General features: G+C 40.1%; 3 protein-coding genes across 11 annotated transcripts; 2 read left to right on the forward strand and 1 right to left on the reverse strand.

Annotated features, from left to right (window-relative positions):
* The first annotated feature begins 2,481 nt into the window (after positions 1-2,481).
* TBC1D8B (TBC1 domain family member 8B) lies at positions 2,482-70,401 on the forward strand. Of its 2 annotated transcripts, none has more exons than XM_066356645.1 (21): positions 2,482-2,765; positions 19,914-20,024; positions 23,429-23,547; positions 24,022-24,247; positions 24,830-25,070; positions 27,880-28,087; positions 29,612-29,779; positions 37,399-37,548; positions 38,095-38,245; positions 39,135-39,349; positions 42,973-43,090; positions 44,601-44,886; positions 45,772-45,901; positions 46,448-46,546; positions 51,604-51,672; positions 51,837-52,077; positions 53,119-53,184; positions 55,037-55,120; positions 56,486-56,542; positions 65,894-65,991; positions 67,669-70,401. In XM_066356645.1, exons 1-21 carry the CDS (start codon positions 2,636-2,638, stop codon positions 68,062-68,064), a joined length of 3,363 nt encoding a protein of 1,120 aa, XP_066212742.1. In that variant the 5' UTR covers positions 2,482-2,635; the 3' UTR covers positions 68,065-70,401. The 2 variants fall into 2 exon arrangements, with proteins under 2 accessions (XP_066212742.1, XP_066212743.1); XM_066356646.1 differs by having other exon boundaries at positions 2,633-2,765; positions 19,897-20,024.
* A 21,158-nt stretch (positions 70,402-91,559) lies between these two features.
* RIPPLY1 (ripply transcriptional repressor 1) lies at positions 91,560-98,195 on the reverse strand. 8 transcript variants are annotated; one of them, XM_066356717.1, is made up of 5 exons: positions 97,931-98,195; positions 96,976-97,039; positions 96,309-96,373; positions 95,581-95,755; positions 91,560-92,028 (listed from the first exon to the last, which is right to left on the reverse strand). In XM_066356717.1, exons 1-4 carry the CDS (start codon positions 98,083-98,085, stop codon positions 95,593-95,595), a joined length of 447 nt encoding a protein of 148 aa, XP_066212814.1. In that variant the 5' UTR covers positions 98,086-98,195; the 3' UTR covers positions 91,560-92,028; positions 95,581-95,592. The 8 variants fall into 8 exon arrangements, with proteins under 8 accessions (XP_066212814.1, XP_066212812.1, XP_066212815.1 ...); XM_066356715.1 differs by having other exon boundaries at positions 91,560-92,031; XM_066356718.1 differs by having other exon boundaries at positions 91,560-92,031; positions 95,557-95,755.
* Positions 98,196-139,149: 40,954 nt separating this feature from the next.
* Positions 139,150-142,007, forward strand: CLDN2 (claudin 2). The gene has a single exon (XM_066357173.1). The coding sequence runs from the start codon at positions 139,325-139,327 to the stop codon at positions 140,015-140,017; it is 693 nt and encodes a 230-aa protein (XP_066213270.1). The 5' UTR covers positions 139,150-139,324; the 3' UTR covers positions 140,018-142,007.
* The last annotated feature ends 2,172 nt before the right edge of the window (positions 142,008-144,179 follow it).

Raw genomic sequence — 144,179 nt, forward strand, 5'->3', positions numbered from 1 at the left:
TAGTGAGGAAATAAATTTGGATTTGTACATGTTGTATGTGAAGTATTTATAAACCATATGCCTAGGTATAGTATAGTGTCATGGTTTGCATCTGACAAATCTAGGGTCAAATCCCAGCTCTGCTCTTTATTTAGCTATGTGATCTTACGCCAGATATTTAACTTTCTAAGTCTCCTGTTCTTCATCTGTAAAAAAAGGATGTAAAAATGGGTATTTACTAATCAAAATTAAATCAATCTTTCTCTCTCTCTAATATTTATATATTTTATATGTCCAGTATGGTACCAGCAATGATATCCAAAAGAATTTGTAATTCCAGTCCTTCTTCCCTAAAAACAAATTACATTAATGTACACTATTGAGTATTGAATAGAGTGACACGCTCTGTTGTTTTTAAGGTGCTTTACGAAAAAAGACTTTGATTTGCAAAGGCTTGAAATATAGTTCATGATCAAGCCAAAATTTTATCACAGGGTTATTTAATTTTAAAAAATGCCTCTTTACATAATCACTGAAACATTTACTAAATAAAGCAGGAGCTCTCCAAATGCCCCGCCGAGCTAAAGGCGGGGAGCATGTGGGCTCATGTGGATGGAGTTGCAGAATCAAAAGGCAGAGGAACCATTCAGCCCTGGACAGCACTTGACACAACTAGAATTTTTAAAGAGTTTTTGAAAAAGAATGTGGTTTGATGAGTAAGCACTCATCAAATAAAAAAGGGAAGGGAAGGGAAAAAGAAATGAAGCGCACCTCATATCTCTCTACATCTTGCCACATTTACTGATCTTTCACCAGGAAAAGAATTATCTTTCTTAGTACACATCCACATTGGGAAGGCTTTTTCCCAGAGATACATTGCGATTTAAACTCTGGGAAAATTACCTCCTCCCATACTCTCCAGAAAGCTGCCTTTTAGTAGAAAAGAATTGCAAATTGACCCTGTTCTCACCCGAAGAAAAAAAATCTTTGCTTGTAACACACTCTGCCTCCCTGGAGCTGGCCCACATCCTGAGAAGTGTAAGACGGAGACATGCTCTGAGGCAGAGTTCTTTGGCTCCACGACTTGGCTGTGGGTGTGCCCCACCCCATTTTCTAAGCCAAATGGCCTTGAGACTTCATTCTCAAAATAGCTTGCCAAGAGCCCCTTAATTTTGGTACATTGCCTCCTAACTCCTTCCTTCTTATAAACCTGTCCTCACTTTTAGTGTGCTCTTTAACTTTAATGGGCTCAGTTATCATAATATATAAAAAGGTCCTGCAAATCACTGAAATCATTTACCTTAAGTGTTTAAGCAGCTATGTATTATTACCAAGATACAAAGACGTGAAGTCTGTTCTGCAAGGGATTATTTTTTTAAAAAAGAGTTTAAGAAAGAAAAAAAAATATTGCTCACAAATTGTTTAGATTCTGAAAAGAAAGGTCTGACAAAACATTTCGTGGCTAATTACAGTAGTTAAGTAAACAGATTAGGACGACCGTGCGGAAAGGGAAGGGCGCGCGCCTGAAGAAAAACGGTGGCTTGTGGAAATTTGATATTCTTCCTGTAAGGGCAGAAAGAACTTAATATAAGGAAGGTTTTTTTGTTTTGTTTTCTTTGTGTGTATGACAGATACAGAGACAGGGACAGACAGACAGAAAAGGAGAGAGATGAGAAGCATCAATTCTTTCCTGTGGCACTTTGTCATTGATTGCTTTCTCATATGTTCCTTGACCAGGAGGCTACAGCAGAGTGAATGACTCCTTGCTCAAGACAGAAACTTTCGGCTCAAGCTGGTGAGCCTTGGTCAAGCCAGATGAGCCCGCGCTCAAGCTGGCGACCTCCAGGTTTCAAACCTGGGTGCTCTGCGTCCGAGTCTAGCGCTCTATCCACTGCGCCACCGCCTGGTCAGGCAAAAAGGTTCTGAATTAGACAATGAATTTTATGACTTCCCTTACTGTGTGACCTTGGATAAGCCGTTTCACCTTTCCGCACTTTTGTTTACTTACATACATAATAGGGAATAAAATATACTTGGCAAGACTTTTAGAAGGATTATGTGAGATGACGTACGCGAAATCTTCTTAGTACATAATAAGAGCTCATTAAATGTTAGTTGGTGCTACTGCCGCTTCCCAGAATGGACATTACTTATTCCAGAAACTTTGTTTTTTAAGTTTAACATCCTCGGTTGTAAAGAGATGAGAAGAAGAAAAACTTTTATACCTGGTGTTCACTTACTTGAACAACAACAACAAAAACCGTTCTAAACTTTAGATAGGCAAAATACACTTAATTGGTGGCGGGACACACTTTGAAAGCACCCACCCAATTCTCACGCCAGTGGATTGTGGGAAGAGTAGTCCTGCGCTCCGGTAGCGTCAGTACAGAAGAGCGGGAAGGAAACTACAATTCCCAGACACGAAGAAGCGGGACTATTTCCCAGTCTGGCGTTAGCGCTGTGGGAGGGAATTGGCAATCTTGCTGCCTACGTGGAGAGAAGGGAGGGTTGGGGGAAGTGTGGAAAACCTGAATCTGAGCTACTGCCGCTTGAGGAAGATTTGGTGGGAGGAAAAGTAAAGAGGAAAAGGCGGGTGGAGGGTGAAGTGAAGAGGGGTTCTAGGTCGCTGCTTGCGGGCAGCATAAAGTTCTTGGCGATGTGGCTGAAGCCTGAAGAGGTGCTCCTGAAAAATGCGCTGAAGCTGTGGCTGATGGAAAGGTCCAACGACTACTTCGTGCTGCAGCGGCGTCGGGGCTACGGGGAGGAAGGCGGAGTGGGGCTCACAGGTGAGTTGTGGCCACCCCACCCCCCTCGGGGCCGTGGTCGCTGATACTGAAAAGGTGATGAGGAGAACAGTTACTTGTCGCCACCCGCCACGGATCCAAAACCCCGGGCGGACGGCTGGGGTCCTTCTCCTGCCACCACCTTTGCGTTGCCCTCCACGGGTCCTGAGACTGCGTATCTGGATCAGCAGTTGCTCTTTGGGTGGGACAGGGAAAGGGAGGACGGGTTCTTTCTAAGGCAAAGTACCTGCCCTGTCGTTTCTTATAGGGCAGGGGGCTGATGACGAATTGTTGGATCTCGACAGGTCTCATTTAGGCTGGTGACTGGGACCAGTTCGCAGTTGTGGACTTAACTATTTTCACAAACCCCCCTATTGATAATTGCCACCCTGAGGAGTGTAAGTGTCTGTGTGTGTGTGTAGCGGGGGGGGGGGTGTGAAAAAGGAAAGAGCCTCATCACATTCAGAAGGACTGGCTTCAAATGAGAGATTAGGAAGTGGAGGGAGACAGAGCGAGAGTTCTTCCAAATTGCTGCCCCCTCCCAGTTTAGCACCTTTTACTCCGTCTCCACGGTTTCGATCCTTGGGCTCCCCTCTCAAAGTAACGTTGCAGTTCATTTCTGTCTTGAGTGTTTGGCGCTGTCCTTTCTTTCACAACCTTGATTGTAAGCAAACCAATTAAACAAACGGAAGTTGAACTCTTCCCGCCTAATCCATCTTGTCTTCAGCTCTTTGATTTAAAAATCAAGAACTGTTCCTTGGTCAAACGTTTAAAGCCACCAAAGACTTGATTTTTAGACTACTCGTCTCAGGTAGGAACGTTCAAAGTTTTGGACATTGGGAGGACCAGAGCTTTATTTCGTGACAATTTCTAGTTTGGTGTTGTGGCCTTGAAGTGGTGGACCAGGCTTAATTTAGGCAGTGTGATGTAGCAGAAAGAGGGAAGAATCTGAAACCCTGTATTTTAGTCCCATTCTCGTCTCTTTTTAAAAAAATTTTATATATTCATTTTAGAGGGAGAGAAGGGGGGAGGAGCAGAAAGCATCAACTCCAATATGTGCCTTGACCAGGCAAGCCCAGGATTTCGAACCCATGACCTGAGCATTCCATGTCCACGCTTTATCCACTGCGCCACCACAGGTCAGGCACATCTCTTCTTAAATGTCATTTGACAAAATCTTTCATTTATTCAACCTTAAGCGCCTACTATGTGCCACATGTAGTTCTAGGGTGTACAGACAATTAAGATTTCAGTTCCCAGCCTTGAACTGAAATAATTCTTGTAATTCTGCTATGTCAGAGAGGGTCAGGTTAGGGGAAAGTAGCCAGTAAACCAGATTATAATTATAACCAGTAACTAGTAAACCAGTTAAATTCTAATTTGAACCAAATAACTGAAGGATTGAATTAAAATTAATGGAGGAGATGACACTGCTTTTCTTCTTCTGCAAGATGGTGTTTACATCACGAGGTTGAGAGGATAAAGGGAAAGATAACAGGTGCCAAATCAATGTATGTTGTTAAGATGTGTGCTATTTTCTTTTTTCAAGCCACTCTGAGGGTGGAGAGAATTTTGAGGCTCTACAGGACATTTTTAAAAATCTTGCCAGAACTATCTTATCTAGTTTCTAAAAAAGGCTCTCTTGAAAATATGGCAATGAAAATTGCTTCATTAAAATTGACATTTTTTTCTGGTTTTTAAAGGTTGCAAGTGTTATTTCCAAAGGAATCTTTTCATTTAATAGCATTTATTTTCCAGACCAAAATTTAAGAGTCAGTGTTCATAATTACTTAGTGATGTAATTTATCCTCTTAGTCCATTGAGAATATGTCAGAATATATTTAAATAGATCATTATAGTACTCTGCTACAGCATAATATATTACTCACAAAAATTAGAGGATATTTCAAAATGAATATGAAGTGATAAAATATCCCCTAATTTTTTTGAGCAGTGTTTTTTGGTTCTCCATAATTTTATTTAACCATAAGTTTTCTGGTGTTCTTGCTCACATTTGCCCAGATTAAGAAGTCTATTTTGCTTTGTACAACCATGTTCCCGAAAAATAATAGGCAAGGTATTCTTGAGAAGCAAATCACTATAGTGTATTAAATGATGTACTTGTTGCACATTTTATTTAATCACTCCTTGTTTTCTGTGTTTGATTTTTTTTTTTAGAGCGAGAGAGAGAGAGGAAGGGAGAGAGATGAGAAGCATCAATTAGTAGTTGCATCACTTTTAGTTGTTCATTGATTGCTTCTCATCTGTACCTTGACAGGGATGGGTGGGGTGTTCCAGCCAAGCCAGTGACCATGGGATCATTTTTTTTTTATTTTTGTATTTTTCTGAAGCTGGAAACGGGAAGAGACAGTCAGACAGACTCCCGCATGCGCCCGACCGGGATCCACCCGGCACGCCCACCAGGGGGGCGATGCTCTGCCCACCAGGGGGCGATGCTCTGCCCCTCCGGGGCGTCGATCTGCCGCGACCAGAGCCACTCTAGCGCCTGGGGCAGAGGCCAAGGAGCCATCCCCAGCGCCCGGGCCATCTTTGCTCCAATGGAGCCTTGGCTGCGGGAGGGGAAGAGAGAGACAGAGAGGAAGGAGGGGGGGTGGAGAAGCAAATGGGCGCTTCTCCTATGTGCCCTGGCCGGGAATCGAACCCGGGTCATGGGATCATTTTGATGAACCCATGCTCAAGCCAGTGACCCCACACTCAAGCTGAAGAGCCTTCTTTCAAGCTGATGACCTCAGGGTTTCAAACTTGGGATCTCAGTGTCCCAGGTCAGCGCTCTATCCACTGTGCACCACCAGTCAGGCTGTGTTTGATTTTTTTTTTTTAATGGTAAGAAGTACTTTATTCATCATTGGTTAGCAACAGCATAACAACATTATTAAAAAGAATTCAGAGACTTATTGTACTTTAAAAGTGTTGGTCTTACATAAAATGCACACATTTACTTGTATTTAGTGTTAAACATATTATATGGCTCTCACGGAATTACGTTTTAAAATATGTGGCGTTCATGGCTCTCTCAGCCAAAAAGGTTCCCAACCCCTGCTGTAGAGATTGTAATAAACAATACATTTTCAAAATTCATATTAACTATTCTTGATTTGAAGTATGGGGGCTATTTGGAGAACCTGATAATATTTAGAGTTATTTTATGATTTAAAGGACTTTTTTTTTACAAGTGAAAATATGTAAAACAATTCCTAGCAATAGGTAATGCTCACAAGACACAATGATTGTTGCTTGGAAGTCCTCAGAAGGACCGCTACCACCCTGAATTGTGGTTGGTGTGGATGTCTTGCCTCAGACCCCAGCAGTGACAGGCATGTACTCCCTGGGTAATAAAAGCAAGAAGGGTTTGAGGACAATTTCTTAGAAGCTTTTTTACCAAGAAGTCACCACAGTTTGCAGGATGTGTTTGATTTTTCATTTGACATGATTTCTTAAAACATGGACCAGTTGCCCCAGTTTCTTATCTCTATCCCATCTATTTGCTCTCCCCCGTTATCTCTAGTGTAAGAGATTTGTCTGAAGAAATGAACCAAGATTTCTGCCTCACATGAATGTTGAGAATAGCCATAGCCCTATATTTGTGGTCAGTTTATATCTCTGCATGCTTGTTTACCTGTCAAGATGCTTGAAATCACCAGTGAGAGCTGCCACTATATTTCATGTAAATTAAACAATGGGTAACAAAGGAGCAAAGAAATGGGTTTTTTTGTTTGTTTGTTTTATTTTTCAGTCTAGAGCTAAAGTGTGTGCTAATTTTCATGGCTGCTCCATTTGAAGAATACATTAATGTATTCTTGAAATTGTGAAACCAAGAGCTTTGCTGTACTTTATAACGAATTTACATGTGGATTAGATCTCACAGGAGTTTCTTTGCCAGCATAAGCTTGCCCTTGTCCATTTTATTTGCTAAAATCCAATTCTGTGGGCTACTTCTTTAAAAGATTCGTTTGTACATTTTGTTTAATAAAATATAATGAACATATAAAATGTTAATAGTTGTACTTTAAGATTTCATTGCTTTGCCTTGTGGTAATTGGCAATAACCACCAGCAGTGTAATAACTTTGTTGTGGAGTTAGTGACTCTTCTTTTTGTAATAACGGAATTGGAGCATAGAAAACCCTAGTATGGTTATAATAGGAGACTAGATTGGCAGTTAGCATTCTCAGGCCCTTTTTAAAATTCTGAAACACTTTTTGTGGATATCTGGTAGATTACTTACCATTTTCCTAACTTTGTCTTACTTAATAGTCCTGGTTCACAATAGAGTGGACTATTTTGTGGAAATTTTTGTTATACATAGGCTTATTTTACAGATAAAGTTATCTTCTTTCATTTCGAAAAGTAATTCACCATCCTGGATTTTTGCAATTACCTTCCATTATTCCTTGTTCCTCCTGCCTGATTAAGGGTAATAGCTCTTCTATGGCATCTAAATTTAGCACCTGGTTTTATGTGATTAAAAATAATTCATGCATGTTTGGCTTATTAAGCACAAATCAATTTACTCTGCTTGGCAGATGGGAACTACTACATGAGTGGAATTAAGCACTTAGGTTCTGTTAAGTGCTGTAGAGCACGGGCTTTAGGGAGATCTGACAGACAGGAACACAGTGTGCTTGCCCTCCCCAGGGGTTACTCTATGAGATTTTCTTTTTAATAAGTTAACTACAAGCCAACAGCCACAAATACATGAGTACGCCACTGAGTTCAGCAGTTCGACTTAATGAAATAACCCTGCTTCCTTTATCTTTCCTAATTCTTTAATATTTGATGCCTCTTAGTTGTAATTGTTTTAAAAAGTCTTGTTTTAAAAAGATGTTTCTCGCCCTGGCCGGTTGGCTCAGCGGTAGAGCGTCGGCCTAGCGTACGGAGGACCCGGGTTCGATTCCCGGCCAGGGCACACAGGAGAAGCGCCCATTTGCTTCTCCACCCCTCCGCCGCGCCTTCCTCTCTGTCTCTCTCTTCCCCTCCCGCAGCCGAGGCTCCATTGGAGCAAAAATGGCCCGGGCGCTGGGGATGGCTCTGTGGCCTCTGCCTCAGGCGCTAGAGTGGCTCTGGTCGCAACATGGCGATGCCCAGGATAGACAGAGCATCGCCCCCTGATGGGCAGAGCGTCGCCCCTGGTGAGCATGCCGGGTGGATCCCAGTCGGGCGCATGCGGGAGTCTGTCTGACTGTCTCTCCCTGTTTCCAGCTTCAGAAAAATGCAAAAAAAAAAAAAAAAGTTGCTTCTCATCTGTACAATGGGAACAAAACTTATTTTCCCTACCTCATGATATTGTTATGTGAATGAAGTGAGTTTTGAAACCTGTGAGCAACTATATATAGACATTTGATATTCATTTATCTATGAAAGAAAGAGTAAGATGTTAAGTACCATTTTCCCTAGTAATTACTTTTCCCGTGTTGTATATAGAAATTGATTGGAATTAGTAGCATTTAGTATGTCTAGTATGCAATGATACCACTGTAAAAGCAAAACACTGCTAGTTAATTATTAAAGAATTTTGGTATGATGATGACTGTGCATTTATGTTTTATAATCAGAATAATGTACAGCAATTGCAATAAAATATCACAACAGCATTACTTTTTGATCTACAATTGCCAAAAACCTAGAGGATCTTAAACAGAGTTTCTATAGATATAAGTATCACTTGTCTTACTGAGTGGAATTAAAGAGTACATATAACTTTAGTTATCCTAGTTATATTTTTTTAAACGGAATACTTGAAGAAATAATGATTCCACTGGTGAAAACTCATGCTTCTGTTGGAAAGTTGTGGAAGAACTATGGATTTAAAGTAAATTAAAAATTAATAACAAAATAAAGGGTACTATAATGTTTATCATGTTGTTATACAGCTATGACATAGGTTTTATATTACCTTTATGTTAGAAAATTTGCCCACATTTCCACCTTTTGCTGCTCTTATATAAGCACAAAGGGAAATATGATGGTATGAGATAATATTCATTCAACAGATAATTACAGGTGCCTTCTAAAAACCAAACACTTTTAGATGCTGGCGATAATAGTGAGCAAAACAAAACTCCTGTTCTCATGGGTTAAAATTTTAGTTGAGGAAGGCAAATAAATAATTTGCCTGACCAGGTGGTGGCACAGTGGATAGAACATCGGACTGGGACACTGAGGACCCAGGTTCAAAACCCCAAGGTTGCCGGCTTGAGCATGGGTTCATCCAGCTTGAGTGTGGGGTTGCTGGCTTGAGTCTGGGATCATAGACATGACCCCATGGTGTCTGGCTTGAGTCCAAGGTCATTGGCTTGAGCAGGGGTCACTTGCTGTGCTGTAGCCCCCTGGTCAAGGCACATATGAGAAAGCAATCAATGAACAACTAAGGGGCCGCAATGAAGAATTGATGCTTCTCATCTCTCTCCATTCCTGTGTGGCCAGTAGTCACTGCTGTCGTGACCATGCAGGTGCAGGTTCCCATTAGATTCAGGCAGATAGTAAAAAAAACAGTGGAGCCAAAAAATATTTCTTTATTCAAGTCTCACACCGGCCGATGAGCAACACACAAGGAAAACACTTCTCTTTCGCTCAGAGCTCACAAAGCTACTGACACATTATCTGGTTCCACAACCAGGAGAATCTTATCTGGTTTCTCCTAGAATCAAAGTCCTCACCAGTCTCAAAACCCCTCACCCTTTGTTCCCCAGCTTCTCCTTCAGCACTCTGCATTCTCTTTGCTCTCCCTGCAAAAATGGCTTCTTTCTCCTTCAGCACACATTAGCAAGACAATGGCCCTTCCCAAGCAGGAAGATAATTTACAATTTCTCACATCACATACCCATACCTGGCGCTACCCAGCACCATTTTCAACAATAATCATGAGCAAACTCAAAAAATACAAATTGTACAAACTCATTTGCCCAATACGTCCTGTCTGTATGTTCCTGTCTGTCCCTCTCTCTGTCTCTAACAACAGAGAGACAGACAACATATTGCTCACCACCACCATATATTGCTGGTGGTGGTGAGCAATATGAAGAAATATAAAATAACATAAGGATAGAGTGGGGAGCGGCTTGATATTGTAGATAAATTTGGTCTGAAAAGGCCTCTTTAAGGTAACCTATGACCAGAGAGACGAGCGTATATGAGCCAAGCAAATATTTGGGGGCAGAGTGAAATAGGCTTAATTCTTTCCAGGAATTTTGCTGTGAAAGGAAGCTGACAAAAATGGATTGGTCGCTGACTACTGTGCTGGGTGTTAGGTATACAGTGGTGAATAAAACAGAAATAGTTCCTACCCTCACAGAGTTTATAATCTGGTGGGGCAGACAGATAATAAACAAATAAGCAAACATGTATAATTACTAGGGTAGTCAATAATATCAGCCTTGTTTTGGTGGCTTCTTAATAGTCACAAATAAAGGGTGTTTGAGACCCAAAAGGCAGTTTTCCAAGGCCCATAACTGGTAGAAAGTATGCTGATAAGATGTCTTGTTAGCGTTGGCCTGGCATGGAGTCCTGGGTTCGATTCTCGGCCAGGGCACACAGGAGAAGCGCCCATCTGCTTCTCCACCCCTCCCCCTCTCCTTCCTCTCTGTCTCTCTCTTCCCCTCCTGCAGCCAAGGCTCCATTGGAGCAAAGTTGGCCTGGGCGCTGAGGATGGCTCTGTGGCTTCTGCCTCAGGTGCTAGAATGGCTCTGGTTGCAACAGAACGAAGCCCCAGAAGGGCAGAGCATCGCCCCCTGGTGGGCGTGCCGGGTGGATCCCAGTAGGGTGCATATGGGAGTCTGTCTGACTGCCTCCTCGTTTCCAACTTCAGAAAAAATACAAAAAAAGAAAAAAAGAAGAAGAAAAAAAGATGTCTTGTTAAATGATACAATGATTTCCTGAAAGCAGTGGTTAATAACAATAGACACTATTCTGCTATTGTCAGACAGAATTTCAGTGTGACATCTGTGGCACCACTTGCCAAAAACCTGTTTGGATTGTTCTTAAATTAAGTTAGCTAGCTATCAGCACTAACAGTATCTGGGATGTGGTGAGGAGGACATTCAAAGTGGGAGGAATAATATGATAGTGAAGAAGCCAAAAATGGCAGTTGTTGGGGACTTAGCAAGTATTCCAGGTTCATTTATTTTTGATTGAAAATATGAGAATCAAGAGATAGTGTCCTGCCTGACCCAGTGGTTATGTAGTGAATGGAGCATTGACCTGGGACGCTGAGGACCTGGGTTCAAAACCCCGAGGTTGCCAGCTTGAGTGTGGGGTCTCAGACTTGAGCCTGGGATCATAGACATGACCCCATAGTTGCTGGCTTGAACAAGGGTCACTGGCTTGGCTGGAAGCCCCCTTCCCCATCAAGGCATATATGAGAAAGCAATCAGTGTGCAACTAAGGTGCTGCAACTATGAGTTGATGCTTCTCATCTCTCTCCCTTCCTGTCTGTCTGTCTCTCTCTCTCTCTCTCTCTCACTAAAAGAGAAAGACATTTGTATCTTGTATCATTTAACAAGACATCTTTTTTTTTCACTAAAAGAGAGAGAGAGAGAGAGAGAGAGAGTGTCCTGAGCAGTTAGAAAAGGTTGAAGAGCAATGACCTCATTTGTGGAAGATGAAAACCTGAGATAGAGAATTAAAGGGACCTAGAATTAAACCTTTGTTATTTTTGTCTCCATAGCTCTTTCAACTCCAGCCTAGATGGTTTTATTTTGTTTTCTTACTCCAGTAAAAAGGAGTTAATTTAAAAAAAAGTTTTTCTGTTGATTTTAGAGAGAGAGGTAAGGAGAGAAAGGAAAAATAAGACGAAACATCGACTTGTTGTTTCACTTATTTATCCATTCATTCACCAGTTGATTCTTGTATGTGGCCTGTCCAGGGATCGAACCTGTAACCTTGGCATATTGGAACGATGCTCCAACCAACTGAGCTACCTGAACAAAACTGGTGAATTTTTAAAACAAGGGATAATTGCATTTGTTGATTTTTTTACAACGTACTATACTGTATATGAATTTATGCATTTATTGCCACACTTGCTTGTTGCTTTGCACCTGTGTATTCAGATGTTGTATTGTATTTAGTTTTCTGTGGGGCTAGTATTTTTGTATGTTAATGCATAAGTCTTAAAATGTAAGAAGGTGCTGTAAATAAAGATGGCAATTCTTAGAGTTCCCTGTGTTTTCATCTTTAGAAATAGAGCTGGGTTTGATTAATAATTCATACATTCTTTTTCCCCAATGTCATTGTAATCTGCTATTTGTGGCATCAGTTACTTCCTATTTTTTTTGTAAATCCTTTAATGAGAAAATATTTCAATTAGGGAAAGAAATGAGTGTTTATGTATTTCCAGTTTTTAAGTAAGTGTCTTTAAGAGAATGCAGGGAGAGGGAAAACAGGACAAAAGAAGAATTATTATTAACTGTTTTCCAATGTTCCTTAAGTTAGCAGCTTTCCAAATTCCAACTCTGGCTATTAGATTATTCTAGAATAAGCATGCATAGTCCTTTTTAAGGATTTAGATGTGATAGCAAAAGCAGTAGAATCAGGAAAACCCACAACCTCTACTGAGAATACTTTCTCCTATTTGAATCTATTTCCTACTAAGTGTGTTGGCAGTTTACTAGTTTCTTCATTAACATTTAATGAAGCTGAGATTATAAAAAATTCAGTAAAGGTGTACTTGCTTGACTTTGTAAACATGGCAGTTTATGGCGAGATACAGAATCCACTATCAAGTTCCATTCATATGGCCAAAATTTATAATTCAACATGTGTTTTAGACTGGAAATAAATCTTGTTTGTAATTAGGAAGTTCATTTAAATGACTCTTCTGCAGCTAGGGCAGTGTTGCCTTACACAGTGCCCTCAATCTAGTTTACAGGTAGAAAGAGCCACTTGTCAAACTAAGGTGTATGAAACTAGCACATTGATAATGAGTAACATCTTTAAGCTGTGGCTGTTTTAATGGTCTCTTCTCCAACACGCAAGCCTTGGCCCTACCTGTTCACCATTATCACTGACCTAACAAAAAAAGAAATGTTTATTAAATTTGCCAGGGTCTGAAAATTGCAAGTGACAATTACTACCATAGATCAGTTTCCTCAACACTGGCTGCATGTTTGATTCAATTGAGAAACTTTAAAGTACACTAAATAACACTAGAGTATGGGCCAAGTTATATGATGTGTGGGATTTACTTTAAATGGGGTAAATGACAGAAGGTTGACAAAGTGATGAGAACTATTTTTTTAAATATTTATTTGATTGATTTTAGAGATAGGAAGGGAAAGAGAGAGGCAGGAACATTGATCTATTACTATATGTGCCCTGACTGGGGATCAAACCAGCAACTTCTGCACTTTGCGACAATGCTCTAACCAACTGTGCTATCCGGCCAGGGCAGTGATGATAATTATTGAAGTTCAGTGATAGACACATAGAAGTTTAAATATATTATTCTCTACTTTTTGTATGATTGAAGGGAAAAATAGAATACCCAATTCCTGCCCCAGTTGAATTAAATTAGAATCTTTGGGCTTTCATAGTTTGAAAACTTGAGCTTGAGTAGTTTTAAAACCTCCTCCAAATGATCACATTTGCAGTTTGGGTTGAGAATCACTATCACAGAAGATAAAATCAAGAGTCAGAGATCTGGGCAAGTTAGAATGCTCAGCTGAAATCAATGATATAAAATTTACTGTGGGTAATTGTATACTGCTTTTAAGTTGGGTTTATTGTCTTTTTGGGTTTGTTTTTTTTTTAGCTGTATAGGACAGAATACATAGGTCGGTGCTTATATTTGTGAAAAATATCAAAGTAGCTTAGTTGACCATAAGCTTAGTATGATAATATGATATAGTAGCCAAAAAAAAAACAACAGCTAGTATGCTCTTAAACTGCATTAATAGAACCACGAAGCCCAAAATATAAAAATAAAAACTACAATTGTTCAGACCATATTTGATATTCAGGTTTGAATGACACATTTTATAAGAGATCTTGACAGATAGATATGTTAAGAAAATGGCAGAAGAAATAAGAGGCTCAGGCAATCTCATACAGCAAACGATTGAAAGAACTAGGTATATTTGAAGCTAGGAAAAGAGAAAAATAAGCAGACAGAGAAAAGATAGCTATAATCATATTTGAAGACCCATCATGTTGAATAGAATTGCCTTCCAATTGCAAAGAAGTAACATTTTCTAAGAATGACCTTCCTTTTTAAGTGTGTAAGAAATAGCTTTCTTTTTCTAAAAAAAAAATTTATTTATTTTAAAAAGAATCAAGAAAGAAATGGGGGAAGGAGCAGGAAATATCAACTCCTAGTTGCTTCCTGTATGTGCCTTGACTGGGGCAAGCCCAGGGTTTCGAACCAGGGACCTTAATGTTCCAGGTCAACGCTTTATCCACTACACCAGCACAGATCAGGCAAGATAGCTTTATTTTTCTATCTTAAAGGTTAAAAATGTTTATTGTAAAAATTTCAGAAAACATGTATAAGTATATAAAAGAAAATAATGATAACCCATTTTCCCACCAATATCCCAGAGATAACCACTCTGAACAAAATCAATCACCTAATTTGTGGGGCTCAGTGCAAAATGAACAAGCAGGGCTCTTTGTTTAAAAATTAAGTTCAGGACCATGACCACAGAGCATTTAACCAAGCATGGGGTGCTATGGACAAGTCATGAAGTTTATGAAGCCAGACCTGATTATGACATTTGAATATAGCCTGACCAGGTGGTGGCGCAGTGGATAGAGCATCAGACTGGGATGCAGAGGACCCGAGTTTGAGACCCCAAGGTCACCAGCTTGAGCGCGAGCTCATCTGGTTTGAGCAAAGCTCACTAGATTGGACCCAAGGTCCCTGGCTTGAGCAAGGGGTCACTCGGTCTTCTGTAGTCCCCAGTCAAAGCACATATGAGAAATCAATCAATGGACAACTAAGGAACCACAATGAAGAATTGATGTTTCTCATCTCTCTCCCTTCCTGTCTGTCTGTCCCTATTTGTCCCTCTCTCTGACTCTCTCTGTCTCTGCCACAAAAAAACAACAACAAAAAAAACCGTTTGAATATATATAAACCCTTTCATATTTTAGAAAAGACTTTCCAATTAATGACATTCCCACCAATGCAATAGGCTGCCGTGGGATAGGTAAACTCTGGAGTTATAAAGGCAAAAACTAGCCTTTCTGTCAGGGATACTATAGGGTAGATGAATGTGCTGGAGGTTGGACTACAGGACTTGTTAGGATGTGTTTCATCTGTAAAGTCAAGAGTGCTATATCTCTACCTAGCCAAAAAGAGTTGGTTCATGAACGATAATCATTACCTGGAAATTGCCTTTTTTTTTTTTTTATCATGGAGGCTTGATTTTTTTATCTTGCTATCCCATTTAATAAAAAGTATTTTACATCAATTATGGTGCTGAATTTCCTTTAAAAGTTTGGTATTACTTGTAAGGTAGGATGCTACCAAAAAACCCATAGACCTTCAGCAGGGTCTAAAACAGGGGTCCCCAAACTACGGCCCCCTGAGGCCATTTATCCTGCCCCCGCCACACTTCCGGAAGGGGCACCTCTTTCATTGGTGGTCAGTGAGAGGAGCATAGTTCTCATTGAAATACTGGTCAGTTTGTTGATTTAAATTTACTTGTTCTTTATTTTAAATATTGGATTTGTTCCTGTTTTGTTTTTTTACTTTAAAATAAGATATGTGCAGTGTGCATAGGGATTTGTTCATAGTTTTTTTTTATAGTCTGGCCCTCCAACGGTCTGAGGGACAGTGAACTGGCCCCCTGTGTAAAAAGTTTGGGGACCCCTGGTCTAAAACATCGCTACCTTACTCAGTTACAGACATTCAAAGTATGATTTGAATTTCTTGATATTTCTTGTTATTGTTAAATCTGTTGTTTTATCATGCAGCTAAGAAACAGTATTTATTTTCTTCCAAATTTACTATGACTAGAGAACTTTCCATGTGTAGGCAGATTCATGACCTTGGATGTTCAGGCCGTCAGATGATAAACCTATGTGTACATGGAAAAGCCACCAAAGTTGTCAGCTTGTTTTCTTGTACTTTTAGAACCATTGGCACACATTAATTCCTGAATGACTTGCAGAGACTTGATGATTATAGCTTAATGAGCTGGAAGAGTTCCCAAGTGACTAGAAATGTATTTTAGAACTAGTTTCCTAATTATTTGTTGCATAATTTTATACTAACTGCCTAATTTAATGCACTCATAAAAACCAAACAATATCCTTTCTACATAGTGCAAGGCACTTATCTCACAAACATTTCTGCTGCAAATGAAATGACCTTTTTTTTTGCCAGTGATTTGACTGCTTTGTCCCCAATCTGAAAACATTCTGTCTGAGAACTAATTATTAGAATGGTACTCAAGAATGATTATCTGTTGCTTCTCCTTTCCTTGGCCTCTTTACACATCCCCCTGTTATCTTTCATCTAAGTCAAACTTTTTTCTACCACTTTTTTTATTTCTCCTGCTCTTCTAATACTGCTTTTTGCTGTGTATGTAAATAAGGGAATAAGATTTGAGCTAGTTTTATTGAAAGTGTGGTAAAGGTCAAAGGCATGGACAGGTGGAATGGACCGAAAGCTGTGAGAGGGGACAGTGGTGAGGGCACCAGATGAAGGAAGGTGAGGGGATTAGCCAAAAACACGGACCGTATTTCCCCATGTATAAGACGCACCTTTTTTTTTTTTTTTGAAAAATTTGGGGTCAAAAACTGGGTGCATCTTATACAGTGACTGTGGCATTTCAAATGCCTTAGATGGAACTGAGGATGAGGCAATATATGAAGACAGTGATTCGTCATCAGACACAGATGAGGACAAGTTAATGGATGGGAGTTTTGACAGTGACGAGGAGTTGTATGAATTTTATGATGAATGAAACTTGAGTTCAGTAACTTTATGTAACATATATATTTTAATTTCAGGCCCTGACAACAGTGTGGTGATAGCCAGAGGGAAAGGGGAGGCGGCAGCTAGGTGGACATGGGCAGATGGGCAGTGGGCGGGGGACGGGAAAGACTGCTTGGGGCGGACAGCACACAGTGCAGTGTGCAGACAGTCCTGTATTGAGTTGTACACTTGAAACCTGTTTGGTTTTGCAAACCAGTGTCATCCCAATAAATTCAATTAATAAAAGATAAAATAAATAAATTCCTTAACATGATCCAGTAGCCCTTAAGAAAAAAAGGGAAAACGTGGTAAGGGTGAAATAAATGATTTTTCTCATAAATTTGAAAATGCTTTTTTGAAAACATTTTTAGAATTTGAAGTCTTGGGAGGCAAATCTAACAGCTAAAGCAGGGCTCTGTTTAATAAATGGTTTTATTTGAAGTTATAATTCCTTTTCCTGTATTTTGACAATTTTTTCAAGTGATTATATGTATATTTATATGCACAGGCAGTCATACACTTGATTCTGTTTTCAACCTGAAGAAAGTACCACTTTTGGTTGTCTTACTACCACTCTTTAGCTTTCTTTTCAGTGTATTCACTTTCCTGTCTTCAAACTGATAATATTCTCCTTTTCTCCATTTCTTAAATAATTTCTATTACATTACTTTGAGGAGGTTACCTGCATATGTTTAGCTCCCACTTTACTTTTGACCAGCTGCCACTTTCTAAGTTCTTGATTTGGCCAAATCTCCAGTTTCTCACAGTGACTTCTTCATGTTGGATGTGATAAAATTATTTTTCCTTTTATCTCCAAACTTTCCAGTAACTTCCTTTCTCTCCTCCTCGTTCCCATTCTCTCTTCCCCCACACCGCCTCTTTCATAATATTTGCCTGGCTTTTCTTATTTTTATTTCTTAAACAAAGTCTTAACTTATACAGTAACTTTTTTTTTTTTAATATCAAATAACTTCTTTCATCTGCGCATGTTGCCATTGCCAATTTTTTTTTCTCTTGATACTTTATCCCCACTAGCAAAACCCTATGTCGGATGGCTAATTGATATTATGCCACTTTTGTGACCCCTATTTTTACTTTTTGCCAATTGCTACATCCACTCTCCCACCCTTTCCTTTCAGCTAAGCCAAATATCTCTTATCTCTTTATCTCCTACTCTTCTAATTTACCTCCCTCTAAGCTTATAATAACTTCCTACCATGTCTGCCAACCTACCCATGTTCTTATTCAACTCTTTTTATACATGTTAAGATAGGAAAATAGCCAAAAAGCCTGCTTTACAATGATGGAATATTTTTTCTCAAAAGTCTGCACTCTAATTTATAGAAATTCCTCATAAAACAAAACCAACACTCAAGCAATCAAAACTTCCAGAAAGGAAAGTTTGATCTTTATATTTCAGCTATCCCATTGATACAATTAAGTTGATAGTTTAGCTCCTATTGTGCCCAGAAATATGTTGAAAGTTAAGGATGTAAACCCAGAGGTAGATGTGGTAATTACCCTCAGAGAACTGAAAATCCAGATGAAGACACAAGATAATATACCTGAAGTACTTAGCAAGTAGTTGTAATAAGCCTAGCAGTCAAAATGATAGGTATTGTTGTATAGACTGTAAGTGCTGTTAACTAATCAGAGAAAAGAGAAGACATTATTCTTGGGGTCGCCACTGAAGATTTTATGGGGAAAGTGGGTCTTGAAGAAAATGTAGAATTTAGATTAGCTGGACTAGGCTATAAGACTTGTGTTTGCATTTCCAGGTAAAAAGATAATTGCTTAGCAAAGACCCTGAGGGAGAAATTAGTTGGTTGTTTAAGACAACAACCAACTTTGTTCTAAGGAAGAATAGGAAATATAATAAGGTCATTAAATTGCAACTTACTGATCAAAAGCCTTGTATTCTAAATCAGTGGTCCCCAACCTTTTTTGGGCCACGGACCAGTTTAATGTCAAAAAATATTCTCATGGACCAGCCTTTAGGGTGGGACTGATATATGTATCACGTGACCGAGACAAGCGTCAAGAGTGAGTCTTAGACAGATGTAACAGAGGGAATCTGGTCATTTTTTAAAAATAAAACATTGTTCAGACTTAAATATAAGTAAAACGGAAATAATGTAAGTTATTTATTTTTTCTCTGCGGACTGTTACCAAATGGCCCACAGACCAGTACAAGTCTGCAGCCCGGGGGTTGGAGACCACTGTTCTAAATGAAGAATTAAGAATTAATTGTTAAGCCTGACCAGGCAGTGGTGCAGTGGATAGAGCATCAGACTGGGATGCGGAGGACCCAGGTTCGAGACCCCGAGGTCACCAGCTTGAGTGCGGGCTGATCTGGCTTGAGCAAAAAGCTCACCAGCTGGGACCCAAGGTCACTGGCTCAAGCAAGGGGTGATTCGGTCTGCTGAAGGCCCACGGTCAAGGCACATATGAGAAAGCAATATATGAACAACTAAGGTGTCGCAACGAGAAACTGATGATTGATGCTTCTCAACTCTCTCTGTTCCTGTCTGTCTGTCCCTATCTATCCCTCTCTCTGACTCTCTCTCTCTCTGTCCCTGTAAAAAAAAAAGAATTAATTGTTGAAAATCCTTTTATCTAAGCATTTTAGTTAATCAAGGTTTTATCTTGTTTAAATAACTAAGATTTTTCCAATATTAGTATTAGCTAACTGAGTGTTTTACTGTATGGTAAGCATTTTTTTTAAGTATTTTATATGTAATAATAACTCATTTTATCTTTACAACAACACTTTGTGGTAGGCTCTATTTTAACCCCCTAATTTTGCAAACAAGCTAAAGAAAAAGTTATATACAACTAGCTCAAGTTAACATAAGCAGGTGACAGAGCCAGGCTTCAAACCCAGGTAGCCTCTAGTACCAGAATATGCATTCTTACCTGTTATATGAACTACCTTGTAAAGGGGTTATATACATAAGTGCTACATATGTATCTTGAGATTTGGACAATTGAACCTGACTTATTTTATTGAAAGATTATTTTCTCAAACACTACTCATATCGGAACACTAATTTCTTCATCAAGAATATCTTTTATCTTCAGGAAAAAAATCTCTAAAAGGAAACTTTGGGCTAGAAATTCATAAAAATAAGTCCATTGTTTTTTGTTATATGAAGTGGTATTGGTTTCATCTCTTGTAAAATCCTTATCTCAACAGTCTCTTTATTACAACAGGGCTTCTGGTTGGGACTCTTGATTCAGTCTTAGATTCTACAGCTAAAGTAGCTCCGTTCCGTATTCTACACCAGACACCAGATTCTCAAATTTACCTGTCAATTGCATGTGGTAAGTATGATTTTTAAGATGTGTAATTCAAACCAATAAGAACACAAATAAATTGAATAAATGTATTTATTATTCTTTATTTGAGGGAGAGAGACAGGAAGGGAGAGAAATGAGAAGCATCAACTCATCGTTGAGGCACTTTAGTTGTTCATTCATTGCTTCTCATACATACCTTGACTGGGTGGCTCCAGCCAAGCCATTGACCCCTTGCTCAAGCTAGAAACCTTGGGCTTCAAGCCAACGACCTTTGGGCTCAAACCAGTGACCTTGGGCTTCAAGCCAACAACCTTTGGGCTCAAGCCAGCGACCTTGGGCTTCAAGCCAGCCACCTTTGGGCTCAAGCCAGAGAGCATGGGATCACATTGATGATTCCACACTCAAGTCAGCAACCCTGTACTCTAGTTGGTGAGCCTTTATTCAAGCCAGATGAGCCCATGCAAAAATCAGCGACCTCAGGGTTTCGAACCTGGGACGTCTGCATCCCAGGTCAACATTATCCACTGTACCACCACCAGTCCAGCTGAATAAATATGTTGATACTACTCAGTTATTTTGATTTAGAAAAGAGTTAAATGTGAACTGTGAACACTACTTTGAGAAAATGGGAAGACATCGAATTGTTTACTTAAGAAGGATTACAGATTATTATGGTTTTTAAAACATTGATCAGTGTGAGGGACCTGAAACGTGTGCCAGCAGTGCTCATTCTGAGCATATTTTGATCATTGATGCTGCTTTATAACTCCTTTATCAGCTTATTCGTCGTGCTTCACCCAACTGTAGGGAAGATGGGAACATCTCATAAAATACTGTGCTTCATCTGTAATAACTCAGATGAGGAGAATCAAGCCCAAAACTTAAAAGTCATTTTCTAAGAAAGTATAAGCCTGAAAAATTGAATCGTTTTTACTTGCATACCTACTTTCTCACAAAAGGCATCATATCCTTGAAATGCTTAGGAAGGGGGATGTTTCAGGTAATTGCTACATATTCATTCCCCCTGGAGCAGTTCTGATGCTTCCACTTATTTATATTGTGAATAGAAAAGGAATTAGGATAATTCTTCCTAATAAAGCAACTCAAAAACTTTTTAAAAACCATGACAGTTTGTTACTATTTTTATGATGCCATTATAATGTTGGCCTAAATTAGAATCCCAGACCTTTGTCTTTTTAAGTGTTGAAAGACTATTTTTTTTTTGCCTGACCAGGCGGTGGCACAGTGGATAGAGTGTCAGACTGGGATGTGGAGGATGCAGGTTCGAGACCCTGAGGTTGCCAGCTTGAGCGAGGGCTCATCTGGTTTGAGCAAAGCTCACCAGCTTGAGCCCAAGGTCACTGGCTCCAGCAAGGGGTTACTCGGTCTGCTGAAGGCCCGCAGTCAAGGCACATATGAGAAAGCAATCAATGAACAACTAAGGTGTTGCAACGCGCAACGAAAAACTAATGATTGATGCTTCTCATCTCTCCGTTCTTATCTGTCTGTTCCTATCTCTCTCTCTCTCTCTCTCTCTGACTCTCTCTCTTTTCTTTCTCATTTTCTTTTCTCCTCCTCTCTTCAAAAGTACATATATTTTCAAAAATTTCATATGACTTTTGGATAGTTCATGTGTACGAACATATAGCTGCAGCATACAATTAATTTTTAAAGACGTGTTGCTTGCTTTTCACATCTGCCTCTAAATTTCCTTTAGTGTTGCAGGTGAGTATTTTCTTCTGATTCCCTGATATTGAATGTCATTTAAACTAAATTAAGAAAACCTGCTGCTATCATGAGACATCTGTAACCTCAACTGTCAATTTGGTTGGTAGAAATTATTTAGAAAAATAATGTCCTTTCTACTTCTATTTTTTTTTAAGAATGATTATATAACTAATCCTCCAAACTGACTTAATACAGAAATACAATAGTTACCTACTGAGGAAGCTTTTTTATACATAAAGAGCCAAAATAAAGGCCTTTAAAATTTCCCGTGGAGTTTATTAAAGTTATTATACTTGATATGGTGACTTTAATTAACATGAATATGCCCTGGCTGGATAGCTCGGTTAGAGCATCAACCGGAAGCACAGAGATTACTGATTCAATCCCCAGTCAGGGCACACACAGGAACAGATTGATTTTCCTGTTCCTCTCTCTCTCTCTCTCTCTCTCTCTCTCTCTCTCTCTACCTTCCTATATGGCTAAAACCAATAAAAAATTAACATGAATAAAATTCAAACTGAATTTTAAGAAATGAGCAATTTTTCAGTTTCTTTTTCTTTTTTTGTGACAGAGAGAGAGACAGAGGGACTGATAGGGACAGACAGGAAAAGAGAGAGATGAGAAGCATCAATTCTTTGTTGCAGCACCTTAGTTGTTCATTGATTGCTTTCTCATATGTGCCTTGACTGGGGGGCTACAGCAGACCAAGTGACCCCTTGCTCGAGCCAGTGACCTTGGGGTTTTGAACCTGGGTCCTCCACGTCCCAGTCTGATGCTCTATTCACTGCACCACCGCCTGGTCAGGCAGCAATTTTGCAGTTTCAATATTTTTTTTTAAGTGTTACTCTCCAAATATTATATAACATACTGAGAAGTCAAGGTATTTCTTTTGATTGATATTTGTATAATCTACATTACTGGAGAGATCATTAAAGTTACGTGGGTCATATGTGGAGATTGATAACTGTAATATTCTTCAAGCCAAAGTAACCCAGAGCTAATTTATTGAATATGAGCCCCAATAAAGCACCTTCCCCTGATTTAGCAGGTAACATGAATTTAACCTTGCTATAGGACAGCGGTTCTCAACCTGTGGGTTCTCGACCCACAGGTTGAGAACCACTGCTATAGGATTTCTGACATCTTTCATGATGTTTCTTTTAAGTGACTAGGATTTTTAATTTAAGGGTGACTTTGAGCCAAGGCTTCATACCTTCTGAAATAAGTTGAGTTGCACAGTTGAAATCTACATTTATACAGTGTGCGTTGGGTTGCCACACGTGTGCTCCTTTCAGTCACACAGATTATAGACATAGTTCTACATATTATTTTAAGACTAAGGTTTAAATTATGTTTATTTTTGTTTTGGTACTCTATATATTTTATTAAAAGATACTGGTTATTGTAGGCATCCATTACTGGCATCTTGTTTTCAGAATTTTATCTTTCTTCATAAGTTATATTTACTTTTCTCCCCTTTCATTAAATATTTTATTCTTTTTATTTATAATGAAAATAGTGGTCATGACCACATATAGGGATGAAGTAGAGAATAAATGGAATACCTTTGTTTTTATGAATATTATTTTTGAAAGTGAGCAAATATAATTTTATTTCTTTTGAATAAACCTGTAAACATCAAGAGCAGTTTTGTTGTGGAGTTTTTCTTGAGTCTTTTATTCTCTTTCATTATTAATCAGGAGCCAGCAGAGAAGAAATAATGAAGCATTGGGATTGGTTGGAACAAAATATCATGAAGACCTTATCTGTGTTTGATTCAAGTGAAGATATTACTAATTTTGTACAAGGAAAGATAAGAGTAAGTGGCATGGGTATAATTTGTAAACGGGATGCAAGAATCCCTGACCCTGTTACTTGAGGATCAAAGGCTGCATGGAAGGTCAGTGATTTATTGGCACCTTTTAGGATTGCAGAAGCGTACACCTGAATGTCAGAATCAGTGCTAAAGAAATTTGCAAAGTCAGTGGTTAGTCCTTGGCGCCCTTGAGAGAGGAATATTTTCATTTTAATATCTCTTGAGTTTGGAGTTTGAGTTAGCACTTCACTTAATCAAAAACAATATTTAGCACCTATATTTGTGATAGCTCTTTAGGAGGCATTAGAAAAAGAAAATCTGCTCCCCTCTGTCCTAAGTATGTAATATGCACACATATACATAAGACAAATTTACTGTGTAGATATACAGTTGTATTCGATGAGCTGTTTAAATATACAAAATATATTTTTGTGATAGGCAATGATTAATTTTCAGAAAATATTTTGTCTCCCTTAGGGATTAATTGCTGAAGAGGGAAAACATTCTTTTGCAAAAGAAGATGATCCTGAAAAATTTCGAGAAGCTCTTTTGAAATTTGAAAAATGTTTTGGTTTACCAGAACAGGAGAAGTTAGTGACCTATTACTCATGCAGTTATTGGAGAGGACGGGTTCCTTGTCAGGGCTGGCTTTATCTTAGCACCAACTTCCTGAGCTTCTATTCTTTTTTGTTGGGCTCAGAAAGTAAGTGGATTCTATTGTTTACTATGACTTGGAGCTTGCTGACTGACATATCGACTCTGTAGTGGTGTTAGGTTGTATATAAAGTAATAGGATTAATATTAAGGGTAATTAAACTGTACCTTAAAAGATCACTTCACCTAGAGAAAGAATCATTTTTAAACTGGTTTCTTAACATAAGAACCAAAAGAAGTGTTTATAGAATGCCTTACATATTGTGGGAAGTGAATGAATATGAAATGATGATGGTGATCTGGCAGGTAACTCCTTTTATTCTGTTGTTCTATACTACCTACTTTCTTAAGACCATGCTATAATTCTTGCTTTAAACATACAGTATAAGTACCAGTGATTAGGTAAAGTAACAGAATATTTTTTTTAATCTTTAAAGTGATAACTATTCCTAGAATCACCAATTATGTATGTTCACGGTTATGAATCAAAATTAAAGCTAATCTTGAACTCAAGTGTTTTAGTTGTTAATAGCATTTTTCAAGTAGTTTACTACTGTTTTTAAAGATCTGATTGATAAACATCAATCAATATTGAGAAATTTATTCATATCTCTTTATAACTTATTTGCAGTAAAACTCATTATCTCCTGGGATTCAGTCTCAAAACTTGAAAAGACCTCAAATGTCATACTGACAGAGAGTATTCATGTGTGTTCCCAAGGGGAGAGTCACTACTTTTCAATGTTTCTGCATATTAACGAAACATACCTTCTTATGGAACAGCTGGCAAGCTATGCTGTCAAGAGACTTTTTGATAAGGAAACATTTGATAATGACCCAATTCTTGATGATCCTCTACAAATCACCAAAAGGTATTCAAAGCTTAATTAATACTTACATTTTAAAAATATTGTTTGACCAAAGAACAGTAGCATTGATTATTGTTAAAAGTTAACTGTTTTACATTATGATAGCTTTCCTTTGAAATTAATTATTAATGTTTTTTTTTTAAGTTTGTTCATCTGTGTTTTGCAAGTAGTATTCTGTCCATGAAATTTAATCCTAAGAAGTAATAGAAACTTGAAAATGATTTCTTGAGATACCAGTAGGATTTGTCCTGGTGTGCTTTAAGAAATTTAGAGATTTATGTGTGGAGGGGTAGTCTAACTCTAAATTTTTGTATGAGTAGTCTAGATAGTTTCAAGTCCAAAATTGCTAAATGTATTATTTTAAAACATAACTTATAAAAAGCATAGCTTTTTTTTTTTTTTTGTATTTTTCTGAAGTTGGAAACGGGGAGGCAGTCAGACAGACTCCCGCATGCACCCGACCGGGATCCACCCGGCATGCCCACCAGGGGGTGATGCTCTGCCCATCTGGGGCGTTGCTCTGTTGCAACCAGAGCCATTCTAGCGCCTGAGGCAGAGGCCACAGAGCCATCCTCAGTGCCCGGGCAAACCTTGCTTCAATGGAGCCTCGGCTGCGGGAGGGGAAGAGAGAGAGAGAGGAAGGAGGGGGGGGTGGAGAAGCAGATGGGCGCTTCTCCTGTGTGCCCTGGCCGGGAATTGAACCCAGGACTCCCGCACGCCAGACCAACACTCTACCACTGAGCCAACCGGCCAGGGCCAAAAAAAGCATAGCTTTTTATGAAGAAGCAAGTTTGTGGAGTCAGTGGAGAATAGTCTTTAGAAGGAGAGTAGAGGAACTCCTGGATGTCATAATCTCTCAGGACCTCTGTTTCTTCATCTGTCATTTCTACCTCAGAGAGCGCCTTCAAGGAATTTTGCAATATAATGTGTGAAAGTACTTTGTAAAATACAAATCACGAGATAAATGCTAATCATTATTAGTGCCTGCATCAGACGTGTTTGTCTGATAGCTGTTTGCCACTGTACTTGCTTTGCTGAAACTGACCAGTGCACGTTCTTCCTGCTCAACACTCTGAACAGTTGACTGAAATGAGCATGCCAAAGGGGAGGGAGACAGGAGAGGATCCAGAAATAGCTAGTGAAAGCAGCTTCTGGAAAGGAGGATGAGGGTATAGACTGTCTGGGGAAGTGAGGAGGCATCTAAGCCACGATCCTATGGATAGACAGAACAAGTGACCTGGAAGGTTGTGTGATTGGTGTAATCTGAACTAGGTACAGTCATTCCTATTGCCTAGTCTTAAAGTATTCCTAAGCTCTGTATCCATAAGGATTCCTTTATGAGCATGCCTCCTTTTCTGTAAAGTAGATCAGTGAGGTGAATTTTTTACATATATTACCAAAATTAGGTCCCAGTGTGCATGATTTATAAATAGAACTCTGTAAGGATTAAGAATCCTATTTGTTATACTTGGGCATTTTTGTTTGTAGTTTTTATTTATTTTTTGATGGGGCACCATAAACATAAACTTTTTAGCCATTTTATTTCCCTTAACCTCTACAAGGCCACTTATCAATGAATTATTCATTACCAAGTCTGCATTTAGATACAGGATACAAGAAATCCACTTTTGTCTATGTGCATTTTTAAAAATACCTATTGAAAATTACTTATATATATATATAAATTATATATATATATATCTAAATCATTTTTTCTAGTAAAATAAAAAGACTAGTTATTGAGACTAGCAAGTCTAAAATGGATTATCTGATGTTTCTGCTTATTGTTTTTACAAATATGTATTATTTTTTAACTTAAACAATACAGAAATATAATAATTACAGTTAAGTTGTGCATATCCTTCCATGTTTTTAATTCATGAATTAAAAAATATTTGTAAAACCCATGAATTGGACAAAATATCACATATTATTCTATAATTTACCCTCCCTTGAAATAATTCATCATGGACATCTTTTCATTGATATAAATAGACCTCATCCTTATAAATAGTAGTGAAATAACCCACCAAATTGCAATTTAAATGAGTTATACTTTAATGTAGTTTCCTGTTTATATTAGAATTATTTTGAAAGACATGATGAAGTGTCTCATATTCAAGTAGTGTGTGCTAGAAGGATTAATTTAGTTTTAATTTTGTTGGCTTTGAATTAGAACTTGCATAGTTTATTAGATGGCATTGCTGCTTAGTTCAAGTGTTTAGTGCTTGTAGAGAAATTGTACTGTTTTAAATAATTGGTTTTTATTTATATATTTATGTATAACTGAATAAGTAATCTATGTTTATTGACATCTATCCTATGCCCAGTATGGAGCAAGTGTTGTTTTATCTTGCCCCTACTTTGGATTTTTTAAACATTAATATTAGCTTTTATGCACTATTATTCCTGTCAGAATTTTGATTTCATAAATTTTCATTCTTTTATTTTCTTTGAACTGGGTCACTCATGATTCTCTGATAACCAGATATAAAAATCACTGTTTGCCAAGATTGGTTTTAGCCATTCACATAATATGACTATATAATAATATAATATTCTTCCAAAAAATAACTTAACAGGTGTTTTGAAGACCTATGTCATCTCTAACTTTGGTGCATTGTAATCCACTACTGAAATGAAATCGGAACAAAATTAATTTGTTAGGAATCAATGTGCTTATTCCACGTCATAATTTGTTGAAGAGCATAGCTTTTGCTTTACAGCAAGTGCATTTGGATTAATAATCAATATAGACATGTGTACATTTTAGAAGTCATTATTTAAGTCCTGCCTTTTTGCTTTCCTACAGAGGTCTGGAAGATCGAGCCCACAGTGAACAGTTTAATGCTTTTTTTAGGCTGCCCAAAGAAGAGACTTTGAAAGAAGTACATGAATGTTTTTTATGGGTACCATTCAGCCACTACAGTGCTCACGGCAAAATGTGCATCTCAGGAAACTATATCTGCTTTGCTAGCCAGGATGGCAGTCTCTGTCATGTAATCATTCCATTTCGAGAGGTAATGTAAATTTGGTTACATGCCAGTTTTTAGTTTGAAGATATTATCATTCACACAGAAAAATGTCCTTTAATTTTGCAAATTATTAAAAACTCAATAAGCCACATTATTTTAGTAATTTTTAAATAATCATTTTTTAAGTCCAGCATTCTTCTTCAGGAAAAGAGTACTAGGATGAGAGCCTTATAGCTCTTGTTGAAAGTGAAAAAAGAAAATATATATTAAAATGTAGAAATAAGGTAAGGGTTTAGGATGTCTCAGATCAGAACATGACGACTCAGACATTTATGACATGAATGCCAAAATTTAGACATTTGATATACGTGCTCAAGAAGAAAGAATTGATAGCTTTTGTGGAAGTCAGAAATAATCAGTATTGCAGTGCTGAATTTTTACATTGGTATCATTTTTAAAGACTGCATGTTAAGACTTTTCCTTGACAAGTGAAATAACTTGCACTGAGGTTACTTGTATCAGTGGTACAACTAGTACCTAAAGTCTATTTTATTTTTAGGAAAGTAGGAAATTTTATTATTTTTTTAATTTTTTTCAATAACAATTGACATTCCATATTACATTAGCTTCAGGTGTCAAGTATAGTGCTTAAACATTTATATGACTTATGAAGGGATCACCCCAATAAGTCTAGAACACCCTGACACTATACATCGTTATTACACTATTATTGACAATATTCCTTATGCTGTACTTTACTTCCCTGTGACAGTTTTGTAGCTGCCAATTTGTACTTCTTAATTGCTTCACCGTTTTCGCCCAGTCCCCCCCCCCCAAACACTCGTCCATCTGGCAACTATTACTTTGTTCTCTGTATTTATGAGTTTCTTGTTGTTTTGTTTTTTTATTGGTTTTATTTTTTTAGATTCCACGTGTAAGTGAAATTATAAGGTATTTCTCTGTTTTATGTCTGCTTCATTTCACTTAGCACAATACCCGCTAGGTCCATCCATGTTGTCATAATTGGCAAGACTTCATTCTTTTTTATGGCTGAGTAATATTCCATTGTATATAAGTACCAAACTTCTTTATCCATTCATCTATTTAGGGGCACTTAGGTTGCTTCCATATCTTGGCTATTATAAATAATGCCACAATGAACAGAGGCATGTGTATACCTTTTTGAATTAGTGTTTTGGATTTCTTTGGATAAATACCAAGAAGTGGGAAGGCTAGGTCATATGGTAGTTCTGTTTTTAATTAGTTGAGGAACCTCCTTACTATTTTCCATAGCGGCTGCACCAGTTTTCAATCCCATCAATAGGGTGTAAGGGTTCCCTTATCTCCACATCCTTGGCAACACTTGTTTATTGATTTTTTTTTGATGATAGCCATTCTGACAAGTGTTAGGTGAGATCTCATTGTTGTTTCCCAAAGTCTGTTTACTTAATAAGTCATACAAGGGACCTAAACTTTTAGCTACAAAGGAATAAGCTAAACACGTTTTGCCTGAAGATATCAGCATCAACAGAGGATGTGATTCATTTATAATATGTTTCCCCCCCCCAGGTCTTAGCAGTAGATACGACAAATGATTCCAGCAGATCTGTCATCGTTAGTATCAAAGGGAAAACAGCATTTCGCTTCAGTGAAGTTACAGACTTTGAACATCTGGTGGCAAAACTCAGGCTCAACTGTGGGGCAGCTTCAAATCAATATCATGATATTATCACAGAGGTAATTATATAGCAATCAAATTTTTATTTTGAAAAAAAGGTTTTTGTTTTGTGTGTGGTACATTATTTCAAATGGCATTCATAGAGCCTTTCCCATTCATTCTTAGGTTTATTTTTTCAAAAAAACTAATACAAAAGAAATTATATTCTCTAAGTCCCATTATAAAAATCAGAATTGTAAATTAAGGAATTTATCCTTTTTCAGGAACTCATCCTTTATTTTCTCAAATTTTAGTTTTCATTTACAGTTTACATTTAATATTATTTTGTATTAGTTCCAGGTGTACAGCACAGTGGTTAGACAATCATAGACTTTACAGAGTGTTCCCTCTATATTTCCGGTACCCACCTGGCACCATCTATAGTTATTACCATGTTATTGACTATATTTCCAATGCCGTATTTTATATCCCAATGATTATTTTGTAGCTACCAATTTGTACTACATAATCTCTTCACCTTTTTCAATTTTATTTATTCTGTTTTTATTTCTTTTTGTGTGTATGACAGAGACAGAGAGAGGGACAGATAGGGACAGACAGACAGGAAGGGAGAGAGGTGAGAAGCATCATTCTTGTTGCAGCAACTTAGTTGTTCATTGATTATTTTCTCATATGTGCCTTGACTGGGGGACTGCAGCAGAATGAGTGACCCCTTGCTCAAGCCAGCAACCTTGAGCTCGAGCCAATGATCTCGAGGTTTCGAACCTGGATCCTCCACATCCCTCTCTGACGCTCTGTCCACTGCAACACCGCCTGGTCAGGCTCTGTTCTTTATTTCTTAAGATTTATTTATTGATTTTTAGAAAGTGAGGGAGGGTTAGAGGGAGAGAGAGAGAAAAAAGAGAGAGAGAAATATCAGTCTGTTTCTGTATGTGCCCTTACTGAGTATTGAACCAGCAACCTTTTGCTTATCAGGACAATGCTCCAGCCAACCTAGCAATCTTGTCTATTCTGTTTATTAGATTCCACATATGAGTGAAATTGTATGGTATTAGTGTTTTTTTGACCAACTTATTTCACTTATCATAATACCCTCTCAGTCCATCCATGCTGTTGCAAACATTTCATTCTTTTTAATGGCCAAGTAATATTTCATTGTATATCTGTACCATTACATTTTATCCACTTATCTACTGATGGACACTTGGGTTGCTTCCATTTCTTGGCTATTGTAAATAACACTGCAGTGAAGATAGAGGTGAATATATATTTCTGAATTAGTATTTTAGGTTTCCTTGAGTATATACCCAGAAGTGGAATTGCTGAGTCATAAGGCAGTTCCATTTTTAATTTTTTGAGAAATCTGCATACTGTTTTTTATAACGGCTATACCAATCTGCACTCCCACAAACAGTTCATGTAGGTTTCATTTTCTTCAAATCTTCACCAACATTTGTTGTTTGTTTATTTATTGATGATGGCCATTCTGACAAGTGTGAGGTCTCATTGTTGTTTTAATTTACATTTCTCTAATGACTTGTGACATTGAGCATCTTTTTATATATATATCTATTGGCCATCTGTACGTCATCTTTATCAAAGTCTCTATTCTTCTGCCCATTTTTTAATTGAATTGTTTGTGGTTTTCAGTGTTGAGTTGTATGCTTTTTTAAATTTTTGTATATTAACCCCTTGTCAGATGTATTATTGACAAATTCTTCCATTCAGTAGGTTGTCTTTTTGTTTTGTTGATTATTTCCTTTGCTATGAAAAATCTTTTTAGTTTGACGTATTTCTATTTGTTTATATTTTTCTTTCTCCCTCTTGCCTGAGGAGATATGTCAGAAAATATATTGCTAAGAGAAATGTCAGTAATTTTACTGCCTATGTTTTCATCTTGAATTTCTTTGGTTTCAAGTCTTACATTTAAGCCTTTTAATCTATTTTGAGTTTATTTTTGTATGTGGTATAAGAAGGTGATCGAGTTTCTTTTTTTCTTTTTTTTTTTTCTTTTCTTTTTTCTTTTCTTTTTTTTGCACGGAGCAGTTTAATTTTCCCAACACCATTTATTGAATCCACTGCCTTTACCCCATTGTATGTTCCTGCCTCCTTTGTCATATATTAATTGACCATATAGGCATGAGCATATTTTTGGGCTCTCTGTTCTATTCCGTGGATCTATGTGTCTGTTTTTATGCCAGTATCATGCTGTGTTGATTACTATGGCCTCATAGTATAGTTTGATATCAGATAGTGTGATACCTCCCACTTTGTTCTTTTTTTTAAGATTGCTGTGGTTATTCATGATCTCTTGTGGTACCATATACATTTTTGGATTATTCGTTCTAATTCTGTGAAAAAAAGCCATTCCTATTTTCATAGGAATTGCATTGAATCTGTAGATTACTTTGAGCAATATGGACATTTTAACAGTATTAATTATTCCTATCCATAAGCACAATATATGCTTCTACTTGTTTGTATCTTCTTCATTTTCTCTCTTCACTGTCTTATAATTTTCCAATTACAGGGGTCCTCAGGTTACAACAGTCTCGACATATGACGTTTTAAGTTTACGATGCTCACTCCCATAGAAACTTAAAAAAATGGAGACGTGAGGGTTTTCGATTTGGCCTTTAATGTCATACTACAGTATAGTGTACAGTACAGTATATTTATATACTTTTCCTTTTTCTGTGGCTTAGTTGTGTTTTTATGTTCTAGATTATGATTTTACAAATATGTTAGGATAGGTAAGTGACTTAGGCTAGGGTATGTTTTGACTTACACCAAAATTTGGATTATAGCACTGTTATAAGAATGGAATTGTATCGTAACCTGAGGACCCCATGAATAGGTCTTTGACCTCCTTGGTTAAATTTATTCCTAGTGTTTTTTGAGGTTTTTTTTGATGCAGTTGTAAATAGGATTACCTTCTTAGTTTTTCTTTCTGATAATTCATCATTGGTTGATAAAAATGTAACTTATATCTAAATATTTATTTTGTATTCTACTATTTTACTGAACTCATGTATCAGTTCTAGTAGTTTTCTCATATAATCTTTAGGGGTCTCTATATACAGTATTATTCATCTTCAAATAATGACAGTTTTACTTCTTAGGAACTCATACTTTAAAAAACTATTACCATTTGACCTTTCTTGACTGTGTTTGTTGTTTATCAAATATACACACCTTGTACTTTCACCTAATACATTTTTTAACAAACAATATATACTGCTTGCAAAATTTAGGGGATATTTTATTGCTTCTTAATTCATTTTAAAATAGCCCCTAATTTTTGTGAACAGTATATTTGATAATTCAACAAAGCCTAGGAAAAAGACTCTCCTCTTATTGCTTTAGGGCAGTGATTTTCAACTGGTGTGCTGCAAGAATTTTTAAAACATGTAATACCTGCCTGACCAGGCGGTGGCGCAGTGAATAGAGCATCGGACTGGGATGCAGAGGACCCGGGTTCGAGACCCGAGGTTGCCAACTTGAGCGCAGGCTCATCTGGTTAGAGCAAAAACTCACCACCTTGGACCCAAGGTCCCTGGCTCAAGCAAGGGGTTACTCAGTCTGCTGTAGCCCCACGGTCAAGGCACATATGAGAAAGCATTCAATGAACAACTAAAGTGTCACAATGTGCAACGAAAAACTAATAATTGATGCTTCTCATCTCTCTGTTCCTGTCTGTCTGTCCCTGTCTATCCCTCTCACTGACTCTCTCTCTGTCTCTGTAAATAAATATATAAATAAATAAATAATAATCTTTAAAAAACATGTAATACCTAACTAGTCAGGTGCACTGACATTTTTTTTCTTTAGATTGTCAAATTGAAGGACAACAGCCAACACAATAATAGCTGTCTGGTGTGAATGAATCCAAATCATACCCTTTTTTTTGGGTCATATTGGCAAAAAATATATGTTTCAGTGTGCCACAGAATTTTAGTAGTTTATGTGTGCCATGAGATGAGAAAGGTTGAATATTGGGGTGATTTTGATATTTAGTATGTCTTTTCATGGAAATGTAGATAATTCCAAATTAATTTTCTTTTTCAGTGGCTAGGTACCTCATATTTTAATAGATGGGCAAAACTTATGACTTCATAACTGTTTATATTTTAATTAAAATCCAAAGAAAAAATTGGCGTTGGCTTTACTAGCTATATTAATTTATTTGGATTGGATTATAGATACTTATCTCTCTCTCTCCAGACTAGAGACTGAAAATACTATGCTAAGTTCATTATAATGCACTATTCATAAGACTAACTTTCCTTTTGATTATAGAAAAGTACAATGAAAACATGTGACTAATTATTTCAGTTCCAGACACAGAACCTTCATGCTGGCCATCAAGAGTTATTGCCCCAATTTCTAATCTTTCATTCTCTTCATGTATGTACCCAGGATAGTCTTTAGTTTGATGTAAAGAAAGAAGTAAAATCTGGTCAGTCTTACTAATTTTTCTTTTAATGCTCCCATATTCTTTTAAAATTTTTAAATTTTTTCCATTGATTTGAGAGAGAAAGAGGAAGGGAAAGAGGGGTTATGAAGGGTAAGAGAGAGAAAAGCATCAACTTGTTGTTCCACTTAGTTGTTCCATCTAGTTGTGCACTGATTGGTTGCTCCTCTTATGTGCCCTGACTGGGGATCGAACCTGCGACCTTGGCATACCAGGGTGATGCTCTATCCACTGAACAACCTGGCCAGGGCTCCCCATAATCTTTCTTATTTCACTTTTTTCCTGTCCTGTTGCATTTCAGATTCAGTCGGTGTTAGATTTAATGCTCTGTTTATCTTTCCTTCTCCTTTAATTTACCTGTGTTTCTTAAATCTTAAGAATTTGTATTTTCTTTTGAAAACTCTTGGGTAACTCTGGTAGTTGAGTATGCTCAATTATCAGAAAAGGATTTTGTTTCAAAATGGGTCTTTATTTTCAGATATATGCACAGTTCTAAGGTGTTCTACTTTTTCTTACTAATTTTTAGAAAGTGTTTATCCACATACAAAAAAATGCAGTAGGATCATACACAAAAATTAACTCAAAATGTACCAAAGACCTAAATATAAGAGCTGAAACTGTAAAACACATAGAAAAAAACATAGAAGTAAATTTTCATGACCTTATATTAGGCAACTTTTTCATAGCTATGATACCAAAAATACACGACAAAAGAAAAAATACACAAATTGGAGTACATCAAAATTAAAACTTTAATCATATAAATGAGACCATAGTGGTCTCATATGATCTTTGTATTTCTGCCATAATGTTTCCTCTTTCATGTTTAATTTTGTTTGAGTCCTCTTTCTTTTTTCTTCGTAAATATAGCTAGAGTTCTGTCAATTTTGTTTATCTTTTCAAAAAAATTCTTAGTTTTTTTGATAGTTCAATTATTTTATTGTTTAAAAGTATTCCATCTTCCAATTATACCACAATGTTTATAAATTCACATATTAAAGGATGGTTTGGTTGCTTCCAATTTTGGTCAGTTATATATAAAGCCGTTATAAATGTTAATGTGTAGGTTTTTGTGTGGACATAACTTTTTAACTCATTTGGGTACATACATAGGAGCACAATAGCTAAATAATATAGTAAGATTGTATTTAGTTTTGTAAGGAACTGCCAAACAATCTTCCAAAGTGGCTGTATCGTTTTGTATTCTAGCCAGCAGTAAAGACGAGATCCTGTTGCTCCACATCCACAGTAGCACTTGGTGTCCTTGTCAGTGTTCGGGACTTTAGCCATTTTATTTTATCTTATTTTATATTTATTTTTTTACAGAGACAGAGAGAGGGATAGATAGGGACAGACAGACAGGAATGAAGAGAAATGAGAAGCATCGATCATAAAAGTTTTTCGTTGCGGCACCTTAGTTGTTCATTGATTGCTTTCTCATATGTGCCTTGACCGTGGGCCTTCAGCAGACCAAGTAACCCCTTGCTCAAGCCAGTGACCTTGGGCCCAAGCTGGTGAGCTTTGCTCAAACCAGATGATCCCGCGCTCAAGCTGGCAACCTCGGGGTCTTGAACCTGGGTTCTCCTCTCCCAATCTGGTACTCTATCCACTGCGCCACCGCCTGGTCAGGCAAGACCTTAGCCATTTTAATAGGTGTGCAAATGATATCTCATTGTTTTAATTTGCAATCCCCTAATGACGTATGATATTGAGCATCTTTTCATATATACTGCTCACAAAAATCAGGGGATATTTCAAAATGAATATGAAGCGATAAAATATCCCCTGATTTTTGTGAGCAGAGAATTGTCATCTTTATGTCTGTTTTGTTGAGGTCTCTATTTAGTTAGATCTTTTGTCCACTTTTTAACTGAATCTTTTCTTTTATTAAGTTTCCTTTATTTCTTTGAATATATTTATAATGGCTGCTTTACATTTTTATTTTGAGAGGACATTTACTTTTTTATTTTTTTATTTATTCATTTTAGAGAGGAGAGAGAGACAGAGAAAGAGGAGAGACAGAGAGGGAGAAGGGGGGAGGAGCTGGAATCATCAACTCCCATATGTGCCTTGACCAGGCAAGCCCAGGCTGCTTTACATTTTTAATACAAAGTCCAAGAACTGTTCCCTCCAAGGACATTTTTAGGTGGTTGTTTATGTTTGTTTGTATATACTTGTTTTTATTTTTAAGCCTGGCTTGCTTGGATCAGCCACTAGGTTAGTAAAAATTAGTGGTCAGCCAAAATGCATCAGAAGCTTTCCTTAAATGCTTTAAACCATTAAGTTTTCCACCTGTTACCAAAGGATTCTTTGTGTGAAGGTATACCTCAGACTTCTGGCAGTTTATAAATCAGCCTTAGCTTTCATTTCTTACTTGCAAAGTCAGCCAGAGTTGAGTGACTGGGTCTTTCTCTTGTCCTTTTTTTTCCCCCCTGAGTAAGTTTATAGCCCTGCACTTGCACGCGTGCATTTACATCCCCAAGAATGTGTTGAATCCTCTCAAAGTTCGCTATGGCCATCTAGCTCCCAGGTCTTTTACGTTTTTAGTAAGGCTCTTGTTTCCCCCCTACATAATTAGCCTTAGGCAGATGAGGTTATTCACAGATTGCTATGGCTTTCTCTGATGCCAGGGGAAAGGGACTTTTTTCCCCACAGCTGAGCTTTGAATCAAATCAAATGATAACAAGGGGGTACGGGTGGAGATTTTCTAGGGAGCTGCTAGATCAGTCAGAACACTGACTGTGTCCTAGGAGGGATGGGGATTTTAGTGACCTTCCAAAGGGTCCTTCCTTGGCTCTGGTAATGCTTGCTTTCATGGCTGCCATGCCACGCCTCTGAGCTTGGGAGGGCAGCGGACTGGAATAGCCTCAAGTTAAAACTTCACAGGCTGTGGTGTTCTTGTAGAGATTCATTAATTTTACTCGAATTGCTGCTTTTCAGTTTGTTCTATACCTTTGGTTAATTTGCTATATTCTGTATTTTTTTCAATGTTTTGCCAGTATTTTATTGCTTTTGTAGGGGAGTGGGTTCACTTAGATCCTGAATTTTCTGTTACACACATTAGTTTGTATCTTCTCTAATTTTGATAGAAAAGCAACGTCTTCCTATCTACCTGAGACATTGCTTTTAATAATACTTATTGTGCATATAAATTGTGGTTTATAAATGACAGTAAAACGTTTGTACTTTTTTTTTTCTTTTCAGGTTCCTGTTAGTTCTGATTCTGTAGACCCAGGTGATAACACTGAGGTGCAGTCCTCAGCATCTCAGAGAGAGCGCGGTGAAACCGTGCACACTGAAGCCTTAATGGCTGTGTATCACCCTCAGAACATGGAGAATCTTGATTCCAAAATGGTAAGAGGACACAATATTTACATCTGTGGACTGAAACAGTGGATCAAAAAGAAAAATCTTAGAGCATATTAGAAGGTACCACAACTGAATACTCTACTTTCGGGCTTGGAAAGGTTTTCCAGCACGAACTACTGTGTGACTTGTTTGGTTCCATTAAAACAAAAGGACTATTGTAGTGAATTAAGATAAAGGCTGAAACTTGAATATTAGGTTTTAATTGCATGGATTTCTACTAATCAGTTCTAATCAAGGTGATATGTGAAGAATGATGGTTCAAAGCTTTTACCTACTAAGTGTAATGCTTTTCACATTTTATGTGAGTTTAGCTAAGAATTAAAACAGTAAGTTAAGTCTATTATGCTCACATGGAACTTAAAAGGTTTTTGTGATGACAGTAGTCTGGTGTTTGGCCCCTCTGAATACTGATTTTGAATTCCTATGTTGTTGATTTCGAGATGTATTTTTTCATGGTGAAGAGTTATCAAGTTATTTGAAAGAAATTAATTTCTTGTTATTTTAGTTACTTTGATTTTTTTGTTGTTATAGTTGAAAGAAAAGATGAAGGAACAATTCTGGAACATCCTATTTACAGAATGTGGGCGTGGTGTGAGCATGTTTCGGACTAAAAAGTCTCGAGATCTGGTGTTAAGAGGGATTCCAGAGACCTTAAGAGGAGAACTCTGGATGATTTTTTCAGGTATTACATTTATTTACTTTATTTATTTAACAAACCTTAATTATGGCCCTCTTAGGAGTTATGCACCAACTTGAATAAAAATAATTGCAAAGATGGCTAGGTCAAAGTTTTACTGATCATGAGTCCAAACAAATCAAAGAGGGTACGCTAGTCATGCATACTTAGCTATATATCCACACATCCATTGTCTGTGCAGATTAGTTTATTAGGCAAGTTGTAGCTAATTGGTTGGGGAAGATCTCTATCTCTAGTGTCAAAGGAAAAGTTCACAGGAAAACAAGTTCATGAAAATGTTATTCTGTTGGATAAGATTAGTGTTTTCATGTTATAGATTCCAGTGTGAAGCTTTTTCTATTTTTTTGTTTGTACTCAGACATCACTTGAGCATAAAGCTACGTTTAAAAGCATTTCAATTCTACACACACACACACACACACACACACACACACACACGGGGTCCTTGGATTACGGCACAGTTCTATTCCTACGACAGTAACGTAACACAAATTTTCATGTAAGTAGAAACACACCCTACCCTAAGTCATTTAACTATTCTAACACAGTTATAAAATCACAATCTAGAATATAAAAACACAACTAAGCCACAGAAAAAGGAAAAGGACATAAATATACTGTACTGTGTATTCTTTCACCACACATAACCAAACTAGTTCACCCATTTAATCTGTAAGTACGACACTAGTGGCATAAGCCGAAACATGTCTCAGTTTTTTAAAGTTTTTATGGGATGAGCATCGTAAACTCGAAACATCATATGTTGAGACTGGCATAACCCAGGGACTCCCTGTAAACACACAGACACACATATGCAAGTAGTAGCTTTATTGTATCCCTCTTCTTCTGTATATTAATGCAGTTATCTCTACAGGTGCTGTTAATGACATGGCTGCGAATCCTGGCTATTATGCTAAAGTGGTTGATCAGTCCTTAGGGACCTGCAACTTGGCTACTGAAGAAATTGAACGGGATTTACGTCGCTCCCTGCCTGAACACCCAGCCTTTCAGAGCGACACTGGCATATCTGCTCTGAGGCGGGTGCTCACAGCTTATGCATATAGGAATCCCAAAATTGGATACTGCCAGGTATGACTTTATTATGAACCCAACCGTGTACATGTTCCAAGGAATAAAAATCACATCAAAATCAACTCAACCAGTTTGAAAATTGTGATAAAGACAGAGGTTGGTCTGCAATTAATAGTGGATATTATTAATCTAAGTAGAATGATGGAATATTTAGGAGAGCTGACTTTTATGAATTTGTTTTTCTTTTACATTTAACCAATGTTTATTGAATTCTTGCTCTGTAAAATATATTGTGCTAGGTGGTAAAGGCTATATAAAGATGAATCCTTTATAAACATTTTATTGGCCGCTGGTGCTTGGCTGTGGATCATTGATATTGTCATCTGAGGCAGCAGTTGGGGTTATCGGAGTTGGTTTTTTCATAAACATGTGCAATCACATTCACTTTCTTTCCTCCTTCATACTTATTCATTGATTGCTTTCTTATATGTGCCTTGACCAGGGGGTTACAGCAGAGCGAGTGGACCTTTGCTCAAGCCAGTGACCTTGGGCTCAAACCAGCGACCATGGGATCGTGTCTATGATCCCATGCTCAAGCCAGTGCCCCTGCACTCAAGCTGGTGAACTCATGCTCAAGTCGGATGAGCCCACGCTCATTTTCGTGTCGAGATCGATGGCCTTTCTTCCTTCTTGGCAAGCTGAGGCGTAGACAAAGACAATTTCCTCTTGGTAGACATCTTGGGAGGGGTTTGATAAAAAATATCCAAGACACAAAACACAAATTGCTGTACCGAGTCTGGGATAACAGTTGAAATGGTGCATGCGGAGATGGTAGTGCTGCCGGAAGCTGGTCCACACTGTCGTACACCCAGCTGGGCAACGCTTGCGCTGCCAGACACGGAGCAGTCGTGGCTAGCGATTGTAGTCATAAAGTGGAATGGTCATAAGTTGCATTGGTCATAAGTCGATCAATATCTGTACTTTGAATATTTCTTGCCAATCCCTTCTGGCCTGCAAAGTTCCTGTTGAGAAATCAGCTGACAGTCTTATGGGAACTCCCTTATAGCTAACTGATTTTTTTCTTGGTGCTTTTAAGGTTCTTTCTTTGCCTTTAACCTTTTGCATTTTAATTATGATGTGTCCTGATGTAGGCCTCTTTGGGTTCATCTTGTTTAGGACTCTCCGTACTTCCTGGGCTTATATGTCTATTCCTTCACTAAGCTAGTGAACTTTTCTGTCATATTTCAAACAGGTTTTCAATTTCTTGCTCTCCCTCTTCTCCTTCCGGCACCCTACTGATGTGAATGTTGGTATGCTTGAATTTGTCCCAGAGGCTCCTCACACTCTGCTTACTTTTCTGGATTCTTTTTTCTCTTAGCTGTTCTGATTAGGTGTTTTTTGCTTTCTTATATTCCAAATTGCTAATTTGATTCTCAACTTCATTTACTCTATTGTTGACTCCTTATAAATTATTCTTTGTTTTAGTTAGTGTATCCTTTGTTTCAGACTAGTTTTTTTATATGCTGTTGAGGTCCTCACTAACTTCATTGAGCATCCTTATGACCAACCAGTGTTTTGAACTCTGCATCTAGATTTTGTTTAGTTCTTTTTTTGAAGTTTGGTTCTCTTCTTTTATTTGGGACATGTTTCCTCATTTTAGCATCTACATGTATTCATTTCTGTGTATTAAGTAGAGCTGCTACATCTCCCAGGCTTGGTAGAGTAGCCTAATGTAGTAGGTGTCTTTCAGGGTCCAGTGGTATGTCCTCCTTGATCATCCAAGCTGGGCACTCCAGATCTCCCCACCCCCGTGTGGGCTGTGTACACCCTCCTCTTGTAGTAGAGCCTTGATTACCGTTGACACATCAATGGGAGGGATTTACCTCCAGGCCAATCAGCCACAGGAACTGGCTGCAATCACCGACCTCTAACCACTGACCACATGTAGGATCATCTGTGCAGGGGCCCACCCACAGTGGAATACTTGTTTCAATGGGGCTGTGGTGCCCGCTGAGTTTGATCCTTGAGTGTGTGTCTGTGGAGGTTGTTGGGTGATTGTCCTTTGACATGGTCTGAAGCTGTCCACTGGGTGTACTGGCTCTTGGGCCTCCCAGGAGGTCTAGGCCAAGGTCAGGAATCACCTGTGTTCTGCTAGGGCCTCCATGCATGAGTTATAAAGTGATATGTGGATAGCTACTCTATAGCTTCCAGGTTTTAGAGGTGCCCAGGTGAGTCTAAGCTGCAAACCAAGGCTGGCAGCTTCTTGTGCTGGGCCTGGGGCCACTCAGCAAGATGAACAGGGCATGCTGAGTCCAGATGATGCTTGTTTGAGAGATTTTTAGGAAAATCTGAAACATGAATGGCCATATGGCAAAGCCATTGGAAATAGCCTGAGTGGGCCTGAAAGTTGGGTGGGACAGGGCCTCAGGAAATAACTGGAGTTAGGGGTAAGGGGTATAAACAGTGTGAGCCAGGTGGATAGTGACTCAATTATGGCATTTACCTTCCAACTTTGTTGGGGGGTGGATAATCAAAGGAACAATTGCCTCTGTCTGCACTTCTGTCTGGGAGAAAGCTGCCCCCCTCCAGGTCTTGCTCTGATGCTGGACAATTCAGTTCCTCCTCATATGACTCGGATGCCTTTTGAGCTGCTGCCCCAGCTATGGAGTTAGTTCGTGTAAGTCCGTGTGTGGGATCTTTAAGAGGAGCTGCCTAGGACTCCAGCAGCTTCCATCTCCCTCAGCCTCAATCCAGTTGGTTTTTCCATCCAGAAGTTATGGGGATTTCTCTTCCTGGCTCTGGAACCCTGAGCTGGGTGACCTCACTCATTAGCAGGGAACCTCTGCAACCAAGATATCCCTCCCAATATTTAATCTTCCGTACGTTGGCATGAAACTAGCCCATTACCTGCCTCTGCCACCCCTACCAATCTTGATGTGGCTTGCTTTATTTATTTATTTATTTTGAGAGGGGGGGAGGTAAGGAGCATCAACTTTGTAGTTGCATCATTTTAGCTGTTCATTGATTGCTTTGCATGCATGCCTTGACTTGGGAGGGAGGCTCAAGCTGAACCAGTGACCCCTTGCACAAACTAGTGACCTTGGGGCTCAAGCCAGCAACCATGGGATCATTTCAGTGATCCCGTGCTCAAGCTGGTGATCCCATGCTCAAACTAGCAAGCCTGTGCTCACGTTAAATAAGCCCATGCTCAAGCCGGCGAACTCAGGGTCTTGACCCTGGGACCTCACTGTCCCAGGTCAACACTCTATCTACAGTGCCACAACTGTTCAGGCTCTATATGACTCCTTTAATTCCCTAGTTGTAGGACTTCTGTTCAACCAGATTTCAGGTGGTTCTGAATGATAGTTCTGTAGTTTAGTTGTTATTTTGATGTCTCACCTATATTCTGTTGGAGGATCTTGATCTCATGGCCATACCCATATACAAAGATGTCTGCAAAATATACAGCTTAGCACACATATGTACAGGTACTTTGAAGAAGTGGTATGGATTATGGTGAATAGCTACAGAATCATTTATAATGGGTTGAGCACCCATAATTGTTATATATAGATCCTATTTATTCTTTGTAACTTACCAATAGAGGATTTTTTTTGAAAAGTAGTTTAAATGAATGGATTATCTAAATGACTATTTTTTTATTTTCCTGTGAATTTTAGGCAATGAATATTTTGACTTCAGTGTTGCTTCTGTACGCAAAAGAGGAAGAAGCTTTTTGGCTTCTGGTTGCTGTATGTGAACGAATGTTGCCCGATTACTTTAATCGTCGAATTATTGGTAAAAGAAATGTATAAACACATATATGTTTTCTAACAATTTATATGCCTCTTGTCTATCTAATTACCTATCATGGAAGAACTGATCAGTTAGGTTTTAAAATATACAAAATGTAAGCAGTATCAAAAAATCACATTCACTGACATGGTTGAGAGAAGAGCTTTTTGTATTGAATAATGTTTGGAAAAATTATTTAATATGTTGCTTTTTAAAAAATAAAATACCTTGTCTGTTTTTTAATGAAATAGAAATTTTAAGTTTCCTCTCTTTATATTGCTAAAACAATGGTAATCTGAATGAAGCATTGAGAGCTGCTGGATAATTTTCATAGTTTATTGATGAGAGATAGATATTAATCAGCTATATTTATACGAACTGTATAGATATTTGAAAGGTTTGAAAGGACCAAGTTCTTGACTTCTTAATTGTGTAATATTTTCTTTAGTCATCAAATATTTATAACTCTGTTATCCCCTACATTAAAACTATAGATAATCTCTCCTTTGTAACCTCATAAGCCTTAAGCATCATGGCTAGGTCATTGATTGTATGATCTTTCATCTTAGTTATTTGTGTATTTATCTTAAGTTCTACTAGATCCCTGGTTGGCAAACTGAGGCTCGTGAGCCACATGCGGCTCTTTGGCACCTTGAGTGTGGTTCTTCTACAAAATACCACATGTGGGTGCTACCTTGATAAGGAATGTACCTACCTATATAGTTTAAGTTTAAAAAATTTGGCTCTCAAAAGAAATTTCAATCATTGTACTGTTGATATTTGGCTCTGTTGACTAATGAGTTTGCCGACCACTGTCCTAGATATTGAACTTATTGAAGATGAGACCACTTCATTAATTGGTATATTACAGGTTTTTACACATAGTGATTCAATAAATAATTGTTCAAATGAATTTGGAGAGAGAAACATCTATTTGTTGTTCCACTTATTTATGCTTTCATTGGTTGATTCTTGTATGTGCCCTGAGTGAGGATTGAACCTGCAACCTTGGCATATCAGGACAGTGCTCTGACCAGCTGAGCTATCAGACAGGTTCTCTTCAGATGAATTTGAATTGAGTTTCTCAAATGCTTTTTTTAAAAAAATATTTTTAAATATTTTTATTTATTGATTTTTAGAGAGAGGATAGGGAGAAAGAGAGGGGGGGAGGAAGGGAGAGAGAGAGTTGGGGGAAAGAGTGGGAAGCATCAACTCATAGTAGTTGCTTCTCATATATGCCTTGACCAGGCAAGCCTGGGGTTTTGAAGAAGCAACCTCAGCATTCCAGGTCAATGCTTTATCCATTGCGCCACCACAGGTCAGGCTGAAGTGCTTCTTGATGTAGGACACTGCTAGCAGATAAAGAGATTTGTATAGTATAGAAAAGGCACTGAAGAAGTACATAATTTAAGGAAGAAAATAAGATATATCAACATACTAACAGGAGTGGGAATTATCTGAAACAAATCCTTTTGAATGGTATTCATTTTTAAACTTCTTTTATGTTTTCTAGGTGCCTTGGTAGATCAGGCCGTCTTTGAAGAACTGATCAGGGATCACCTTCCCCAACTGACAGAACACATGACTGATATGACATTCTTTTCCTCAGTTTCTCTCTCATGGTTCCTCACACTTTTTATTAGTGTCCTACCAATTGAAAGTGCAGTGAATGTGGTGGACTGTTTCTTCTATGATGGGATAAAGGCCATTTTACAACTGGGATTGGCCATACTTGACTACAATTTGGACAAACTGCTGACATGTAGAGATGATGCTGAAGCTGTGACAGCTTTGAACAGGTACTAAAGGAACCATAACATTTAAATCTGGGGCGTTCCTTAGAGATTATGTTGTTCATTCCCTTATTTTACAGGTAAGAAAAGGAAGCCTAGAAACTTGAAGCAGTTTGCCCTGGGTCACAAAGCTACTTGAATGAGAAATCTAGGCCTGAAGTCCACTTCTCTGTTTCCAAACAGAATATAACAAAAGGAAATTATTTTAAAGGAAGCCACTAATATTGTTGATTCTCTGTTCTGAGACTTTCCTAGCCCCAGATTGAGTCATAAAGTGTCACTTTAAAAAAGTAATTTGAAGGAGAATGGATAGTGGTAATGTTACATATCCAGTGGGGGAAATTGCTCCGGTTTCCAAGTGGTAGACTGAGCTTTATTTTCCTAGTCTCTTTTTCATGAATGCTGTTTTGTGTTAAAGCACTGTGGTGTGTGTATATGTGTGTGTGTGTGTGTGTATTAAATGAATGCATATTTTATTGGGTAACTTGTAATGATGCATCAAATCCCATTATGTACACAATAAAAATATAAATACCCCACTCTAGCATATCGAACTATGATAAGGCCTTGATGTACCTATTCTTAACTTATTTCTCCTTACATGCCTCTACAAAGGCTATATTCCATCCTCACTGAGATATGTGGTATTTGCTGAGTACTCTGAGAGTACTGTTTGCTTCCATCACACTCTTCTCCCCAGCTCCGAAATCATTTCTTCATCCCATTCCCTACTCCCTTGTCTTCCTAATTCCAGACTGTCTTCAAATTTACTTCATAAGATCGTCCCTCGTCCTCTCAGTTGAAATGAACCCCTGACTATGGAGAAGTTAGCTGTCATTTACTCTGCATCTTACTTGCACTAATTATTGTTTTGCTATCACTGTTGGATAGGTTTTTTGACAGTATCACCAATAAGGATAGCCCATTGCCTTCAAATGTTCAGCAGGGTTCAAATGTGAGTGATGGAAAAAGCAGCCATATAAGAGTGGATATTACAGACTTGATTAGAGAGTCAAATGAGGTAATTTTAAATAAATATATAATTAAATAGCATATTTTAAATAATCAATATTACAGTTATGACTCTAGTGGTATATTAAGAGTAAAATAATAATACCAGTAAAGCATAATTTTAAATTATGGCTTCAATTTAACAATGAGTTCTGTGCAGTTTGTAGGTTATGTTGTCTCCTCTGCTTCCATTTGCTTTTCATTATATAAATGAAATTTATATAAATTTATATAAATGAAATTTGCCCTCACAAATGACCGCTTTTAAATATCTATCACTATATAAAAAGGAGAAAATTATTCTCTTCTTATAGACTAAGAATGTTACCAATGTTCTTGTACTTATTCTAGACACGTAGTAGATGGAATTCTCTCCAGTAAGTATGTAGAGCAAATGAAATGTGGGAGTTGAAAATTTGCATAATCACTGAACAAATTAAGAAAACAGCTAGAAATAGAACAAAGGCTTCTGAGAATCGAGATTGACGAAATTCAGTTGTAAGAGAAGTGGATGTTTATTATGAATGAGTATCCACTGAAATCATATTTCTTGCAGAAATATGGTTATATTCGTTGTGAAGATATACACAGCATGCGCTGTCGAAATAGGTTATATGTGATACAGACCCTAGAGGAGACGACGAAACAGAATGTGGTGAGTAACCACCCAGTGGGAGGAGACAACTGGAATGACCATTTTTCTTTCCCTTCCTTTTAACAATTACCATTCCATGTAAAAAAATTGAGAATAAATAAACTTTTGAGCTAGATTCTTGCCACAGCTTAGCTTACTATAAACTTTTGAGAGAAAATAAGTTATTTTCTTTTTGTGATAAAATTTTTTTTTTCCAATCACTATTTATATTCTATATTATTTTGTGTTAGTTTCAGGCATACATCACAGTGGTTAGACAATCATATGCTTTGCAAAGTATTCCTCCTGATATTTCCAGTACCCACCTGGCGCAATACATACGGTAGTTAGGTAGTTATTACAATATTAATGACTATATTTCTTATGCTGTACTTTGCATTCCCGTGACTGTTTTGTAACTACCAGTCTATATTTCTCAATCTCCTCACCTTTTACACCCCAGTCCATTATGTCAGTTTCTCCAATGTGTTTTGTTTTATCTGACCTTCAGTAGTGAATGCTATAATATAGGCATTTAAGCATAACATTTGTGATGTTCTTTGTCAATAAAAAAGTAATCAGTGCTTCTAATATATATATAATATATTATTAGTGCTTCTAATATATATATTATATATTATAAAAAGGAGATATATATATATTATATATATCTAATGTATATATTATATATAATATATATTATTATATATATCTAATATATATATTATATATATAATATATATATATTATTACCCAGGATACCTATAGTAAAGTGGAAAATGTCTAAAACAATGCTGTGTGTGTGTGTGACAGAGACAGAGAGGGACAGATAGGGACAGACAGGAAGGGAGAGAGATGAGAAGCATCAATTCTTTGTTGCAGCACCTTAGTTGTTCATTGATTGCTTTCTCATATGTGCCTTGACCGGGGAGCTACAGCAAACCAAGTGACCACTTGCTCAAGCCAGCGACTTGGACTCAAGCTGGTGAGCACAGGGTTTCAAACCTGGGTCCTCCGCGTCCCAGTCCGACACTATCTACTGCACCACCACCTGGTCAGACAACAGTGGTTTTTTTAATACTCTCATTTTTCATATTTGGATGGCAATATAAGAAGCTGTTAATATTGGTTGCCTCTGGTGAGTGGGATTAATAGACTGCTGATCAGAAGAGGAAGAGTTTTACTTCAATATATATTGAATATATCGTCCTGTACTGTTTGAGTTTTTATCGTGAACATGTATTGTTTTTGTGATCCTACTTGCTTAAAGGCCAAGTTCTCAGAGGTACAAATCTGGGGAATTTAACATTTCTTAAGATTCCAGTTTAGATTTTGATTCAACCGGTGTTGTTACTGTGACATAGTTAGCATAGAGCCACCTGGTTTTAGTTTTTATATATGAACTTTTAAAAATATAGACGTAGCCCTGGTCAGGTGGCTCAGTGGATAGAATGTCATGCTGGCATGCTGAGGTTGCAGGTTTGATCCCCGGTGTGGGCACATAGGAGAACAACCAATGAGTGCACAACTGAATAAAACAATTAAGTGGAACGAGTTGATACTTCTCTTTCTCCCTCCCTCCCTCTCATCCCCCCCTGTCTCTTCTTCTCTTTCTCTGAAATCAATGGGAAAAATAAATAAATAAAAATACTGAAGTAATGCATTCTTATTGTCAATTATTCAAATATCCCAGAAATGTAAAAATGTAACGGCTTCCTGCCCCAGGAGTACCCAGTATTAAAGTGATTTGACATATATTCTTCCAGATCATTTTTCTGTATATCTATAGATATAAATGTTTATGTGGGGGTTGGGGGCTGGTAACATAGTTTTTTTTTTTTTTTTTTTTTTTTTTTTTTTTTTTTTTTTTTTTTAATGAGAGCATACCAGTCACTTTGTTCTGTAACTTTTCACTCAAAAATACATCATGGCTACTGTATATTAGTATACACATATCTACCTCACTTCTTAATGTACTGAATAACATACTATAGTATGGATATGCTATACTTTATTCCTTATACGTATACATTTAGGTTTTTGTTGTTTTTATAAGTAATACCTTATCTAAACATCCTTGTATATCTATTTTTACATATTTGTAAGAGTATGTCTATAAGGTAGATTCCTGGAAGTAGAAGCTAGGTCAGGGTTTGCCCATTTGAAAATTGACAGGTCCTGCCAAATTATCCTCCAAATGACTTGTACCAAATTATACATTTTTCTCTTGACTGATTTTAGAGAGTAGAAGGGAAATAGAAACATCAGTTTGTTATTGTACTTATTTATGCATTCATTGATTGATGATTATATGTGCCCTGATTGGGCACAACGTTGTGGATTGAACCCACAGCCTTGATGTATCGGGATGACACGCTAACCAACTGAGCTATCCAACCAGGGCCTGTACCAAATTACAAGTCCCACCAACAGTGTATGAAAATTCCTTGTTCTCCACATTTCCACCAACATTAGATATTAAAAATATTTAATTTGGCCCTGGCCAGTTGGCTCAGTGGTAGAGCGTCGGCCTGGCGTGCAGAAGTCCCGGGTTCGATTCCCGGCCAGGGCACACAGGAGAAGCACCCATGTGCTTCTCCACCCCCCCCCTCCTTCCTCTCTGTCTCTCTCTTCCCCTCCCACATCGAGGCTCCATTGGAGCAAAGATGGCCCGGGCGCTGGGGATGGCTCCTTGGCCTCTGCCCCAGGTGCTGGAGTGGCTCTGGTCGCGGCAGAGCGATGCCCCAGAGGGGTAGAGCATCGCCCCCTGGTGGGCAGAGCGTCGCCCCCTGGTGGGCATGCCGGGTGGATCCCGGTCATGCGCATGCGGGAGTCTGTCTGACTGTCTCTCCCCGTTTCCAGCTTCGGAAAAATACAAAAAAAAAAAAAAAAATTAATTTGTGCCAACTTGAATGAAAAAAATACAGGTTGTCCTTTTTATTTCACTGATCACGTTTATTAGATTTTTAAATTTCTTCTCTTGTCTATTCATAGACTTTGCCCATTTTTCTATGAGGTTTTTTGTCTTTTTCTTATTGATTATAGGAGCTCTTTATATGTTATATATTCATATACATTAATTCATTGTCAGTTATATTTGTGGTTAATATTTTCCTTCAATCTTTTTTAAATTTTCTTTAGGGTATATTTTAGAGTGTAGAAGTTTCAAATTTTTTATGTAGTTATGTATTATATTCCTTACATGTTGTGTAGGTTTCATGTCAAACATAGCAAGCAGTCTTTTCTTTATAAAATTATATAATTTATAAACATACTTTTTCATATGAGATATTTACTACACCTAAAGTATATAGTTTGTTTCTAGTGTGAGATAGGTCTATAATGGTACTTTTTTTTTCCAACTGAAACAGACCATTGTTTGAATGCCTTTTTTTTTTAAGAAAGAGAGAGGGGCCCTGGCCGGTTGGCTCAGCGGTAGAGCGTCGGCCTAGCGTGCGGAGGACCCGGGTTCGATTCCTGGCCAGGGCACACAGGAGAAGCGCCCATTTGCTTCTCCACCCCTCCGCCGCACCTTCCTCTCTGTCTCTCTCTTCCCCTCCCGCAGCCAAGGCTCCATTGGAGCAAAGATGGCCCGGGCGCTGGGGATGGCTCTGTGGCCTCTGCCTCAGGCGCTAGAGTGGCTCTGGTCGCAACATGGCGACACCCAGGGTGAGCAGAGCATCGCCCCCTGGTGGACAGAGCGTCGCCCCATGGTGGGCGTGCCGGGTGGATCCTGGTCGGGCGCATGCGGGAGTCTGTCTGACTGTCTCTCCCTGTTTCCAGCTTCAGAAAAATGCAAAAAAAAAAAAAAAAGAAAGAGAGAGGGACAGACAAGAAGGGAGAGAGATGAGAAGCATCAGCTCATTGTTACAGCACCTTAGCTGTTCATTGTTTGCTTTTTCATGTGTGCCTTGACCAGGGGGCTCCACCCGAGCCAGTGACCCCTTGCTTAAGCCAGTGACCTTCGGGCTAAAGCCAGTGACCATGGGGTCATGTCTATGATACCACACTCAAGCTGGTGAGCCCGCACTCAACTGGATGAGCTCACACTCAAGCCAGTGCCCTTAGGGTTTCGAACCTTAGTCCTTAGCATCCCAAGCCGACACTCTATCCATTGCACCACCACCTGGTTAGGGTGAATATCATTTATTGACTAGTCCATCTTTACTGTATTCTGTTTTTCATATATTAAATAGTTATATACATATATTGGTTTATTACTTGAGTCTCTTTTTTGTAAGAACAGCACACTGATTTAGCTACTATGACTTTATATCCATTTTTAAATCTGGTAAGGCTTTTAAAAAGTTTTTAATATTCATTTTTGCCTGGCCAGGCAGTAGCGCAATGGATAGAGCATCGGACTGGGATGCAGAGGACCCAGGTTCGAGACCCCGAGGTTGCCAGCTTGAGCATAGGCTCATCTGGTTTGAGCCAAGCTCAGAAGCTTGGACCCAAGGTCGCTGGCTTGAGCAAGGGGTCACTTGCTCTGCTGTAGCCCCACAGTCAAGGCACATATGAGAAAGCAATCAATGAACTAAGGTGTCGCAACGAAAAACTGATGATTGATGCTTCTCATCTCTCTGCATTCCTGTCTGTCTGTTTCTATCTATCCCTCTCTCTGTAGTAAAAAAAAAAAAGAAAAAAAAATTTAACGATATGTTTTTAATGTCTTTTAGTAAGCATTTATAGTTTTCATCATATAGGTCTTATACATTCTTGTTGGGTTTATCTACTACTGTGTTTTGATGCTAATATAAATGAGATGTTTTTTCCTTTACATTTTTAATTTGTTTGTTGTTTGTATAAATGCTATGAATTTGTTTTTGTTGCTTTATTAAGTGGCCATGTTACTGATTATCATTAGTTCTAATACTTTTTGAACATATAAGAGTGGAGTTCAGCTGTATTCTATGTGCAGCCCTTTTAAAGAGCAAAATAGGTACATTTACCTTTGTTATCCCTTTTAAAAGTTTGAAATAAAATATTTTACTCTGGCAGAGGGAGATTTCTAAATGGAGTTAGAGAATTTCTATACTGAAGTGTTCAATTCTAAAGTGCTTTTAACTTTTTTCAAGCTGCGTGTTGTATCACAAGATGTGAAATTGAGCCTTCATGAACTGGATGAACTTTATGTCATCTTTAAGGTACTGTTCTTCTTTAAATAGTACTCTTTTAATAGAATTTTTACCACAACTTCCCTTAAATATTTTGTCTTTAATTATTTTAGTAGATATGTTTAAAAGAATAAAAAAAACTTATAAAATTATTTTTTTCTAATTTAATGCCTTTTCTTTTTTATTTTTAATAGAAAGAGCTGTTTTATTCCTATTATTGGTGTTTGAGTTGTCCAGTATTGAAGCACCATGACCCCAGCCTGCCATATTTGGAACAGTATCAGATTGACTGCCAGCAGTTCAGAGTGTTATATCACTTGTTGAGTCCCTGGGCTCCTTCTGCAAACAGAGACGCACTAGCTTTGTGGACATTCAGATTGTTGGACGAAAACTCTGACTGCCTTATAAACTTCAAAGAATTCTCCTCTGCAATTGGTAGGATGATGTCGAATAATTTTCTGTTTTAAGGCAAAAATAAAGGTACCTCTAAAAATACTTGTACTGGCCCTGGCCAGTTGGCTCAATGGTGGAGCATTGGCCCAGTGTGTGGATGTCTCGGGTGCAATTTCCTGTCAGGACATGCAGGAGAAGCAACCATCTGCTTCTCTACCCCACCCTGTCTCACGCCTCTCTCTCATTCCCCCTCTCTGGCAGCCATGGCTCAGTTGGAGCAAGTTGGCCCCGGTGCTGAGGATGGTTCTATGGCCTTGCCTCAGGCGCTAATGTAGCTTGGTTTTTGAGCAACGGAGCAACGCCCCAGATGTTCAGAGCATCACCTCATAGGGGGCTTGCCGGGTGGACCCCTGTCTGGGCTCATGTGGGAGTCTGTCTCTCTGCCTCCCCGCTTCTCACTTAAGAAAAATTTAAAAAAAAATGCTTGTACTGCCTATTATTGCCAACTTAGTCAGATTTTTATCTGCCTGACTTACATTGTCTCTAGCTTTAGCAATAACTGGACATTCTCCCATGTTTGTTGCTAAATCTAAGTATATTGGTCTCATTTTACCCCAGCCCTTCCAGGAAAGCCAGCTGTTGGATACAGATGTTTTAACGGTTCACATGAAGGAAGAACATGTCCTTATTTTTCATACTCAGGCAAATGAATACTTCAGGAGGACTTTGTCCCTCAGTAAAAATCCAACCACATAGCCAAGGAAAGTGGTAGAGAAATGTCCAGGAAACTTGTTGTACTTGGCAGGCTTTCTTATCAGGGTTGTCCCTTGAAGAGGAGTCCTTTCTTCAAATGAGACACTAGTCCACGTGCAAAATAAAAAAGAAATCTGAGGGTGGGGAAGGGACATAAGCAGAACATTTTATCCCCGAGATAATGGGTGGTTATTTAACTGTTAGCTTAAGTAAAAGAAGGTTTCTGAATTCTACTTCCTGGCTCGTATCTACTATCGTAATCTGTATTGCTGGAATTGGTTGAATGTCCTTTGGATCTGTAACTACTTGCTATTTAATTTTATTGAACAGACATAATGTACAACGGAAGTTTTACTGAGAAGCTTAAACTACTTTTTAAGCTGCATATTCCTCCAGGTAAGAGTTCAACATTCTTCAATGATGTTAGGAGTTAAATTCATTTTAACAATTGTAATTACAGATACAGTTCCACTTTAACAAATAGCATAACGTTCAGCCTGACCAGGTGGTGGTGCAGTGGATAGAGCGTCGAGCTGGGACACAGAGCACCTGGGTTCGAAACACTGAGGTCGCTGGCTTAACTACAGGCTCATCTGGTTTGAGCAAGGCTCACCAGCTTGAGCTCAAGGTCACTGGCTTGAGCAAGGGGTCACTCGGTCTACAATAGACCCCCGCTCAAGGCACATGTGAGAAAGCAATCAATGAACAACTAAGATGCTACAACAAATAATTGATGGTTCTCATCTCTCTCCCTTCCTGTCTGTCTGTCCCTGTCTGTCCTCTCTCTCTCTCTCTCTCTGTCTCTGTCACACACACACACACATACACACACACACACACACACACAAAACTAATAGCATTATGTTCAGTATGTAAGGTCATTTCTTTATTATGGCCCAGGGATCACCCTCCCAGTACTTTTGCTGATATTCAGCTCCAGTGGAATCTATGGAAGAGAGTCTGTGTAACAAACAGGTTCCCAAGTTTCCCTCCTGCTGGTGGTCTATAAATTTAATATAGTTTGTATATAAGAACTACCTATCATTTGAATATTAGTATAATGTTGATTTTGTATTGTCATTAGAAAATAGAATTAACTTTAGACAAACTGCCAAACTTGTGAAATACTACAGGTTATTCAGAAAAATGAGACCAGGCCAGGGCTAGTGAAGCAGGAAACATTGAAACAGTGGAAAAGGAAACAAAATAAAAGCCACCATTCACTGATTATTTGTTCTGTCAAGCCCTTTACTTTACATGCATTCTTATATTTTTAATTCTCACAATTCCCGAAAGGTGGTGCTATACTTCCAATTTTGACAATAAGGAAACTAAGGATCAGAAAGTTTAAATTATTTGCCGAAGATCACACAGCTAATACATTGCATAGATGGGATTCACACAGAGTTCTGGCTCCAGAGAACGGTGAACACCACCGTGCTATCTCCGTGTTAGCACACCATTCCAGTTTAAGTGTCTCCCTCTCACCTTGAGAGGCTGCTTTTTCCCAGGCCTGACTCACATTTTGGGAAAACAGACTTAGGCTTTAAACTAAGGGAGCATTGCAAAAGTATCTTTTAGCTTAGATAAGGTAATTCACAAAAACAAACAGTACTGTCTATAGCTACACCTGGAATCTCTTTAGAGTCTTCCTAGGATAGCCAGGAACCATTTTTTTTTACCAGACCAGAAATCCTAAAGGGCATCTTTAACTCTTCACCCACTCAGATCACAAACACAGCATGCAGCTTTAAAAACAAAAGACAAAACACCTAATAGTTTAATTATGAATGACTTTACATGGTCAAGTCAAATTGCTGTTAAAATGTCTAATATTGTCATGTAATGAATATGCTTTCAATAGAAGGATCAAAAATAGAACACTACATATCTGTTAGAACACTCAAATTCATGGTTTTTTTTAATTATTGAAGATGTTTTCAGATGACTGAGGTCATATTTTCAGAGATTTCCAAATGCTAGATTTTTTTATATCGACTTGTAATGGCTCTCGGACAACTATTAAAAAGCAAGTAGGAGAAATGATAGAATTCAGAGTGATCAAGTATATCTTGGTAATTTTCTATACAAGAGGATAGTACCACTTCCACATTTCTTCATATGTCTTTCTCTTACAGAAACCCTTTACTTAGCTCTTTGCCCCCCCCCTCAGATTTACCTGAGCTGTTAAAGGACCTGTTTCTGTCTCTCATTGTTAGTAAATTTGATTTGGATAATCTGCTTTCAGCTTATACTGAAGTGAAATCGAAGGACCCTTCGAAGGGAGATGAACTTTCTGAGGAAGAATTACTGTATTTCAGTCAGCTCCATGGTAAATATCTGTTCAAAAACATCTGCTTGATGATTAGTCACTCAATAGACATCTTCCTGGCGTAAATATTCTTTACCCAGTTACCACTAATAAAATTTGAGTTAATTAAACCTTATTATTCTTTTTGTGCTATGCCAGCACTTATTACAGTGCTAAATACATGGTAAGTACTTCACAAACACTTGACTGATTAACTGAACTGCATTTTGGATTTTGATGAATGGAATTTGTTTAATGGAGAATTAGAAAGAAAGTGCAGTTTATTCCTACTTATGTTGCAGAAATTTCTAAAATGTATTAGATTATTTTTATGCCTTGTTCAAAACACAACAAAGACAACAGAATCTTGGATGATTTAAGGTCATGGCTATTATTGAAACGGTGAATACTTACTATAAATCACTATAAGAGGCCTGACCAGGTGGTAGCACAGTAGATAGAGGGTCGGACTGGGATGTGGAGGACCCAGGTTTGAAACCCCAAGGTCGCCAGTTTGAGGCCAAGGTCACTGGCTTGAGCAAGGGGTCACTTGCTCTGCTGTAGGCCCCTGGCCAAGACACATATGAGAAAGCAATCAATGAACAACTAAGGTGCTGCAACAAAGAATTGATGCTTCTCATCTCACTCCCTTCCATTCTTTCTGTCCCTATCTGCCGCTCTCTGTCACACACACACACACACACACACACAGATATTGTGGGGAAGGAAAAATTTAAATCACTATAGAAAGAGGAGACAGGGATGATTCTACCTCCAAGACATAATTTGAAAGGGTTATGAGCTTATTTTTGTGTCCTTTGCTTCTTTTTCATAAATATGAATGTCTTATAGGGGAATAAGTTCTGATTAATATATGTTTATGGTTACTATATGTTAGTGTTTGAACGCTAAGTTTGAAGAGACCTAACAAATCATTTACTTGAGTCCCTTAATTATATAGATTAGGGCATTGAGATCCAGAAAGACATAATGACTTGTGCAAGGTTTCACAGTGAGTCATTACCATAATCAGGACTGTTTGCTCAGTCTTCAGACTTCCAGCATGGTTTTTTCCCTCCTAATAAAAGCAATAATTTAATTTGAGGAAAGTCACAAAGATGAAAATACCACCCAGAAAGAAATATTAAAGATTTGATATATTTCCTCCTAGGAATTTTTTTTTTAATATGGATTTCCCCCTGGTGTTCTTTTTACTATAGAAGTTCTTGAATACTTTGTCTTCTAATGATAGGAGATCAGGTCAGCTAAAATTGATTTGATAAATTGAAGAAAATTACATGCCGGTAAGCCTTAATATAAAATAAAGTTTTACAAAAGCTATTTGTTAAATATTTTACAAATTGCAGTTGTCCTTTTTTCCTCTAGTTTCCAAGTCTGCAAGTGAAAAGGAAGCAGAATCAGTGAAAAACAGCCCTGAAAAAGGTACTGTGATCAAAGAATATCATTTAAGATACTGTTGTTGTTTTTTTAAAGGAGGGGGTTAACTATACAAAGGGGAAAAACATATTCACTTTTATGTGACCTTTTAATTTAATTTAATTTTTTAAAATAATATTTTGGCCCTGGCCGTTGGTTCAGTGGATAGAGCACCGTCCCAGCGCACAGTGGTCACACGTTTGATCCCTGCTCAGGGCACGTACGAGAAGCAGAAGCAACCACTGAGTACACAACTAAGTGGAATGAGTTGATGCTTATCTCTCTCTCTCACCCTCTCTTTTCTCCCTCTCAAGTCAATCGAAAAATATATCGAAAATAATAATAACTTTTTATTTTTCAGTTATAGGGGACGTACAATATTGTATTACTTTCAGGTGTACAGCTCTCTGATTAGACATCTATGTAACTTACAAAGTGATCACCTTAATAAATCTAGTACCCGTCTGGCCCCATACACAGTTATTACAATGGTTGACTATATCCCCTGCTGTACTTTACATCCCCCTGACTGTTCTGTAACTACCAATGAGTACTTCTTAATCCCTTCACCTTTTCACCCACCCCCAACACCCCTCCCCTCTGGCAATCATCAGTATGTTCCCTGTGGCTGTGAGTCTGTTTCCAGTTTTGTTTTCTTTTTTATTTTGGTCTTTAGATTCCACATATAAGTAAAATCATATAATATTTGTCTTTCTCTGAGTTCATTTCACTCGGCACACTGCCCTCTAGGCCCGTCCACGTTATTGAAGATGGCAAGATTTTTTTCTTATGGCTGAGTTGTATTCCATTGTATATATGCACCACTTCTTTAGTCATTCATCTACTGATGGACAGTTAGGTTGCTTCCATATCTTAGCTATTATACATACTGCTGCAGTGAACATAGGGATGCATATGTCTATGTCAATTTAGTGTTTTGGGTTTATTTGGATAATTACCCAAAAGTGTTACTGCTGGGTCCTTTATTGTCTCTCATGATAGCTTTTGTTTTAAGGTTCATTTTATCTGGTATAAGTATCACTCACTACCCCAGATTTTTTTTGTTTGGTTGATTCCATTTTAATGAAATATCTTTTTCCATCCCTTTACTTTCAGTCTCTGTGTCTTTCTACCTGAAGTGAGTCTCTTATGAACAGTATATAGAAGGGTCTAATTTTGTTATTTATTGAGCCACCATATGTTTTCAGATTGAAGCATTTAATCCACTTGCATTTAAAGAAATGGTTGATATATAGATATATTTATTGACATTTTATTATTCATATTTTTATCTTTTTTTTCTTCTTCGTTTTAAAGAAGACCCCTTAACGCTTTTCATAATACCGGCTTGGTGATGATGAACTCCTTTAGCTTTGCTTTGTCTGGGAAAACCTTTACCTTTCGTTCAGTTTTAAGTGACACCTTGCTGAGTGGACTAGTATTGGTTGTAGTTTACTGCTTTTTATCACTTTGACTATTTCGTGTAACTCCTTTCTGACCTGCAAAGTTTCTGTTGAGAAATCAGCTGACAGTCTTATGGGAGCTCCCTTGTTGGTGACTGACTTTCTCATGATGGTTTTAAGATTCTCTCTTTGTCTTTAAGCTTTGGCATTTTTATTATGATATGTCTTGGTAGGGGCTCTTTGGGTTCCTGTTGTTTGGGACTCTGCACTTCCTGGGCTTGTATGTCTTATTTCCTTCACCAGGTTAGGAAAGTTTTCTATCATCATTTTTTTTCTTTTTTATTCAGTGAGAGGAAAGGGGGCAGAGAGACAGACTCCCACATGCATCCCAACCAGGATCCACCCAGCATTCACACTAGAGGGCGATGCTCTGCCCATCTGGAGCATTGCTCCACTGCAATCAGAGCCATTCTAGCACCTGAGGCAGAGGCCATGGAGCTATCTGCACCTGCGGCCAGCTTATTCCAGTTGAGCCTTAGCTGCGGGAGGGGAAGAGGGAGATAGAGAAGTGAGAGGAGGAAGGGTGGAGAAGCAGATGGTCGCTTCTCCTGTGTGCCCTGACTGGGAATCAAACCCAGGACATCCACACACCAGGCCAACGCTCTACCACTGAGCCAAGCAGAAAGGCTGTATCATTGTTTTTTCAAATAGGTTTTCAATTTTTTGCTTTTTGTCTTCTCCTTCCTGCACCCCCGTGATATGAATGTTGGTATGCCTGTAGTCCCAGAGGCTCCTTAAACAATCTTCATTATTTTGTATTATTTTTCTATTTTCTGTTTTGATTGGCTGTTTTCAGCTTTCTTCTCTTCTAAATGACTGATTTTATCCTCTGCTTCATCTGCTGTACTGTTAATGCCCTGTAATGTATTCTTTTTTATAATGTTTATTTTATTGATTTTAAAGAGAGGAAGGGAGAGAAAGAGAGAGAGACAGGAACATCAGTCAGTTCCTGTATGTGCCCTGACTGAGGATCGAACCAGCAGCCTCTGTGCTTCGGGATGATGTTCTGACCCAATGAGCTGTCTGGCCAGGGCAATGCCCTGTAATGTATTCTTTATTTCAGTTAGTGTATTCCTCATTTCCAGTTACTTCTTTTTTTATGGTTTCTGTCTCCATTTTTATATTTCTGGGTCTTTGTTGAAGTTCTCAGTAAGAACAGTGAGCATCATTATAACCAGTATTTTGAACTCTACATCTGGTAGAGTGCTTATATCCATTTAATTTAGTTCTTTTTCTGGACGTTTGTTCTGATCTTTCATTTGAGACATGTTTGTCTCCACATTTTCTGTTGCCTGCCTGCGTTTGATTCTATGTGTTAGGTAGAGCGGATATATCTCCTAGTCTTGGTAGTGTGTCCTTGTAAAGTAGGTACCCTAAAGGGCCTAGTGGTGCAGCCTCTCTGGGTGCTCCACGTGCCCTCCTGCAGCTGTGGGCTGTGTGCACCTTTCTCTTGTAATTGGGCCTTGATTGCTCTCGTAATTGGGCCTTAATTGCTCTCTTGTAATTGGGCCTTGATTGCTCTTGTTATGTCGGTGGGAGGGATTTACCCCCAGGCTGATCAGCTGTGTGGGTTAAACACAACCACCTTAGAGGATCTGCTGTGCAAAGGCCTACCTCACATAGCCACACTCCCATCTGGATTTTATCAAGTGCTTTCTGCATCTATTGATACGATCATGCAATTTTTATCCTTCATTTTGTTTATGTGATGTATCACATTTATTGATTTGCGAATATTGTACCAACCTTGCATCTCTAGAATAAATGCCACTTGATTATGGTGTGTGATCTTTAATGTCTTGCTGGATCTGGTTTGCTAATGATTTGTCAACGATTTTAGCATCTATGTTCGTCAGGGATATTGGTCTATAATTTTCTCTTTGTAATGTCTTTATCTGGTTTGAAATTAGGGAAGTGCTGGCCTAGTAGAAAGGAGCTTAGAATTCTTCCCTCCTATTAAATATTTTGGAAGCCATTCAGTGCAGGACTTTTGTTTACAGTTTTTTCATTACTACTTTGATTTCATGAGTTGTAAACAGTTTATTCATATTTTCTGTTTCTTCTTGATTCAGTTTTAGAAGATTGTATGTTTCTAGGAGATTTTTTTTAATTTGTAATATTTTCTTATAATTCTTTGTATTTCTGTGGTGTCAGTTTTTACTTACCTTTCATTTCTGATTTTATTTGTTTCGTCTTCTCTTAATGGGTCTGGTTTAAGGTTTATTAATCTTGTTTATCTCTTCAAAGAACCAGATCTTGTTTTTTGTTTTTTGTTTTAATCTTTTGTATGTTGTTTTAGACTCACTCTTTATCATTTATTTCCTATCTGATTTTTTTTATTTTCTCCCTTCTACTTGCTTTAGTTTTTGTTACTGTTTTTTTCTAGTTCCCTTAGGTGTAAGATTAAATTGTTTATTTGAAATTTTTCTTGTTTCCTGAGGTGGGCCTGGAATGGTATGAATTTCCCCCTTAAAAGACTGCTTTTGCCGTGTCTCAGATTTTGTATCATTTTATTTTCATTTTCGTGTGTCTCAGGGTAGCTTTTGATTTCTTCCTAGATCTTATTGTTAACCCACTCATTATTTAGTAACATGTTATTTAGCCTCCATGTGTTTGCATGTTTTTCAGTTTTTTCTTGTGATTGATTTCTAGTTTCACGCCATTGTGTTCAGAGAAGATGCTTGATATGATTTCATTCTCTTAAATTTATTGAGACTTGTTTTGTGGCCTTAACATGTGGTCTACCCTTGGAAATGGTTCACATGCTCTTGAAAAGAGTGTATATTCTGCTGCTTTAGGGTGAAATGCTCTGCAAATATCAATAAAAATATTTGGTCTAGTGTGTCATTTAAGGCCACTGTTTTCTTGATTTTCTCTCTGAAAGATCTCTCCTTTGACGTCAATGGGGTGTTAAAATTCCCTATGATAATTGTATTACTGTGACTCTCTCCCTTTATGGCCATCAAGATTTGCTTTATATATTTAGGCACTCCTTTTGATGGGTGCATAAATGTTTACAAGGGTGATATCCACTTGTATTGTTTCCTTTATCTTTATGTAGTGCCCTTATTTGTCTCTAGCCATTGTTTTAAAGTCTGATTTGTCTGATATAAGTATATTGTTACCACAGCTTTTATTTATTTCCATTAGCATAAAATATTTTTTCCATCCCTTAAGTGTGTGTGTGTGTGTGTGTGTGTGTGTGTGTGTGTGTCTTTCATTCTGAGGTGGGTCTCTTGTAGACAGCATGTATATGGGTCTTGTTTTCTTGTCCATCCACCTATCCTATGTCTTTTGATTGGAGTGTTAACCTATTTACATTTAAAGTTGATTGTTGATAGTTACATATTTATTGCCATTTTATTCTTTATAACTATATTCCTCTTTTTTAACTGTCTTTTTAATATATAAGTTTTTTTAATATTTCTTATAATGTTGGTTTGTTGGTAATGAACTCCTTTACTTTTTCCTTGTCTGGAAAGCTTGCTATTTCTCCTTCAATTTTAAATAACACCTTTGCTGAGTAGAGTAAACTTGGTTGTAGGTCCTTGCTTTTCAAAACTTTGAATATATTGTGCCAGTTTCTTCTGGCCTGAAATGTTTCTTTTGAGAAATCAGTGGATAGACTTACAGGAGCTCCCTTGTTAGATACTTGACTTCTTTTCTCTTGATGTTTTTAATATTCTTTCTTTGTCGTTAATTTTTTGACATTTTAATTATAAAATGTCCTGGTCTGGCTCTCTTTGGGTTCATTCTGTTTGGGACTCTCCACACTTCCTGGGCTCATGTGTCCTTTTCCTCTACCTGATTAAGGAAGTTTTCTGTCATTATTTCTTCACATAAATTCTTAATCCGTTCCTCTATTTTTTTTCCTTCTGGTAGTTACCCCTATGATGCAGATGTTCTCATGCTTCATGTCCCAGAAGTTTCTTAAACTATCCTATTTAGTTTATTTTGTTTTATCTTATTTTTTCTGCTGCTCTAATTGTCTTCTGCTACGTTGTCTTTCAAATCACTGATTTTATTCTCTGCTTCATCTAACCCAGTGGTCAGCAAACTCATTAGTCAATAGAGTCAAATATCAACAGTACAACGATTGAAATTTCTTTTGAGAGCCAAATTTTTTAAACTTAAACTATATAGGTAGGTACATTCCTTACTGGGGTAGCATCCGCACATGGTATTTTGTGGAAGAGCCACACTCAAGGGGCCAAAGAGCCGCATGTGGCTTGCAAGCCACAGTTTGCTGACCAGGGACTAACCTGTTGTAGATGCCTTCTTGTATATTCTCCATTTCAGACAATTTATTCCACATTTCTGGATGGTTCTTTTTATGGTATTTATGTTCTTTTTTATGTTGGTTTTTTTAGTTCCCTCGAGTTTATCTATTTTTTAGTAAGTTCATTCAGCATCTTTATAGCCATTTTTTTTATAATGGTAGATTGCTCGCCTCCATTTCATTTAGTTCTTTTTCTGGAATTACTCCTGTTCTTTTCATTTGGGCCATTTCTTTGCTTCCCCATTTTGGATGCCCCTCTGTAATTGCTTCTATGTATTAGGTAGATCTGTTATGTTTCCCAGTCTTGGTGTGGTGTCCTTATGAAGTAAGGTGTCTTGTGGGGGCTAAGTGGCACTGTCTCCCTGATCACTTGAGCTAAGTACTCCAGGAATGTTTCTTGTGTGGGTTATGTGAACCCTCCTGTTGTAGTTGAGTCTTGATTGCTGTCAGTCCACCTGTGAGTTGGGTTGACCCTCTCACTGGCTGACTATGAGGATTAACCTTGACCACAGAGTATGAGCTCCTGTAGGTAGCTGACCCCACAAAGTAGAATTCAACCCAGTAGTATCTGGTGCCTGCCAAGATCTCCCTTTGGGTATGCCAATCTTAACGGTAATTGAATTGTGCTCTGATTTGGTCTGAATTCCACCACAGGATGTATTGGCTCTAGGGCCTGTTCTGAGGGCCTCTGGTTCATGTCATGGTCAGGCATTGCCAGTGACCAACCCTAGCCTACCTGTTTTAAGGTACAAAGCTATCTATAGCTTGTTTCTGCCTCTACTAGGCCTGAGTGTGTGTGAGAGGGGCCAAGCTGTACACCAGATTGGGCTTCCACCAGTACTACGGTCAGGGGCAGGTAGGCAAAAGGCCCAAGACACCCCAGTTTCACCTCTGCTTGCCGACTGCTTGTTAGGGTCAATCACTGAAAGAGCCTTCAGAGGTACAATGGTGTGCTAGTTGCATGAAGCAGGTTCTCATTGAGTCACCAGCTGAGGTCACTCAGCAAAAGTCCCAGGATACATCAAGGCCAACTAGCACCTGCCAGGAGCTTGTAGACATTTGTGGTAGAGTGGGGTCTTGGAATTATCAGGGGGAGGCCAGCCTACTTTATTAGGTCTAAGCAGACTGAGTTTTGGCGCTGTGAAGGGAGGGTTCTGCAACGGACATGTATATGATGAAAAAATGGCCCCCTCGCTAGATCCACACAACTCAATCTGCCCTGGATTCTGCCCTGACCTTTTGGAGAGCCTGAGTTTCATAGGGTAGTGCTACCGGAGAGTTGGAAAGGTGGGGCTAGTGCAGGGGTCAGGAACCTATGGCTCGCGAGCCAGATGTGGCTCTTTTCATGGCTGCATCGGGCTCGCAGACAAATCTTTAATAAAAAAAATAATAACGTTAAAATAATAATAATAATGTTAAAAATATAAAACATTCTCATGTATTACAATCCATTCATTTCCTACTGCTCATGTTCACGGTTGCAGGTGGCTGGAGCCAATCACAGCTGTCCTCCGGGAAAACACCAAATTTTTAATGGATAGTGTGTAATGTACATGGGTTGTTGTATGGCTCTCACAGAATTACATTTTAAAATATGTGGCAGTCATGGCTCTCTCAGCCAAAAAGGTTCCCGACCCCTGGGCTAGTGGATCTCCTATGAGAAAAGTGTGGCGCCAGTCAAGCTGTTGGGAAGATGGTGGGAATGGCCTCTGCCTTAGAACCATACAACTCAGTCTCCAGCACAACCTGAGTCCACCTGGACTTCTGCATCTCGGGATCAGGCAGCTTATTACTCAAGGCATGAGCTACACCGGGTAGAGTGACAGTGAATCCAGAGGGTGAGGTTATTGCATTTTCCACAGCTGATGGCATAAGAAGGAGAATGCTGCACCCAAGAAATACGACATCTGCAGTGTGGGGGAGGGACTCAGCACAGGGACTCTGGCTGTCCTTTTAGCCCTCCCCCCAGAGCCACAAATGCCAGTCTCTTTTTACACGACTCTAATCTGCTCTGCCCTCCCTTCCCCGGAACCCAGGGTGAGTCACTGCAAACAAGATTTTATGCATTGCCCCTTTAAGAGGGCACCTGAGTTGCTGGCAGACTCTCATCTCTCCCTAGTGGACAGAATCCCCACTGATTTTTACAACCAGTTGCTATATGGGTGTCTGTTCCTGGCTCTGGTGCTCTGGTCTAGGGTATCCATCATGGGATTGAGACCCCATCCATCCAAGGAGGAACCTTTGTAGCTGAGATATCCCTCTGCATTCTCAGCCACAGCACAAAGGAGAGGGGCCAGCCCTTTTTGCACCTCTACCAGTCTCGGTGTGGCTTTTGTAAATCATTGCTTATTAGACTTACGTTTAGTTGTAATGCAGTTTGGACTTGGGAGGATGTTAATGTCACTTCCACCTACTTCGTCGCTTTCGTGGTTCTTCATACCATAATTTATTTTAATAACTAGCCCAATACTGATGGGTATTTATGTTGTTTCTAATGATTTATATTGCAAACTCTTGCTGCAACAAACATTTTATACCTTTATTTTAGCATACTTTTACACATTTATTTGGGGTAGGAAAATGCTGTTATGAGAATGCTATTTCACAAATACTGTGCACGTTTAATATTTTGATAGAGACTGTCAAATTGCTCTCCAAAAGTCCATCATTTTTTTTTTGTTTTTGAGTAACTAATTAGTAATTAGTTAAAACATAATTAATTGCTGAAGATCTGTTCATCTCTGACAACTTCTCCAGGTTGTTCAGTACAGCCACCTAATTTTCTAAGGGATCTTATATAATTATTAATAAAGTCACATTAACATCATCTTTTTTTTTTGGTTTTGTTTTTTACAGAGACAGAGAGAATCAGAGGGGTAGATAGGGACAGACAGACAGAAACAGAGAGAGATGAGAAGCATCAATCATCAGTTTTTCGTTGTGACACCTTAGTTGTTCATTGATTGCTTTCTCATATGTGCCTTGACCGGGGGGCCACAGCAGACCGAGTAACTCCTTGCTCGAGCCAGAGACCTTGGGTCCAAGCTGGTGAGCTTTGCTCAAACCAGATGAGCCCACGCTCAAGCTGGCGACCTCGGGGTCTCGAACCTGGGTCCTCCACATCCCAGTCCAATGCTCTATCCACTGCGCCACCTCCTGGTCAGGTGACATCATCTTAATTAAACTCTTTAAAGGAATGAATGAATAAGTTGTATTTTGAAGTTTTCAGAAAGAACCACTGTAGACCACTTAATTTCGCATATTAGGAACATTACATAGAAGCTGTTTTAAACTTAGTATGCATGAAAATGTCTACATGAGATTTACATTATCAAGTCAGGGTGTACTATTTAATCTAAAATGCATCCTTCTTAATCTTGTTTTATAGCTTCCCTAATCCCCAACCTTCCCAAAGTAAAAGTTTTAGTTTAATGGAAATGAAAAAGTATCCTGAGAGCCAGCAGGCAAAATTAAAAGTAAATTCAGATCATTTCCTGGATTAAAAATAGGTAGACTCTTAGAACTCAGTGAAATATCTTTCAGTAATATTTACTTTTTTGAGATCTGGGGAAATATAGTGGGCTGTTCATTCTAAATGGTTTTATTCTCATTCAGGCAAAGAAAAAGTTGATATTCAAGCATATCTAAGTCAATGGCAAGATGAGCTTTTCAAAAAAGAAGAAAACATTAAGGATTTACCAAGAATGAAACAGGTATAGTACTTTCAAAGAAGAAAATTCTAGGTGTTTGTTTATATTTTTATGAATGTGAGTGTATCCGACTCAAAATAGCTCACATGCTGTTACAAAAATAGTTAAGTAATTTGTGTATTAGCTCTAAGTTTCATATGAGCACAGAAGAATGGAATGCAATTTTTTTAACACTTAAATGCATCTAGTGTTTCAGTGTAACTCCTGTGCTCTGACATGTGTACCTATGGGTAAGATGGATAATGTGTAACATAAATGTCAGTGTTCTCTACTTCCAGCTTTATTAGAAATTTTTATCTGTTCAGTAAACATTTTTAGTGACTACTAAAAGACTTACCCAATGCTTGGCACTATGAATAAGAAATTACTAAAATAAGTCACATCCTGGTTCCCAATCATCTTGTATTTGATTGAACCTGTAAATCCATCTCTTTCTTACACAGTATTCAGTCAGTAAATGTTATTATATTTTTTAAGTTAAAATTTGTTAATATAGATACTTAGGATTTCTGTAACCTACCAAAATGAGAACTATCAAATAGCTTAGTATTTCTCAATGGACTAGGTAATTTGATAGTTCAATAAGTACTTTTTAAAAAAATGAATTGAGAGGATTTTTTATAAGTAAACAGTACTATAGACTAAGGAAAAAGGAGAAATGAAACTTAAAAGTTTAATATAATGTATATTTTATGGAGTAGGTATATCCTTGTATTTTCTTTTTATTTACAGATAAACTTTTCTGGTAGGATTGATTTAAGAGACTCTTATATTGGACTCTGTTTTCTTAATTGACAGATACTTTCTAGGAATGTCTGTGGATTATCCAGGGAAAATTAGTAAACAAATCAATTGACTTCTCCACTTGGGCTCCACCTTGGCAGAGAAGCATGTCCAAATGGGTTCCTTGGAATTACCTTGTGCTAGGAGATAGGTCCCAAATCCTTTTATTAAGATTGATTAATGAGGCCCTGGCCAGTTGGCTCAGTGGTAGAGCATCAACCCAGTGTGTGGAAGTCCCAGGTGTGATTCTCGGTCAGGGCACACAGATGGGCGCTTCTCCACCCCTCCTCATCCTCCTTCTCCCCCCACTTCCTCTCTCTCTCTCTCTCTCTCTCTCTCTCTCTCCCTCTCTCTCCTCTCTCCCTCTCTCTCCTCTCTCCCTCTATCTCCTCTCTCCCCTCCCCCCTGCAGCCATGGCCTCAGGGGAAAATAGCTCGGTTGCTAAGCAATGGAGCAGTGGTCCCAGATGAGCAGAGCATTGCCCATCCGGTAGGGTATGCCACGTGGATCCCATTAGGGTGCATGCAGGAGTCTGTCTCTGCCTCCCTGCTTCTCACTTAATAATAAAAAAAAGATTGATTAATGAATGAATGATATACACATAGGGAAATATGAAACTGCTTAATTAGAAGCACCAGGTAACATTGAAGGAATGTCCAAAAATTATTGTATATAATGCTGCTATTGGGCAACAAATAAGATAACTTAAATGTGATTTTATTCTATTGTTGATATTCATCTTTCTAGAACAGAGCTTTATTTGGGGATTAATCATCAGCTCTTGTAACTTTTGTGGTGAAGATTATATGGTACAAATTCTAAATAGGTGACTCTTCTAAATTCTCTTTGTATTTACTAAGTCTAATATCAAATGTATTTCTAACTTGTGTCTTCTAGCCACAATTTATTCAGTTTTCAAAGACCCTTTATAACTTATTTCATGGGGACCCTGAAGAAGAGTCATTATATCGAGCCATAGCTGTCGTAACCAGCCTTTTGCTCAAAATGGAAGAAGTTGGAAGGACACTTCATAGCCCTACATCATCAGCCAAAGGGTTCTCTGGTACAGTTTGTGCTTCTGGAGGACCCAGTGAAGGGAAAACGGAGAGCTCCTTGGAGAAAGATCCCTCTTTGCTCAGGGAAGAACATCAGTGGTCATTTGCATTTGAACAGATCCTTGCATCTTTGTTGAATGAACCAGCAGTGGTGAGGTTTTTTGAGAAACCCATAGATGTAAAAGCCAAACTTGAAAATGCAAAAACGTCTCACTTAAGTTCTAGAAACAAGATATAATCTTTTAGCAGTAATTGCTTATGAGGCAAGTTTACTAAAATCCCTATAGTTGTCAGCGTGATTCCTGGGAGTAGAAAACAGGGATATATCATATTACCAATGTATTTGAAGGTTTAAAAAAGATATTTGGAAGCACAATGAACCATTCCTTTGTGGTAATCTCTAATTTTGATATTCTCCAATACAAATGCACTTTTAAAAATTTTTATTTTTCAATTAAAGTTTACATTCAATGTTGTATTATTTCAGGTGTGCAATATAGTGGTTAGACAATCATATACTTTACAAAGTGTTCCCCCTGATATTTCCAGTGCCCACCTGGCACCGTACGCAGTTATTACCACATTATTGACTACATTCCCTGTGCTGTACTGTACATCCCAGTGACTGTTTTGTAATTTACCAATTTGTACATTTTAATTCCTCCACCTTTACAAAATATGAAATATCATAGGAGTATGCTAAATGATACCACTAGAGGGCACCAACATATCACTTTTGGTAATGAAATTCTTAGCTTGTGCTGCTATTTACATATGAATTACTGATAATTTTGAAAATGTGGTGTTATGTTTGAGTATTAACGATGATGATATGTCATACTGATAAATGCTATTTTCCAAATTGCCACAGTCCTCTTAGAATGCTTTAGAAAACCAGGCTTTTATTTTTATAGCCTTAATTATCTATAAGATTACCATTTGGGAGGTTCATTTTCGAGTTATCCAACTGAATTAATATTAACCTCATTCGGTCATCTAATAGTAATTTTTTTAGTAGCTTCTGAATTCTCCCTACCTGAGTGGTTCGTAAGCTGCTGACTCACACTTCTAATTCTATTACTGATTAAAAACAAATCAAGAACTCAAAACTGTGGGCTAATCTAAGGAAAAACAATATTGGATTTAGATTGAAGCTGGATAAAGCCAGCCTTTTCAGAAGGATTAAGAAACAATTCAATTAACTGTATAGATTTCTCGTTAAACTGAGAAGTTACTTGAAATTCTTTTGAACACTGCTGTTTGTGGCAGTTGTCTCAGAATAGCTTGTGACTTTTTTGGTTCAAGCTTTAGCTTTTGGATTTTCACTAGTCCTGTTTTAAATTATGTTAGATAGACTGAATTATTCTATTAGTCTGGGAAGCTCATAAAGTATACTTGTGTCTGTAATGATTGTTAAGGTAATGTATAGAATTGTTGGTATGTAAAAAGTTTTGACTATCTGATTTAGATATATAATTGCTATATACTGCACTTTATGCTGCTTAGATATCAGTCATTGCAATGAAAGTCAATGTAGAAATGATGGGCTTCATTAGCTCTTTAAAGAAAAAAATAAGCAAACTATACTTCTTATAGGAGCAATTTAGTAATCAGTTGACTTCAGAATTATGGGGAGAACTCATCCATTGAGCTTCTTTTTTCAAAAAAGACTTTGGTTTTAAGTTCTTTGACTTTTCAGATATGAAACAGTGAAAGGATAGACATCCTTTAGAGTGACCCAAAAGTCTCCCTTTCTGAAAGAAATTGTTATAGTCGGCCTGTGACTAGAATCTACTGTGAACAGGGCCTAACACAGAGGGCTTTGTCAGCATAGAATATATTATTTTCACAAAGACTCAAGAATTTTTAAGTAGACCCTTTGAAAATTTCATAAATTGTACTTGGCCAAACACTTACTAGTACTGTCTTTCAAACGATTTAGTCAACCTTGCCTTTTCAAGGTAATTACCAATTAAAAAGATGCTTGGTAAATAGCATCTATGCCTTTTCTCAGAAATGATGTGCTGAAACATGTCCACATTTTAGAGTTTAGTTAGTAGTTTCTTGGTAACCACACATTTGCTTTTGTGCAGTGATTGATAAATTAGACTTAAGTAACTCTAGAAAGACACAAGGCTCTATGCTTACATACAAAGGCACTATTGCACAGATTTTGTTGAATATTTTGTCAATTGTATTTTTTAAAAGATACTTTCTTAAGAGTATATGCTATTAATATTTGATATTTTAAAGTCAGAATATTAAAGATTATCTTAGTATTGTATTGTAGCCTAGATTAATTAAAATGGAATACTTAAAGAAATTTTTGAATTGCAAAAAGACTATATGTGCAAGTTAAAAAAGACAAACGTTTATTTTCTGAGTCTATAGGAGAAATAAGCTAAATACATAGTTTTATAGTTGCTACCTTGTTGACCAAATGGGTTGTTCTTAATATTAAAAATCTTATGTAGCTATGTCAAACTGAACTGACGAATTATACCTTATATATTAAATTAAATGTTACAAGTGGCTTTACTTGTCTTTATAAAATAAATATAAATCTATTATAATAAACATGAAAAATGGTTTTCTTAAAGATGTCATGTTACTTGTTACAATGTACAGTATTTTTATTTACACTTAACTCAGTTATCACTTGAGGACTTCCTATATTAGTTAAGGTTCAGTTTCAGAGAGTAGAATTCACTCTAATTAGATAGGAAAATATTTATTACCAGATATTAAGTGGTTTACAGAATTATCAAGGGAACTGACTCTAAGTTGAGCTTCAAGAACAACTTCCAAAGCTCCACCATAGAACCAGGCCACCAAGGAAGTTGCTAATTCTATGACTAGGAAATGGCTACTTCCTTCTGTCATGATGAAAAGCCAGCACTACAGCTGCTACTTCCAGAATCGGGCTGCACCTGCTTTGATTTATACCAAGTAAATAGATAGATGCTGCTCAGTACCCTCAAGCTAGTAACTAAATTGCAGTAGGAAACCAAACATCTTCACGACAATGTTTATCAGCAGAAATGGCAGAAGCATTTCTTCTTTTGAATCAGTGATTTGGTGTTCTTAGAATATATTCCTAAAAGTGGGATGGCTGGGTCAAAAGGCAGTTCAAAAGAAGAAATGCACCCCCATATTTATGGCAGCAGTGTTTACAATAGCCAAGATCTGGAAACAGCCCAAGTGTCCATCAGTGGACGAGTGGATTAAAAAGCTGTGGTACATATACACAATGGAATACTATGGGGCCATGAAAAAGAAGGAAATCTTACCTTTTGCAACAACATGGATGGACCTGGAGACTATTATGTTAAGTGAAATAAGCCAGGCAGAGAAAGAAAAGTATCATATGATCTCACTCATTTGAGGAATCTAAGGAACAATGTGAACTGAGGAACGGAATAGAGACAGAGGCTGGATCAAAGGGAAAGCGGACAGAGGGAAAGGGGATGAGAGGATGGGATCAGAGAAGGGAAAGAGATTGGTGAAATTATATATACATAACACAGAGTTATAGAGAGCAGAAAAGCTAATCCTGAACCGAAGGGGTGAGAGCGTTGGGGGAGGGGGACAAGGGGGATGTTGAGGGGAACACAGGGGAGGGGGGATGCATTCAGTGGAACACTTAAATCTATGTAAACACAATAAAATAACAAAAAAAATGGTGGAAGCATAGCCTCCACCTCCCTTCTGTTATTGAAGTCTCCCGATTGTGCATCTGACTGGCCTATGTTACAAGGGAATCTGGGAAACAGCCTTTAGCTTTTTAGCTTCTGTAATACAGGAAGGCACACTATGAGGCTGGAATGGACATTGGACACTTTATTTTCTATTGCTGTATAACAAATGACCACACACACATTTACTATTTTACCATTTCAATGGCTAAGTCTCTGGGCCCAGCTTAGCTGGACCCTTAGCTTAGGATCTCACAAAAGTACAACCAAGGTGTGAGCCAAGCTGGTTGATGAATCCATCTCCAGGCTGGAGATGAATCCATTCCAGGCTTACTCAGGCTGCTGGCAGAATTTATTTCCTTATGGTTGTGATCTGAAGGGCCCAGACTTTTTGCTAGTAGTCAGCTGGAGGCCACCCTCAGTTCCTGGCTTCACTCGGCTTCTAACAGCGGCCCTCAGGTTCTTCAGGCTGCCCAAATTTCTTTGCCGTGTGGGTTGCCCCCAAATGGCCACCTCATCAATCCAGCAAGGAGTCTCTAGAGCAATTCTGGTAACAAGACAGTGCCTTATCTAAGCTCACAGTGGTGACTTTCTCATCTCCTTTGCCATATTCTGTTGATTAAAGGGCAAGTCACAGATCCCTATCATTGTCAAGGGAAGAGGATTACACATTGGCATGAATAGCAAGAGGCAGAAATCATGGACACCAAACAGTATTTCATGTGGCTGTGCCAGTTAACACACCTCAATCATAATTCACAATTCTGGTAGCTCTGCATCCTCACCAACACTTGGAATGATCTGCCTTTTTCATCTTAGCCATCCTGCTGCATGGATGAAGGTATCTTGTTGTGGTTTTAATTTGCATATCCCTGAGTTTTTTTTAAACTACTGAGGTATAATTTACATACAAATTAGTACACTGAGTTAAAGTTTTGATTTTGATGAGTTCCATCAATTTATACACCATTGTAACCAACCACACCACCATCCAAGTATAGAGAACTTTTGTCCTGGCCAGTTGGATCAGTGGAGAGTGTTGGCCTAGCCTGTGAATGTCCAGGGTTTGATTCCTGGTCAGGGCACACAGGAGAAGCACCCATCAGCTCTTGCACCCCTCCCCGTCCCCTCTCCCTCCCCCTTCTTTCTCTTCTCCCACAGCCATGGCTTGATCAGTTCCAGCCAGTTGGCCCCAGGCACTGAAGATGGTTCTGTGGCTAAAAATAGCTCAGTTGCCAGTTGGGCAGAGCATCACCCCATAGAGGGCTTGCCAGGTGAATCCTGGTCCAGACGCATGCGGGATTCTGTCTCTGCCTGCCTCCTCTCGCTTAATAAAAGGAAAAAAAAAGAAAGAAACATTTCACCACCCTAAAAATTTCTTTTTCCCAGTCAAGTCAATTTCCCCTAGCCCTGGGCCCAGGCAACCCTTGATCTGCTTTCTGTCGTATATTTAGTTTATCTTTATTTGATAGAGTTTCATATAAATTGAGTCACATAGTAAATTCTCTTTTATGTCTGTCATTTTTTGTTCAGCATAATGTCTAAGATTATTCCATGCCGTTGCCCACATCAGAAATTTATTCTTTTTAGTATTTCATTACTATGAATATACCACAATTTGTATGTCTATTTACCTGGTCACTGTCATTTGAGTTGTATCCAGGTTTGGCTATTATGAATAATGTTTCTAAGAACATTTGTGTACAAATCTTTTTGTGAATGTGTTTTCATTTCTCTAGGACAGTGGTCGGCAAACTCATTAGTCAACAGAGCCAAATATCAACAGTACAACAATTGAAATTTCTTTTGAGAGCCAAAGTTTTTAAACTTACACTATATAGGTAGGTACATTCCTTATCGAGGTAGCGCCCGCATGTGGTGTTTTGTGGAAGAGCCACACTCAAGGGGCCAAAGAGCTGCATGTGGCTCATGAGCTGGGGTTTGCCGACCACTGCTCTAGGATAAATACCCAGGAATGGTATCGATGGGACATATAAATTTATTTTTCACCTCATAAGGAATTTGCAAACAGTTTTTGAAATTTATTTTTATTTATTGGGATGACATGGTTCACCAAATCACTCTATTGTTTTGCATTTCCATCAGCAATAGATTAGAGCTCCAATTGCTACACATTCTTGCCAGCACTTAGCATTCTTAAATTTTGTCTTTTTAATTTTGGCCATTTTAGGGGGTGTATAGTAGTATTTCAAAGTGTAGTTTTAATTTTATTTCAATGACAACTAATGACATTCAGCATCTAATTTGCAATGGGCCATTCTTACATATTCTTTTGTGAAGAATATTAGAAAATTACACTGATTTAAAAAATTCCAGCCCTAGCCGGTTGGCTCAGTGGTAGAGCGTTGGCCTGGTGTGCGGAAGTCCCGGGTTCGATTCCCGGCCAGGGCACACAGGAGAAGCGCCCATCTGCTTCTCCACCTCTCCCCCTCTCCTTCCTCTCTGTCTCTCTCTTCCCCTCCCGCAGCTGAGGCTCCATTGGAGCAAAGATGGCCCGGGCGCTGGGGATGGCTCCTTGGCCTCTGCCCCAGGCGCTAGAGTGGCTCTGGTCGCGACAGAGCGAGGCCCTGGAGGGGCAGAGCATCGCCCCCTGGTGGGCGTGCCGGGTGGATCCCGGTCGGGCGCATGCGGGAGTCTGTCTGACTGCCTCCCCATTTCCAGCTTTGGAAAAATACAAAAAAAAAAAATTCCAGTTTTGCCTAACCAGGCGCTGGTGCAGTGGATAGAAAGTCGGCCTGGGAGGCTGAGGACCCAGGTTCGAAACCCTGAGGTCCCCAGCTTGAGTGAGGGCTCATCAGATTGAGTGTGGTGTCACCAGCTTGAGCGTGGGATCATAGATATGATCCCATGGTCGCTGGCTTGAAGCCCAAAGTCGCTGGCTTGATCCCAAGTTTGCTAGCTTGAGCAAGGGTCATTGGATTGGCTGGAGCCCCCCAATCAAGGCACATATGAGAAGCAATCAATGAACAACTAAGGTGCCACAATTATGAGTTGATGCTTCTCATCTCTCTCCTTTCTTGTCTGTCTGTTGCTGTCTGTCCTCCCCCTTTCTCTCTCGCTAAAAAAAAAAAAAAAAAAAAAAAATCCAGTTTTATTGAAAAATAATTTACATGTCTCACTATATGAGTTTAAGGTATGCAGCGTGATGATTTGATTTACATATATTGTGAAATGATTATCACAATAGGTTTCATTAATATTCATCTCATATAGATATAATAAAAAAAGAAAGAAAAAAATCTTATGTGTTATAAAAACTCAGCAGTTTTACTATAATCATGCTGTACATTACATCTGTAGTATTTACCTTACAACTGAAAGTTTGTACCTTCTGACCACTTTTCTTCGAGTCCCCTTCTCCCACCCCTCACCTCTGGTAACCATAAATATGATCTCTTTTTCTATGAGTTTGGTGAGTTTTGTTTTGTTTAGATTCCCAATAATTTAAATGAGATCATACAGTATTTGTCTTTCTCTGTCTGATTTATTTAACTTAGTAAAGATTCTTCAAGGTCCATGGAAATGATAAGATTTTTTCTTTTTTTATGGCTGAATAATACACATCTCACAAGTTCTTTATCCATTCATCCCTCATGGACACTTAGGTTACTTCCACGAGTTGTCTACTGTGAATAATGTTGCAGTGAACATGAAGATGCAGATATATCTTTTTGAATTAATGTTTTTGTTTCCTTTGGCTATATTGCCAGAAGTAGAATTGCTGGGTCATGCAGTAATTCTATTTATATTTTTTGAGGCACTGTCATACTGTTTTTCTTCTTTTTTTTTTCTTTTTTTCCCTCTATTTTATTTTATTTTATTCTACTTTATTTATTTTATTTTATTTTTATTTCTATTTTGAGAGAGTCAGGGAGAAAGAAAGAGGAACATCAAGCTGCTCCCATATGTGCCCTGACCAGGGAGTCAAACCAGCAACCTCTGCATTTTAGGAGGATGCTCCAACCAACAGAGCTATTCAGTCAGGGTTTAATTTTTTTTATTATTATTTATTGATAGAAAAAAAAGAGAGGAAGGGAGAGAGAGGTGAGGGGAAAGGAAAGCATTCATTTGCCTTTCCTCTAAGTCATACATTCATTGGTTACTTCCCGTGTGTGCCCTAACCAGGGATGGAACCCACAACCTTGTCATTTCAGGACGATACTCCCAACTGACTAAGCTAACCAGCCAGGGCCAATACTGTTTTTCATAGCAGCTTTAACTTTGTGGTGTGTGATGAAGGTCAAGTTTTATTCTTTTACACATGAATATTGAATTTTCTTTTAAGGTCTATATTAGTTTGTTTTTTCTGGCCATTTCATATAAACAAAGTAATACAATATTTTGTCTTTGGCATCTGGCTACTTTCACTTATAATTGTTGTTGTTCATATTTTTTAGAGAGGGAGAGAGACAGAGAGGAAGGGAGAGAGATGAGGAGCATCAACTCATAGTTGTAGCACATTATTTGTTCATTGATTGCTTCTCATACGAGCCTTGACTGGGGAGCTCCAGCCAAGCCAAAGACTCTTTCTTTACTCAAGTCAGCAACCATGGGCTTCAAGCCAGTGACCATGGATCATGTCAATGATCCCATGCTCAAGCTGATGACCTTGTGCTCAAGCTGATGAGCCTGCACTCAAGCTGGTGACCTCAGGGTTTTGAACCTGGGACTTCAGCATCCCATGTCAACGTTCTATTCACCGCGCCACCACTGGTCAGGTTCACAGTGCTTTTGAGATTCATTCATATGGTAGCTAACTATTAGCAGTTAGTTCTTTTTCATTGTTGAGTTGTATTCCATTGTGTGGATATATCATGATCTGTATATAAAGTCAACAATTTATGTACACTTTGATAATTTACACCTTTTAGCTATTATCAGTAATGTTGGTATGTGTGTTTGTGATATAAGTTTTTGTGTGGTCATATATTTTCATTTCTTTTTTTTTACTCTTTTTAAATTTTTTATTAAGTTTAATTTATTGTGTTTACATGGATTCAAGTGTCCCACTGAATGTAACACCCTCACCCCCACCTCCGTGTCCCTATTGACACCCTCTTTGTTCCCCTCCCTCTATCTCCCTCCCCCCTTCCCTTTGGGATTTGCTGTCCTGTTATCTGTATCTTTGTGTTATGTTTATATTGTTTCACTAATCCCTTCACCTTCTCTGGTCCCATCCCTTCATTCCCCTTCCCTCTGACACCTGCCTTTTGACCCAGCCATCCCACTTTTAGGAATATATCACTGATTCAAAAGAAAATAAGCACCCCCATGTTTATTGCAGCATTGTTTACAATAGCCAAGGTCTGGAAACAGCCCAAGTGTCTGTCAATGGATGAGTGGATTAAAAAGGTGTGGTTCATTTCTTGTAAGTAGACTGCACAATTCTATAGCTTTACTTATTTTTTTTTTGTATTTTTTTTTCTGAAGCTGGAAATGGGGAGAGACAGTCAGACAGACTCCCGCATGCGCCCCACCGGGATCCACCCGGCACGCCCACCAGGGGACGATGCTCTGCCCCTCCGGGGTGTCGCTCTGTTGCAACCAGAGCCACTCTAGCGCCTGGGGCAGAGGCCACAGAGCCATCCCCAGCGCCCGGGCCATCTTTGCTCCATTGGAGCCTCACTGCAGGAGGGGAAGAGAGAGACAGAGAGGAAGGAGAGGGGGAGGGGTGGAGAAGCAAATGGGCGCTTCTCCTGTGTGCCCTGGCCGGGAATCGAACCCGGGACTTCTGCATGCCAGGCCGACACTCTACCACTGAGCCAACCGGCCAGGGCCAGCTTTACTTATTTTTGATCTGTTATTTATAGAAATAAGTATGATACAATTGTCTATGACTAATTTCTATGTAGTTTTGGTTTAAAATTTTTGAGTCTAGGTGTTATGTACCTTAAAATTATACATACATATATATAATTTTTTATACATATATACATATATATATAATTTTTCCCTGGTGGGTTGAATGTATTGTCCTTATGAAATGATCCTTGTTATCTTTAGTTCATTTTTTTACATGAACTCTTTAACCTTATTTATTCTCCTCATGACTTATTTGCTATTGTTGCTGTGTAATTAATTCTCTGTATATTATTGGCTTTATGTGACATTATTATACATACCTAAGAGTAGAATAGCTGGATCATACAGCAACTCTCTGTTTAACATTTTAAAGAACTGCCAAATTGTTTTACAAAGTTTCTGCACCATTTTACATTTCCACCAGCAATGTATAAGAGTTCTAGTTTATCCACATTCTTGCCAACACTTTCTATTGTCTGTCTTTTTTATTGTAGCTATCCTAATGGGTATGAAATGATATCCTATTATGGTTTTGATTAGTATTTCCCTGATGTCTAATGATGTTGACCACATTTCTATGTTCTTATTAGCTGTTATAGGCTGAGTTGGGCCTCCCAAATTTCATGAGGCAGTGTCTTGTCCAGCTGAGTCGCAGCAGTCAACCCAAGTGCGGGATATGCATAGCTCTGTGGCCTGAAGAGGTGGCTGAGCTTGCATCCATGAAGACACTTTTTGGGCCTTAGAAACCCCTACTGGCCTTCTGTGGTATTTAGGTAGCCATCATTCTTCTCCCCTTGCCAACCATGTTGGCTTGGCAAGAACTTCCCTGCGCCTGACAGAGTTGGGCCTGAAAACCCTGATGCCAACCAGTCTGGCTTGGAGTGGCTACCACCACTAACACCAGATCATAAAGATGGGCGTGGTTCATTGCTACTTCTGATTCTAGGCCCAGCCAGTGACAGCTGTGGAGAGGGCTCTGGGTCTCTGCAGGACAGAAGTTGCCATCTGCCCCTGACCCCTCTCCCCAGTTCACCAGCCTTCACATCTCACAGCCCATTCTCTATATTATGTCTTTGAAATCCAGTGTGTATTTTACGCTTACAGAAAATCTCAGCTTGGACTAGCCATGTTTCAAGTACTCAATCATCACTTGTGGCCAATGGCTACTGTATTTAATAGACTGCACAATTCCATAGCTTTACTTATTTTTGATCTGTCATTTATAGAAATAAGTATGATACAATTGTCTTATGACTAATTTCTATGTAGTTTTGGTTTAAAATTTTTGAGTCTAGGTGTTATGTACCTTAAAATTATACATACATATATATATATATATAATTTTTATACATATATACATATATATATAAATTATATATATATAATTTTTCCCTGGTGGGTTGAATGTATTGTCCTTATGAAATGATCCTTGTTATCTTTAGTTCATTTTTTTTACATGAACTCTTTAACCTTACTTATTCTCCTCATGAGTTATTTGCTATTATTGCTGTGTAATTAATTCTCTGTATATTATTGACTTTATGTGACATTATTATTGTTGATAAATTAAGTCGATATATACCTCAATTTATCAAAAGAGTTACTTTTTTTTTTTTTTTTGTATTTTTCTGAAGCTGGAAACAGGGAGAGACAGTCAGACAGACTTCCGCATGCGCCTGACTGGGATCCACCCGGCACGCCCACCAGGAGTGAAGCTCTGCCCACCAGGGGGCGATGCTCTGCCCCTCCGGGGTGTCGCTCTGCCGCGACCAGAGCCACTCTAGCGCCTGGGGCAGAGGCCAAGGAGCCATCCCCAGCGCCCGGGCCATCTTTGCTCCAATGGAGCCTCGCTGCGGGAGGGGAAGAGAGAGACAGAGAGGAAGGAGGGGGGGTGGAGAAGCAAATGGGCGCTTCTCCTATGTGCCCTGGCCGGAAATCGAACCTGGGTCCCCCGCACGCCAGGTTGACGCTCTACCGCTGAGCCAACCGGCCAGGGCCTAGTTACTATTTTTGTTCTTCATTATTTCTTGCATCTCTAAGCTTCCATCTTAGTTCATTTGTATTTCATGTTTCTTTAGATGGGAGTCTGCTGATAACAGATTTTTCTGTTTTTGTTTGTGAAAATGACTTTAGCTAGCCTTTTTCTATTTTTTTCTTATAACTTAGATTCACATGCACTTGTAAGAAATAATATAGAACCCTGGCTAGTTGGCTCAGTGGTAGAGCATCAGCCTGGTGTATGGATGTTATATCCTGGATTCGATTCCCAGTCAGGGTGCACAGGAGAAGTGGCCATTTGTTTCTCCACCCCTTCTTCTCCTTCTGTCTTTCTCTCTCTCTTCCCCTCCCTCAGCCATTGCTCAATTGGTTTGAGCATATTGGTCCTGGGTGCTGAGGATGGCTCCTTGGAGCTTCTGCCTCAAGTGCTAAAAATAGCTTGGTTGCGAGCATGGCCCTAGATGGGCAGAGCATTGGCCCCAGATGGGGGTTGCCAGGTGGATCCCAGTCAGGGCACATTTGGGAGCCTGTCTCTCTATCTCCCCTCCTCTCACTTGGAAAAAGAAGGGGGGAAAAAGAAAGAATAGAGAAAGATCCCATATACCCTTTACCAAGTTGCCCCAGTGGTGATATCTTGCATAAATATAGTATAGTATTACAATCAGGAAATTGATATTGATTCAGTATACTGACTTATTGATATTTCTCTCCAGTTTTGATAGTATTTGTGTGTGCATGTATCTTGTTCTATGCCATTCTATGTGGCTATCACCACATTCAAGATACAGAACAGTTCTATATAACAAGCGCTCTGGTGCTGCCCTTTTACAGCCATCTCCATCTCCCACACACCCCACCTCCCAGAAAGTACTAATCTAATCTCCTTTCCTAAAATTTTATTCTTTCAAACATTGTATAAATGGAATCATACAGTATGTGACCTCTAAAGATTGTCTTTTTTTCATTCATCACAATTCCTTGGAGGTTTATTCAGGTTGTCATATGTATCTGTTTATTGTTCAGTAGTTTCCCATGGTGTGGAAATACTCCAGTTTTAGCTATTCACCCAGTTAAGTACATCTGAACTGTTTCCAGTTACTGGATATTATGAATAAAGCTTCAATAAACACAAGATTTTGTGTGAACATAACTTTTCATTTGTCTGGGATGAATGACCAAAACTGGAATTGCTAGGTCATATGGCATGTGCATGTTTAGTTTTGTGAAAAACTGTTGTACACTTTTCACAGGGTGGCTGTACCATTGTATACTCCAATGTAAGTAATACAGCTTTTCTGCAGCCATTGTAGTATCAGGTGTTGTCATTATTTTTATTTTAGCCAGTCCGATAGGCATGGCATGGTATCTCATAGTGTTTTTCATTTACATTTCCATGGCAGTCAGTGTTATGGCTTGAATTGCGTTCCCCACAAAATTTGTATGTTGAAGTTCTAACCCCCAGTCCTTCCGAATGTAGCTGTATCTGGAGATAAGGTCTCAAAAGCGTGATCAATTTGAAATGAAGCTGTTAGGGTGGGAAGCTAATCCAATATGCCTGGTATCCTTATAAGAAGAGAAAAACACCAGGGGCACTTGTGCATAGATGGATGGCTATGTAAGGAAGCTTCAAGAGCAGCCACCAGCAAGCAAGAGTAAGGCTTCAAAAGAAACCTCAATCTTGGACTATAAGCCCCAGAAGTGTGAGAAAATAAATTTCTGTTTAAGCCATGTATTTTGTTATAGCAGTCCTAGCAAACTAATATAGGTAATGATGTTGAACATCTTTTCATGTGTTTATTTACCATGTGTATGTCCTCTCCGGTAAAATGTCTGTACATGTATTTGACTCTTTTTAATCTTTTTTTAAAGATATATTTTATTTTTTTAAATGTTATTCAGTTTTTTTAGAGAAGAGAGAGAGAGAGAAGGGGGAGAAGCAGAAAGCATCTACTCCCATATGTGCCTTGACCAGGCAAGCCCAGGGTCTCAAACCGGTGACCTCAGCATTCCAAGGCCAACACTTTATCCATTGTGCCACCACAGGTCAGGCTGAATTTGACCATTTTCTAATTGGATTTTATTTACCGTGGAATTTTGAGATTTCATTTTATATTTTAAATGTGAATCTTTTGTCATCTATGTGATTTGCAGATATTTTTGCCCAGTGTGCAGATTGATGTATTTCACAGGGTTTTGATGAGGCTCAATTTTCATTTTTTCCTTATGGTACAATGATTTTGGAGTCAAGTCTAAGAATTATTTATTTAATCCCAAAGATTTACTGCTATGGTTTTCTACTAAACCGTTTATAATTTTATGTTTTACATTTTTCTGTTATCCATTTTAAGTTAATTTTTGTATAAGCTGCAAGGTTTAGGTGAAGGTTAATTTTTTGCTTCTGCATGTCCAATTGTTGCAGCACCATTTTCTGAAAAGGCTGCCTTTCTCTATTGAATTCCTTTCTCAGCTTGTCAAAAATCAATTGGATGTATTTGTGTGTGTGTGTGTGTGTTCACTTTCATTTTTTTTTTTTGTATTTTTTTTCCGAAGTGAGAAGGGGGGGGGGAGCCAGACAGACTCCTGCATGTGCCAAATTGGGATCCACCCGGCAAGCCCACCAGGGGGCGATGCTCTGCCTATCTGGGGCATTGCTCCAGTGGAGCCTTGGCTGTGGGAGGGGAAGAGAGATACAGAGAGGAAGGAGAGGGGGAAGGGTGGAGAAGCAAATGGGCAATTCTCCTGTGTGCCCTGGCTGGGAATCGAACCCCAAACTTCCACACACCAGGCCGATGCTCTACTGCTGAGCCAACCTGCCAGGGCTCACTTTCATTTTTGAAAGATATTTTTTTGCTGGATATCAAATTCTACGTTGCTTTTTTTGGTTTTATTTTTCCAGCTGTTTGACAACATCATCTCATTGTCTTTTGACTTCTATTATTTCTGTTGTCATTTTTAATGTTGCTTTTTTGAAGTTAACTATTTTTTTTTCTGAGTACCTTAACCCTTAACTTAAAAGAAAAATCTAAACACAATGTAAGCCCTTTAAGAAGCATTTGGAAAAAAGAGAAAAAAAAGTGAAATCCCATGTAATGTTACTGCCTTAACACAACCAAAGATTTGCACTTTTTAAAATTTGATTGAGTTTAGAGAGAGAGAGAAAGACAGAAACATCGTTCTGTTCCTGTATGTTCTCTGACTGGGGATCAAGCCCACAACTTGCATATCGTTAGGACGATACTGTAACCCAGTAGTTTTCAACCGTTGGTCTGTGGACCAGTCTTGGTCTGCCAGAAATTTCATGCAGGTCTGCGTAAGAGTTAAGTACACTGATGTTGCAAGAAGATTATAAAGTCTGTAATAATTGGGTCTATAATCTTCATACAACATCAGGATGGTTAACTCTTCATGGACTGACTTGAAATTTTTCGCAGACCAGTGCCAGATTGATTGATTTTGGAGAGAAAGAAAGGGAGAGAGAGAGAGAGAAAGAAAAAGTGAAACATCGATTTGTTGTTCCACTTATTTATGCATTTACTGGTTGATTCTTGTATGTGCCCTGACTGGGTATCAAACCACAACTTGATATATGGGGACGATGCCCTAACCAACTCTAGCTACCCATCCAGGGCTCTGCAAACACTTTTAAGATGGTTAATTCCCTAATCTTCTGCCTATTTTTCTCTCTCTCTCTATCTTAAAAAGAAATTAAAATGTCCTTCATTTGAATATCTTTTTTCTATTTATTTTTATTGAATTAATTGGAGTGACATTGGCTAATAAAGTTATATAGGTTTCAGGTGTACAGTTCTATAATACATCATCTGTATATTGTATTGTGTGTTCACCACCCCAAGTCAAGTCTCCTTCCATCACCACCTATCCCCCCTGTACCCTCTTTTCCTCTGGTAATTACTCTCTTTTATCTGGTTTCAGTTGTGGTGTGTCCAGCTGCATGTAATATTCTTGGATTTATAAAATAGATATAAAGAAGCCCTACAAAATCTACATTTATAATCTTACCTTCTATACAATAGTAAGATAAATACTTTTCTTTCTACTGCCTGACCAGGCATTGGCGCGGTGGATAGAGCGTCGGACTGGGATGTGGAGGACCCAGGTTCGAGACCCTGAGGTCGCCAGCTTGAGCATGGGCTCATCTGATTTGAGCAAAGCTCACCAGCTTGGACCCAAGGTCGCTGGCTTGAGCAAGGGGTCACTCAGTCTGCTGAAGGCCCGTGATCAAGGCACATGTGAGAAAGCAATCAATGAATAACTAAGGTGTCGCAATGAAAAATTGATAATTGATGCTTCTCATCTCTGTCCATTCCTGTCTGTCTGTCCCTATCTATCCCTCTCTCTCTCTCTCTCTGTCTCTGTAAAAAAAAAAAAAAAAAAAAAAAAAAATATATATATATATATATATATATATATATATATATATATATATTTCTTTCTACTAACTCCTCACTGACCTATTTATGCTTTTGTATATGTTTAATGTGAGAGGTACACAAAAAGTGTATACAGGGGGTCCTCTGGTTATGACACAGGTTGGTTCCTCCGACATTGATGTAACCCAAATTTTGGTGTAAGGCAAAACACACGCTAGCTTAAGTCACTTACCTATCCTAACACAGTTGTTAAATCATAATCTAGAACATAAAAACACAACTAAGCCACAGAAAAAGGAAAAGGACATAAATATACTGTACTGTATCAAATGATATTTCTGTTACTGTAGTAACAGAAAAAATGACAAAAATTGAGTGAATAAAAAAGTATGACACTAACAGCGTAAGCTGAAACATGTCTCAGTATTTTAATTTTTTATGGGAGTGAGCATGGTAAAGTCAAAACATTGTATGTCAAGACTGTCATAACCCGAGGACCCCTGTACTACATAATGTAAAGAAGAGCATCCTCACCCTTACCTTTCTTAAAAGTAAAAAGGAACTGTTTTAGTATTTTTTAATTTTTATTCCCATGACTCTGACTTCATTTTGCTTTGCTTGTTTCAGCAAACATTTTGGTCAGTTGAAATTTCTCATCTCATTTTTAGTGTTGGTCTTATGCCTATGGTAATGCTTTTGTGCATTATTTGTAAACTTTTCACTATTTTAGAGAGGTTTTTTTAAAGTATATTTTTGGTTTAAATAGCATAAATCCCTAAAGTGGTTTCTAGGGGTAAAAATGTCCATTTTCCTAACACACTGAGTACATTCACAGTGATATAATATGTTCATTATACTCAAATATGCAGACAGCCTGGCTTTGGAGAAATAATATTAACTGAAGATTTTGGTAGCCATTGCCAATGGCAACTACCAGAAATCACCACTTCCAGCAATTCAAGCAAAGCTACTGTCCCCATATTCATAGTTTTGTATATACAGAGCCTCACAGACAGCTTCCCTGAGCTGATTAGGAAATGGAGTACTGTATTCAGTAAAAGTGGTCAGGCAGAAAAAGGGAAATATTTCAGCTCCCTCTAGGAGTAAAGCCACAAGGGTTAGTATCTCTCATAATTTACCTGAATGGCTTCTATGCCAGATCCCCAAGGTTTTCTTCCAGAATTATCTGGAGCTTGTGTCTGCATTTGAAAGGCAGATTGTTACAATGGTGTTATTTTCATGGTCCTTATTAAAATTCCACTATGAAGTAAAATTTTATGATTTCAGCGTGGTTACATCATAAAACTATCCACTCAAACTTCATTTCCAACAAACTTATGAGGTTGATAGGTGAAAGGTAGTACCCATTTTAGAGAAGAGGAAACTAAGTCAATTGTCAAAAATATTACAGACAATAAATGACACAGCCTGAACAAGTACCTGAGTCAAGCCTCCTGATTCTGGTGCTATTTTCTTCTCACAACACTGCCCCTACTTCAGAAAATATTTAATAGTTATTAATAAATTTTAATTTTACAAGAATAGATTTTTATTTTAAGCTTCTCCTACTTATGGAAATTGTCATCAACTTTCCAAAAGTGTTTTTGATAAGTTTCCATGGCTCTGTTTGAGCAGGGGAAATTTTCACTTTTAGCCAAAGGCAAAGCCCCTACTCCCAGTCTAACAATTTTACTACCTAGTCAGTCCACTTCTAGGTGTCCAGGAAAGAACTGCTGTGTACTTTCCTGGACACCTACTGACTACTGTGTATAGTCACACAACTAGAACCTCAATATGGAATTGGAATTTAAATTGAATTTCTTCCCCAGGTTCTGAGAGATCAGTGGAAGGGAAGGAAATTGAACAAGGACACCTCTGCCTAGTGTAGACAAATTTGGACAAGACTCTGATCCTGAGCAAATCTTCCTAGGTGTTGTGGGTTCAAGGAATTTTCGTGTTTAAACCTATCCTTCACCCTTTTCAAGACCTTCCACTGCGAAAGCTATACACACAAGTACCAATTAGTAGAACAGCAAACAAAGTGTCATTTATTAATAATAGCTTGATTCAAGACTTCAGCATATGCTTAAAAGCCCCTCGTCCCCTCTTTCTAGCTTTCTGTTGCAGGGTTTTCTGGGGTTTTTTTTGTTGTTGTTTTTTAAATGGATTGTAAAACGCAGCTTAAGCTACTCCCTTCCTCCTGAATCTGAGAAGCTAAGGTCTTCAAATATATATATATATATATATATATATATATATATATATATATATATATATGACCTGACCTATTCATCCACAGTTGGTGGAACTGACTACTGTGTATAGTCACAAATGTGTATCATTTTTTTGTTGTGACAACCCTGCTCACTGGTAAGATGTAGCCTAATAATTGATTTCAGACCATTCAGATTAGTAGCCCTGATGCAGGAAGATCTAAGAAAGGTACATCAAATGCCTGGAATTGTGAGTGAAAAGTATTTGCTCTCCACCAGGGACCAGGACTGGTTGGTGCATGGAGAGAGGATAAAAAATATTCTCCTTCCTTAATATTAGAGAGAATATACCTGCTGTGCCACATATGTCTATTGGGAGAAGTTGATTTCAATGCTGGCTCCCTCTTGGGTTTCCATGGTGATGAGAATGAGGAGCAATGATAGAAAAATAGATTTGTGCTACACAGAGATCCGATGCTCCAAGAGGAAGTAACAAGATTTCCTTCTCAACAGAACCAAGGTTGCCAGGGCTTCAGCGTCACACAAGGGCTATGTGTGTGTGTGTGTGTGGGGATCTTTGGGCTGAATGATTTGTTATCTCCATAGTCCTTACGCTGTTGCCAGTGTTTTAGAATGAGAGGTGACCAGCCTCTGGTACTGACAGTCAAGCCTGCGTTTCCTACTTCTAGTCATGTCAAAGGACACTGAGAGCTTTTATCTCCTTGCTTCCTTCAGTGCCTGCAAACAGGTGCTGTCATCAGAGCCCATGCTGATGACACACATCACCACCTCACAATCTTTACACTAAGGAAAGAGTAACCCTTTTGAGCCCCTGACAGTTACGTTCAATATGAGATGAGTGGTGAAATGAAGCTGGCTGTGAGTACAAGACAGCAGCTAATTTCTCAGAAGTTCATGCAGTTTGGCTGGGGAGGCAATTTTCATCTCTCCTCTGACCTGCCATCTAACATTTATTTTTGGCATGTGCTGGAGATGTGACTATCTTGGGTCTCCAGTCCTGATAGCTCGCTGTCATTTCTTTTAGAAGAAGCGTTGTTTGACAGTTTACTGAGGGTAAAGTGTAGGCCTCAGTAGAAGCAGGAAACTTGTCAGAGTGCAGTAATGTGACCTCTAAACCACAAGCCAAGTCCTGAGTTATAGATGCTTAATGTTTAGCTGGAGCTCAGGGCCCTAGATAATTACAAGTGTTAGCTGAAAAGCGCTGGACTCAACACAAGATTCTGGGGTCCAGTCTTGACACCTGTACTGACTTGCTGTGTAATCTTGAGCAAGTCACTTTCCTTCCTATCATTTTCAATTTCCTCATTTAAAAAAATGGGAATAGGCCCTGGCCGGTTGGCTCAGTGGTAGAGCGTCGGCCTGGCGTGCAGAAGTCCCGGGTTCAATTCCCGGCCAGGGCACACAGGAGAAGCGCCCATCTGATTCTCCACCCTTCCCCCTCTCCTTCCTCTCTGTCTCTCTCTTCCCCTCCCGCAGCCGAGGCTCCATTGGAGCAAAGATGGCCCGGGCGCTGGGGATGGCTCCTTGGCCTCTGTCCCAGGCGCTGGAGTGGCTCTGGTCGCAACATCGCCCCCTGGTGGGCAGAGCATCGCCCCCTGGTGGGCGTGCCGGGTGGATCCCGGTCGGGCGCATGCAGGAGTCTGTCTGTCTCTCCCTGTTTCCAGCTTCAGAAAAATACAAAAAAAAAATGGGAATATATCATGGGGAGTATTAAAAGATTCAAATTAGATCATGAATATAAAAGCTGCTCTAAAATGCAGAAAAAGCTTAGCACCTGTGTGAAGCAAGTTTATTAATATTCACAGGATAGTGAAGAACAAAGAGGCATACTGTCCAATATTCTTGAAAGTATATATGCAAAAAAGCCAATGTCTTAGCCCAGGTTTTATCCATAAGCCTTAGGTGAGTATGTTGGCAGTGCCTCCCTTGGGGAGAAGAAAGTAGTCCTCGGGACACCAGGAACTTAATAGAGCTAGATAGGGAGGTCAAGAAGAGTCAAAGATGTAAATACTGAAATGATAGCATGTGTCAAAAAATGATTTTGCTATTTATTCCATGGTCACTTAGCTAGCAAGGAGGAGAACCAGTATTTGAACCCAGGTCTAGTGTGACTCCAGACCCTGTCCGGATAACCCCCAGGCACTTGATTGCTGGCCACAGAATCTTCTGGGTGGATGAGCCTCCTGACCCTTTCTCTAGTGCTGTAGATCCAGGCTCAGTCTAGAGCTCAGCCACTAGAGGGCGCTGCTTATCTTGCTGTTAACGGAATTGCTAGAGACTCAGCTGGCTTTTCTCTCCCAGATATGGAAGACTTCCCCAAGAACCCAGAGCCTGGCTCTACTTTGTTCTTGGGCTCTCCTTAAACCCCTTTAAATTCCCACTTGGCCCCAGGCCCCAAGAGTTTCCAGTGATGGGGATAGAAATGCCTTAGCATGACAGTCTGTGTGCTTCTTTTTCATGTAGGTCACAGGACACCAGGCAAGTTCCCTGCTCTTACAGGACTCTCAAGGCTTCTTTGGGAGAGTTAGTAGAAAGGTAGAAAGGGCCTAGTAGTTAAAAGCCAGGACCCTCTACTTACACTGGTTTGGGTCTCCTGCCAGCATTCTCACTTCATCTCTCTGAGCCCGTCTCCTGTCTGTCAAAGTAAGAATAGCACAAGCCACCCTGCTGGTGAATGTTGTTTGGGATAAAGCGTGCTGAGCTTAGTGGCTGGTGCACCATGGGAGAGCTTGGGCAACAGGCAGTTCCTCGCACTGGGCCCAGACTGCACATAGAAAGGAGCACCGTGTTCAGCCAGGGCCCATTCCACTCAGAGGCCACAGAGCAGAACAGGAGAAGTCCCTCTCCTCTGTAGCCCTGTGACTGCAGCCCAGGCCCTATGAGAGCTAGCCACTGCCCCACTGAAGGCCCCAAACATCCCTCCTTTGATGACAACTTTCAGCAGCCCTCAGCTTTTCCTGGCTCAGAAATGTTCCTAAGCTCTGACTCACTTCCCTCCAGCCAGAACTGTCACAGTTTCTCTCCTCCCTTACAAGAGATCCAATTCACTAAGCCCTGTAGATTCCACCTCCTCAGTGAGCACGGGGCTGTGGAATGAGTGTAACCTGAATCCTGTCCTGCTTTTTTTCATTGTTATAACCTATGGCGAGATTGCTGGCATCTCTCAAATCAGGCATTTCTCAAATCAGACATCTTTCAGGCATTTATGCGTTGTGTGACCTAGAGCAAATTTCCTAACCTCGCTGAACATCAATTTCCTCATTAAATGAGGATACTGCTAGTACTTATGTCTCAGGATTGCTGAAAGGATTGAATGAGGAATACAGGTGAAGTGCCTCACACTTAGAAGGTATTACAGATGATCAGCTGTGGAATTTTGGGCAAGGTTATTTTTTTTTAATTTTTTTATTTTTTTGTATTTTTCTGAAGCTAGAAACCGGGAGAGAAAGACAGACTCCCACATGCGCCTGACCGGGATCCACCCGGCACGCCCACCAGGGGGCGACGCTCTGCCCCTCAGGGGCGTCACTCTGTCGCGACCAGAGCCACTCTAGCGCCTGGGGCAGAGGCCAAGGAGCCATCCCCAGCGCCCTGGCCATCTTTGCTCCAATGGAGCCTTGGCTGCGGGAGGGGAAGAGAGAGACAGAGAGGAAGGAGAGGGGGAGGGGTGGAGAAGCAAATGGGCGCTTCTCCTGTGTGCCCTGGCCGGGAATCGAACCCAGGACTTCCACACGCCAGGCCGACGCTCTACCACTGAGCCAACCGGCCAGGGCCTGGGCAAGGTTATTTTTTTAATCCCTCAGAACCTCAGTTTCCCTAATGGTACCTATCCCTCATGACTATATTAAAGGAGTTAATCAATGTAAGTTTTCTAGTCATGCACCCAAGTCTATAGTAAGAATTCAGTAATTTTCAGTTGTTATAACTCTTATCCTCCTAGCTGCCATGTTGCCTAGCCTCCTCTGGACAGGGAAAACCCCTCGTCCACCTCAAGGGTTGTTAACACCTCCTACCCACCCACTCCTAAGTGTGCCCATGTGGTTATGCAGCGGGCCGTTTGTCTTCCGTCCTCCCCGGTCCTTTGTGGTGAAATGGTAGCCTGAGTTCACTGTTCTGCCCTCTCAGGGGCTTGGTTTTTAGTTACTGTGATTTTTGTTTGCCCCCAGCTGGAAAGGCTTGTAGCAACCTCCATGCAACCACACAACCCCATGTAGAAAACCCTTGCTAACTCTTATTTTTCTCATTCATAAATGGGCATAATAATTATGCCCATCTTCTAGGATTGTTGTGATTATAGAGCCATAGAAGATCATGGTTGTAACATAGGCAGCAAGTGCCGGACAAAGAGTACTGTGTCTACCACTTACTGAGCACTCACTCTATGCCAGGTTTTTCTTCTTGTTGTTTCTTTATTTTTCCATTTTGTTTTATGTTGTTGTCTGTGCCAGGTTTTTGTACCTGCATTTGTGTACTTGCCTGGAGATTGCCACAAGCCCTGCCAGCTGGAAGTAACCCCATAATACAGTAACCAAGACCAGGCCCCTGACAGGTCTGGGGTGGGAGACAAACCACCTACCGCCCACCGCCGAAGACAAGAATGAGAGTTGGGGGTTCGTAGCACCCACTGGTGTAAGTGAGGGAGCTTTTCTTGACCAGAGATAGAGAATAGGCAACTTTTTTTTCTTTTTTTTTTTTTGTATTTTTCTGAAGCTGGAAACGGGGAGACAGTCAGACAGACTCCCATATGCGCCCGACCGGGATCCACCCGGCACGCCCACCAGGGGAGATGCTCTGCCCACCAGGGGACGATGCTCTGCCCCTCCGGGGCGGTCGCTCTGCCGTGAACAGAGCCACTCTAGCGCCTGGGGCAGAGGCCAAGGAGCCATCCCCAGTGCCCGGGCCATCTTTGCTCCAATGGAGCCTTGGCTGTGGGAGGGGAAGAGAGAGACAGAGAGGAAGGGGGGGGGGTGGAGAAGCAAATGGGCGCTTCTCCTATGTGCCCTGGCCGGGAATCGAACCTGGTCCCCCGCACGCCAGGCCGACGCTCTACTGCTGAGCCAACTGGCCAGGGCCGAGAATAGGCAACTTTTAATAAGCATGTGCAGTGTGTGCATGCGTGCGTGCTTGCGTGTGTGCGCAAGCGCGCGTATTATATAATTAGGTACTACAGAGGTGGTAGTGAGAGGGTTGAGAGCAGAGAGTTGACCTTGACACCTGAGGGGAGTGGGCCCATGAATAGAGCCAGCATGTGGCAGATATGGGATTTGAACCCAGGTGCTTCTGCCTCCAAAGCCCATGTTCTTCATCATTCCAATATTAATACCTGGCTCAGAGTAGGTGCTCAATAAATATTTGTTTAGTGAAATAATTCATATTGCTGCCACTTTCTGGAAAGTTTTCTCCCTCCATCTTTAGCTGGGCGCATCCTTCAAGGTCCAGCTCAATTGCAGCCTCCTGCTTAACTGATGTGTCCTCTGTTGCTTTAGGGTGGAAGAAACAGGAGGCACTGGTGCTGGGGAAAGGAAGTACGGGATGCTAGGACGGGCCAGCTAGAGTGGAGCTGGAGGAAGGACTCTGGGTTTTGCACAGAGATTTATTTCCTGAGTTTGTGTACTGGCGTTGAGGTTGTTATCAAGGACAGGATACACCCAGCACAAAGTAACTCACACTGGGCTCTTATTAGTTAGAACAGTGAATTCTAATTACTTAGCAACCGTGTTTGCAGAGGAGCACTGGAGCAATTTTTTAGCTATGAAATGCTGGGAGCTTAGGACCCAAAACAAGGATTTTAAACGGAACACTGAACACGTTAAAATAATAATCCCCATTAGACTTCAGATCAATCTTATTTTAACCCTTGGGACAGTAGATTCCAAATACTCTTCCCCACAATCTAGGGATCCCCGTGGGTGCCTCACAACGGGATGGAAAGAACTGGTTTACAAGAGAAGAGACAGTATGGCGGGGATTCTGTGTCCCATCTTGGCTTCCACCAGGACAGCTACAGCTCTGTTTTGGTTTGTCTATTGGGTTTCTGTATTCAATTCAAAAGAAGGTGTTCCTGCTAAAACACAGAAAATAAGTTATTTTTTAAAAGTCTACTTTTTAAATTTTTTTCATTGATTTGAGAGAGGAAGAGAAAGAGAGAGTGAGAGAGAAAGGGAGAGGGAAATGTGGGGAGGAAAAGGGAGAGAAGCATCATCAACTCGCTGGTTCACTTAGTGGTTCCATTTAGGTGTGTACTCATTGATTGCTTCTCATATGTGTCCTCACCAGGGATCGAACCTGCAACCTCAGCGTGCTGTGTTAGGCTTGCTCGCCGGTTTACCGGCTACACTTTGCTTGATTAGTGCTCCAGCACACGTGGTAGAGGCACGTGTGCATGGCCTATATAAGGCTATGGGTGCTTCCCTGGGTGGTGGTTCTTCCAGATCGCTTTCCCACCACTGTGAGGTGTGGTTTTCCTTGCTCCCTTGCCCTTACTGTGAATAGCAGATTTTCCTTTGTTTATTAGGTCTTTTCCTTTTGTTGTTTATTTGTTTGCCTGTCTTTGCGAGCCTCTAATAAACGGGTATGGCCCAACACTTTCTGGCTCCACAGTTTCTCTACCATCTGCCTGAATCCAATGTGAACCTGCCTGGCCTCGGCCACCGGCATTACAGCCACCCAGCCAGGGCACAAAATAAACAAGTTTTGAAACCTCTGTCCCAAGAAGCCATATTTGGCCTCCGTTTTGTGTTTTCTTTTTTAATGAGGGTCAAACACTACAAAGATGCTTTCATTGGTAAACCATCAAGTGGTGCCAGGGAGATCAGGTGGAGATGACTGACAAATCACTCCCCAGTTGAGTCAGCCGGTCATTAGCTGACTTGAGCCTATAAGCTTATTTCTGTTATAAAATTAATAAAAACCATTACTAAAACTACGATTACTATGACTACGACCCCTTATTGAGGGCTTTTACTATGTATTGGGGGCTGTGCTAAGTACTTTACATATATTATTTCATTGAATCCGCACACCAACACTGAGAGGCAGTATCATTATTTTCCCCATTTTACAGAGGAGGCGACTGGGGCTCAGAGTGGATAAGTAACTTGTCCAAGGTCATACAACTTGCGCATGGTAGATTTCACTTTACTTACAAGTACAAACAGAATGGGCTAACTAAAGGGATTAGAGTGGTCAAAGGTCAACTGCCTGGCAGTATTAAGGAACAAGGTTAAATTTTGACCAATAGATGGCGCCAGTGTGTGAGTTTGATTGCCTGCTCAAGGCTGGATCCAATTTAGAAAAGTCTCAGCAGGCCTCGAAATTGAAGCGGCCTGTCACAAGTTGATCGAAGAGGGAAAGAAAAATAGCCAGCATTTTATTCTTGAGTCAGACAACGTTACTCTGTCTTGTTTGTAGCTAAGCAAAGATACAGGAAGCCAGCAAGTGGGGGGGGGGGGGGACAGAGGCAGTTCTACCAAGAACTGCTTTAAGAAGACCTGAGAATCGTTTTTCTTCAACATTTCCTGAGTGCCTGCTTCATGACAGGCAGCGTCTTGTGCAATAAAGTCACGTAGAGATATCAAACACAGCCCCATCTTCCTGCATAAAAAGGGAGCAGATGCTACGGTAGGGGGAGCACTGAATGTAATGGGAGCACCCAATCTGGGTTTGGGGGTCTGGAAGGTTTCTCATAGGAGAGGTGTCTGAGCTAACCTTATTGGATGAAGAGGAGTTTCTCAGACATGTAAAAGTGGAAGAGAATTCCACACAAAGATTTAAAACTACAGAGGTGTTAGAAAGGATAGGCAGCGTGAGTGTCAAGTGTTGAGAGATGAGTCTGAAGAGACAGGCAAGGGAAGGGGAGTAAAAGGTACAATCTTGCAATTATAAAGTAAATCACAGGATTTAGTGTATAGAACTAAGGAAAGTAGTCAATAATATCACAATAACTTTGTATGGTGTCAGATGGGTACTAGATTTATTGTGGTAATCACATCGTAAGGTAAATAAATGTCAATTTACCATTTTATACACCTGAAATTAATATAATCTTAATGCATTTTAATGAAAATAAAATTTAAAAAAAAGAGAGACACTCAACAACCAAAGAATTGGACAGCATGGAATATCAAGTTAAGGGCTTGATTTGTGAATATATGAGTAGAGAAGCTATAGAGTCTCAAAAAGATCTGTAATTTAAAACCAAAAAAGGATAAGACCCTGACTAGACAGCTCAGCTGGTTAGAACATCGTCCCAATAGGCAAAGGTTGCAGGTTGAATCCCCAGTGAGGGCACATACAGGAACATATTGATGTTTCTCTGTGTGTGTATCTCTCTCTCCCTTTCTCTCTCTCTCTAAAATTAATAAAATAAATTTTTAAAAAACTTAAATAAACGAATAGGATAAATTCAACTGTTGGTGAGGCAATAAAGAGCCATATTAGGGCTTAGGCAGGGGTATAACATGATCTGATCTGGTGGCCACTGCAGGTCAGATCACGCTAGAGGAACATGCTAGAGGCAGGAATATTAGTTGATGAATACTTGGGGCAGTGATAAGGCATGAGGGCCTGAGCTATGGATGTAAAATTGATAGGACTGAATGACCCCTCGTGCGCCCTTCCCCATATGCATACACTCATCTCCAGGGCTGAACTGAGCTTGCACTTCTAACCCCCCACCCCACCCCATAACCCTACTCTCAATTTTCAAACTACATTTGGGGGACCTTTTTGCTCCCTTTCCAAACTGTCTTTGAAGTTTAATCTAGCCTGATTTCACAAGTTGACAGAGAGAGCCTGCCCCTGTGCTGGGCCCCTGGCCCTACATCCCCATCTGTAAACTGACCTCTGGTAGAGCAATGAATTGGCCTTGAGCTGGTCTCTGACCCTGTGCCCAAGGCTTCACAGCATGGACAGAGTTCAGTTAAGAAATCAGCAAAGTTCCAGGAAAAAGGCAAACATCATCTAGTTTATTTTTCCCCTGATTCATCTCATGCCAACAAAGACCCCAGTGGATAGCAGCTAAAATGAAGGGAGGTCCCCAAAGCAAGCTGATTCTCTAGATGGCCCCTCTTCTTGCTACAAAATCCATCAGAAAATAATTCTATCTTTGCTTGGATCTGGTGTTCATATCCCTGAGGTGAAGCTAAAAGTTATTTTTTTCCATGGGGAGGCTGGACTATGTAGCTACCTAGAAGGCTGGGGATTCAAAGAGCCCTGAAGAATGACTGCTCCCCTCTACATGGGCATGTTTTCTCCTGATCTGCTTCCTGGTGACTTCAGAAAGCAGGACTTCCTTGCCCCAGGGTAGGGCTTCTAGTACCCTCCCACTATTAACACAACAGCAACCCAGAGATGCCAGATACCTAGGCTCACAGTCCAGTTTTATATAGCCAGTGTAAGCTGGTGACTCAAGGATCCAACTTTTAATCCAGAGAGCTGTGCCTGGAGATTTCTGGCTAATCGATGCCCTAGAGCCTTGCCAGATATACGGAGCCTTAATCAAACTCTGGTTTGGTTTGTACAGGTCAAGGATGGGGAAGGAGGATGAGTTGTGACTCTGTGTGGTGCTGACCTTAGTATCCTCACACACCTGTCTGGCCCTTTTTTAATCTACCTTCTTTTTCTCCTACTCTACTTCGTTGTCCTCCTCTTCTTCCTCCTGCTCCTCCTCTTCTTCACTGTCTGAGTCCTCATATAGATTGATCGTTGCCTGGACAGGGAAGTTATGCAGTAAAATCTCCCCATAACTGTACAGGTAGTCAAAGGAACGGGATTTGGGCCAGAAGAGCCTGTGAACAGAGAAGAAACATGACCTCTAATTTAAACAGGTCTCATATGTACAGAAGGGTCAGTAAGACCACAGAGTAAGCCAGCCCTTAAACTCTTTGTCTTACCTGCAATAATGGTGTGAGAAAGAAAGGAAAAATAAACAAGAGCTTTATAACAGAATTTTCTTAAGTGTTACAAAATGTCCCCAGGCAAGAAGGTAATGTATGGTGGGCTATAACTGTAGGGAGCCCCAACCCCAGTATCTATCAATTTTGAAACTGCTCCCACCTCCACCTTGCAAGTTCTCTGGCCAATAATTCTCTGTGTCCTCCATTTCCTACTAAGGCTTCTTTCACTGACGTGTCCATAGCGGCACATTAATAGGGATCATTGATAATGCCTTCATGGAAGATAACCTTAGCAAAGCTCTTAATCTTTCTGGACTTCAGTTTTCTTGTCTATAAAATAGTGATTCTAGCAGTGCTTCTCTCTTCTTGTTTCACAGGGCTGTTGTAGGGATTTAAAGAGATAATGAATTTATGTCAAGTTCTGAGCTCGGTGCCAGAAGCTTACCTGATGGGGTGATAGAACTTGGAGTCAGCTTTGGTGACCTCGACACTTGTTGCCCCATCAGTGGCCTGTTCAAAGCAAAAGCTAACATGTAATCAAAGTACATGGCCAGATAGCTGTCTTCTCTGTATCAGGGGTCAGAAACCTGCAGGTAAGATGATCTAGAAAAAGGCTTTAAACATCTCTGGGCTCCAGCCCCTACTCCCACCCTCCAGCAAAGAGATCTGTCCTGGTTCTGGTTGAAAAACAAGGGGACAGAGTGTTGGGGATTGTTAACTTTCCTGCCCCTGTTCAAACACCTGTTTGAAGACTGTCCAGGGCACAGAGTTCTACTGGAACAGCAAAGATTTAGGGGCGGGGGTGGGGGAAGAGCACTGGGGCCAGGAGACCAGAATTCTAGCAGCTGCCCTACCATAGCCTAGCTTTGGAGCCTGCTCAAACATTCTTCTACTCTGGCTCTCAGTCTCTTTATCTTTAAATTGCACGGAAACCTCAGGTCTTCCCTCCTCCTAGAGGTACTGTGAGAATGAAATGTGAGCAAGGTTGTGAAGATAGTTTCTCAGCTCTGCAGCCCTGGACTGAGGTCAGAGGGCCTTTGGGAAAGGACCTGTGTGTGTGTGTGAATGCATTTGGCTGCATTTGAACATGTGTAACAGGAGCTCAAACTCACCAAATCCATCTGCCTTGAGAAGTCACTCGTAGAACACAGCCAAGGCCTCCAAAGACAAACCCCTCTAGGGCACAGAGGAGAAATCCATCAGTTGGAGGAAGGAGGCTAGAATGTGGACTCCCTGAGATAACAAAGAGGCCTCCAAAAATCCTTGGCTTGGCTGCCATCTACTTCAGGAAGCTTTTCATCAGGACCCTGAGCCCAGGTCAGGACAGATGCCCCTCCTCTCTGCTTCAACAATGTTATCATTAGTCTTATCACAGTTTTGTAATTGTCTATTTATTTGCCTTTCAGCTTTTTAAGGGCAGATTTATGTTTGATCATATCTGAGTCCCCAACACCTAGCACAATGCCTGGTATACAGTCCGCATTTCAGTAAATATTTGTTGAGCTCCTTAAATGTTTGGAGGAATGAATGAGGGTTGGGTGGGGAATATCTTGCCCATTACCTCCTGCTGCAAGAAGCAGAGGTCAGAGTCCTACTATCTTCCTGGGCTGAGGGAAAGGGACAGAAGTACTCCTGGGCCAATTGCTTCCCCACTAGACTTCTAGAAGTAGGGGGAAAGCAAATGGAAATCTTATAATGTGGTTAGGAAAGAGACAGTTCCCAAGACAAAGGCCTTTTGGAACTTTGACCCTCTCCCCACCACCCCCGCCTCTTCTGCCAAGGTCATGTTAAATCTAGGTTTGACAGCGTTCTCCCATGTGCTTCTCAGTGGACTAAGCAGTCCTCAAGTCCCCTACTGTCACCCAAAGGGATTAGTGAAGTGAAAAGTCAGTTGAAATATTCCAGTCTGTGATATGAAGGAAACAATTCTTGAGAGCTGAGGCCTTTGCCTTTTTTTTTGTTTTCCTTTACAGAGAACAGGGACACCTTGGACATCTCATTTTCTTTCCTCTCCCAGGAAACCCACTGAGCTAGAGTTCAAGTTGCCAAAGACCAAATTCCACTTACCTTTCACTCCCATCTAGTTGTGGTCCAGAGGAAGGAAGAGGTGATTGGCCTAACAGGCCAGGGAGTGCCAGGGGATCCTGTGCTAGGATTGGAGCTATGTTTAAGGCCATGGCTGGGACAGTGGCAGCAGCAGCACAGGGAGCAGAAGGATCCATTCTTAGAGTGTCAAGACCAGGCAGGCTGTGAGGGCTCCTATTTCTCAAAACCTGATGCACTCTTGGCCTTTCCCGGAAGACCCTTTATAAGACCTGCTTGGACTCATAAATTATTCAGGGAAGTACAGAGGTGGGGGACTTGGGGCGGTGAAGATTTAAGAAAGGCCCTCAAGGAGGGAGAGCTGGGTTCCTGGGTGTGAAATCTTTCCCAGTTGAATAAACAGAGAGTCAGTGGGGGGTGAGAGGTTATCTTTACCTCCAAGTCAGAAAGGAAAACACAGAAGGGGCAAATCACACACCATTTGTGCGAATTCTCCAGGCAGTAGCAGGGCCAGAGGAGGAAAAGGTGGGAAGCTCATTAGTACCAGAAACCACAGAAAGTTGTCAAGCACAGAGGGCTGGACAGACAGGCTTCTAGTACAGCTCATTCCCCACATGAAGGACAGCTGATTTGGCTAAGGAGAATAAGGAACTCAAGCATTATTTCAACTCAAACCCCAAATATACTGGTCACAAAACTTAGGGGATATTTCAAGATAAATATGAAGCAATAAAGTATCCTCTAATTTTTGTGAGCAGTGTATATTTGCCAGGCGGACTTGAGATAAGGAGACTGCCATTAAGCGTACTACCTGGGTTAGGAAAAGAGTGGGTTCTAGGTGGAACAGGTCTAGTTGCCTATGGGGTAAACCTCAAGTCTTCTTTCCACGCTCTCCCCTTTAGAGGCCAGTTCATTTACAAAAGTGCCCGAATCCCCTTTCCAGCCTCAGTGGTAAGTGGTTCCATAAAGGAACGCAGGTAGCATTTTAAGGGATTTCAGGTCAGCTTCCAGGTTTTAGAGCTCAACTTCCAGTTCAAGAGCCAAGGTGCTGGGGGAGGCAGACTTTTGTCTACCTTCAAAGCTGCTGAAGGATCATCCCTGGCCCAAGGGCTTCATTTTCTTCACGTGTGAGACCAGTGTGAGCTCAGTGGTCCCAAAAGGCCCCGCAGCCCGAACACCCTGTGACATGGATTGAGTAAATGGGTACTGACCCCAGGCAAGCCCAGAGGCTCAAACACAGACTTGGCCTTAGCCAGTCTTCTGGGCTTTTGACAAAACTTCCAGTTACAACTACTGGCAGGCTTCTTATGCATTAGAAGTCCCCAAAATATTTTCCTGACCTCATTTTCCAGCACCAGCATGAATTTAGCTTTTTGGATAGTCATCACAGTCAGATTTGTAATGGTAAAAAATTAGAAACAACCTAAAATGTCCAATAATAAGAAACTGGTTAAGCTAATTAGAGTATGTTCTTGCAACCGAATACTATGTAGACACTCACAATCATGCTTTAAGAAGTGCAATTATCCACAGAGAAAATGAAAATAAACAACAACAACAACAAAACCCCCCCAGATACTAACAGAGGATAAATAATTTGATTCAAGGGCTTCTCTTTTCTCTGTTCACCTACCCCCTACCTCCACCACCCTTCAAATTCCAGCTCCACTCTGTTCTTTACAGCAAAGGAAAATTGGAATCGACCTAAATTTCTAATTTTAGAGAGCTGATTAAATAAATCATTGAATAGTTATACAAAATTTTGTATTACAGTTGTCTATTAGAAGATTGGGGGAAAGTTAATGTATTGAAGAGAGAAAAAAGTAGCCTTTACAGTATGACCTAGAGGAGGATCTCATTTTGGTAAGAAAAGAGTATAGAATATATAGTATCAATATTTAGGTAGGGAAAAGACTGGTTAAAAGAAAAGAGAATGTTACAATGGTTGATTCTGGGAGTAATACAGTATTATAGTAGATCTTTATTTCCTTCTTTATGCTTTTCTGAATTTTCTAAAAAGTTCCGCAAAACCTGATATATTTGGATAATAAAATGTAACAGCACATCACAATACAAAGAAAGAAATGCTTATCCACACAGGAGAGAAAACTCTTGTGGAAATGGCAGCCATTTTCAAGTATCTGAGGATTAGACTGCAATGGGATTGCACATGTTCTGTGTGACTTCAAAGGAGAGGGTAGATAGAGGCCCAGTGGTGAACGATATAAGGAGACATTTTGGCTCAAAGGAAAACTTTCTAACTGTTCAGCCACCACCTAAACCAAGGACCTGGCGCTGTACTGGTCCTTAATAAACAGAGGTTTATTACATGTGGTGAAACGGGGTTAGCTCTCTCTCCATGAGCTGTGGAAGTGCAGACTGGATCCTGGATCCTTTGAAAAAAAATCTTTGGGAATGAAATGATGGGTGCTGAGGAGCCTGAGTTTCTATCAGACCTCTGAGGGTTCTTGCTAAATTTACCTCCAGAAGATGAGAATTTGCATACTCTGTATTATTGACTCAAAAGAGGAAGGAGGCTGAGAAAGACTACCAGGTCGAAGTGATTGAGCTGGAAGGAGATAGTAAATGAGAAAGAAATAGACAGCCTGACCAGGTGGTGGCGCAGTGTATAGAACATCGAACTGGGATGTGGAGGACCCAGGTTCGAGACCTCAAGGTCACGCGGGCTCATCTGGTTTGAGCAAATCTCACCAGCTTGGACCCAAGGTGACTGGCTTGAGCAAGGGATTACTCGGTCTGCTGAAGGCCCGCTGTCAAGGCACATATGAGAAAGCAATCAATGAACAACTAAGGTGTCCCAACGAAAAACTGATGATTGATGCTTCTCATCTCTCTCCGTTCCTGTCTATCTGTTCCTCTCTCTGACTCTCTCTCTGTCTCTGTAAAAAAAAAAAAGAAAGAAAGAAAGAAAGAAAGAAAGAAAGAAAGAAAGAAAGAAAGAAAGAAAGAAAGAATGAAAGAAAGAAAAGAAATAGATATACTGTCACACCTGGGAACTTTTTGGCCTCTGGGTGGCCATGGTTTCTGAAAATAGGCAGGAGGAAAGAGGGAAAAAAAGAAGAGGTAAACATTATTCCTGAGCCCAAGGTTCATATCCAACCAGACTTAGCCATGTCACCTTTCACCTTGAGCAAGTGTTAATTCAGCCATAATCCCTCATGACTGGGGCTGTCCAGAGCCTTCACTCCCTTGAGCAGCAGTCCTCACAACCTGCTTTCCTGGAGTGCAGACAGCTTTCAGGCTGATCTCCATGGCTCTTTGTTCTATCTATACAACTGCTCCGTCTTGCTACTTTCTAAGAATTGCCTCAGCTACACTCAGCTTATGAGAGATGCAACCACTGGCCTCTCTTGTTGGCCTCTCTCCAGTCTAAAGGATTTAAGGCCTGCTGCAAATGTTGTTGGCAAAAGTTGGAGCCTTGTTGTCCTCCATTACACTCAGCACAAAGCAAAAGTAAGGTGGCCAACAAGGTGGCAGGAAAGGTCTGGAACAACCAGTGAAGAACTTCTCATCAGGGCAATTACGGCCCTACCTCTGTTTCCCCTAACAGCCTTATAGTGCTTCTGGCTGTTTTCAGTGATTGCTTTGGCAAGTCCTTCCAAGAGGGCTGGGTGCCTCCTCTGGGCCAGATGCTGCTGGGCATTGTCAGGCCAAGGAATGGGCTAGAAATAAGAAAGTGCTGCGGATACTGCCTCATGGTGCTTACAGCCTAGGAAGGGAGACAAGACCTGCACAAGGGAAGACACTCAGTCAACCTCATCTGGGCCCCAGTACCCCTCAGCCACAGTTCAGCACATTCCCTTGTCATGTTCCCAGCTCCAGCAGTCACATTTTCCTGGGCCAAACTCCAAACATTCTTCCACTCCCTACCATGTTCCTGGCCCATCCCTCTCCCTGAACAATCTCTCCTCCCACTTCCCTGAGAAAACAGAGGCCTTCGAGCATGAATTACCTCAGTGCCCTGCCCCACCCCCCAAAATTGGCCTGTCTTTCCAACTTCCTTCCCCTCCAGACCTCCCTTCTCAGGGGACAAGGTGCCCATCTCTCGTTAAAGGCTAATCCCTTCCCCTGGGCTTTGACTTCATCCACCCTCTTTCACTGGGTCCTTCCTTCAGATGGTATGCCCCTTCTCTTTAGGAAACTTTGGCTTCTTTATACTAGTGCTTTCTCTTTCGATTATAAAATGCCTATTTCTGTTATCTCCCAAAACAAGCTCCCTTCCTCTTCAAAAGGATTCTTTATTTCTTTTATCTATCTATCTATCTATCTATCTATCTATCTATCTATCTATCTATCTATCTATCTATCTATCTATCTTAGAGAGAGAGAGAGACAGGCAGACAGACAGACAAGGAAGGAGAGAGATGAGAAAAATCAATTTATGGTTGCAGCACTTTAGTTGTTCATTATTTGATCAGGGGGCTTGATCAGGGGGCTCCAGCCAAAATCCAGTGACCCCTTGCTCAAGCCAGCAACCGTGGGATCATGTCAATAATCACACACTCAAGCTGGCAACCTCACACTCAAGATAGTGAGCCCATGCTCAAACCAGTGACCTCGGGATTTCAAATCTGGGGTCTCAACATCCCAGGTAGATACTCTATCCACCGCACCACCACTGGTCAGACTGAAGGTTTCCCTTGCTTACCTAACTTGCTCTCTTTCTCTCTTTGAATCTCTTTCTTTCTCTCCATTCCCTCCTTCTCTGTCTGTTTGCTTACCTTTATTTTCAAATTTGTTGAGAGTAGAGTCTGTACTCCAAACTGACAGTTTTCCCAACATCCTCTTCACAATTCAAACTTACTGAAATTTGGCCCCAACCCCATCCTCTGATTGAAAGGGCACTACCAAAGGTCACCAATGACCTCCTAATTGCCAAATTCAATGATCGCTTTGAACTCCGGATAGCAAAAGACACTGTTGGCCAAGTCCTCATTTCTGAATTCTTATTCCTCTTTTGGTCTCCATGATCACTCTCTCCAGGTTTTCCTCTTATTTCTGGAATCATTCCTCTCAAGCTCTTTTGCTGACCTCTCTTCCTCTGTCCAGTCCTCAAATCTGTGATTCTCATAGTCTATAAGCCAGGATGATACACAGTGATGTTTACTAGAGGTCATAGCAAAAGGGGGGAAACATCAAATGTAGTTTTTCAATGTATTCAATTATAAAGGACTGCCTTTTATTCTGAGATTATGCCCTCCTTATATTTTGTGTGTGGCAAAATATTCTCTTTTTTGAAATAATGAAAATGGTTGATATTACTTTATTTCTTTTATTTTTACTTTATTTTTTAATGTCAAAATAAAATGTTAGTTTCTCTATATTGGTTTCATTAACATGTTTTGAATTAAATACTGAGAATTATTTTCCAGCCTGAAATTCTTCCAATAGGTATCTCAAACTCATTCCAAAATAGAATTGGTTTTCTCTTCCTTCCCCAGCCTCCTCTGTACCTGCTTTGGTAACCCTCATATTGGCCCAGTCATTCAAGCTGAAAACCTCAGCCAACAAGTCCTGTTGCTTGTAGTCTTCACCATCTATCTCTCACATCTGTCAACTTTGTGCTCCCCACTCTCCCAGTTTTTTCTACAATTATGGCCTCATCTTTCCTCTCTCATCCGGATGCCTGAAACAGCTTCCAGACAGCTTCCCCTGTCTTTGACTTGGCCTTTTCAATCCATCTTCACAGCCACCCCAGTGATCTTCCTAAAAACTAAGTAAGGTCTTCCTGTACTTAAAATCTACCAGTAAGCCCTAATTGCCTATAGAAAATGTCCAAACTCCTTTGTGTGGCAATCGAAGCCAAGCTTGCCTCTCCAGTCTTTTGTCTCCAATGCCTTCCACATACCCTTCATTGCAGCTCCTCTTGACTTGACTTGCACTCTGTAAACAGGCAATGGCCTTTCAACTGTAATCTTTTCAAGATTTAGAGCCTCTAAAGGTCTTAAACTCACCCAGTACAGGGCTTACCACAGAGGATACTATGGATCATAACTAAGGACAGGGCTTAAAATTTATTTAGTTACAACCTACATTTAACAAAATGAATGAACAGCAAATAGAAGAGTAAATAACATGTGGTAAGGGCACATATTGTTCTGTGAAACTTTTGTTTTAGTCATAAATCTAGATCTAGATTTAAAGATACACAAACGTATGTACTAGGACATGTTGTAAAATATATCTTTTACTGTGGGTTCCAGTTGCAAACTTTGACTGCTTTAAAAAGGCTAGATGTTATTTTGTGATTCATTTAGTCAGTGCTGTTCATGTCACAGTTCTTGCTCTCAAAATGGGTCTAGTTTCACTGAGGAGTATAATGGAGGTCAGGAGAATGAGTAATGCCAGGTAGACCTCATGAAGGAAGGGGTGATTGAGCTGAGCTGGGCTTAAGTAGGCAATGAGAAGGGGAAATGTAATCCTGGCAGAGAGAACTGGCACAGAAGTTGATAGTGAGAGGAGAGAACATTTGTTAAACATTTATGTACCAGGCACTGTTCTAAGCATTTTGCATGGATTAATTTAAGTCTCTCACAAGCAACCCTCTGAGGAAGATACTATTACAAGCCTCGTTCTATAGATAAGATTGTTACTTGCCCAAGGTCACAGAGCTAAAAGTGACAAGGCTGGGATTTTAACTCAAATAGGCGCTTTGCTCTCAATCACTACACTGCACTGCACTGCCACTGGGCACAATGAAAAGAAGGCTTGTCCAGGGAACAGTGAGAACCTAGGCCAGCAGGAAACAGATGGAGAGGGCTCTATAATGCTAAGTTGAAAGCCTTCAAGTGGGTTTTGCTCTCATCTTGGGAAAGGAGATCTTACTCTTTCCCTCCAACCTCTACTTTTTGAGCCAGAGCCTTTGTGGTTAGAAGCAGGAGGCCTCATGAACCAGTATGGGGCCAGATGGAAGTAAGAAGCAAGGCAAGATTTGCTCTGAGAAAGGAGGAAAGGAAAAGATTCTCTCCCCCCGCCCAAACCTGTCCCCAAAACAAAAATAGCAAATGGTGCAGGGGACCTCTGCCCTCAAGTCCAAATGTCCCAAATGTGCCAAGTCTTGGACCAACTTTTGGGTTCCTGGGAAAAGGGGTCTCCTCTGGAGAAGAGTTTGTTGCTGGATCAGCTCCCTCCTGCATCCTGTGACTCTTAACCCACCATTTGAGCCAGGGCTGTGACCCATGTGGTGCACGACTCTCTTGGAAGAGCCTCTAGCAACTTCCCATTTGCTCCTCATTTGGACTACAGGGGCCTAGAAAAACAGAGCTCTGAAGAAGCAGAACAGTTTGTGGGGGAGGGTGGCTGGGAAGGTCACTTCTAACCAGGCTCCTTCCCTGCCCCATTTAATCAGCCAGCCTCATCCCTGGCTCCTTTAGCAAACCTCTCTAGCCCCTGGGCTCTGCCTCAGTCTCCTTTCTCAGCCTGGCTGGAAGCCACAGAAAGATGCAGCAATGCTGAATTTTCAGCACATTCTCTTCTCTTTGTAGTCTTGGCACCCTGCTGATCCTGCCTAAGTAAAAAACAGATACTGATGACTAGTGGTGGTTGTCTTCCTGAGAGGTAAATACTGACAAACTAATAATAATAACCACCACAACAACAAAAATCAGTGCCATTAACCGAGGACTTACAATATGCTATACTGAGCACTTTCTTACTTTATTATTTTATTTACTCCTTATGAGGTACCTAGTATTATTGCTTCCATTTAAAGATGGGCAGGAAATTAAGGCACAGAGATTAAGTGATTTACCAAGTAACTAGTGAGTAACAGATCTGAGACTGGAATTCAGTGTTTTAATTCAACATTTTATAAGATTTTAGAATACAACTATGTGGAGAGTATGATCCATTTGACAATTGCTCCAGGCGCCACGTGTGCTGCTGTGGAGTAGGGCAGATTGCAGAAGGGGCCAATGGAAGTGGGTGACTGGTGCCACAACCTGAGCAAGCCACATAGCCATCAGCAAATTTCTGGGCTGGGCCTCATCTGTTAATGGCACTATCTCACAACTACAAAATTGAAGCAGCCAGAATTTCTGTCAGTGCTTCCTTCATGACAGCTCTTGACTCAGCCCTAACTAGCCACTGCTATAGAGTGGTTTGAACCACTCCACCTCAGATCCTTATTATCATTGAATGTCTGTATTTCTGCAGTAGACCTTAAAGTGAAAAAGCTTGGGCTCTAGAAATAAACTTGAGTGTGTGTGTGCCAGCTTCAACACTTACCTTTGTGGCCTGGGGCAGATGACTTAACCTCTCATTTCTTAGTTTTCTCATTGTGAAATGATAACAAAATGGACCGTATCTCACAGGGTTGTAGTGAAGATTTAAAGCAGGGGTCCCCAAACTACGGCCCGCGGGCCGCATGCAGCCCCCTGAGGCCATTTATCCAGCCCCCGCCGTACTTCCGCACTTCCGGAAGGGGCACCTCTTTCACTGGTGGTCAGTGAGAGGAGCACATTGACCATCTCATTAGCCAAAAGCAGTCCCATAGTTCCCATTGAAATACTGGTCAGTTTGTTGATTTAAATTTACTTGTTCTTTATTTTAAATATTGTATTTGTTCCCGTTTTGTTTTTTTACTTTAAAATAAGATATGTGCATGTGCATAGGGATTTGTTCATTTTTTTTTTATAGTCCGGCCCCCCAACAGTCTGAGGGACAGTGAACTGGCTCCCTGTGTAAAAAAGTTTGGGGACCCCTGATTTAAAGAAAGAGTGCGATGAAAGATTGTTCAGCCTAACGCATAGTTAATACATAATGTGACCGTTATTATTATTATAATTATTCCTTTTCCCCACTCCATTATGGGTTATTTAGAGCAGAGGCTTTGGGAGCAGGCCTGGGCTGTAATCTCTCCTGGGTAGTTTACCATCTAGGTGACCTTGGGTAAGTTACCCAATCTTTCTCAACCTCAATTTTTGGGAGATGAAAACATAGTATCCATCTCACAGGGCTGGAATAAAAATGAAATTAAACACTGTGGGTAGTTTCCAGGCCCCTCCATATTGTTGCAAAAGGTAGTATTTCCTTCTTTTTCATAGCCCCATAGTATTCCATTGTATATATGTACCACAGCTTTTTTTTTTTGTATTTTTCTGAAGCTGGAAATGGGAGAGACAGTCAGACAGACTCCCGCATGCGCCCGACCGGGATCCACTCGGCTCGCCCACCAGGGGCGATGCTCTGCCCACCAGGGGGCGATGCTCTGCCCTTCTGGGGCGTTGCTCTGTTGCTACCAGAGCCACTCTATCGCCTGGGGCAGAGGCCAAGGAGCCATCCCCAGCGCCCGGGCCATCTTTGCTCCAATGGAGCCTCGGTTTAGCAGGAGGGGAAGAGAGAGACAGAGAGGAAGGAGAGGGGGAGGGGTGGAGAAGCAAATGGGCGCTTCTTCTGTGTGCCCTGGCCGGGAATCAAACCCGGGACTTCTGCACGCCAGGCCGACGCTCTACCACTGAGCCAAACGGCCAGGGCCTGTACCACTGCTTTTTAATCCACTCGTCCACTGACGGACACTTGGGCTGTTTCTAGATCTTCGCTATTGTGAACAATGCTGCCATAAACATGAGGGCGCATTTCTTTTTTTCAGTCGGTGATATGGTGTCCTTGGGATATATTCCTATAAGTGGGATGGCTGGGTCCGTTGAGTGAAATAAGCCAGGCAGAGAAAAAAATATCATATGACCTCACTTATTTGAGGATTCCAAGGAATAATGAGAACTGAGGAACAGAATTGAGACAGAGGAGGGATCAAAGGGACCAGAGGGAAAGCGAACAGAGGGAAAGGGGATGATAGGATGGGATAAATCTGAAGGGAAGGGGGGAGGGCGCTGTAGGGAAGGGGGCAGGGGAGATGTTGAGGGGAATAGGGGGTAGGGGGGAGGCATTCGGGGTGACCCTAGAATCTATGTAAACACAATTAATTAAATAAAAAAATGTTAAAAAATAAAATAAAATAAATATTGTGGGTAAATTATTATTTCTTTTGGTCCTTCACATTTTCAGTTGTATTCTGCAAATTTAGCCAGATTTGGCTTCTTAAAGCACAGCTTTCATCCTACTCGTACACCTGCATTGGGAACCCATGACTGACAGAATAAGCCAGACATTCACCATTTTCCTTATATCTTTAGCTTTGCCTCCAACTCCACCTAGCTCTCTTTCTCTCTCACTTGCAGCAGGCTTGTCACTATACTGGCCTTGCACACGATAATCTCCACTCCTCTGCTTAGGTCTAGAATTCCATCTCTGACCTCCATGATTCAAAATCTACCTCTCCTTCCCAGGTCCTCCTTAAACCCACACTTACACCAGGAAGTATCCAAGATGTACTAATGTCTGATTTCTTTCACAGCCCTCTTTTATCAGCTCCTTTTTCAGATGTGAAGCAAGCCTTTCTATTGACATGAGTAGGGAAGGTACTATGGCTTTATCACCCCTCTTCTCTTCCATCAGCACCTGACACAGACTGGGTACATAGTAGGTGCCCATTCCACGTAAATAGAATGCATTTGACACAAAGTAGTTGGTCCAAGAAGACTAACAAGATTCAGTCTGGCAGAGCCTTGGGCATTAGGGTAGGGTGGCAAAAGGTCATGGGCCAGGATGGAATTCTTTATTAGTGTTTTGGACTTGCAAGATTGAACATTCAAGATCTTAGGATGGGGTAGATTTGCAAGGTAGTTGTTTCCTTTGTTGGGATAGTTCCGGAAGAAGGCAAGCAAGAAGTAGAAAGCAGCAGAGCAGAGATCCTTGGGAGAAGAAATCTAGAAATTCTTTCCTCTTTTTTATTCTAAATTGCCCCCTCTATCGACCTATCGACATGATGTTTTTTAAACCTGATTAATTTTTTTTTTCTGAGTGAGAGACAGGGACAGAGATGAGAAGCATCAACTAACTCTTAGTTGCAGCACTTTAGTTGTTCACTGATTGCTTCTCATATGTGCCTTTACTGAGGGGGCTCAAGCTGAACCAGTGTCCCCTTGCTCTAGCCAAAGACCTTGGGATCAAGCCAGTAACCTTGGGATTATGGTAATGACCTCATGCTCAAGCTGGTGAGCCTGTGTTCAAGTCAGATGAGCCCGTGTTCAAGCCAGCAACCTTGGGTTTAGAACTTGAGACCTCAGCTTCCCAGGTCGACCCTCTATTATCCACTGCACCACCACTGGTCAGGTTCGGTATGATTACATTTCTATCTCCATCTTTTTATACCCCTCCTCTTCCAGCCTTGGCCTGGACAAGCAGCCCTAAAAGTGTGGTCCAAATCCTCTGGGAACCGCCAAGATTCATTCAGAGAGTTCAGTCAAAACTATTTTTATGATAATGCTAAGACATTATATGCCATTTTGGATGTGCTGGCACACTGATGAAGCAAAAGCAATAATGGGTAAAAGTGCTGGCACTTATCATGGATTAAGGCAGTACGCCAAACTATATTCATGTTATTTCTTCATTAGCAATGTATTCCCAGTAGAAGAAATGTCAATTTTAAGAAAGTCTTTATGAAACAGCAGAAATCTCTATTTTTTAATAATCAACCCTTTGATTACACATCTTCTTAATAATCTGTGTGATATAATAGGAAGAATGTATAAAGCACTCCTACTATATACCAAAATATGATCCTTGTCATGGAGAAAAAGCACTTGTGCAATTGAATTGCAAGCTAAACTAGCCATTATTTTTATGGAACACTTTGTTTTTAATTGAAAGAATGAATAACAAATTCTTGTTATTGAGACTTGGGTATTTGTTTAGCCTTTTGTTGAAAATGAATAAAGTGATCCTGTTATCTCAAGGAAAATGATTGATAGTATTTGTTGTCAATGATAAAATTTAACCTTTCAAGTAAGAAAATAGAATTTTAGAAAACCTGCATCTGCCACTGTGAGCTTGAGAGTTTCTCAACACCCTAAAGACATTTCTGATAAGATTAGTAGTAATATTATTAATGAATGTGGTTTTTTATATTGTATAATCATGAAATGAGTCAACAATTGGAAGATCTATATAACTGGTTGGGCCAATATTTTACAAATGACTAATGCATGATGTTACAAAATCATGCATGGATAATAGATCCATTCAAAGTGCAATATAGCCCAATGGATTTCAATGTCACAGAGTACAAAAAGTTCATTGATATGGTTTCCGATTCAACGTTGCAAATAAACATTAAGAAACTACCACTTCTTGAGTTTAGGTGTGGTATCAAAGAAGAATATCCACAATGTATTAGTTTTCTATTGCTGCCATAAAAAAATTAACCACAAACTTAACAACTTTAACACAACCCCTGTTTATTATTTCACAGTTCTGTAGGTCAGAAGTCCAGATGTGTTCACCTGGGTTTACTGCTTAGGCTCTCAGAAGGCTGAAGTCAATTTGTTGGCTGTACTAGGCTTTTATCTGAAGACTGTGGAGAAAAAATCTGCTTCTAAGTTCATTCTGAATGTAAAAAAAAAAAAATGAGACCTTCAAGTTGTAGGTCTGAGATCCCCACTGCCTTCCTGGCTGCCATCCAAAGTCCACTCTCTCCTCCCAAAGGCTGCCCACTTTTTTCTCATGTGGCCACTTCCATTTTTGAGCTATCGATGGCAAGTAGAGTTTCTCTCACATTTCAAATCTCTCTGACTTCCAGTACTACCACTAGGCAAAAAAGCTCTCTGCTTCGAAAGGACTCACATGATTAGATTAGGCTCACTTGGATAATTTCTCTTTGTCAAAAAACTAACATAATCATGGGAATGGTAAACATCATAAATGCCTACTCTCATAGGACAAAAAATTTATATACAATTCAGGGTAATTTATGAGTCATTCTTAGAAATCTGCCTTAAAAAGCTGTTAAATAACCCCCTTCTTTAACTACATTTCTTTTTCTTCTTTATTATTGATTTGAGAGAGAGAAAAAAAAGAGAAAAATATTAACTCATTGTTCCACTTATTTTTATGCATTCATTGGTTGATTCTTATATGTGCCCTAATCAGGGATCAAGCCTGCAACCTTGACACATCGGGACAATGCTCTAATCAACTAAACTACCTGGCCAGGGCTTAATTACATTTCTTTGTGAGGCTGAATTATCTTTATACATTTTAAACAAAACAACATATTGCAACAGATTGAATGCAAGAACAAATATGAGAATCCATCTGCCTTTTATTCAGCCAGATGTTAGATTTATAAAAATGTAATACGATGTTGCTTTTCTTGCTAAAATTTTTTTTTGGGGGAAACAGTTTTTGATAAACATGTTATTTATTTTAACATTCAGTTGGTTTTCCATTACCACTTTAAATTAAAAATAGTTTCTAAATCTATCAATTACTTTTAATATGGTAAATATAAATAGATATAACCTGTAAAAATAAAAGTTTTTGGAATATTCAATTACTTTTTTTATAAATAAATATTTATTAATTTTAATGGGGTGACATCAATAAGTCAGGGTACATATATTCAAAGAAAACATGTCTAGGTTATTTTGTCATTCAATTATGTTGCATACCCATCACCCAAAGTCAGATTGTCCTCCATCACCTTCTATCTAGTTTTTTTATATATATATAAAATATATATATATATATATATATATATATATATATATATATATATTTTTTTTTTTTTTACAGTGATTGAAGCCTTTAAGCAAACTCTTGGCCAATACAACAAGAATCCATAAAAGAGTAGTGTCCTTAACATGTTCACCAAGTCCAAGTTGCCACCAACACCATTCCAAATCCCTGCGAATGCCACCCAACCCCAGTTCAGTCTGTTAGGAGTCCAGAGCAGGAGTCCAGAAAAAGTCCACATCCAGGAAAAGTATGCATGGCACTGGAATTGTTGTCACAATTCTATACTTTGCAGCTCACGTCCAAGTCCCAATGACTGCTGCTTCTAGCTGCTAATGATTCAGGTAGACTGGAAGAGCCATCTGCAGCATGTGTGGAGATGGAGCCTCTGTTCTCTGCCTGGAGAGATGAGACCAGGGTGATTTTCCCTGGAGCTCTGCAACTGTGGCATGATAAAGAGAACCTTAAGATACACTAAGCTGGGAGGCAATGGTAAATTCACAATAGAAGTTGGCAAAAGGGGGAGAGAGAGCTCTAAATTAGAAGTAGGTCCCAGCCTGAAATATGAGTGGGGCATTGAGGTAGGAGGAATAAAGGAAACACTATATATTAAACAAAGCAGCAGAAAACAGGACTATCAACACCCACAACAGAGATCTTTGAGGGAAGAATAAAAAACCTGACTATTCAGGCAAGACATAGTTAAGTGTCCCTTGTGCAAATGAGATCAGTTTACCTGCTTCTTGAAAGAAATACCCTAGGCCGGTGTTTCCCAACGTGGGGCCCATGCCCCACAGGGGGGCAATTCGATAGTTAAGGGGGGCAATTTGAAAATGGACTCCACACGACTTTAACTCTTTCGCCCCGGGCCATTTAAATGCAATGCTAGAAATCGGTGCCAAATTTAACAAAAAATGCAATTCTTAAATAATTGCGGTAAATAATTATTAAGTATAATTTCGTTTGACGAGATCAAAATATCAACTGGGTAATTAATTGGCGTCGTCAAGTAAACTTCGTCCTGGGTTCACCGCCAAGCGTGCCGTCTGCCGCAGGGAACCCCGGACGGACATTTTAAAAACTCGCTAAACAACGCAGTTATTCTCACCTAATTGGCCCATCGCAACTTCTGTAGTGTTTCACATCATTCAGTTGGTGTTAATTTGAAATAAGTGTCAGTCAAAACTGTTGTAAAAGCTCGTTGATTTAATAAATATACATATATATATATATTGTATAGATATAATTGGTAAGTATTTGATTTTATTTTTATCAATATTAAACTCTTTAATAAGTACTTCTTGAATCAGGGCTAGAAAGCAATAATATTTTATAAATATTATTGGGGCTATAATAGTGCATGAACGACAATTTTAATTTTAGAAGCATAACTTTTCAGAAAATTTTGTCAAGTGGAAAAAATATAGATACCTTTTGATTTGCAGTGGTAGTGTAGTAAATGTGTTATATACATTTAAATAAATATGAATTTTTAGTATACGTTTACTCTATGTCACATTGAATATATTTTAACACATATTTTAATATTAGTTTTTAATTGATCTTATTTTTATTATAGCCCATAGTAAAATGAGTGGTGCAAGCAAGAAAAAAACTCGTCAATATTCAGAGGAATATTTAAAATTTGGGTTCATACCCGCTGTTCACAATGAGCGGATTCCTTTTTGTCTTTTATGCCAGCAATGCTTGACCAACGAATCAATGGAACGAGGTCGTCTTGAGGCGCATTTGAAGGTGAAACATAGTGCTCATATTAATTCAGATTTGAGTTACTTTAAAACTTTAAAGAAAAATTTTGAAAAAAGAACAACATTAAAGTCTCTATTTACTGCTCATACTTCAACTAATAATCGTGTTCTTGAGGCTAGTTATCAAATTTCTTTATTCATTGCTAAAACTGGAGAAAATCACACTATAGGAGAGAATTTAATAAAACCATCAATATCAGCATTTCTTAAAATGGTTCTTGAAAAACATGACAAAGATGTAAAAGCTATGCCACTCAGTAACAATTCTGTTAGCAGAAGAATTGACGAAATGAGTGAGGATATTGAAAAACAACTTATTGAAAAGCTGAAAACAAGAAAATGCTCCTTGCAAATGGATGAATCAACTTTGAGAGACAGTGAGGCAGTATTGATAACTTACATAAGATATATTGATAAAGGACATTTTGCTGAAGAAATGTTGTTCTGTAAAAGATTAGAAAGCACCACTACCTCCAAAGATATATATAATAAGCTAAAAAACTACTTAGATGTCAATGATATACCAATGAAAAATATAACATCTTGTGCTGCAGATGGTGCTCCCAATATGATGGGCAAGAAAAATGGCTGCTTAAAATTGATGAAAGATGCGAATCTGGAAATGATTCTTGTGCACTGTGTTATTCATAGGGAAACTTGGTAGCTAAAAACATCTTGCCTGTTCTGAATGAAGTATTACATACAGTAATAAAGTGTGTTAATGCTATTAAAGCTAGTGCCAAATGTGAGCGTCTTTTCAAGCTATTTTGTGAAGAACAAAATGAAGATCATGTGAGACTTTTACTTCATACTGAAGTAAGATGGCTATCTAAAGGAAACTGTTTGAAAAGATTTATGGAACTGTTTGATACTCTTAGTGATTTTTTAAGCGACAAACCTAAAATGAAGTATCTGTTAACAATAGATGGTAAAGCATTTGTGAGTTATTTAGCCAATATCTTTGAAAAACTAAATATATTAAATAAGCAACTAATATATTAAATAAGGAACAAATAAAACTCTTGTTGATGCAAAAGCAAAGATATTTGGTTTCATTACCAATATTGAGTTATGTCAGAAACATATTAACAACAAAAACTTGAAACAGTTTCATTGGCTCCAAAAATGTGAAGTAACTGATACCGCTTTACTTGTTATTGTCAATCATTTGAATATTCTATCGGCTGATTTAAAAGAAAGATTTTCTGATTTAAAACAAATTGATTTCCCAACATGGATGATGCAGCCAATGTTAGTGGATTTGTCTGATATATCAAATATGCAGTATCAAGAAGAACTCGCAGAATTGCAAAATGATGAGTCAGTTAAAGCTTTATTTAATATCAAAGGAGCGATGGCATGGTTTTGTGAGGAAACAGAAATCAAATACCCAAATTCAACCAAATGTGCAAGAAAACTATTGCTACCGTTTCCATCTTCATTTTTAGCTGAATGTGGATTTAGTGCTGTAAATGATTTACTGGTAAAAAAAAAGAAATTGGCTGGATATAACACAACTGGAGACTTGAGACTAAAGCTAACCAAATTGGAACCTAATATAAAATCTCTGTGCAGCAAGCAGCAAGCACAAGGATCACACTAAATTAAAATAATAAATTTATATAGAAAAATCTATGTATTAAAATTATTTGGAATTTAAATTTCTGTTTTTCATTATATGTTTTGAAATTTTACTTACTGTGTTTTGTTAACAATTTCATAGTGATTTCTTCCTAGAACCTATCATTTATGTTTATTAAGTGAACAAATCAATTTTTTAATGTTAAAAATTATGTATGTTACATAGGGGGGAACATAAAAATTTTAGAAAGGTTAAGGTGGGGCATGGCACAAAAAAGGTTGGGAAACACTTCCCTAGGCTCATCCACAGTGTCGTAGATGGGGCTGATGGCCCTGGGCACCTTCAGCCTTCAGTGGCAAACCCCAGCATTCTGGGCAAGGTTAGGTCATAGGTGGCTGGAGCAGGGCTGGAAGAGACTGAACCCTCCCTTAGAGGAGCTAGGGGGAAGCCTACCTTCCAGTGTCCCTTTTTCCTCACAGCAAAGGCATGTAAGCCTGGCAGGCTTTAGCTTAATGACCTTCCTTTTCACTATTGAAGCAGGACCCAGATGGATTCCTATGAGACCCCTTTGGGGCATTGGAGCCTTTAAGGGCATATCCTAAAAGCTGGTAGTTCACCTGATCTCTATTGGGCTTTTTCTGCTTCTTGGTACCTTAAAAGCCATGCTCAGAAGATCTTGCTGAGGGGTTTGAGGATCCCCATACGCCTATATAAACATTTTCTGTATATCTGGAACTATTTGGAAAAAGACAAAACAGTGTTATTAGCTGGATCAAATAAAAGAAGGTAGAAGTTTGCAGGAGAAGATTTGGCATCTCCTGTTCATCAGCATTCAAAAGAAATTTAAAATTTTTAAAGTAAAAAGCATGATATAGTAGACCCTTAGGAGTTTCAGGATATGACTCCCGCCTTTTAAATTTTTTTAAATTGACCTTAAAATATTTGCTGGGTATGTTTTAATAATACCTTGATTTTAAAGATTGTAAGAAATGCCCATAATTTGAAAGGTCTGACAAATGCTTGTAGTAAATGTTTTTGTTACATATGCAGGAGCATTGTCAGTTTTAACCAGTTTAGAAAATCCAATAATAAAAAAATGTATACAGACAATGAGTTATAACCTGCTTAGCAGCCTCTCCTGTTCTGGCAGAGGTTACTATGTATATAAATCCAGAATAAGTATCCACTGTAATGTGGACATAGGGCTGTTTGCCAAATGAAGGTATATGAGTAACCTCCATTTGCCAAAGTTGTCCTGGTAGGAGTCCCTTGAGGGTTAACTCCAAATGAAGGGGCAGATTGTAGTATAGGACACCTTGGACAGAATTTCCCATTCTGCCATGCTGCTTCCCGAGAAAGTTGAAGCTGTTGACACAGGGCTGCAGCGTTCTGGTGATGAATAGTATGAGACTGAATTGCTCGATCTGTCATGGTTGCTTCAAATAATTTTCTTTTGGATAGCTTGATCAACAAGGGCATTCCCTTGTGCTAAAGCTCCAGGGAGCATGGAGTGAGCTTGAGTATGTCCTATAAAACATGGAGCTCTATGTTGACATACAAGTCTTTGAAGAAGGAGGAACTGCTGAAATGGTTCATCCGCAGTTGTCCCTAAGACAGCAGTCTCTATAGTGGAAACACCATAAGTAAATATTTGCTGTCTGTATATAGATTAAAGGAGGAATATGGCAAATGCTAAAAAGCCATGATAATGGCATATAATTCCAGTCTTTGAGCTGATTTTAAGTTGACTGTTTCAGTATAAAGTTGTCCATTGATTTGCAAAAGTGATTTGCCATTTAGTGGAAGTTTCCCAGAGCCATTGTTGTTGATCCTTTGAAAAAAGGAACAACAATAATTTTGAGGATCAAAACCTATAAGCTGTAAGGGTCGCCTATGCCTCTTGATAATCAAGGAGGCGACAAGATCAAAATATGGAAGTGTATTCCATGGGCTATTAGATGGTTCAATGTGCCCAAGCTGTAGCTGCTCTTGTACCAATCGAGCAGCTGCCCTAAGTTTCTCCTGAGAAAGGGGCCATTGGTCTACCCATACAGGATTATCTGATTTCCAAGTAATTGGGTCTGCACAATGCATTATTGGGGTAGCAGGAGCTACCAAGGCCCCTATGCCAAATTTTGATATCCTAATCCACGCCTTCTGGTATTGGGTGCCATTTCTATGGGTGTGAGAATTCCTTGCTGTTCTTTTCCTAGTCCCTTAGTGGGCAAAAATCCCCGATCAAGCATCTGAATACTGACAAAACCATTAGGACTGACAAGCAATGCTCTTGTATTTTTTCAAAACATCTCTACCCCAAAAATTAACTGGCCATCCAGGGAGTGCATAAGGCTTTAAAAAAATCCAGAATGACCTTATTAATCTTCCGATGTAAAAAACTAGAACTTTGTTGAGAGGATTTACTCTGCCCCATACCTTGTAATTCTCTGGCTGCTGCATGAGTGGGCCAGGAAGGAGGCCAATGTAGCTTAGCAATAACAGATACATCAGCTCCAGTATCTAAAACTCCTTTAAATTTATGCCCTTGTATTGTTAGTTCCATTTCAGGGCATTCCTGACCTATTTTTTTTAATCCAATTGTCAAAATCAGAGGAGCCAAATCGCCAATTTTCTTGGGGCCCCTTTGCAGGATATGGCCTGAGGAACAGAATTAGTATCCTTATACTATTCTTCTAACTGCCTGAATTAGCCCTGAGACAATTTTTTTTGACATTGGGGTGACATTGATAAATCAGGGTACATATATATGTTCAGAGAAAACAGCTCTAGGTTATTTTGACATTTGCTTATGCTGCATTCCCATGACCCAAAGTCCAATTGTCTTCCTTCACCTTCTAACTGGGTTTTTTTGTGCCCCCCCTTCCCCAACCCCCTCTCTCTCCTCCTCCCACCCTGTAACCCCTACACTCTTAACCATGTCTCTGAGTCTCATTTTTATGTCCCACCTATGTATGGAATCATATACTTCTTAGTTTTTTCTGATTTACTTATTTCGCTCAGTATAATGGTATCAAGGTTCATCCATGTTGTTGTAAATGATCCAATGTCATAATTTCCTATGGCTGAGTCGTATTCCATAGTATATATGTACCAAAGCTTTATAATCCACTCATCCTCTGATGGACACTTGGGCTGTTTCCAGATATTCGCTGTTGTGAACAATGCTGCCATAAACATGGGGGTGCATTTTTCTTTTCAAACAGTGCTATGGTGTTCTTGGGGTATATTCCTAACAGTGGGATAGCTGGGATAAAAGGCAGTTTCATTTTTAATTTTTTGAGGAATCTCCATTCTGTTTTTCACAGTGGCTGTACCAGTCTGCATTCCCACCAGCAGTGCAGGAGGGTTCCCTTTTCTCCACATCCTCACCAGCACTTATTCTGTGTTGTTTTGTTGATGAGCGCCATTCTGACTGGTGTGAGGTGATATCTCATTGTGGTTTTAATTTGCATTTCTCTAATATTAGTGATGTTGAGCATTTTTTCATATGCCTGTTGCCATCTGTATGTCCTCTTTGGAGAAGTGTTTATTCATTTCTTTTCCTCATTTTTGGATTGGATTGTTTGTCTTCCTGGTATTAAGTTTTACAAGTTCTTTATAAATTTTGGTTATTAACCCCTTATCAGATGCATTGTCAAATATATTCTTCCATTGTGTAGTTTGTCTTTTTATTCTGTTCTTATTGTCTTTAGCTGTGCAGAAGCTTTTTAGTTTGATAAAGTCCCATTTGTTTATCCTGTCTTTTATTTCACTTGCCTGTGGAGACAAATCGGCAAATATATTGCTGAGAGAGATGTCACACAGCTTACTGCCTATGTTTTCTTCTAAGATGCTTATGGTTTCATGCCTTACATTTAAGTCTTTTATCCATTTTGAGTTTATTTTTGTGAATGGTTTAAGTTGGTGGTCTAGTTTCATTTTTTTGCTGGTAGCTGTCCAATTTTCCCAACACCATTTGTTGAAGAGGCTGCCTTTACTCCAATGTATGCTCTTACCTTCTTTGTCAAATATCAGTTGTCCATAAAAGTGTGGGTTTATTTCTGGGTTCTCAGTTCTGTTCCATTGATCTATATGCCTGTTCTTATGCCAGTACCAGGCTGTTTTGATTACAGTGGCCTGGTAGTATAGTTTGATATCCAGAAGTGTGATACCTCCCACTTTATTCTTCCTTTTCAGGATTGCTGAGGCTATTCGTGTTCTCTTTTGGTTCCATATAAATTTTTGGAATATGTGTTCTATATCTTTGAAGTAAGTCATTGGTATTTTAATTGGTATTGCATTGAATTTATAAATTGCTTTGGGTAATATAGACATTTTAAAGAATATTTATTTTTCCTAGCCATGAGCACGGTATATGCTTCCACTTATTTGTATCTTCCCTGATTTCTTTTATCAATGTTTTATAATTTTCCGAGTACAAGTCTTTAATCTCCCTGGTTAAATTTACTCCTAGGTACTTTATTTATTTTGGTTGCAATGGTAAAGGGGATTGCTTCCTTAATTTCTCTTTCTGACAGTTCATTGTTAGTGTATAAAAATGCCTCTGATTTCTGAGTATTAATTTTATATCCTGCCACCTTGCTGAGTTCATTTATCAGGTCTAGTAGTTTTTTGACTGTGACATTAGTATTTTCTATATACAATATCATACCTTCTGCAAATAATGATAGTTTTCCTTTTTCTTTTCCAATTTGGATGCCTTTTATTTCTTTTTCTTGTCTGATTGCTATGGCTAGGACTTTCAGAACTATGTTGAATAAGAGTGGTGAAAGGGGTACCCCTGCCTTGTTCCTGATCTTAAGGGGATTGCTTTTAATTTGTGCCCACTGAGTATGATGTTGGCTGTGGGTTTGTCATAGATGGCCTTTATGATGTTGAGGTATCTTCTCTGTATTTCCACTTTGCTGAAAGTTTTGATCATAAATGGGTGCTGGATTTTATCAAATACTTTTTCTGCATCTATTGAAATTATCATGTGGTTTTTCTCCTTCCTTTTGTTTATGTGAAAAATCACATTGATTGATATTTGAATATTGTACCAGCCTTGCCTCCCAAGAATAAATCTCACTTGATCATGGTGTATGATTTTTTTCATATATTGCTGGATCCGGTGTGCTAATATTTTGTTGAGGATTTTAGCATCTTTATTCATCAGGGATATTGGCCCATAATTTTCTTTCTTTGTGTTGCCTTTTCCTGGGTTTGGAATCAGAATTATGCTCACCTCAAAAAAGGAGCTTGGAAGTCTTCCTTCCTCTTGAATTTTTTTGAAATAGCTTGAGAGGGATAGGAGTTAGTTCTTCTTTGAATATTTGGTAGAATTCACTTTTGATGCCATGAGGCCCAGGACTTTTCTTTTTTGGGAGTTCTTTGATAGCTGTTTCAATCTCATTTGTTGTATTGATCTGTCTAGGTTTTCTGATTCTTCCAGATTAATTTTTGGAAGATTATATGTTTCAAGGAATTTGCCCATTTCATCTAGGTTGTCTAGTTTTTTGGTATACAGTTCTTCATAGTATTTTCTTACAATATTTTGTATTTTTGTTGTGTCAGTTGTTATTTCTCCACTCTCATTTCTAATTTTATTTATTTGAGTCCTCTCTCCTTTTTTCTTGGTGAGTCTGGTTAAAGGTTCATCGATTTTGTTTACCTTTTCAAAGAACCAGCTCCTACTTTCATTGATCCTCTGTATTGTTTCTTTAGCCTCTATGTCATTTATTTCTGCTCTGATCTTTATTATTTCCTTCCTTCTACTAGCTCTGGGGTTTACTTGCTGTTCTTTTTCTAGTTCTTTCAGATGCAGGGTCAAGTTGTTTATTTGAGCTTTTTCTAGCTTCTTGAGGTATGCCTGTAATGCTATGAACTTCCCTCTCAAGACTGCTTTTGTTGTGTCCCATAAATTTTGAGTTGATGTATGCTCATTATCATTCATTTCTAGGAATTTTTTAATTTCTTCTTTGACCTCATTGTTTACCCATTCGTTATTTAATAACGTGCTATTTAGTTTCCAAGTGTTTGAGTATTTTTCAGTTTTTCTCTTGTGGTTGATTTCTAGTTTCATGCCATTGTGATCAGAGAACGTGCTCGATATGATTTCAATCTTCTTAAATTTGTTGAGACCGCTTTTGTGTCCTAACATGTGGTCTATCCTAGAGAATGTACCATGAGCACTTGAAAAGAATGTATATTCTACTGCTTTAGGGTGAAAGGTTCTGAAGATATCTATTAAATCGAGTTGATCTAATATGTCCTTTAAGTCTGCTGTTTCTCTGTTAATTTTCTTTCTTGAGGATCTATCTAGTGATGTTAGTGAGGTATTGAAATCCCCTACTATTTTAGTATTGCTGTTGATCTTGCCCTTTAAATCCATCAAAGTCTGCTTTATATATTTAGGTGCTCCTATATTAGGAGTGTAGATATATATAATGGTTATATCTTCCTGTTGGATTGCTCCCTTTATCATTATGTAGTGACCTTCTTTATCTCTTACTACAGTCTTTGTTTTAAAGTCCATTTTGTCTGATATAAGTATTGCTACCCCAGCTTTTTTTTCATTTCCATTTGTGTGAAATATTTTTTCCATCCTTTTATCTTCAGTCTATGTGCATCTTCTGTTTTAAGGTGTGTCTCTTGTAGACAGCATATGTATGCGTCCCGTTTTCTGATCCACGCAGCTACCCTATGTCTTTTGATCAGATCATTTAATCCATTTACATTTAAGGTTATTATTGATATGTAATTGTTTATTGCCACTTAGCATTTCTTGCAGCCTTGATTTGGTTGTGGTAAATTCCTTGAGTTGTTTTTTTTTTGTTTTTTGTTTTTTGTTTTTTTGTCTGGAAAGCTTTTTATTTCTCCTTCAATTTTAAATGATAGCCTTGCTGGATAAAGTACTCTTGGTTGTAGGCTCTTGTTCTGCATTACTTTGAATGTTTCTTACCATTCCCTTTTGGCCTCAAGTGTTTCTGTTGAGAAGTCGGAAGTCATCCTTATGGGGGCTCCTTTGTTACTGAGTCTTTTTTTCTCTAGCAGCTTTTAATATTTTCTCTTTACCACTTAGCTTTGGTATTTTAATTATGATGTGTCTTTGTGTTGATTTCTTTGAGTTTCTCTTTAATGGAGTTCTCTGTGCTTCCTGAACATGTGAGATGTTTTCCTGCCTTAATTGAGGGAAGTTTTCAGCTATGATATGCCTGAAAAAAGTCTCTATCCCTTGTTCTTTCTCTTCTTCTTCAAGAACCCCTATGATGCGGATGTTATTTCTCTTCATGTTGTCACAGAGCTCTCTTAGAGTTTCCTCAGACTTTTTGAGTCTTTTTTCTTTTCTCTGCTCTCCTTCCGTGCCTTTATTTATTGCGTCCTCTAACTTGCTGATTCGATTCTCAGCTTAATCCATCCTGCTTTTAATTCCTTCCATTGTGTTCTTCATTTCTGATATTGTATTTGTCATTTCTGACTGATTCTTTTTTATTATTTCAATGTCCTTTTTTATATTTGCTATCTCTTTATTTAGGTGTTCATAATGACCATCTATTGATGTTCTAATATCTTTGAGCATCCTAACAATCATTATTTTAAACTCTGCATCTGGTAATTTGGTTATATCTGCTTCATTCAGGCCCTTTTCTGGGGATTTCTCTTGATTCATTTGTGTTGCATTTCTCTGCATTCTCATCTTCTCTGTGTAAAAGAAGGTCTTGGCCACTGGAGTCCACTGGGTGTGGCCTCTGTTCCTTAGGTATGGTCTGTCTGCAGGCCTGCCACCCCCTCTGCTGTTGCTGCCTAGGGCGTTTGGGTATGGGCATTGCCGGTGCCTGCCCACTGGGGCTGTTGCTGTGGTTTCCGCCTCTCCTTCACGGAGTGTCTGTGATCACGTGCTCGGGTGTACAAGCCTTGGTGGCTTTTGCCTTCGCCCTGTCCTCAAAGGTGGTGTTATGCTTGGCCCTGAGGGCTATGGCGAGCACCTTTGCTCAGCTGCGGGTCTCCGCCTGTTTCCAGGCTTCTGCCTCACCCTTTCAGGAGGAGCCCACTCGTGAGACAGCTGCAAGCCTTGGCTCCACAGGCCAGGCAGGACTGCGTGCCCACGCTCAGTAGCGGGACTCTGCCTGTTCTGGGTTTTTGGCTCCACCCCGTGGGAGGAGCCAGCTCCCAAGTCAGGCCACAAGCCTTGGTTCCACGGGTGGGGCAAGGCTGTGCTCCTGCATCCTTGGTCAAGGGCCAGTCTCCACCCCTTCCAGGGTTCCCGCCCTTCCACTGCAGGCTGGATTACAGGCAGCCCACAGCTGGTCTTGACAGGTTTTGCATGCCCTCTCCTCCCCAGCTGGGCAAGACTGAGCTCACACCTGGGCCCAGTGGTGGCCACCCAGCTTCCGCCCTTGCCGATAGAACTGCACTTCCATGTCCCGCTGCCGCCCACCCCCTAGCGAGCCCTCAGCCATGTGGGTGGGGGTGCTGCAGCTCAGATCCTAAGACTCATTACTGTAGCCCTGAAAGCTCCCTCCTTCTAAGCGACTCTGCTCTGAGTGCTGCGGGAGAGCTTGTTTGGCTGGTGTCCTGCTTCCCTTTGCTGGTATTGCTGTTTCCAGAGGAAATATTCACTTCAGATTTGGGGAGTGACTCATCCCAGGGGTTAGAGTGGCTGTCTCCCAAAATGTTTCTCCCTGTGCCTCCTAGGTTACACTCTCTTCCTGCTACTCCAGTCCTCTCCTCTCTCCCTGACCCGTGGAGCCCCAGGTGAGTGGTTGTGGGAGAGGTGTTCTGCACGGTCCCTTTAAGAAGAATCCTGGGTCTGAGAAATCAGTCTCTTTCTCATAAACAGTATCCTGTCTTGTTTCCAGCTAAATACTGTCCATACACCTCTTCTAGGCTCTGGGGCTGCAGGCTGGGGCTTTGTTTCTGGGATTCAGGACCCTCCCCTCTCTGCTAAACTCACTTCCCACCACACGAGACTCTCCCGGCTGCCGCTCACCCCAGGGAGCTGGGCAGCTCTCTCCACATTTCCGCTTTTCCTACCAGTCTTGTTGTGCCTTCTCCAGTCTTCCTTGGTTGAAGAGTCTTCTTAGTTTAGTCCAAAGTTAGTTTTTCCAGATGATAGTTCTTAAAATTAGTTTGTAATCCACCTTGGTTCTGGGAGGTGGGAGTTGGTACATCTGCCTACTCCATCACCATCTTGTCTCTCTATTTAATTACTTTTAGTTGTTTTTTTTTGTAACAGAGACAGAGAGAGTCAGTGAGAGAGACAGATAGGGGCAGACAGGAAGGGAGAGAGATGAGAAGCTTCAGTTCTTCATTGCAGCACCTTAGTTGTTCATTGATTACTTTCTCATATGTGCCTTGACCGGGGAGCTCCAGCTGAGCCAGTGATTCATTGCTCAAGCCAGTGACCTTGGGCTCAAGCTGATAATCCTGCACTCAAGCTGGTGAGCCTTTCTCAAACCAGATGAGTTTGCGCTCAACTGGTAACCTCGGGGTTTCAAACCTGGGTCCTCCACATCCCAGTTCAATGCTCTGTCATCTGTGCCACCACCTGGTCAGGCTACTTTTAGTTTTTTTTTAAACTAATGCCTTTTATTTATTTAGTTTTAAATATACATAACTGTCATTCTCTGAGCCAACCAGCTAGGGCCAACATAAATGTCATTATAATATTCTGTGTGATAAAATGTGGAAGGATACATAAAATTCATTCATTTGGGTGTATAGTTCCATGAATTTTGACAAATACACAGTGTTATGCAACAATTGTTACTGTCCTAACACCCATAATGATTTCCTGTGCCACACCATCCCCAAACACTGGCAACCACTCAATTGTTCTCCATCTTTATAAATTTGACATTTCAAATATGTCATATAAATGGAATTATAGAATTATTAGCCTTTTAAATCTGGTTTCACTCAGAACAATACATTTGAGTTTCATGTATTTGTCTGTATCAGTGGTAAATTCCTTTTTATTGCTGAATAGTAATCCATTATACAGATATACCACATTTGTTTATCCATTCACTAGTTGAAGGACAATTTTTTTTTCTCTGTATATTATCTTTTTTACTCATTGAACAGAAAATGCAAATGAGAAAACAGAAAAGACAAAACAAAAAAAGAAGACTTAAATGCTCTGCCCCATAAATCTACTTTTGTTGTCCCCAAGCAATTTTCACAGCTTTCTAAAATCTCAAGCTTTTTAAATTTGTACTTCTAAAAGAATTTTATCCAAATTGGAAGGCTAAGATTCTAAAAAATATCAACCATATTCTTCTTCTTTTTTTAATTTATTGTATAGAGAGAGGGGAAGAGAGAGAGAAACATTGGTTTATTGTTCCACTTAGTTATGCATTCATTGGTAGATTCTTATATGTGCTCTGACCAGAAGTGAACCTACAACTTTGGTGTATTGGGACAATGCTATAACCAACTGAGCTACCTCACTAGCGCCTTGCTACTATATTCTTGAGAAGTCACACCTTGAGCAAGTCACTTCCTGGCTGTAAATATACTGCCTAAGGTGTCTTGTTTCTTTGTTAGTTAAACAAAATGTGTACAGAACTGTAGAATGTGTGTGTTGGCCTGAGTGTTCCTGATTGCACACATAATCATCAACTAATTCAATCTTCTCACAGGGAGTGAAAAAGAAGGTATAGGGGGAAGGGTTTGGAATCCCAAGGGTCTAAATCTTGACAAGGTCACTTCTTAGCTGAGCAATCTTGGGCAGGTTACCTAACATTTCTGTGTCTGTTTCCTTACTTCGAAATAATTTTTTAAAGTGTAAAGTGGTTCTAAGATCACAAATTTTGAGAAATGGTGGTAATGGGGGTGTTTTTACATGGAAAACCATTACGTGGGTGAAAGAGCTATATTTTGGAGATAAGATTGAAACGACATGCATATCAGATGAGATGTGGTGTGGAGGGTCAGAGAAAGAGAAAAGAGTGAAATTAAGCCTAACTCACTTTTCACAAATGGTGGATTAGTTTTAATTCCAAGAGAACCCAGGATATACTTTGGACATGTTGAGTTTTCGAGGTTTTTGAGCCATCCAAAAAGAGATGTAAGTCTATAAGGGGTCTGAATTTCAGACAAGTCTCGACTGCAAATGATGATTTGGAAGTCAGTAAAGCAGGGTAGTTGAAAGCATGAGAGATAAATGAGACTTCTAAGATTGGGGATGCAGAGTGAGAAGGGAAGAAGGCCTAGGTCCAGCTTCTGAGAAACAGCTATATTTAAGGATTTAGCAGAGGAAAGGAGTCAATGAAGAAGTAGCCAGTGAGATAGAAGGAACACGAGGGGAGAGTTATATATATCACAGAAGCCAAGAGAAGAAAACATTTCAAGAAAGACAAAGTTATCAAGAAATTGAATGCTGCAATAGAGATCAAGGAAGTTAAGCACTGAAAAGTACCCATTGGATTTGCTGACTTGGAGTCATTTTTAACCTTGACGAGAACTTCTCGGTTTGGTGGAGTGGAAGGGATGAAATATCAAGAATCATTTCTCTGTCTTAGACCTTAACTCCTCCCTTAGTCCTCTTATCCATGCCCCATTTCCCCTAGAACCTTGTATTTCTTTTTCTAAACTCCTCTTTTCACAGCACCATTTCCTCCTTCTCTTTTAAAACCTTGCTTATACAGGCCCTGGCCGGTTGGCTCAGCAGTAGAGCGTCGGCCTGGCGTGCGGGGGACCCGGGTTCGATTCCCGGCCAGGGCACATAGGAGAAGCGCCCATTTGCTTCTCCACCCCCCCTCTTTCCTCTCTGTCTCTCTCTTCCCCTCCCTCAGCCAAGGCTCCATTGGAGCAAAGATGGCCCGGGCGTTGGGGATGGCTCCTTGGCCTCTGCCCCAGGCGCTAGAGTGGCTCTGGTCGCAGCAGAGCGACCCCCCCCCCCCGAGGGGCAGAGCATCGCCCCCTGGTGGGCAGAGCATCACCCCTGGTGGGCTTGCCGGGTGGATCCCGTTCGGGCGCATGCGGGAGTCTGACTGTCTCTCCCCATTTCCAGCTTCAGAAAAATACAAAAAAAAACAAACAAAAAACCTTGCTTATACAGATTTCTTAGATTTTTTTCTTTAAAGACCCCTTTTCTTCCTTAACCCATCCTGCTTTCTTCCTTAACCCATCTCTACCCAGATCCTCACTTTCCTCCCTTTATTCTCTCACTGCTCACTCTTCTCCTTACCAGATACTACATTTCTTCTCTTCTTTCAGTTCCCTATCCATTCCCCCACCTATCTAGGTTCTATGGATCTCAGCAGGAGTCTCAGCAGGTTACTAAGGAACCTAACAAGTTGAACACTGAAGAGTCATAGTCTTTGGCATGATTCCACCAGGATCTGACAGTGCCGACTAATAGGAAACACATTGTAGAACCTTGTTTGTCCTTGAATGATTGCCAGTCTGGTAACCACATCCTGCCAACAGAGTACCTTTATCCGCCCTGGCACCTTCCCCTAAGATTATGCCTTTTCTTATTCTTTTTTAAATTAATTAATTAATTAAGGTATTTATTTATTACCTTTATTTATTTACCTTCCCTTATTCTTGGAGTTAATAAGGTATTTCTCTACTACTAATTCTATCTTGCACTCAACCAACAGTTTTTATTTGTCAAAATGGTTTTATATTTATTAGTCCAGCCTTGGGAATTCAGTTAGGTTAAACTAGAGAAAGAAGATATGAAGGCTTGCCCTAGGTCATACAGATTGATTAAAGCATTAATCTGTTATTCCTCCCACCCCTTCAGTTTTGTTTTTCATACCCAAATAATCCCAAAACCTGAGCTTAAGCATGGCTTCCCTTTCAGCTTTTCCCAACTTGTCAAGGGGTAACACTCTGGGAGTACTGCCAGGGGTCAGTATTCCATTTGCACCTGCAAGACATTTATGGGCCACCTTGTGAAGATCAATGATTTCTGATTTGCTTCACTGGATTTTGTTGGGGACCAAAAGCCAACAGGGTCTTCACAGTTTAGATTTTTGGGGGACAGAGGTGTGGGAACTGGCAATAAGCTGACAGTCTTCCCAAGACCCCACCTCACTTGTTCTGTGAAGTTGCTAAAGGCTATTTTTTTCTACACCTTCATGTTAGCTATAGTGCTGGATTGTTTATACTCACCCTAGCCCCCCATGTCCCTCAGAAAGACTTGAAGAAAGTTTCTTCTTATCCTTTGCTTTGTGAAGTTAAGATGTTATGTATGGTGGGGGTTTTCTGCACTTGGGAGAATTCTTGGGATGCCTTGGAAATGTGATTTTGTTTTAATGATCTCTGATTTGCTAGTGGCCTCACTTTGTCCTTTAAACAAAGCAGGTAGGGGGATGGAGAGTTGCTTTTTGCAAGCTATCTCTTGCATTGCAAAAAGACCTCCTGAGCCCATCCTTCTTCTCTAAGCCTATTTTTCTTAATTCCGTACTGTTCCCACTCAGGACCTGGAATTACTAGCCATGCTGGTTTGCAGCAGAATTTACACTAAGCAATAAATCTGACAAATCTCTTTAGTATAACTTCAAAATCAAAGTACAGAATAATGATTAAGAGCCAAGATCCAGAGCTAGCCAGGTTTGGTGCCCAGGTCTGACTTTGCAATAGCTCAGTGAAACAATATATAGAAAGGCTTCAGCAGTGTCTGACACCTAGAAAGTGTCCAGTAAATAGTGGCCACTAATCTAATCATTTTTACACACAAATCCTAGGGAGGGAGTCAGTAGGGGTACACTGACAAGTTTACTGAACCAGACATCTAGATAACTAGATTCTAGGTCTAACTATTACTGCCCAACTAGGTACTAGGTATGAAGGGTTACTCATTTATTTCATCTCACAGGACCTAGGCTTTCTCATCTGGAAATAGTGATAGCTACCCAACTTGTGTAGTATATTGTTTTAACCTTTAAAGAATGCATCCTCTTTGCCCTAGCTATTCTATTCCTAAGAATTTGTCAATATTATGTGCAAAGATTTTAGGTTATAGTAGTGAGAATGGAAATAACAAAAATGTCTAATAGTTAACAGTTAAATAAATTATATTTCTATATAATAGAATGTAATGTGGCCACAAAAGGATGATCCAGATCTATTTTTTTATTGATTGCTTTTTTATAGAGTGACAGAGAAGGGAGAGAAAGAGAGAGAAGCATTCATTGTTGTTCCACCTAGTTGTGCATTCATTGGTTGCTTCCTGTATGTGCTCTGACCAGGGATAGAACTCATAACTTTGTCATTTTGGGATGATGCTTTAATCTACTGAGCTAACCAGCCAGGGCCAATCTAGATCTATATTTAATTGACATGGAAATAAGACCATGTTAATGTCATATCATTACACTATTCAGAAATGATAGCTTACAAAATTACAGGGTATAATGTGATCCAATTTTGTAAAAAATATTTCTATTCATGTCTTTTACAGTACATCAATATGTTATCAAGACCTGGATTTCCTTCTTCTTCCTTTGTTTTCTAAATTCTTTACAATAACACTTAGTATTTTTTTTTTCATTTTTCTGAAGCTGGAAACAGGGAGAGGCAGTCAGACAGACTCCCGCATGCGCCCAACCGGGATCCACCCGGCACGCCCACCAGGGGCGACGCTCTACCCACCAGGGGGCGATGCTCTGCCCATCCTGGGCGTCGCCATGTTGCGACCAGAGCCACTCTAGCGCCTGAGGCAGAAGCCACAGAGCCATCCCCAGCGCCCGGGCCATCTTTGCTCCAATGGAGCCTTGGCTGCGGGAGGGGAAGAGAGAGACAGAGAGGAAAGCGCAGCGGAGGGGTGGAGAAGCAAATGGGTGCTTCTCCTGTGTGCCCTGGTCGGGAATCGAACCCGGGTTCTCCACACGCTAGGCCGACGTTCTACCGCTGAGCCAACCGGCCAGGGCAGTATTTTTTTTTTAAATCAGAAAACATGGGCCCTGGCCGGTTGGCTCAGTGGTAGAGCGTCGGCCTGGCATGCAGAAGTCCCGGGTTCGATTCCCAACCAGGGCACACAGGAGAAGCGCCCATTTGCTTCTCCACCCCCCCTCCTTCCTCTCTGTCTCTCTCTTCCCCTCCCGCAGCGAGGCTCCATTGGAGCAAAGATGGCCCGGGCGCTGGAGATGGCTCCTTGGCCTCTGCCCCAGGCGCTAGAGTGGCTCTGGTTGCAACAGAGCGACGCCCCGGAGGGGCAGAGCATAGCCCCCTGGTGGGAAGAGCGTAGCCCCTGGTGGGCGTGCTGGGTGGATCCCGGTCGGGCACATGCAGGAGTCTGTCTGACTGTCTATCCCCGTTTCCAGCTTCAGAAAAAAAAATAAAAATAAAAAAATTAAAAAATTAAAAAAAAAAAAAGAAAACATGAAAGCTTAATTCCCCCCCCCCCCCCAATTTGGAAAGGAAACTCCATCTTTGCACTAGACTCCATAGACCTTATGGGAGACTGAAATAATATAAAGTATGCTACTCTTGTATGTGGTACAAAGGGAAGACCTATGGTTGTCATAGCGACCGCTGTCCCACCTTGTAGGGACCTGCTCTTTGACCCCACCTGAAGTATACCTTTTTGCTTTTATACCTTGGGGTCAACCTTAGGAGTGGTGCAGGGCTTGGTGCTTGCCGGAGAACAAATCTGGGTGGAAGAGTCTACAGGGTTATAGGCAGCACAGGGTTGCTTAGACACTAGCTCATTTGGCTGAGGCTTACTTCCTGCTAAGCTGTAAGGCCACTAGCCAGGAACACCTAATGGGCATAAGAGAACCTCCTCCTCTCCCTATTCCCAAAGCTGAAATGTTCTGAATTCCTCCTTGGGCCAAACTGCTCTCCCCCCAAGGCCTCTCCTGGGCTCACAGAGGTCACCACACAAAAGCGCAGCTGGAGTTTTTGACAGGAAAAACACAAAACTCACCAAAATTTTTTTTCAGTACCTCAATCTTCTACAGTCTCCAGGGGTTTAATTTTCATTCTGATCTGTAATAAGTCTCTGATCCAAGGCTGAAATTTGTAGATGGACTTCGCAACGCTGTTGCTGACAATTAGAAATCCTTTATCACCTCAGCCTGGGGTCCCTTGCACCTTGCTTCCCTACATCAGGATCCCTTCAGGATCCCCTCCAGGGCCATACATCTCTTCCAAGGCTCTGCAAAAAGAACTGCTTTGTAAGTGTCTCAATTCTGATTTATTTGCTGCCTTTTAAACTTACTTATGTGGTCTCTTGTTTCCTAGTTGCTGTCAATATGGCCCGTGGTGCAGTCAGGATGGGCCACCTTGGGTTTCTGAGGGAAGGGTATAGGAGGGAAAATTCAGATAGTTCATGGGTTGATAATATTTGTTTCCTCATGGCTACCACAAAGTTTCCAGTCTTTGAAACTACAGGGCTAGAGGAAGCATTCTCCAAATCAGGCAATAACTTCTAAATGGAGTTTTTGAAGGCAAAGGACTCAGATAAAAAGATGGGAAGAAAGACGCTACAGTTCACTCCTCTGTCTAACTTGGGGGGGGGCGGTGATTAAACCAATTGGAAAGGGTGCTCCCTCACAACCAGGATCAGTGCTTTCCTCAGCATGAAGGTTCAGGGAGTCAGCAGTTGGTGGAATCTGAGTGAAGTCATAAAGTTTCTCTTTCAAGCCCTTAAATAACTCTCCCTTACTGGCCTACAAGTCTGTCATTAGAAATTCTTTTTTTTTTTTTTTTGAAGGAAATCCTGCTATTTGGGACAACATGGTTGGACATTGAGGGCATTAAGCCAAGTGAGATAAGCTATACAGAGACAAATACTATATGATCTCACTATGTGAAATCTAAAAAAATAAATAAATAAATAAATTCTGAGCTCATAGATATAGAGAAGGGATTGGTGGTTGCCAGAGTCAGGGGTAGAGTGGGAATGGGTGGGTGAAATGGGTGAAGGTGGTCAAAAGGTACAAACTTCCAAGATAAATAAGTCCTAGGGATGTAATGTACAATAGTGGTTACTATAATTCATGGTACAGTATTGTGTATTTGAAGGTTACCAAGATAGTGGATCTTAAACATTCTCATCGCAAGAAAAAAAAAATAATAATGTAACTATGTGGTGATGGATGCTAACTAAACTTACTATGGTGGTTATTTTGCAATACATACATATATCAAATTGTCATGTTGTACACCTAAAACTAACACAATGTTACATGACAATTATATCTCAATAAAAACGAAAGAAAATTCTTCTTTGGATAGAGACATTATTCTCTTTGAAAACAGAGCTTGAACCAAAACATTGACAGCATTTTAGCTGGAGATCTTGTAAATGATGTCTATTCTCTAAATTCTACCTTACTGTATTTCCTAGCTTTCTAAAATGAGCATGCTTCACTTTGATGATTAGGACAAATAAACTTATTTTGAAAGCATTTAGAAAAATCTCTCAATCCATTTGTAGTTTCCTGAGCCATCATTAATCAATTGGTACAGAAGGAAATGTGAACTGCATCAAGGACAAACTTTCCAGGAAGTAGGGCTTCAGAGGAATGGGTTTGCCACTTGCTAGAGTCTTCGGCAACAGGGGTTGAGGCACAGAGAGGAGAGCAAGTGTCTTGGATTCCTGTGAGGGGCTGTGAGACCAAAAGAGGGATAAATGAGGCTGACTGGCAGAAGAGGGTTGTGGTGGACTCTATCTCTCCCAAAATGCTACAAGAGGTCTTTCTTTGTGAGTGAGAATTCCACCTGTTCTGTCTCACTCAGTCTTAGAACAGTGCTCCCAAAGAAGGGATACCATTTACAAAACTCTTGAGCAAGATATGATGGAACTAGTGGGGCAATTATCCAGGAAAGAAGTGGTTAATTCAGAAACTGCTGTCTCGATCCCCCTAATCCTCTCTTGCACTTGCAATCCCTCTCCTAAGGAAGATTAAGGTAAGGATTCTAAATGAAGCTTTCTTGCCCAGCCCTTGGGCCATAGAGTGTGTTGGTCCCATGCCCAGAAAAAAAATTCAGCTGGCAAGGCCTAGGATTCCCTGTTATTCCAACTAGCTGGGGTTTGACTTTTAGGGGAATCCCTCATAGAGAGTAGTTTGTTTAAGAGCTGCCTGCTTCTAATAACAGCTGTCAAATATTCTAATATTGGTCAAAGTGGCTTCCTGTCCCCATTAACTTACTTGAGATTTAAAATCTTGGAAATAAAGATACCAAGGCCTGGAAAAGTTAGGGGACTTCCTGAACCAGGTCAAGGAAGAACCAAAACACGCACATTTTGATGTGACTTTGACACTACCCTTTAGGTTGCCAATATGCTTAAAATACAGTCAACGGTTTGTTACAGACATACTATCTTCCATGATCACACTGAGAGACAAGTGTCATCACCATTTTACAGATGAAGAAACTAAATTATAAAGTATTGAAGTGACTCTTCCAAGGCCACCCAGTTAGAGAATGCAGAGGCAAGACCAAATCCTTGTCTGACTCCAAAACCCAGGCTTTTTTTCTACCACACCCTACTACCTTTTGTGAAGCTGATTAGTCTCAGCTTTTTTCTTTTGATAAGAATATGCTAGGCCCTGGCTGGTGGCTTAGTGGATAGAGCATCTGCCTGGCATATGGACATCCTGGGTTTGATTCTTAGTCAGGGCACACAGAAGAAGCAACCATCTGCTTCTCTTCCTTTCTCTCTTCCCCTTCTCTCCCTCTTCTCCTCTCACAGTCAGTGGCTTATTTTGTTCAAGCATGGTTCCGGGCACAGTTGGTCCGAGCACAACAGCCTCAGGTGCTAAAAATAGCTTAGTACTCGAGCATCAGCTCCAGATGAGGTTGCCAGGTGGATCTTGGTCAGGGGTCCTCACTATATCCTCTCCACTCACCCCGCCCCAAAAAAAAAGAAAAGGAAAAGAAAGAGAGAGAGAAAGAAAAAAAATATGCTAAAGCCAGTGCACAATAATAGAAATTTTGATTTTTTATTTTTAGGCCAGGACTCTCTCTAAACCCTCCACTGCTCATCACACAAACAAAGATAAGATATAACCTGGACCATCACCCAACCACTTTTTATTTTGGTCATCCCTGCCTTCTTGACCTTGGCTGAAAATTAACCTGCAATGGGGCATTTCTCCCAATGGAATAAGCTTCAACAACTTGTTCTTCCTCATGCCCAGCTATGCTAAATAAAACTCCCTAGAGATTCCAAACCTTGGGGATGGCATTTTTTTGACCCCACTTCTTTCCCCCCTATGCTAAACTACTTTCCTGCTTACTCTTACTGAGTCAAGACTGGGTCTGGAGAGAGGATCTCTTCTTGAGGACACTGTTGAATTTTATGGGAAACTCAAGCTGGACTTTCCTGCCACCATCCCAGAAAAGCTGAAGTAGGAACTGCTTCTCTGTGAGTCAGGGGTTCTTTTCCAAGAAAAATTCAAGGTAGCTCATCAATGTTCAGAAAGGAAGTATAAAGAAAAAGTATTTAACCCAGCCTGGGTAGGAGGAGGAGTCAAAAAAAGGTTTCAAGGATAGTATGAGTCCTGAAGGATGGCTAGCAATTAGGCAAATGGTGGATAGTAAAACGGCATGCTTAAAGACATGGAAACTGAGAGAAAAGCAAAAGAGAAGTACATGTGTTCAGGTAGGGCTGGAATGCATGCATGCGTACATGTGTGCATGTGTGTTTATGTGTATGTGTGTGGTTTGAAACTAAGAAGAAAAGCAGGAGTCAGACAATAGAGGGATTTCCTGACCTCCTGGACTAGGTAGTTTGTACTTCATCCTGAAAGCAAGTAAGAGTTCCTGAAGTATTTTTTTTGTATTTTTCTGAAGTTGGAAACAGGGAGGCAGTCAGACAAACTCCCGCATGTGCCCGACCAGGATCCACCCAGCATGCCCACCAGGGGGCGATGTGCTGCCCATCCGGGCATTGCTCTGTTGCAACCAGAGCCGTTCTAGCGCCTGAGGCAGAGGCCATAGAGCCATCCTTAGTGCCAGGGCCAACTTTGCTCCAATGGAGCCCTGGATGCAGGAGGGGAAGAGAGAGACAGAGAGGAAGGAGAGGAGGAGGGGTGGAGAAGCAGATGGGCGCTTCTCCTGTGTGCCCTGGCCGGGAATCAAACCTGGGACTCCTGCACGCCAGGCCGACTCTCTACCACTGAGCCAACCAGCCGGGGCTCCTGAAGTATTTTTAAGCATAGCAAAGAGGTAGGGTGACATTTATGATTTCATTTCTATTTTAGAAAGATCCATGACTACTAGATGGAGAATTGATTAGGGGGGTGGGGGCAGAGTAGAATTAAAGAAACCAATTTGATGTGTCTATGAGATTTCCAAATGGACAAGAAATAATATTTACATCATTTGAACTAAAATTTAGGCAATGGAGATGGGAAAATAAAGTGGACTTATTTAGGGTATATTTTGACAGTAAATCTGATAGGACTCCATAAATGATTATGTATCAAAAAGAGGTGAGGAATCAGGATGACTTGCTTGGGATATTAAAGGAATGATGGTCCCTTTAAATAGAGAATACTATGTCAGGGTTTGGGCATAGAGAGAGAAGAGAGAAGACGATTTCAGCTTTGAAAATGATGAGTTTGAGGTGCCAATAAAGCATTCAGATGGGATCATTTCAAATGCAGATATATATACAAATTTTGAATTCAGGAGAGAGATCTGTGCTAGAGGTCTAGATTTAGGAGTCATTGCCATAGAAACAGACTGGATGAAATCATCCACAGAGAATGTGCAGAATAAAAAATCTAGAAGTCTAGATGAAACCCTAGGTGGAATAGTCAGATTTATAGAGGAAAGAAGATGAAGAACTTATAAAGGAAACCTAAGATAATAATTTTGAAAGGCATGGGAAACTCGAAGTGATGTTTCAGAAAGTAAGGGAGAAGGCAGTTTTATGAAGAATGAGGACAAGGTCAGATGACAGAGATGTAACATTTGGATTTGGGGACAAGGAAATTGGTCATTTTAGTGAGAATATTTTTGGTGGAGGGCTAATAGCAGAAGCAAGACTACAGAGGGTTCAGCAGTGAGTAGAATAGAGACATGAATATTAAATGATTTGTTTAAGAATCTTGGCTGCAAAGAGGATGCTGTGGATAAGGTAATAGCTGCAAAGGATAGAGAGAGGGTGGCTCAAAAAGAGGGATAATTATTTGAAATAGTCACCTAGAGATATTCACCATGGAGATATAGAAGGACTTCCAATCAGCACTGAAAGCCCAGTGGAATGCACAATCAAGATCAGGAATTGTGCTCCATTTAGCAATAAGAAAATCAATGCCTGGGAAAGACTTACATAGGGTCACAGTTGATAAGTGATAGAGCTGAGGTTCAAATGAGATTTCTCACCTCTTATCAAATGTTTATTGGCCCATGCTCTGCACTGTTTTTGTTTGTTTGTTTTACAGAGACAGAGAGATTCAGAGAGAGAGAGACAGGCAGGAATGGAGAGAGATGAGAAGCACCATCAGTTTTTCGTTGGGACACCTTAGTTGTTCATTGATTGCTTTCTCATATGTGCCTTGACCGCGGGCCTTCAGCAGACCGAGTAACCCCTTGCTTGAGCCAGTGATCTTGGGTCCAAGGTGGTGAGCTTTTGCTCAAACCAGATGAGCCCGCACTCAAGCTGGTGACCTCGGGGTTTCGAACCTGGGTCGTCGGCATCCCAGTTCGACGCTCTTTCCACTGTGCCACCGCCTGGTCAGGCACTCTCTGCACTGTTTTGCATCAACATTGGCATTGTCACATCCATCATGGATGGATACTATTGATTATCAACTGTGTGTCCAATGCTGCAGAAACACAACAGAAGTTTCATATTTGCTTTCCCCCCTCAAATTGTTTAGAGTTTGGTTGAAGAGACAAGATATTGAACAAATACATATACATATAAAATGATGAAACTTTGTTTTTTTCTACTTGCTTCACTTTTTCTCTGTATCTCTCGTTGTGACTCTGTCACCACTTTGGGTATTCAAATGCACTGTATAAGGCACATGAGATACAGATGCTTATTGTTAACATTTGTGAAGTGCTTATAATGGTCACACAGAGCCATTATAATAGTAACTACATAAGTGTTCTTATTATTATTACTATGATGGAGATAAGCAACACAATATATTGTAATAACATAGAGGGAGGGCCTGACCAATGGTGGCTCAGTGACTAAAGCATCAACCCAGAATGCTGAGATTGTAGCATTGAAACCCCAAGGTTGCTGGCTTGAGCAAAGAGACTCAGTCACAGCCCTGATCAAGGCTGTACAAGAAGCTCAATGCACAAGTAAAGTGAAAGCAACTCTGAGTTCATGCTTCTCATCCTCTCTCCTTGTTTGTGTGTGTCTCTCTCTCAAAAAGCAAAACAAAACAATAACAACAACAAAAAACATAGAGAAGGGACATTTGATCCTGGCTAAAAAGTAAGAGATAGCTGAGCTGAGTCCTAAATCATGAGAAGGCGCTAAACACGGGGAGAAGAATGCCAAGCATTCTACATAGAAGGAATAGTCTGTGCTCAGATTTGTAAGCAAAGGACATTATCTGATTGAACAACTGAAAGTAATTTAGTTCAGCCAGAGCATAATGTATGAGGAGGGGAATGGAGAGAAATGAAAACTTGAGAGGTCATAGAGTACAAACAACTTTGGACTTTATTCTTTCGCTGGTGGGGAGCCACTGGAATGTTTTATGTAGAGTAGTGACTTGATCAGATTAATGTGTTGAAAGATCACCTTAGCAACAGTGTGGAGAATGAATCGGAGGAGATAGGATTAGAAATAAGACCAATTAGGAAGTCATTGCTATAGTCCAGGAGAGAGAGGATGAAGAAGCCCTGAATTAGGGAAGTAGCAGTGGAGATAGAGAGATGGTACAGCCATGGATTTGAGGTACAGCCAAGAGGTAGAATTGGTGAGACAGTGACTGTAGAGAGTGAGGAATAAGTGTGGAAGACATGTCAAGAGTCATCCCAAGATTTTGGTCCAACATAAGGGATGAATAGAGGTATCATTCAGTGTGTATAGGAAACACAGGGAAGAACTGTTTGGTGAGAGGTGCAATGAGATAGGTGATGATTTCTCTTTAAAACACATCAAATTTGAGGTACCTATAAGATTTCTAAGTGAGCATTTTAAATAGTAATTGTTTTATCATTCTTGAAGCTCAGAAGGAGGATCTATGCCAGAAATTCAGGTTTGGAAATACCAGTGGCTGAGTGTGAGATTAAGTCATGGGGCACATAAGTATGTTCAGGGACAGAGTGTTAATTGAGAAAAAGGATGAACTGAGGAAAACTCACTTAAGATATGGGTAAGGTAAGAAATTTTGAAGAAGACTAAAATGGAATAGCTGAATTATGGTGCATTGAAAAGCTAGTGGGCTGGCTGGACAGTCTTGCAGAGGATGGGAGGGAGGGTGGATCCTTGATCCTAAGTATCTTGAGTCTTAATGAGAGTAGGGGCTCCTTGAACACTGAAGACTCCTGGACAGCTCTGAGATTCCAAAGGATTGATTTAGATGTTTTCCCCTTGTAAAACCCTCTATTCACCTTCCCTTTCCTCTGTCTATCTTAACAGAGAGCCCAGGGAGTATCGGGGTTCCGTCCAGGCCCTGAACAACCTTTGCTCCATAGTCCTCCCACATCATCTGAGAGGTCTAAGGCTAGTGTGGGCATCTATTAGGAGAGAAGATGGGAAATATTTGGGTATATTATATACGCAGGAGGCCATAAGTTACCCTGTGAAGGGGGGTTTGGGCAGGTCCTAAAGGGTCTGTACTCTCAGAGCATAGACAGAAGACTTTGGTGCCTGCACCAACCTTCCCTGGAGTAGATTCTCACAATGGGCAAGATAATCCAGAGCTAAATCACTGTTTTCTAGGCCTTTGAAGATTCAAGAGGCCGCTAATAACCTGGAGTCCAAGGCTATGTCCTAGGACCTGTTCCTCTTGATCCAATCTCCTGGAGTTTGGCCTCCATCTGCAATTGAGGGGCCCTGTGGCACTGTTGCTGGGAAATGTGTTAAACAGAGGCCATGGCGATGGAGCCACGCCAGCCAACAGCCTAACCTGAGTTAATACTGTCACTACAACTGCCACTGCCATCAACACCTTCTCGGAAATCAGCCACCTGTCTGGCCCTGAGTTTGTCTGGCTGCCAACCTAAGGCATGTGCCTACGCAGGAGGTGATGACATTCTGGCTTCACATTCAAACTCCCCCCCCCCATTCCTTTCTCATGTGTTATTTCTAAAGATAACAAAGGTCAAAAGGCACCCAGCATTTTCTGGTTTCTCATAAGCTTCTGGTCAATATTTAATCTGGTTTATGGATTTTTTTTAGGTCTTCTAGATGCCTTCTTGAGTCTGCTTGTGGCCACCCACAGACACTTCTAAGGAGGAGAGAAGTCAGCGTAGCAGAGATACTCTGAAATTAGAAAATAGAGGCTAGGATCCAAGGAGCAAGAGCGGCAGCCAGAACACAAGAGAACAAACCCAGAAGATACTTCTATTGAGAGGTCTGTCATGGCCTCTCTTGGCATCCAACTTATAGGGTATATCCTGGGCCTTCTGGGGCTGTTGGGCACCATGGTGGCCATGTTGCTCCCCAGCTGGCGAACAAGTTCTTATGTCGGTGCCAGCATTGTGACGGCTGTCGGTTTCTCCAAGGGTCTCTGGATGGAGTGTGCTACACACAGCACAGGAATCACCCAATGTGACATCTACAGCACTCTTCTAGGCCTGCCCCCTGATACTCAGGCTGCCCAGGCCATGATGGTGACATCCAGTGCAATCTCCTCGTTGGCCTGCATTATCTCTGTGGTGGGCATGAGATGCACAGTCTTCTGCCAGAATTCCCGAGCTAAGGACAGAGTGGCAGTAATGGGAGGAGTCTTCTTCATCCTTGGAGGCCTCCTGAGCTTCATCCCTGTTATCTGGAATCTTCATGGGATCCTGCGGGACTTCTACTCCCCACTGGTGCCTGACAGCATGAAATTTGAAATTGGAGAGGCTCTTTATTTGGGCATTATTTCTTCCTTGTTCTCCCTGGTAGCTGGAGTCATCCTCTGCTTTTCCTGCTCAGCCCAGGGAAATCGCACCAACTACTTCGATGCTTACCAGGCCCAGCCTCTTGCCACTAGGAGTTCTCCAAGACCCGGTCAACCACCCAAAGTCAAGAATGAGTTTAACTCCTACAGCCTGACAGGGTATGTGTGAAGAACCAGGGGCCAAAGTTGGGGGTGGTGATGGCTGGGTTTGTGAGAACCAGTGGACAGCCCCCCATACACAGGGCCACAGGTGAGGGACATTGCTACTGGATCATGTCAGGACATGCTGCTGAGGATAGACTGACTTTGGCCACAGGATCAAGAGAAGGCAAAAATGGGTGCTGGTGTGACAGTGTCCAGGTTGAAATGTCAAGATACTTACCAAGCCAGCCTTTCTGTTTCCTTCACCTTGGTCCCCCACCCCATACCCTGAGTCCTCCAGCCCTCAACTCCAAACCCACCCCTATAATCTAAGCCAGACTCCAAAGGCTCTCCTCTCTGGTTTACCTTGCAATCCATCCATAAACTCACTAGTCACGTCCCACGGGCTGACCCTTTCTGTGTTCAAAGACCCTTCCTTTGGCTGAGGTTGGCTCTCAGCTCATTGCTGGGGGTTAGAGGAAGGAAGAGTGGTAGCTTTTATGAAGAAGGTTCTAATTCTTTCTCCAGCTTTCCTCCAAATAAACTGATTGGCCACTAATGGGTCCTGGAGCTTCCATCTAACTCTTATGATTCTACAGTGTCCAGACTGATTTGTGGTTGAACAGAAATAGGGCCATCACACTGTACCGAGGGAATAGAGAGCAACTGGATTCAGGATGAGAGAGAGGGAAGGTAGCTGAAGGTCCCAAAAGACTAGAAACACTGCCCAGAGCAATTTTCAGAATTCCCTCACACTGTGGGTTAAAGATCTAGCCCATAGCTGGAGGAAAGCACAAGGAAAGAAGATACTGCGGAAAGCTGCAGGCAGCAGCAGACTCTTACTCTACTGAGGAACTGCCTCAGAAGCTGCAGCCCCAAATTTCACTGAAGTTTCTTCCTCCCTAAGGGGCACCTGACTTGGCCTCCTGCTAAACAACAAGGCTAAGAGCCCTACCCAATGGTTTCCTTAGGAATGGGAAACTAGTTTTTCTAGAGATGGCTCTTGGCTGGAAGGTGACATTGTGGAAACTGTGGGAGACTGTGAAAGATATCACTCCTTGATGCTGCTACCCAAGAAAGAATAACAACTGTGGTATTTAAGAAGCTGGGTGGACATGTGTGGTCCTCCAATAGGTGTTTCTATTGGGCCAGAAAGAATCAGACTCCCAGAGAATCTTCAAGCCTAATAGAAAATCAGCCCAAAGGCTGAGATCAGGCCCCCAGAAGTTTACCGACAGAAAACACTACAGAGACTCTGAAAGACCACAGCACAACGGGGGCCTCCTGTTACCCTTCATATGCCCCCTAACACCACCATCTTTCACCAGACATTTCAAAGTTGCTAGAAGGCATCCATGGGCTTCAGCGTGGAATAATCATGCCCAAGGTTCTATGGTCCTGGTCTGAGTGATAGCTGAGCCTGGGATTTCAGGTGAGGTGGTTAAGTGCAAAATGGTTCTCAGGCAGACAGCTCCAGTTCCAAAACCTGAAAATGATCCATTTCCCCTGGGGTCAGGGTAGGAGTGGGAGTCATAAGCAAACCATTTTTCTTCACCAGCCTAAGCATGACTAACTTTGGACAAACTCCAGTACACCTCCCTAAACTTCAGTGCCTGCAGAAGGGGCCCATTCATTGTCTCTAGCATGCCTTGCATTTTTCCTCTTCCTTGCCTATCTTTAAGCTTTTCTTCCAAACTGGAAAGCCTTATCCCTTTTGCCAAGATTTCCTTACACTTGAACCACTTGCTCAGCACCACCTCCTTCACTAAGCCTCCTCTGACTACTCTGTCCCTCTCCTACCCCTCCCTTAATGTACAACTCACTTCTTTGATGCTTATTATTCATAATTTTGATGTATAGTTATATTTTCATGTGTGTATATCTGATTTCACAAATATATTGTAAACTTTTGGAGGGTAGAGGACATATCTTAGACATCTATGTATCCTTCAGACTTATAAAGACTATTTGTAAGAATGTTTGGCACAAATTAGATAATGAATAAACATTTTTTGATTGAAAAACTGTTTTATTCATTCAAAGGGGCCCATACAGGGCAGGTGTGTTGAAGAAAATTGGTCTAAGGGGAAAGTAGGATGGAAACCGATCATTCTTTCCATTGGGTGGATGGAAAATTCTAGACTTTTCTGAAGCAATTAAGAAAATAAGACACCCTTCCTTCTCAGGGAAACTTTAATCTTTCCATCTTGCCCAGGGCTCTTCTGTCCTACAATAATAGTTTCATTTAAGTTACTTACTAAATTTGCTATGTGTTTATTCTTTTCATTCTCTGAGTCAAAATTGTAAGGAAGGTAGAATAGGTTTGATATTCTCTATTTAGCAAATGGGGATACTGAGGCCCACATAAGGAAAGAGATTTTCCCAGGTTTACACAGTTGGAGTTAGTGTCCAAGTTCCCTTACTCTCAAAACAAGACCCTGCTAATCAAACAATATTCACAGCCAATGGAAGAGCTTGCCAGATGTCCCTAACCTGCTCAAGGATGACAACTTACAGCCAGCAAGGTAATACTGGAGACACATAGGTTCTCCTGGTGTTCTGTGAAGGGGAATCTGGGTGAGAGGACAAATTCATGAGCATACCACCTGGAACTTCCCCTCCTGCCATGCTGGCCAGATAGCTAGCCTGGCCCAGCTAACTGTCTTATCAGGGAAGATGCTAAGCTTACATTTGAATAAGTCACAAAACCTCAGTTCCAATTCCTCTAATTCTGGCGGTGTGGAAATTTGGGAGGTCAATGATTTGGCCATGTTCCAACCTCATTTGGAATTAGCAAAGCCGAATTCATGAAGATACTAACTGTGGCAGCACTGACTGTAATGGGGCCCTGCAAGATTCAGCATACCCTGCCCCTGGATCTAGTGGGCCTCAATACACAGAAGTCTGTTTTAACAGGCACTGCTATCATTGCACTACTGAAGTGGGCCTTCTTTGGTGCAGAGACTAGGAACCCAGCATCCAAGCCCATTTAGAAGGAATTTTGGTAGGCAGGAATAAGGGTGAAGAGAGAGAACTCTATGAACAGAATTTTAATAAGAGGTCATATCTCTGCTCTGGCACCAGAAATCCAAGTGCACTTGACTAGGAGTCACTGAGGGTTAGAAGATGAAGTTGCTTTGTTGACTCTGCTATGCTAAGTGGGCAGGAGTCTGGTATGGGCTCCTATGTCCTACCACCTGGCAACCAAAACACATTCAGATCCACCTTACTTCATTGCATGCTCCATATACACCAACAAAACAGGTATTTTACAGGAAACAAAATGGAGGCCCAGAGAGGTAAGTTCTCTAAAGTCACTGAGTATCAGATTTTGAACATAATCTTGGAAACCCTTCCCAAAGGGTCTGCGATTATGCTCAGAAGGCATTAAAGTACCTGTTTCTCTTCAGATTACTGCATCCCTCTTGCCCCTGTCTTCTACCAGAATCTAAGGGCCTTTGAGTGAAACAGGTCACAGACCTCCCCTTCATGTTAGGATGAAGCTAACCTGGGAAGTCTTCCTTCCTTTAAAAAAAAAATTATCTATGGATTTTTTATAGAGAGAGAGAGAAAGAGAGAAAGGCTGGGGGAAGAGCAGGAAACATTAACTTGTAGTAGTTTCTCACATGTGCTTTGACCAGGCAAGCCCAGGTTTCGAACCAGCAACCTCAGCATTCCAGGTCGATGCTTAATCCACTGCATCACCACAGGTTGCACCCCCCATTTTAAAATAAGAGTTTATTTGTGCTATACTGATGATGTCATCTGTTCTTCCCCCTTCCTTTTAATCTGGGAAGATTCTAGGGAAGGAGAAGTTCATCCTCAGCTAGAGAAAGCAGGGCAGACCTAACAAAGAGCAACTGGTTGAGCAAGAAAAGCTTTGATATAAGTAAAGCTTTTTTTTTTTTTTTTTTTTTTTTTTACTGGTTTTCCTTTTGGTTTATTGAGCAAGAAAAGCCTTGATCTAAGTAATTTTCTAGAAATCTCCTTGAGTCTGGGTCCATGTCAAACAGCTTTCAGGTAATCCCAATGCCTTCCATCATAAAGTAATTTAGATTAGCCATAGACCAAGGGGATAGTGAAGGCCATTGTGTTTATGCTTCAGCTTCATGGCTCTGACCCTTGCACAAGGAGAGATGTTTCTGCCCTCCCTCACTCCTCTGATAATAGGGTGATTCATGTCTTCTCCC

Source organism: Saccopteryx leptura, chromosome X (assembly GCF_036850995.1).
Source record: "Saccopteryx leptura isolate mSacLep1 chromosome X, mSacLep1_pri_phased_curated, whole genome shotgun sequence".
Lineage (NCBI taxonomy): Eukaryota > Metazoa > Chordata > Mammalia > Chiroptera > Emballonuridae > Saccopteryx > Saccopteryx leptura.

Bases quoted from the DNA above. Each gene is read 5' to 3' on its own strand.
- TBC1D8B (XM_066356645.1), top strand. From the start codon at position 2,636: ATGTGGCTGAAGCCTGAAGAGGTGCTCCTGAAAAATGCGCTGAAGCTG. The intron at 20,025-23,428 runs GTAAGTATGATT...ATTATTAATCAG, and splicing joins TTACCTGTCAATTGCATGTG to GAGCCAGCAGAGAAGAAATA. The intron at 45,902-46,447 runs GTAATTTTAAAT...TATTTCTTGCAG, and splicing joins TGATTAGAGAGTCAAATGAG to AAATATGGTTATATTCGTTG.
- RIPPLY1 (XM_066356717.1), bottom strand. From the start codon at position 98,085: ATGGATCCTTCTGCTCCCTGTGCTGCTGCTGCCACTGTCCCAGCCATG. The intron at 97,040-97,930 runs GTAAGTGGAATT...TCTGTGCCCTAG, and splicing joins CAACTAGATGGGAGTGAAAG to AGGGGTTTGTCTTTGGAGGC. The intron at 96,374-96,975 runs GTGAGTTTGAGC...TGCTTTGAACAG, and splicing joins TCTCAAGGCAGATGGATTTG to GCCACTGATGGGGCAACAAG.
- CLDN2 (XM_066357173.1), top strand. From the start codon at position 139,325: ATGGCCTCTCTTGGCATCCAACTTATAGGGTATATCCTGGGCCTTCTG.